The sequence below is a fragment of the Pelophylax lessonae genome (assembly GCF_965119305.1).
Source record: "Pelophylax lessonae genome assembly, contig: HAP1_SCAFFOLD_351, whole genome shotgun sequence".
Classification (NCBI taxonomy): Eukaryota; Metazoa; Chordata; class Amphibia; order Anura; family Ranidae; genus Pelophylax; species Pelophylax lessonae.
The window spans coordinates 48,328-180,579 of record NW_028119993.1 but is presented as its reverse complement, the minus strand read 5'-3'; the positions used below and the strand labels follow the sequence as shown (position 1 = coordinate 180,579).

The 132,252-nt window shown below is 46.6% G+C and overlaps 1 protein-coding gene across 1 annotated transcript; it reads left to right on the top strand.

Moving 5' to 3' along the window:
- Positions 1–16,114: 16,114 nt before the first annotated feature.
- On the top strand, positions 16,115–117,251 carry LOC309543789 (uncharacterized protein; the record flags this gene model as incomplete). Its single annotated transcript, XM_082276226.1, is given in 15 exon segments — positions 16,115–16,297; positions 16,493–16,685; positions 17,822–18,011; positions 63,308–63,655; positions 79,842–79,870; positions 79,873–79,899; positions 81,438–81,530; positions 82,026–82,113; positions 97,782–97,893; positions 106,468–106,543; positions 113,334–113,462; positions 113,559–113,705; positions 114,387–114,457; positions 114,536–115,027; positions 117,192–117,251. Coding segments are annotated over 15 exon segments (2,238 nt in total), but the record flags the coding sequence as incomplete, so codon positions are not given.
- Between the last annotated feature and the right edge of the window lie 15,001 nt (positions 117,252–132,252).

The window sequence follows — 132,252 nt, the reverse complement described above, 5'->3', positions numbered from 1 at the left end:
AGCATATGAATGCCATTCCGTTACTGGATGGAAACACTCAAGGGTAATTTCCAAAAAGGTGCTTACCAGATGTAGATGGTCATCCAATTTTAATGGATAGACCTAAGCACGCTTAATTGATAATGAAGAGATCCGCCAGGTGTAATTCAATACGGCATTTAGTACAGGACATTCAATATCGGATGCTCAGAGACCATATGTGAAACAAAAAAGGGTTCAAGGACATAGCGTGATGCCGTGCACAACACATACACAATGCGTTGGGTGGAGTCAGACGTGACGCAACCACGCCCCCAGGGCCGGTCCTACAATCGCATGCGAGGACGCTGTACTTTTCCTGCTCCTCAACACTTGTCATATGGGAATACATGTTCTTAATGGCGGTTTCACATGTGAGTGTACAATTTGCTTTTAAATAAATTTGTCCTGATTGTACGGTATTACGCTATGTCCTTGCCCATTTTTCTTTATATGGCATCTGAGCTTCCACACTGAATGCCTTCATATATGCTACATTGAACTACAACTGGCGGATCCCCCTGTTGATAATTAAGCTGGCTGAGGTCTATCCATTTAATTGGGTGACCATATACATTTGGTAAGCAGCCTTTTTTGATGTTTTTGGTGATCTATCCACGGGTGCCCTACATCTTTATATTTATCAACGGAGTGGTGTCTGCCTGCTGGGATTTGTGGTTGCTTCTTCTGATTTTCATTTTTACATGGGATATATGTTCACTATTGACATTTTACATGTGAGTGCACAACTTTGTCTCTGTTTCATGTGATTGTGTGTAGAGATGTATAGAACTGTTCGCCGGCGGACAGTTCCCGGCGAACTTAGCATGTTTGCGTTCGCCGCTGCGGGCGAACATATGCAATGTTCGGTCCGCCCCCCATAATACATCATCATTGAGGCAAACTTTGACCCTGAACTTTACAGTCAGCAGGCACATTTCCAGCCAATCAGCATACCTCCCTCCCACACCCTCCCAACTCCTATAAATAAGCAAGGGCAGCATCCATCTTAGATCATTCTGAAGCAGTGTGTGTAGTGAGAGTAGGGAGAGCTGCTGCTGCTGCTGCTGCTGCTGCTGTTAAGCTAGGGACAGTTAGTCAGTGTTCCTGGTCTTGCAGTGTTCTTGGTCCACTACTGCTGTAAGAACAGCACCCCAAAAAGCACTTCTAAGGGCTGGTATTTGTGTAATATATATATATATATAGCGTCCCCAAAAGCCCTTTTAAGGGCTGGTAAGGTAATAGAGTTTTTTCTTCTTATATATATATATATATATATATATATCTAGTGTCCCCAAAAGCCCTTTTAAGGGCTGGTAATTGAGGATTTCTTTTTTTATTTATATATATACATATATATATATATCTAGTGTCCCCAAAAGCCCTTTTAAGGGCTGGTAAGGTAATAGAGTTTTTTCTTTATATATATATATATATATATATATATATATATATATATATATATATATATATATATATATATATTGTACACTGCAGTTGCCTGCCCGCTGTGTGTGAGAGGCCACAGACCTACCACAGACTGTACTGTGTGCACACCACACTCATTTCGGGTGGCACAGGCACAGTACCTTGCATTTTAAAAAATATTTTTTTTTTTTCCTCTGTCATAATTGCAGTGAGTGCTGTGTCAGGTCCACAGAGTGCACTGTACCCACTGCAGTGCACTGCCCACCACTGATATATATATGATATATACGGTGGCACAGCATCTTGTTGCAATTTGAAAAAAAAAAATATTTTTTATTATTGCAGTTGCCTGGGCTGCCAGTGACTGTCAGGTCCACAGAGTGTACTGTGCCCACTGCAGTGCCACTGTGTGCCCACCCACCACTTATATAAAAGGTGGCACAGCAGCTTGCAAAGTAAAAAAATATATATATATTTTTTAATTGCAGTTGCCTGGGTGCCAGTGACTGCTGTCAGGTCCACAGAGAGTGTACTGTGCCACTGCCCACCCACCACTGATATATAAGGTGGCACAGCAGCTTGCAAAGTAAAAATATATATATATATTTTTTAATTGCAGTTGCCTGGGTGCCAGTGACTGCTGTCAGGTCCACAGAGAGTGTACTGTGCCACTGCCCACCCACCACTGATATATAAGGTGGCACAGCAGCTTGCAAAGTAATAAAATATATATTTTATTTATAATTGCAGTTGCCTGGGTGCCAGTAACTGCTGTCAGGTCCACAGAGATTGTACTGTGCCACTGCCCACCCACCACTGATATATAAGGTGGCACAGCAGCTTGCAAAGTAAAAAAATATATATTTTGTTTATAATTGCAGTTGCCTGGGTGCCAGTGACTGCTGTCAGGTCCACAGAGAGTGTACTGTGCCACTGCCCACCCACCACTGATATATAAGGTTGCACAGCAGCTTGCCAAGTCAAAAAATATATATTCTTTTTATAATTGCAGTTGCCTGGGTGCCAGTGACTGTCAGGTCCACAGAGAGTGTACTGTGCCACTGCCCACCCACCACTGATATATAAGGTGGCACAGCAGCTTGCAAAGTAAAAAAAAAATATATATATTTTTTAATTGCAGTTGCCTGGGTGCCAGTGACTGTCAGGTCCACAGAGTGTACTGTACCCACTGCCCAACACTCCTATAGGGTGGCACAGCACCTTGCACTAATAGTACAACACATAAAAAAAAAAAATGACAGGCAAAGGCAGGCCACCCCGCAAGGGCCGTCGTGGTCATGGTGCTGTGATTTCCTTAGGCCCTAGAATAATGCCCAGTGTTCAGAGGCCACCACAGACCCTGAACTCAAAAAATTCTGAGGCCATAGTTGACTGGCTTACACAGGACACCCAATCGTCTACAGCTTCCGCTCGGAACCTTAATGCACCATCCTCCTCCAGCTCAGCTTCGGGCACCTCTCAATTTACCACTCGCCAGCCCGCCGGCACCACCACCAACACTAGCACCACAGCCGCTTCACTTGATCCGTCGGAGGAGTTATTTTCACATGAGTTGGAAGAAATAAGTGATGCGCAACTATTAGTGCCAGAGGATGTAGATAACGGGGATATGTCTCAGTCAGGCAGCATTATACACATGGACGTACATTGTGATGATGATGATGATGATGTTGTACCTTCTGCTGCTGCCTTTGCTGAGTTGTCAAGTGAAGCGGCTGATGATGACGATGATGTGTCTGTGGATGTCACCTGGGTGCCTGCTCGAAGAGCAGAAGAAGAGGGAGAAAGTTCAGATGGGGAGACAGAGAGGAGGAGGAGACGAGTTGGAAGCAGGGGGAGGAAGTCATCGCAAGGAGCTAGTGGCGCAGTCAGACAGCATGTAGATTCGGCACCCGGGGTTAGCCAGACAGCACGCCAATCAACGCAAGCTGTTGCCACCACCAGAATGCCGTCCTTGCAAAGCTCAGCAGTGTGGCATTTTTTTTGTGTGTCTGCCTCTGATATCAGCGATGCCATTTGTAACCTGTGCCAAAAGAAACTGAGTCATGGGAAGTCCAACACCCACCTAGGTACAACTGCTTTGCGAAGGCACATGATCTCACATCACAAACGCCTATGGGATCAACACATGAGTAAAAGCAGCACACAAACTGAAAGCCACCATCCTCCTCCTGGTCCAGCATCTTCAGCCACGTCAACCACTGCTGTCCTCCATGCCCCCTATCAACAACCCGCCCCTCCGCCTCTCACCTTCACCAGTTCCTGCCCACAGTCAGGTGTCTGTCAAGAAAATGTTTGAGCGTAAGAAGCCAATCTCACAGAGTCACCCCCTTGCCCGGCGTCTGACAGCTGGCTTGTCGGAACTCTTAGCCCGCCAGCTTTTACCATACAAGCTGGTGGAGTCTGAGGCCTTCAAAAAATTTGTCGCTATTGGGACACCGCAATGGAAGGTACCCGGCCGAAATTATTTTTCACAAAAGGCAATCCCCAACCTGTACTCTATTGTGGAAAAGGAAATCATGTCACGTCTGCCACACAGTGTTGGGGCAAGGGTCCATCTGACCACTGATAGCTGGTCTGCAAAGCACGGTCAGGGCAGGTATATCACTTACACTGCGCATTGGGTAAACCTGCTGGCGGCTGCCAAGCATGGAACGCGTGGCTCTGCTGCAGAGGAGTTGGTGACACCGCCACAACTTGAAGGCAGGCCTGCTGCCACCTCCTCTACTCCTCCTACTCCATCCTCTTTGCTAACCTCCTCGGCTGAGTCCTCTTCTGCTGTTGCGTCTTGCTCCACACCAACTGCAACCCCCCAGCTCCCCAGGGGCTATTCCACATGCCGGATATGACAGTGTCATGCTGTCTTGGGGTTGACTTGCCTGAAAGCAGAGAGTCACACCGGACCAGCACTACTGTCCGCCCTGAACGCACAGGTGGATCAGTGGCTGACCCCGCACCAACTGGAGATCGGCAAAGTGGTGTGTGACAACGGAAGCAATTTGTTGGCGGCATTGAATTTGGCAAGTTGACACATGTGCCGTGCATGGCACATGTGTTGAATCTGATTGTGCAACGCTTTGTGCAGAAGTACCCAGGCTTACAGGACGTCCTCAAGCAGGCCAGGAAGGTGTGTGGCCATTTCAGGCGTTCTTACACGGCCATGGCGCACTTTGCAGATATTCAGCGGCGAAACAACATGCCAGTGAGGCGCTTGATTTGCGACAGCCCGACACGTTGGAATTCAACACTGCTAATGTTCGACCGCCTGCTCCAACAAGAAAAAGCGGTCAACGAGTATTTGTATGACCGGGGTGCTAGGACAGCCTCTGCGGAGCTGGGTATTTTTTTGCCACGTTACTGGACGCTCATGCGCAATGCCTGTAGGCTCATGCGTCCTTTTGAGGAGGTGACAAACCTAGTGAGTCGCACCGAAGGCACCATCAGCGACATCATCCCATATGTTTTTTTCCTGGAGCTTGCCCTGCGAAGAGTGCTGGATCAGGCCGTAGATGAGCGTGAAGAGGAAGAGGAAGAGTTGTGGTCACCATCACCACCACCAGAAACAGCCTTACCATCGCTTGCTGGACCTGCGGCAACACTGGAAGAGGAGTGTGAGGAAGAGGAGTCAGAGGAGGAATGTGGCTTTGAGGAGGAGGAACACCAACCACAGCAGGCATCCCAGGGTGCTCGTTGTCACCTATCTGGTACCCGTGGTGTTGTACGTGGCTGGGGGGAAGAACACACCTTCAATGACATCAGTGAGGACGAGGAATTGGACATGAGTAGCTCGGCATCCAACCTTGTGCAAATGGGGTCTTTCATGCTGTCATGCCTGTTGAGGGACCCTCTTATAAAAAAGCTGAAGGAGAACGACTTGTACTGGGTGGCCACGCTACTAGACCCCCGGTATAAGCAGAAAGTCTCTGATATGTTACCCAATTACCGGCAGTCGCAAAGGATGCAGCAGCTAAAAAATAAATTGAAAAGTATGCTTTACACAGCATATAAGGGTGATGTCACAGCACAATGGGAATCCAACAGGAGAAGAGGTGAAAGTAATCCTCCTCCTACCACCACAACCACGCCGGCAAGGACAGGACGCTTTACAGACATCTTGTTGATGGAGGACATGCGGAGCTTTTTTAGTCCTACGCATCGCCACAGCCCTTCGGGGGCCACCCTCAGAGAACGACTCGACCGACAGGTAGCAGACTACCTTGCCTTAACTGCAGATATCGACACTCTGAGGAGCGATGAACCCCTTGACTACTGGGTGTGCAGGCTTGACCTGTGGCCTGAGCTATCCCAATTTGCCATGGAACTTCAGATCCCGAAGGGACTGACAGTGGGGGATGCATTTGACTAAAAAAGGCCTGGTGATGACTGAGATGCCTTGGGCTAAAAATGGTCCACACGCTGCTGTATTTAATCATTCTCTGCATGCCGGATGACTTACGTGACGTCTCCGCCACCAACTACGGTTCAAGCCGCAATGTTTTAGTGCACTTTCTGCCTTGAAAACCTCAATTTTTCAGGCTGCTGCTACAGCAGTGGCTGCAACAATACCTACTTTTTCATGCATGTGTACATGCCTAATTTTTCTGGCCTCTGGTGCTACACTGTGGCTGCAAAAAAACAAAAAACAAAAAAAAAGGCACATACATGTGTCAATTCCCCTTCGTGATCGTTACCTTGTCGTGGTGAAGGGGCTTGCGTATCACAATGAAACGATCACCTCTAGGAGTGTGTTGGCACACCCCAGATGATAAGGTCGTTGCTTCATTGTGAACAGACCAAAAGCGATCCGCAGGATAATTTTTCATAGAAAAAACATTCATTTTCTTTCATTCTTTCTGCGGAGCTGGGTATTTTTTGGCCGCGTTACTGAATGCTCATGAACAATGGCTGTAGGCTCATGCATCCTTTTGCGGAGGTGACAACCCTGGTGGTCAGTCAAACCCAAGGCAACATCATCGACCTCATCCCATATGCGTTTTTTCTGGAGCGTGCCCTGCGAAGAGTACTGGATCAGGCTGTAGATGAGATGAGCATGAAGAGGAAGAGTTGTGGTCCCCATCACCACCAGAAGCAGCCTTGTCGTTGTCAATTGCTGGACCTGTGGCAACGCAGAGAGAGGAGTCTGAAGAAGAGAAGTCAGAGGAGGAAGGTGGCTTTGAGGAGGTGGAATACAGCCCACAGCAGGCGTCCCAGGGGGCTTGTTGTCACCTTTCGGGGACCCTTGGTGTTGTACGTGGCTGGGTGGAGGAAGAGACCTTCAATGATGTCAGTGAGGACAAGGAACGGGACATGGCTAGCTTGGTATCCAACCTTGTGCAAATGGGGAGTTTGCGGTTGTGCAAATGGACTGACTGACTGTTAAACGGGGAGTTTGGTCTGTCAGAGTTTGGTCTGTCACTGTGAAGCGGGCGTAACCCTTACACTACTTGACCGATACAACATCATACCTGATCGTATACACACACTGGATGTTTTAAAGCACGTTATTCCAAACAATTTAGGAATGTTAGGTGATTTATGCCCTTTATGGATCAAAACCTGACTCTGCATCAACTACGTAATTTTCCATGGGAGTTTTGCCATGGATCCCCCTCCGGCATGCCACAGTCCAGGTGTTATTCCCCTTGAAACAACTTTTTCATCACTATTGTGGCCAGAAAGAGTCCCTGTGTGTTTTAAAATTTGCCTGCCTATTGAACTCTATGGCGGTTCGCAATGTTCGCCGGTTCGCGAACATTTGCCGATGTTCGCGTTCGCCGTTCGCGAACGGCGAATTTTAGGTTCGCGACATCACTAATTGTGTGTACGGTATCACGCTATGTCCTTGAAACCTTTTTTTTTTTTTTCACATATGGTCTCTGAACATCCGATATTGAATGTCCTATACTACATGCCATATTGAATTACACCTGGCGGGTCTCTTCATTATCAATTAAGCGTGCTGAGGTCTATCCATTAAATTGGATGACCATTTACATCTGGTAAGCAGGTTTTTGGGATTTACCCTTGAGTGTTATCCAGTTCCAATTTTTGAGTATCACATGTTGACATTATTTGTTAACCCATACTGCTACACATATTTATAAACAGCAATTTTTTGGATTTTCTATGGGTCCATGTGTGCAGCTTCCCCCTGTTTATTTCAATTAGATAATATCACGTCACCTTTTCACTCAGTAGCGCAGAAATCCGTCCACTTTTTAATACTTGGTATAACCTATACCACCACCAGTTACATGCCATCAGACCTCTATCTTAGGTATGTACATATCCATCTCCTGATACAAGCAACAGAGAGATGAGGATGCTATTGTTGGTATATTTATTATTTTACTTTACTATATGATTCTATCTTAGCTTGCTTCCCACACTCGCCCGTGAGACTGCCATTTTGCATTGCCGCACCTACATCTGGACAGTTCTTGGTGGGTTTTCCACGATCCTCTCTGCCCCCTTTAGGGCAGAGGAAGAAACCCTGGGATTTTAGGTACTTATGTTAGACTCCCTAAGTTGATGCTTTATGGAACATTAAAAGCTGGTGCTGTAATAAATATTTATGTCATTGTAATATTATTTGTATATTGAATAAAATTTGTATATTTTTCTGTTCACAACATACAATATACTTTTCCATATCATACTCCTAAAGAAGCGGTGAAACATGTCGAGCATGTATGACTTCCCCCTCTAACTTGACCCCTGTGGATTGGGGAAGGATTGAGGTGGTCGTCAATATTGTTGGAAAAGCTAAGATGTTATGATGATAGCATGTACTATCTGTATTTTTAGGATTTTCAAATTCTGTATGGGTTTTTAAAATATCTATGTACTAAATAAAATTATAGAACAAAAAGGTACCGTGATATTATGGCCTACACCCCTAATATATATCCAAAAACTCAAAAAAGAGAAAGATGGGGTTTTAATGGACAATAAGAAGGGACGGTCACATTTATGACACTGGATTATGATAAAAAAACAATTTATTTATTCCAAAACAAGTAAAATACCCATAGACATAGGTTAAACAGATATAGCAACAACCAGCATGTATATTTAGAATATACTCCTAATAAGAGTGCCGGTAAATCTATACCAATAATACAATGGTATCTATTGTAGGCGGTCTAGGGGTCCCGGGCAAGCCGACACGTTTCGCAGCTATGCTTCCTCAGGGCTAGAGAGACCAATCAAGACTGACATTCTACAAAAATATACATAAACAAACAAATTAGAATCAATACATAACAACAATTAGTATGGACATATCATATAGAATATAAATTCTCATCGGACACCTGGGGGGTGTGGCTAGGTAACGACGCCATGAGGATGTGACGCATCAGAGCTCCATGATCCAGTGAGGTGTTCCAGCCTATGCAGCCAGCGAAGCCGCCTGTGCTCCTATCCCTGCCTATGCCAGCTATCAACAAGCCGGAAAGACTGCCGGAGATGGGTAGGAGACCGGACATTGCAGCATACTTTCTCTGATGACCCCCCCTGCAGACAGGCTCAGTGTCTGTCAAGATGGTTCCGACACCCACTTACCGCCGGTTTGGCTTCTCAAAAGAAACCTCCAAAGACAACACAGGGTCAGACGGCGGTTCAATCTCCCTCATCCCAGGGATCCCCGTCCTCGAGGGTTACAGCGGACATATAGTCAGCAGAGTCCGAAGAGGCCTCCGCTTCTCCTAGCCGACCTGAATGCCTGACGGCCTCAGAATGGAAGGAATTTCTCTCCATTATTCCAACTAAACAAGATATGCATGAAATAGCAGCTACAATTGTGAGTAATCTCTTGTTTGAAATAAATACTCTTAAACAGTAAATTAACCAAACAGACAGTAAAATAGGAGCTGTGGAAGTAACTCAGTCTTTATTGGACTCACGTGTCACAGAGTTGGAGGGCTCATATGCAGTTATACAGAAACGACTGATTACTTTACAATTACAACAAGACGACAGTGAGAACCGTAGCCGTAGAAATAATATTAGGGTACGGGGAATCTCGGAAGCCATTTTAGGCCCTGATCTTAAAGTGACTGTTGTAAAGATCTTTAATGAATTTTTTTTTGTTTAATATGTTTTTATTGAAGTATAAAGAAAAATCACAGACAAAGACATACCTCTATAACCAAGAGGAAACCGACATAATCCATGAACATAGTTGTAAACGTTAATGACAACCAAGAGCAACATGTACATCATACCGGCAGGTAAACATGAGACTCAAAATTTCAGGAATTATGAAGCTTATCAACCAGGTATATGAGCGGAGGCGCTCATGGACAGTGGAGAGATAAAAGCAGAAAAGAGGGGGAAAGTTAGAAGGTGGGGAGAGAGAATAGAGGGGGGGGGGGGGTAAGGTGTTTCCCAGAACTCTAGACAGCATAATCAAGGAGAATCATCAACCATATATGCAGCATAGGTTTTAGAGTCTGTAAATGCTAACCAACATGACCATATCTTATGTGCTAGGGGGGCAAGCCCGCAGAAGTCCAGGGTCATGTCCTCCAAGTGATATATACAGTCCACAGAGCGCAACCATTGGTGTATCGGGGGAGTTACCGATTGCTTCCAATATTTCGGAATTAGGGCTTTAGCTGTGTTCAGCAAGTGAGGAGTGATAGATTTACGATATTGAGCCGGGTGTGTTTTGGTGTCGTGAAACAGCACAGTCCATGGGTCCATAGGGAGAGGAGATCCCTGAATTTCTTCGATGAGTGACAGAACAGTGATCCAAAAGGGGCGAATGACAGGGCACGTCCACCAGATGTGTGCATGCGTGGCTCTGAGCCCATAGCCTCTCCAGCACTTGTCCGACAAGGTTGGGAGCATCCTGTGCAATTTAGCGGGGGAGTAGTGCCAACATGTCAGTAATTTGTAGTTAGCCTCAGCTGTCCTGATGGAGACTGCCAAGGTTTGAGATAGCTGAAGAATAACTTTTTCCTGTGCTGGAGAGAGGGGGCACTGGAAGTCCAATTACCACTGTTTCAGGAAAGAGGGAGTGGGGTTGGGAAGCAATGCGTCCAAGGCTTTATAGAACTGGGATAGCAGTCCGGATACAGGCGGTAGGAGATACAGGCCGGAAGGAGAGGAAACAATCTATTGGCAATGACCTTGGCGTATAGTTTGGCATCTATGTTCAGTAGGGAAATGGGGCGGTAACTGGGACAGAGAGAGGGATCTTTTCCCTCTTTTGGCAACACAGTGATGTGGGCATGTAGGGTCTCAGGGCGCAGAACAGCGCCCTCTGCAATGGCGTTCACATAGGAAGCCAAATGAGGGAGGAGAATATCAGTAAATTGTTTATAATAGGCGACTGAGAAGCCGTGCGGGCCTGGTGCCTTACCCGTGGCCTTGGACGCAAGGGCAGTTTGAAGTTCGGGAATGGTAATGTCGCCTTCCAAGGAAGCCAGCTTGTCTAAGGGGATGGCAGGGAGGGCGGCGCTAGCTATGTATGCGGACATAAGTGATTTTCGCTCTACAGGGTCCGGGATAGCCTTAGGCACGGCATATAAGTTTTGATAAAACGTGTGGAATTCGGCCGCAATAGAGGTGGAATCGTGCACTAGGGAGTCATCCTGTCGCTTAATCTTAGGGATAAAGGAGGCTGCTTTTTGTTGTTGCAGGGAACGTGCCAAATGCCGGCTGGGTTTATTCCCCCATTCGTACACCCTCTGGGAAACCTTACGATACATCGCCTTGTTTTGTTAATGGAAGAGGGCCTTAAGTGTGAGAAGGTGTAGCGTGGAGGCAGCGAGGGAAGCTTTATGGGAGCGCTCAAGAGTTTGGATTTCCGCAATAAGGGCAGTTTGACGCAAGGAACGTTCCATTTTCTTCCGAGACCACAATTCTATGAGCATACCCCGAATACAAGCCTTATGGGCCTCCCAGCGTACAGCAGGGCTAACGTCTGGCACGGCATTTTCGAAAAAAAATCTGGTGAGTTTGTCGCCAATGTTCTGCTTATCCCTCGGATCAGTAAGTAGGGAATCATTTAGCTTCCAATTGGATCTCTTGTTTGGAAGGGAGGGAATTGTCAGAACTAGACAGGTAGGGGAGTGATCTGAGATTGAGGACGCGGCAATAGTGCATGAGTCAACTAGTTCGAGGTGGAAATGGTCCACCAAGAAGTAGTCAAGTCTCGAGTAGGTGGTATGTGTTTTGGAGAAATAGGAGTAGTCCCTGTCGGACAGGTGCATGACACGCCAGACATCTACTAATTGAAATTCGTGGAAATGTTTACGCAAAGAATTCAAACGTTGATGTGCAATGTAAGACTTACCGGAGGAGGTGTCGAGCAACGGGTCCAAGGGAACGTTGAAATCACCTGCCACCACAGATATACCGGATACAAACTCATGAAACCTGCGCAGGGTGGATGTCAAAACAGGCACTTGGTCCCGATTGGGAGCATATACATTAGCAAATGAACATACGGTGCTGCCCAGGGTAGCCCTCAAGAACAAATAACGCCCACAATCATCTGCCACCATTTGTGTGTATTTAAGTTTGAAGGATGACCCCCTGCAAAACCCAATGGCGACACCCTTGGAATTCCTAACATCTGAGAGGCCGTAGTACCAAGTAGGATAGGTATGAGTGGACAATTTAAGTTTAGAGGTGTGAGTGATATGGGTCTCCTGCAAGAAAATCACTTCACCCTTCAATGCGTCCAGTTCCCTAAATAGACAATGACGCTTAGCAGGGGTGTGAAGGCCTCTCACTTTATATGAGATATAGGTCACGGTCGCCATGGGGATCGCACAGGGTAGGGGAGAGCATTAACACAGGAGCCAGGAAACACCAGGGAGCAGGGACAGTGGGAGAGCAAGAAGGTGAGGGAAAAATGAAGAAAGAGGACAGGAGAAGAGAAGTAGGAGTGAGCGGAAACAGAAGGCCGACATAGCGGCAACATGACGGTGAGGAATTACTCACCCATGAGCGGGGGAACGGAGTCCCCCATCCACGGTCCACCCGGGAGACCAGCTGCCCAGGAGGAGACGCCGGCGAAGAAGAGCCGAACACCGCTCAAAGATAGGGAGGGGGTGGTCACTAGGAGGAGAAACCGGACCAAACCTAAGTAGGCAAGGCACGGAGCCCCTCCGCGAGACCCCGCCAAGGAATCAACCATAAAACAACAACTGTATAAACCAACACAGCAGCATGTAACTCGATAAACAAAATATGAGTACTTAAACCACATAGATCACGGGTCAACCAGAATGCCCAGAGGAGAACAAAAATGAGAGGGCAGCTCAGGATAAGCAGGGCAACACAGGAAGCTCAAACTGCAAGCAAACCGCAGTAGCATAAATGCGATGGAGGTACTGCAGGTACTCAGCTGGGCTTGCGGGAGGAACGGGGGCCGGAAGGAGATTTCTGCGATTTAGAGACCTTCTGCCAGGAAACATCCGTAGAGGAAGCCAACGCTGGAAGAACTTCATCCTGCCAACCAGGGAGCTCAGGTTGTACAATGTTGAGATCCAAGCAAAATTTCTCCAGATCTTCCAGGAATCTCAAGGTGGCTGAACGTCCGTCTCTGGAAGCTATTAGACAGGAAGGGAAGCCCCAGTGGTACGGAATGGATGCAGCACAAAGCTTTTCTGTGAGAGGCTTCAACGCTCTGCGATGCTCCAGGGTCTCCCTTGCCAGGTCAGGAAAAAGGGATAGGGTCACCCCATCAAAGTCCAGAGATTGCGCTTCCCGAGCTCTGAGCATGATTAGCTCCTTTTCAGGGTAGTGATGGACCCTGCAGATGACATCTCTCGGGGTGTCCATCTGGAGGTTGCGTGGGCGGAGGGCCCTGTGAACCCTATCGATCCACATGGGATTGTCAATGGGGAGACCCAGTAGCTTATTAAAAATGCCACGTACCGTGGAGAGCAGGTCAGGATCTTTAGTGGCTTCAGGCAGGCCACAGATCCGAATGTTATTTCGCTTGTTCCGGTTCTCCTGGTCCTCCAGCTTGTATAGAGCCATCCTTTGTGCCAGAACCAGCCGCTTGGAAGTGATTTGTAGTTCCTGGATGGCGTCAAGCCTATGTTCAGACTCTTCCACCCGTGTAAGCACGTGATTCAGGTCAGCCCAGACCGATGAGACCTCCTTCTTGATGGATTTTTCTAAACCCCGCAGCATAGAGGCCAGATCAGCCTTACTGGGGAGGCCGCTCACTAGTGCAGCTACCGCAGACCGGCTTGCTGAGACGTCCATACTGTCGGAGCAGCAGGAAGAGGCCGGGGATCTGTGGCACGCTGGCGAGCTCCGTAGGGGGGCGGAGCTAACACAGTCAGGCGAGCGGCCTAGTCCCCCAGCGTCCTGGGAGTCCTCCGTTTCCGCGGTCAAATACCGCTTAATGAATCCCGAGGACGGCGTCTTCTGCGACAGGGACCTTCTGGTACGCTTCCCCATGGTGGTTGGTAAGTTTAGTGACGAGAGATGAGTGTCAGGAGAGAAAAATAGCGGGCCTCGCGGAGGAGCTCCGGCAGCGTGCATCCTCACTGTTGCATGCGTAGGCCACGCCCCGATCTTTAATGACTTATTGGGCCGCCCTCAAACAGAGGATATTGAAATAGACAGAGTACATAGAGTTCAGGCTCCTCACAGTACTGGTGGATCATACTCGTGATGTACTGGTCAGAAAACACTTTTATGCTGTTAAGGAAGACATTATCCGACGGGCTTGGAATCATGGTTCATTGGAATTTGAAGGGTCCTCAATAAGATTATTGCTTGATCTTTCTCGGGGCACTTTGAGGATGAGAGCTATTTTAAAACCACTGTTAGTAGTGATTCGAAATGACGATGCAACATATCATTGGGGACATCCACTCCATCTGATGGTTATGAGGAAAGGAAACTCCTTTGCCCTGAGATGGCATGATCAACTGCAAGAGCTATTTGTTTTTCTAGAGACCCCCCCCGATACAGATTCCTAACTGGCTCAGTGGTACATGGAGCCGGGGTACATCGGGCCTTCATTCCCCCCAGAACCCAAGTGATCTAAGGAGGGGGTGAAAGAGGGAGGGGGTACATAGTATTCATGCAAGTAAATGGGGATTTTGGAAGGAGTGGGTGTATACATAAAGACTTGACTAAGGGGTCTTAGTCTGATCTAAATAAGTGGGCTGGCACCCTCTGGTCACGTCTCTCAATATCTAAAGTGTTTGCTAACCACATTTTTCCTACGTTAGGTTGCGCCAGGTTGCGCTTAGTGATGGTTTAACATTTGTTGGAATCTGTACTGGTACTTTTTTGGGGGGGACCAGGGCGCGGTGGTAGGGGGAGACATAGACATGTTGCCCTCAGTGGGGCAGGAAGCATCGGGATGTAAGGCAACTATTTTTAATGTGAGGGGGCTAACTACACCGGAAAAATGCATACATCTCCTGCGGGATTTAAAACGTAGTCATTCTCATATAACATTTATACAGGAGACATCCTTCCGGAGGGACTGTGTCCCTAAGTTGTACAACAGGGATTTTCCTTGGGTGTATCATGCCCCCTCACCTATCTCTAAATCCAAGGGTGTGAGTACTCTTATTTCTAGGGCCCTTACCTGGTCGTTCAAAGAAGAATTGGCAGACCCTTTGGGCAGATTCCTACTAGTTAAAAGGGAATATTGGAGGAATTGCAGTAACACTATTAAATGTCTATATGCCTAACACAGATCATATTTATATCCTTTTTGCAGCATTTGATTCCGGTAGTCTTGGGTTTTCGAGAGGGGCACCTCGTGATGGGTGGAGATTTTAACTACGTATCCGAACCGCTTTTGGATACGTCCAAGGGAACATCATGTCTTTCTCACAAACGGTTACAATGTTTACAACGGGAACTCTCTCTCCTCAACCTAACTGATCCATGGCGACTAATGCATCCAGGTGAGAGAGACTATACTTTACTCACCGATCCATAACGTCTACACTCGAATAGATTGTATCTTGATTTCGCAAGCTGATCTCCCCTTAGTAATCTCCTCTCACATTAATACATTTTCTATGTCGAATCATGCTCCGGCCCATGTTACTATTGTTTGGATTCTAAGCCTGTTAGACCCTATACATGGAGGCTCAATGAATCGCTAATTCAAATACCAGAAGTTAGGGCAGAAATAGCTGGGGTGCTCTCCAATTACTTTGCAGAAAACCTAGATGACTCTTTGTCTCCGTCAGTAGTATGGGAGGCTCATAAATGTGTTGTAAGGGGGGTGCTTGTTCGAACTGGAACACAACGTAAGAGGGAACAAGAAAAGGTTGACAGCTCTATTTTCCCAGATGGAGTCCCTTAGTAAAACGCACAAGCAGTCTCTTGCAGTGGAAAATCTTATACCTCTTATTCAAGCTAGAGAAGAGTTAAATCGCCTTTTGTTCCAGAAGACTGTACAGGGAATGGCCTGGGCTAGGAGGAATTATTATGAATACTCAAATAAACCCGGGGCAATGTTAGCACGGCGAAGACATATTTCTCATATACAGAAGAGCAATGGTCAAGTAGTACATACATCGTCAGCAATTGCAGGAGAGTTCCGTTCTATCAGTCGCTGTATAATTTATCGGCGTCTGATGGGAGGCAGTCTCCTTAAGAGGAAAAGGATCAGGCAGAGGCTTATATACAGGAATCGGGAATGCCTTCCCTCATGATGGAGCAGGCATCCACGCTGGAGGGGGAGATTACTCTTGAGGAATTATCTATGGCTCTATCGCAATCTAAATCTCATAAAGCCCCTGGCCTGGATGGGTTCACTCTGCCATATTATCAGCAGTTTATGGTTCGCATAGGCAAACCCCTCCTAGCTCACTTTAATTCAGTAAGTGGCGGGACTCCGCCACCTACAGATTCTCTTAGAGCATATATTACCCTTATTCATAAGGAGGAGAAAGATCCTCAGTTGTGCTGTAGTTATTGACCCATCTCTTTACTCAATTTTGATTCTAAATTGTATGCAAAAATACTTGCAAATCGCCTTATGCCTCATATTTCCAATCTTGTGCATTTTGATCAGGTGGGTTTTGTTCCTTCACGAGAAGCAAGGGCCAATACGATCCGGGCCATTGACCTTATTCATCTGGCCCAGGCGACACGTAATCCGTTGGTGTTACTATCAACGGATGCAGAGAAGGCCTTTGACAGGGTGGCCTGGAGTTTTATTCAGGCCATCCTGTCATATATTGGCCTGGGCCCTCAGATGATGCAAGGTATTCTGGCACTTTATTCCACTCCGACGGCAGCGGTAAGGGTTAATGAATGGCGGTCAGATATGCGGACGACCTGACGTTCTTCGTCACCAACCCGATCATTTCACTTCCGAATATTTTAGCGGCCTTGCATAAGTATAGTGTTTTATCCAATTACAAAATTAATCTTACGAAGTCAGCGGCGCTGAATATATCTACCCCTGCACAGGAGGAGCGTGCTTTGCGAGTATCTTTTCCATTTTAGTTGGTGCGGATGGTTCGTTAACATATTTAGGAGTCCAGATTACAGATGACCCCTTGGACTTATTCAGGAAAAATTACATACCTATATTAGGAATAATAAAAACAGAGCTTTGTGCTTGGCAATCCCTGACATTGACATGGTTTGGGAGGTGCAGTGTGCTCAAAATGAACATTTTGCCCCAGCTTCTTTATATTATTATGCAAGCCCCACCGATTACTGTTCCTTTATCGTTCTTTTATCAGACCAGGACACTTTTTCGTTCCTTAATTTGGGCCTCCAAGTCCCCCAGGATTTGGTTACAGACGTTGTCTTTGCCAAAATTGAAGGGGGGGTGGGTCTCCCAGATATCCTCAGACATTATCGAGCTTCACATCTTGTGCGAGTCTTGGACTGGCACAGCAACACAGCATCTAAATGCTGGGTTGTATGGAGGTCAATGAGGCCGGCCAGCTCACCCCTCCAGCCCCTTGGTCTTCATATGCCCCCCTAGATCCTGTGCTTTCCCACCCTACAATTGGAGCCACATTACAAGAAGTCTGCTGGGTAAAACAGCACCCGAAGGTGGCACCCGCGCTTTCCCCGCTTATGCCTATTATAGGTAACCCGGATTTTCCGCCGGGTTGCTCAAGTGCTAGGGTACGGGGGTTGGCTCATAGGGGTAAGACACGTCTGATGGATATGTGGCAACAGGGCCCAATACCCACATATGGGGAGATTGCCACTTGGGTTGAACCAGAGCTAGATCATCTGAGCACCTGTCAAATTAAAAATGTTCTTGTTTCACTTCAACGGCAGGGGTATGAACTGCCAGCTTTAACTCCTTTTGAGTCGATGTGCCGAGCTGGGAATTCCCTCAGACACCCTTTGTCTTTATGTTATACATTATTGACAGATGAGTATGAGGGACAACGAGAATCCTTGCTATCTCAATGGGAAAGGGAACTTGAAATTTCTCTGACGCCGACGCAAAGGGATAAGATCCTGACAATGGTACATAAATCCTCCATGGACTGTAAGTATCAGGAGATAGGTTATAAAATTCTAACTAGATGGTATAAGGTCCCTGTAATACTGCATAAGATGTAGGTGACTTGCTCGGATAGTTGTTGGCATTGTGGATCGGGTGAGGGGTCAATGCTTTATGTTTTTTGGGCCTGTTCCATCTTACGGCCTTTCTGTACAACAAAGGTAGCTTCAGTCATTAAACAGTTGACAGCGTATGAGGTGAGAGAGGATCCTGTGCTATGCTTTCTCCATCTTACGAGGTGCTCACTCTGAAAATACAAAAAATCCCTGACATTCCAACTTCTTAATGCTGCAAAGGCATGTATTCCAGCTATGTGGAGAAAAACCCAACTGCCTGTAAGTAAACTATGGTTCTCTAAAGTTAATGAGATTTATAAGATGGAGGAGTTGACTGCGACTTTGAAGAATACGGAAGAGCAGACTAAAGAGCGATGGAAGCCTTGGGCGCATTTTATTGGTACCGAGGCATATCAGTTAGAGAACATTGTTTTGAAAAGGAGCAGCGGGATGTCCCTAGTATGTGTTTTTGTTTTTCCCTTTTTTTTTTTTTTTTTTGTGGACATGTTTTTGATCCAGTACCAGATATGAATAAATGCTTATTATAAGCGGTTTAGAAGCCGTTAAACCAGTTTCAGGGGTTTTTCTTTTTTTCTCTCTCTCTTCTTTTTCATGGTTGGTTCTTTCTGCGCGCACATGTCGGGAAAAATATTGGCAGTGCTCGCCATATCACTTGAAAACACATGATACTGTTTCACATATATATACTGTATTTTCTGGCGTATAAGACTACTTTTGAACCTCAAAAAAATCCCCCAAAAATGGGGGGTCGTCTTATACGCCGAGTATAATATCTCCAAGGTAACCTAAGTATAAGTATTACCGGTAGATGAAAATTAGGGGGGTCGTCTTATACGCCCAGTCGTCTTATACGCCGGAAAATACGGTAAGTTCAAGATTGTAGTGTTCTATTGAATTTTTCTTTATATTTTTCTATGACAAGTTGGGGGAAGGGCTGTGTTTCATAAAAATACTAAAAATTGGCAAATTTAAAAAAAAAAAATCTCATAACAAGGATACTACTAACCCAATTGAGACAAAGGCATAGCAGATTAAGTCTGTCCGGCAGGTGCCGGAGGTTCATCTCATACTTCTGAAGATTTGAGGGTGCTGCCTGTTCCGTACTCCTCCTACTCCTCATCCTGCCTTTGGGGGTACAAAAAATAGTAATTGGGGCCTAGGCTGGTTGTGTACGTGTGAGATACATACACTTTTTTTGATAATATTTTCTATTCCTCTATTCAATAAAAACCTTTGGGTATAAACAATTAAATTGCGGGATAGTCTGTGTTGGTACGTGTGAGATACACCTTTCCAAGTTTTTGGGGTTCATCTCATACTTCTGAAGATTTGAGGGTGCTGCCTGTTCCAAACTCCTCCTACTCCTCATCCTGCCTTTTAGGGGTACAAACAATAGTAATTGGGGCCTAGTGTGGTTCTGTACGTGTGAGATACATACAGTTTTTTTGATCATATTTTCTATTCCGCTATTCAATAAAAACCTTTGGGTATGAACAATTACATTGCGGGATAGTCTGTGTTGGTACGTGTGAGATACACCTTTCCAAGTTTTTGGGGTTCATCTCATACTTCTGAAGATTTGAGGGTGCTGCCTGTTCCAAACTCCTCCTACTCCTCATCCTGCCTTTTAGGGGTACAAACAATAGTAATTGGGGCCTAGTGTGGTTCTGTACATGTGAGATACATACACTTTTTTTGATCATATTTTCTATTCCGCTATTTAATAAAAACCTTTGGGTATCAATTAAATTGCGGGATAGTCTGTGTTGGTACGTGTGAGATACACCTTTCCAAGTTTTTGGGGTTCATCTCATACTTCTGATGATTTGAGGGTGCTGCCTGTTCCAAACTCCTCCTACTCCTCATCCTGCCTTTAGGGGTACAAACAATAGTAATTGGGGCCTAGTGTGGTTCTGTACGTGTGAGATACATAGACTTTTTTTGATCATATTTTCTATTCCGCTATTCAATAAAAACCTTTGGGTATAAACAATTAAATTGCGGGATAGTCTGTGTTGGTACGTGTGAGATACACCTTTCCAAGTTTTTGGGGTTCATCTCATACTTCTGAAGATTTGAGGGTGCTGCCTGTTCCAAACTCCTCCTACTCCTCATCCTGCCTTTAGGGGTACAAACAATAGTTTTTGGGGCCTAGTGTGGTTCTGTACGTGTGAGATACATAGACTTTTTTTGATCATATTTTCTATTCCGCTATTCAATAAAAACCTTTGGGTATCAATTAAATTGCGGGATAGTCTGTGTTGGTACATGTGAGATACACCTTTCCAAGTTTTTGGGGTTCATCTCATACTTCTGAAGATTTGAGGGTGCTGCCTGTTCCAAACTCCTCCTACTCCTCATCCTGCCTTTTAGGGGTACAAACAATAGTAATTGGGGCCTAGTGTGGTTCTGTACGTGTGAGATACATACACTTTTTTTGATCATATTTTCTATTCCGCTATTCAATAAAAACCTTTGGGTATAAACAATTAAATTGCGGGATAGTCTGTGTTGGTACGTGTGAGATACACCTTTCCAAGTTTTTGGGGTTCATCTCATACTTCTGAAGATTTGAGGGTGCTGCCTGTTCCAAACTCCTCCTACTCCTCATCCTGCCTTTTAGGGGTACAAACAATAGTAATTGGGGCCTAGTGTGGTTCTGTACGTGTGAGATACATACAGTTTTTTTGATCATATTTTCTATTCCGCTATTCAATAAAAACCTTTGGGTATGAACAATTACATTGCGGGATAGTCTGTGTTGGTACGTGTGAGATACACCTTTCCAAGTTTTTGGGGTTCATCTCATACTTCTGAAGATTTGAGGGTGCTGCCTGTTCCAAACTCCACCTACTCCTCATCCTGCCTTTTAGGGGTACAAACAATAGTAATTGGGGCCTAGTGTGGTTCTGTACATGTGAGATACATACACTTTTTTTGATCATATTTTCTATTCCGCTATTTAATAAAAACCTTTGGGTATAAACAATTAAATTGCGGGATAGTCTGTGTTGGTACGTGTGAGATACACCTTTCCAAGTTTTTGGGGTTCATCTCATACTTCTGAAGATTTGAGGGTGCTGCCTGTTCCAAACTCCTCCTACTCCTCATCCTGCCTTTAGGGGTACAAACAATAGTAATTGGGGCCTAGTGTGGTTCTGTACGTGTGAGATACATAGACTTTTTTTGATCATATTTTCTATTCCGCTATTCAATAAAAACCTTTGGGTATAAACAATTAAATTGCGGGATAGTCTGTGTTGGTACGTGTGAGATACACCTTTCCAAGTTTTTGGGGTTCATCTCATACTTCTGAAGATTTGAGGGTGCTGCCTGTTCCAAACTCCTCCTACTCCTCATCCTGCCTTTAGGGGTACAAACAATAGTAATTGGGGCCTAGTGTGGTTCTGTACGTGTGAGATACATACACTTTTTTTGATCATATTTCCTAAAAGGCATGGCGAGTTTTTAAAAGTTATAGTTTTTTTGTCGCATATTTTTAAAAATAAACTAGTACAGTGGTCCAGTGTCACTATGTGACTGACGTGGTGTTGATCAGGAACACTGGCTGGTGTGTGTGTGTGTGTGTGTGTATATATGTGTATGTGTATAATCTCACAACAGTGAGTACACCCCTCACATTTTTGCAATTATTTTATTATATCTTTTCATGTGACAACACTGAAGAACTGACACTTTGCTACAATGTAAAGTAGTGAGTGTACAGCTAGTATAACAGTGTAAATTTGCTGTCCCCTCAAAATAACTCAACACACAGCCATTAATGTCTACACCTCTGGCAACAAAAGTGAGTACACCCCTAAGTGAAAATGTCCAAATTGGGGCCAAAGTGTCAATATTTTGTATGGCCACCATTATTTTCCAGCACTGCCTTAACCCTCTTGGGCATGGAGTTTACCAGAGCTTCACAGGTTGCCACTGGAGTCCTCTTCCACTCCTACATGATGACATTACGGAGCTGGTGGATGTTAGAGACCTTGTGCTCCTCCACCTTCTGTTTGAGGATGCCCCACAGATGCTCAATAGGGTTTAGGTCTGGAGAAATGCTTTGCCAGTCCAACACCTTTACCCTCAGCTTCTTTAGCAAAGCAGTGGTCGTCTTGGAGGTGTGTTTGGGCTCACTATCATGTTGGAATACTGCCCTGCGGCCCAGTCTGCGAAGGGAGGGGATCATGCTCTGCTTAAGTATGTCACAGTACATGTTGGCATTCATGGTTCCCTCAATGAACTGTAGCTCCCCAGTGCCAGCAGCACTCATGCAGCCCCAGACCATGACACTCCCACCATTATGCTTGACTGTAGGCAAGACACACTTGTCTGTGTACTCCTCACCTGGTTGCCGTCACACACGCTTGACACCATCTGAACCAAATAAGGTCATCAGACCACAGGACATGGTTCCAATAATCCATGTCCTTAGCCCACAGTTTGCTGAAGATATGCAGACTTTCTTCTGCATCATCTTTAGAAGAGGCTTCCTTCTAGGACGACAGCAATGCAGACCAATTTGATGCAGTGTGCGGCGTATGGTCTGAGCACTGACAGGCTGACCCCAACCCTTCAACCTCTGCAGCAATGCTGGCAGCACTCGTATGTCTATTTCCCAAAGACAACCTCTGGATATGATGCTAAGCACGTGCACTCAACTTCTTTGGTCGACCATGGCGAGGCCTGTTCTGAGTGGAACCTGTCCTGTTAAACCGCTGTATGGGCTTGGCCACCGTAATGAAGCTCAGTTTCAGGGTCTTGGCAATCTTCTTATAGCCTAAGCCATGTTTATGTAGAGCAACAATTATTTTTCTCTTACGTCTTCTGACAGACGCAGCCTCTTCCAAGTTTCATCACGATTGGGTAATGGCGCCCTCTGCAGGAGCAGGCAAGGTAGTGAAAACTTCATCAAAAAGCTTTAACTAGGCACACCTTTAGGGGTTTTCCCTCCAGACATTAACCTCAGACACTTTGAAAAATGTTTATTTTATTTTCTTCACTCACTATCTCTAGCTAGTCAGGGGATCCTCCTGGAGAACTTCAAGCGACAGCTGGGCTGGGCTTCGCACTGGATAATCTAGATCCTTAAGGTACCCCCAGCTTGGTCTACGAGCGTGCGCAGGTTGTGGTCCGCCCAGGCCTCGCCACGATGGTGCCACGATGGATGGAGACGAGCCTGCAGGGAAACTTTTCGCCGGGATGCATCAACCTGGAACGCTCTGTGTTGCAGTGTCCCCTCTTGGCTGACGGCACCCCACTCAGGGTGGGAGGGGAGCTGTATCGGAGCAGTGCCCGTGGTCCATGGTATGGTGAGTGATGCTACCCCCCGTGTCCCTGGGACAGTATTCTGGGGGGAGGGGTGATGTGGGCCCACTCCTGGAGATGTCAGAGCTGTGCTCTCTGTGTGGTCCCCCCTGGCTGTTCTGGACGGATCCTGCCTCCATGCTTATGGGGGCGCTCTAGCAGCATCGACTGCGTGGGAGGGGGGTGTAAGGCTTGTCCTGGTGGGCTTCCTGTAGTGGATTCCCGCGATGCCCAGGTTCTCTGGGCTCCTGAATGTCAGCGCCATTTTCGGCCGCCATTTTGGGTGAGGGCAAGACTGGCTGCTTCAGTGTAAGGGCAGCAGCCATTTTTTTACATAAAGTGCTTTTGGCGCAGTTTTCGGCGCCATCTTGGATGTGGGCAGCCGCATTATAAGGGCGGCGGCCATTTTCCCTGTGTTTTTCCCATTTACTTTCTATTAGCATCCATGTTTGTGTAGCTCAGGGGGCTGTTCGGCCTCTAGTGATTTAGGTCACTTCCTCCAGCCATCTTTCAATTGCTGCATAAGAAGCATGGAGAGCGGTTTGTTTTTTCTCTCTCAAGCACTATAAGGGGTTTTTATTTCTTTTTGGGCATTTATCCTTAGACACATTGCTTTTTCAGTTGTCTGCAACTATGAAGGGGAACTCCAGCAGCAGCAGACTGCAATCGCCGATTTAAAGGACCAGTGTCTCTTTTTTTTATATTTCTGCCAAAATGGAGTCCCAGGGTGACAATTACCCCACTGATCTTGTTTGTGCAACCGGGACATCCGGATCACCTTCCCTAGCTTCCTTATCTGCAGCCATTGAACAGGCCAGGTTTTCCCCTGCCCCAAGGAGCTTCACGATATCGTGAACGAACAGTGGCGTCTCATGGAGCACGTGCTGGCAGTGTCTAAGCGTTTTCAATGCCTGTACCTCTTTGCGGACCCGGTTTCCAATCGCTGGATGGTGTCACCTAAGGTGGACCACACTGTTTCCAGGTTGTATAAATCCACGGTGGTTCCCGTGGAGTACTCCCCGGAAGTTTAAAGACCCGATGGATAGGCACATGGAGTCTCTTTCCCGCCACATGTACTTGGTGGCAGGCTCGCTCCTCAAGCCGGTGTTTGCTTCCGTGCTGGTCTCTCAGACAGTTACGAAATGGATTAAGGTGCAACTTGGTGGCTGAGTCGGTTCCTATGAATCTCATCGAGCTCACGGACTAAATGGCCCAGGCCATGGTGTATCTGTGTGACACGGCCCTGGATGAGGCTCCTCTCGTCACAAGATTGTCTGCGGTGGGGATTGCACTCCGCTGCATGGTGTGGCTGAAGAGCTGGTTGGCAGATCATGCCTCTAAAAAGACCGCGTCTGATATCCCCTATTTGGGGGAATGCCTTTTTGGGACTCCTTGGATACGATTGTTAAGGGTCTCACAGGGGGTAAGAGTACCCTCCTGCCCCAGTTTGCGAAGGGTAAATCGCCCTGTGTGCAGCGGAGTCCTTCCTTCAAGGCTCATCGGGGGGCCCTTTCGTGCCTCAGGGGTGCAGGGAAAAGGGAAATCCTTCAAGGCCTCCGGCAGTAACAAGAAGCCCTGGTCTGGTAAGCCCAAGGCCAGTCAGTCCGGTGCTGCGGCCCAGTCTTCTTTCGCAGGAAGGGACGCACTCACCCGTTTCAGGGGTGGGGGGACTTCTGCGTTACTTTCAGGAACCTTGGTTGTCCCTAATTCAGGACAAATGGATTCACAAACGGATTTGTTCAGAGTACAAGATCGAATTTCGATTTCGCCCCGCAGACAGGTTCTTTCCATCAAATCTACGTCTGTCTCCCGATCGCCTGACTGCTCTCAAGGGGGCAGTGCAAGATCTTCTTGCTAATGTTGTTATTGTCCCGGTTCCACAGCGGGAGAGATTTTGCGGGTTTTATTCTAACCTGTTTACAGTGCCCAGGAAGGAGGGCAAGGTTCGTCCGATTCTGGACCTCAAGTCACTGAACCGCTTTGTGCGGGTGCAGAAGGTCCGGATGGAATCCACCCGGTCAGTGGTGGCGTCTTTAAGTCAAGACAAGAGAACGGTAGCCCAGGCCGGACTTTATATGAGGTTGCCACAATAGTCATGAAGAGTCAAAGAGTACATTTATTAGTATTATAAAAGCACACAATGGATATAAATGTATAGCCATAAGCATAATTACAAAACATGTAAAGCATGTAGGAAAAATTAACAAAATAACAACATAGCAGCAAATTGCGCATGATGACAGCATTGCAGCATCCGTGTAGCATAATAATGGGTATATCTGTATTGGAAACTCTACGCGTTTCGTGGGTCTATACGCCCACTCATCAGGAGTATATAAGTAGATCTGTCTAAAAGTAAATAATAAAATATCAATATTTGCTGTGCGTTTATATTGGCCAACAACTGTAAAGTTTCAACAAATGTATGACCCAAGTGGGGAAACAACACTTACATCGGGCCAAATCAGATTGAGAAATGCTGCCATGAGGTGGGGGTGCCAACGTCTGATCCGGGAGCTGAAGAGACAAGAGTACCCACAACAAAATGGGGAGCTAGGCAAGAAAACATATGTGATGGAGAATGTGATCATTAAAGATGATATGACACTGGCTGAAAATGCAAGGAATAATATATCAAAGTATTAGAATATAGGCTGTATCACAAATGCCTCGTTTCCACTGAGCGGAACGGTTCGGATCGGGACAGATCGGCAGGCTGATAATGGTCCGGTCTATTCAGTTGAGCGTTTCCACTGGAAGTCGGACCTCTAGGGTCCATGCGGGGCGTACACCAAATGCCTAGCGTTGCGGCGTGGCGTCACACTAGTGCGACAACAGACGTGACGCTACAACAACAACAACAACAATGGAGGTCATCCAGCAGCTCGTCTTTGCTCTACTTGGCTTTTGGTTCTTAGTAATCAAAATACATGCCACACAGTGTGAGAGAAGGTTACGAGCGGCAAAGCGAAACACAGCAGAAAAGAGAAGAAAACTTTTGGCTTGGGTCTTGAGTCAGGAGGAGAAGTACACCTTTGTGCGGCAAAGACAAAGACGGCAGCGTTATAGGGTAAGCAACATTATGCCAATTGTCATTTATTTCTACCCGTATTAAAAAGTAAAATAATACAGAATATGACAAAATCTAATATAAGATGGGAAGGATATACAGTACATATGTACTTAACAACATTCATGTTGCACACGTATGTAAACATGCACATTTGAAGTATTAAATCAAATGCATAACAAATCATTAGTAGTATAATGAGTATTTATTAGGGTTGAGCGAACACCTAGATGTCCGTGTTCGACGGGTTCGGCCGAACTTTAAAAAAAAGTCCGGGTCCGTGTCCCGGACTTTTACCGAACTTTTCCCGGACACCGAACCCCATTGAAGTCAATGGGGACCCGAACTTTAAGGCACTAAAATGGCTCTAAAACACCAAAGGAAAGGGCTAGAGTGCTGCAAATGGCAGCAAAACGTAATTAAGAGCATGGCAAGTGCTCTGCAAACAAATGTGGATAGGGAAATAACTTAAAACAACAAAAAAAAAAACAGAAAAATAAAACAATGTTCTTCTTCATCTCTGAAGGACGAGGCCCATATGGAGTAGGAGGGAGGTTGAGGTGGTGGTGGATGTGGCGGTGACTAGACATATGCCGGTTTTCGGTAATTCGATATATCGCGGTATTGCATAGCCACGGTATTGTTATTGTGGCATTTTTAAAATACCGAGTTTCTCTGTCAAGTCTGCCTGACTTGTGAATTGATACATTTCAGTGAGCTGGATGACTCATTCACTCACTCAGCTAACACCTTTCAGCATTAAGTCTCCTAACTATAAACAAAAATGATTACATTTGTATCTTTTCCTTCCCTCTGCCAGGGAGAAAGGAAGTTTAACCTCTTAAAGACTGGATCTTTTTCTGACACTTGCTGCTTGCAAGTTAAAATCAGTTTTTTTTTTGCTAGAAAAGTACTTAGAACCCCCAAACATTTTATATATTTTTTTAGCAGAGACCCTACAGAATAAAATGGCGATTGTTGTAATATTTTATGTCACACTGTATTTGCGCAGCAGTCTTTCAAACGCAATGATTAGACTTTAATGAATAAAAAAAAAAAAAAAAACGTAACAGTAAAGTTATCCCAATTTTTTTTTTTTTTGTTACACAGAGAATCGTGAGAGAATCGTGATCTTTATTCCAAGCTAAAAAATCGTGATTCTCATTTTGGCCAGAATCGTGCAGCTCTAATAAATATATATATACACACACACACGCCTAGCAGCCCACATTACATTATTATATAGCCATCAAGCAGTGTCTGGCCTACCTGGTGATGACTGGTCCTGGCGCTCTGATCCGATGGCCTGGTCTTTAAAGGGGCAAATCCTTGCGATCCAGAAGTGGTTAAACCTGCAGGAGGACCGGTGTTTTTATCTATTAATGACTTTACTATTGCTTTAGGCCTGGTTCACATGTATGCGGGTTGGTGGTTCACATGTATGCGGGTTGGCGGTTCACATGTATGCGGGTTGGCGGCCCACATTTGCACAGGCATAGCAGCCCATTGATTTGAACGGGCTGCTATGCCCTCATTTTCCGCAGAAAAAAGGTGCATGCAGCATTTTTTTTAAATTCAGTGGCCTTGAAATCCATCCTGCTTTTGCACCATGCGACTAACCTGCAGTTCCTGCTCTGGCAAGCTTTCTGCATTTTTTGTATACGTGGGCACGGCATTTAAAAATAAACAGTTTGCGTGTGCAGCAACGGCAGGTAAGTCGCATGGTGCAAAAGAAGGATGGATTTCATGGCCACTGCATTTTTTTAAATTCTGCATGCACCTTTTTTCAGCTGAAAACGCAGGCATAGCAGCTCAAGCCCATTCACATCAATGGGCTGCTATGCCTGTGCAAATGTGGGCCCCCAACCCGCATACATGTGAACCAGGCCTAAAGCAATAGTAAAGTCATTAATAGATAAAAACACCGGTCCTCCTGCAGGTTTAACCAATTAATGACTTTACTATTGCTTTAGGCCTGGTTCACATGTATGCGGGTTGGGGGCCCACATTTGCACAGGCATAGCAGCCCATTGATGTGAATGGGCTTGAGCTGCTATGCCTGCGTTTTCAGCTGAAAAAAGGTGCATGCAGAATTTAAAAAAATGCAGTGGCCATGAAATCCATCCTTCTTTTGCACCATGCGACTTACCTGCCGTTGCTGCACACGCAAACTGTTTATTTTTAAATGCCGTGCCCACGTATACAAAAAATGCAGAAAGCTTGCCAGAGCAGGAACTGCAGGTTAGTCGCATGGTGCAAAAGCAGGATGGATTTCAAGGCCACTGAATTTAAAAAAAATGCTGCATGCACCTTTTTTCTGCGGAAAATGAGGGCATAGCAGCCCATTCAAATCAATGGGCTGCTATGCCTGTGCAAATGTGAACCACCAACCCGCATACATGTGAACCAGGCCTAAAGCAATAGTAAAGTAATTTATAAACAACACCTCCTTCAGGTTTAACCACTTCTTGACCACAAGGATTTGCCCTCTTAATGACCAGGCCATCGGATCGGAGCCGAGCGCCAGAACCAGTTATCACCAGTTAGGCCAGACACTGCTTGATGACCTATTTTAGGCCTGGTTCACAGAGTCTGTACTGACTGACTATATAATAATGTGCATAAGTGAACCAAAGCCCCTAAATTCAGCAATGAAATTGAAGTGAGGTGGAAATTTAATAATTTAAATTTAATAATAGAATACCGTGATAATACCGTATACCGTGGCAAAACCTTAATCAATTAATCGCAGCATGAAAATCTGATACCGTCACAAGCCTAGCGGTGACATAGGCGTGCGCACAGGGTGTGCTGGGTGTGCCTGGGCACACCCTAATCACCTAGGGCACATAGCATTGCCAGTGAGGAGATGGGAAAGATCTCCCTGGGACCTGCTCTGCTCTATTTCTCCTTGCCTACAGGTACATGGCCCCGATACATTACTCTCCCTGCTGGCAAACACATGCATGTGTATTTCAACTTTGGGGTGCACACCTTAATGCAATAGGCTGCGCACACCTATGGGCGGTGTAGGTGGAAGCGGCGGTGGAGGAGGACCAGGGCCGGATTAACAGCATCATGGGCTTGGTGCTGAGGATTTTGAAGGGCCTTAAGGGCCGTGCCTTGCCATGCACCCAGAGGAGGAAGGGTGCAGCCATGCATGCCTAATTCAACATGGGATGCTGTCTCTGAAGCCCATAAACACATCCATGCATCGCCAACTGTCCCTCCTTGTCCGGCCTTCACGCTGTGTGGGGAGGTTCTGAGGGTGCTGCCTGGGGAAGCGAGCATAGAAGCCAGACTTCTGTGTTTACAAGTGACAGAAGAGCGGTAACAGTGAATATGGCCAACCCGGGGCCTATATAAAAGGTAGGGGCCTGGAGCTGCAGCTCCAATAGCCCCTACATTAATCTGGCCCTGAGGAGGAGGACGAGGTAGCCAACACTGCTTCTTTTCAAAAATTTTAAATGAGGGTACACCCCAAAAGAGTGAGAAAGAGCAAAAATGGAACAATGGGTGGGTAAGGTCGGTATCCATTGCTATTCTGCATAAGGTACGGAAAAGTCCCGTGGGATCCATGCCTGGTTCATTTTAATGAACGTGAGCTTGTCCACATTGTCTCTGGACAGGCGGCTGCGCTTGTCTGTTATAACGCCCCCAGCCGTGCTAAATACCCGTTCAGATAATACACTGGCTGCAGGGCACGCCAGCACCTCCAAGGCGTAAAGGGCAAGCTCAAGCCATGTGCCCAATTTGGAGACCCAGAAGTTGAAGGGGGCAGACCCGTCATTCACTACATGTAGGCGTGTGCACACATACTGCTCCACCATGTTGGTAAAATGCTGCCTCCTGCTAAGACGTTCCATCTGAGCTGCTGGTGCTGCTGTTTGTTGTGGCGTGCTGACAAAGCTTTTCCACATTTCGGCCATGCTAACCCTGCCTTCTGAGGTGCTGGCGGTGCCCTGGTTGCGTTGGCGACCTCCTCCTCCTCCTCCTCTGCCTTGTGCTTCCACTGTGGCCCCGCTGTCAGATGGGAATGCCAGCAGCATGGCGTCTACCAGCGTGCGCTTGTACTCGCGCATCTTGCGATCGCGCTCCAGTGAGTGAATTAAGGACGGTACGTTGTCCTTGTAACGGGGATCCAGCAGCGTGGCCACCCAGTAATCAGCACAAGTTAGAATGTGGGCAACTCGGCGGTCGTTGTGGAGACACTGCACCATGTAATCGCTCATGTGTGCCAGGCTGCCCAGAGGCAACGAAAGGCTGTCCTCTGTGGGAGGTGTATCGTCCGTGTCCTCTGTATCCCCCCAGCCACGCACCAGTGATGGCCATGAGCTGGCCTGGGTGCCACCCTGCTGTGAACATGGTTCCATCTCCTCCTCCAGCTCCTCCTCCTCCTCATCCTCCTCATCCTCCAGAACTGTGCCCCTGCTGGACAATTGCGTCCCTGGCGTTTGCGTGTGCAGGAACCCACCCTCGGAGCCCCTTGCGAATGACTGCCCTGAAAGCCTTGGAAATGTTACCTCTTCATCCTCCTCCTCCTCCTCATCCTGTGCCACATCCTCTTCCATCATCGCCCGAATTGTTTTTTCAAGGAGGCATGGAAGTGGGATAGTTAAGCTGAGAACGGCGTCATTGCCACTGGCCATGTTGGTGGAGTACTCAAAACAGCGCAACAAGGCACACAGGTCTCGCATGGAGGCCCAGTTAAATTAAATAGCGGAATAGAAAATATGATCCAAAAAAAGTGTATGTATATCACACGTACACAACCACACTGGGCCCCAATTACTATTGTTTGTACCCCTAAAAGGCTAGATGAGGAGTAGGGGGAGTATGGAACAGGCAGCACCCTCAAACCTTCAGAAGTATGAGATGAACCCCAACAACTTGGAAAGGTGGATCTCTCTCACACGTACCGACACAGACTATCCCGCAATTCAATTGATCCTCAAAGGTTTTTATTGAATAGCGGAATAGGAAATATGATCAAAAAAAGTGTATGTATCTCGCACGTACACAACCACACTAGGCCCCAATTACTATTGTTTGTACCCCTAAAAGGCTAGATGAGGAGTAGGGGGGGTATGGAACAGGCAGCACCCTCAAACCTTCAGAAGTATGAGATGAACCCCAACAACTTGGAAAGGTGGATCTCTCTCACACGTACCGACACAGACTATCCCCCAATTTAACTGATCCCCAAAGGTTTTTGATTAAATAGCGGAATAGAAAATATGATCCCAAAAAAGTGTATGTATATCACACGTACACAACCACACTGGGCCCCAATTACTATTGTTTGTACCCCTAAAAGGCTAGATGAGGAGTAGGGGGAGTATGGAACAGGCAGCACCCTCAAACCTTCAGAAGTATGAGATGAACCCCAACAACTTGGAAAGGTGGATCTCTCTCACACGTACCAACACAGACTATCCCCCAATTTAACTGATCCCCAAAGGTTTTTGATTAAATAGCGGAATAGAAAATATGATCCAAAAAAAGTGTATGTATATCACACGTACACAACCACACTAGGCCCCAATTACTATTGTTTGTACCCCTAAAAGGCTAGATGAGGAGTAGGGGGAGTATGGAACAGGCAGCACCCTCAAACCTTCAGAAGTATGAGATGAACCCCAACAACTTGGAAAGGTGGATCTCTCTCACACGTACCGACACAGACTATCCCGCAATTCAATTGATCCTCAAAGGTTTTTATTGAATAGCGGAATAGGAAATATGATCAAAAAAAGTGTATGTATCTCGCACGTACACAACCACACTAGGCCCCAATTACTATTGTTTGTACCCCTAAAAGGCTAGATGAGGAGTAGGGGGAGTATGGAACAGGCAGCACCCTCAAACCTTCAGAAGTATGAGATGAACCCCAACAACTTGGAAAGGTGGATCTCTCTCACACGTACCGACACAGACTATCCCCCAATTTAACTGATCCCCAAAGGTTTTTGATTAAATAGCGGAATAGAAAATATGATCCAAAAAAAGTGTATGTATATCACACGTACACAACCACACTAGGCCCCAATTACTATTGTTTGTACCCCTAAAAGGCTAGATGAGGAGTAGGGGGGGTATGGAACAGGCAGCACCCTCAAACCTTCAGAAGTATGAGATGAACCCCAACAACTTGGAAAGGTGGATCTCTCTCACACGTACCAACACAGACTATCCCCCAATTTAACTGATCCCCAAAGGTTTTTGATTAAATAGCGGAATAGAAAATATGATCCCAAAAAAGTGTATGTATATCACACGTACACAACCACACTAGGCCCCAATTACTATTGTTTGTACCCCTAAAAGGCTAGGAGTAGGGGGAGTATGGAACAGGCAGCACCCTCAAACCTTCAGAAGTATGAGATGAACCCCAACAACTTGGAAAGGTGGATCTCTCTCACACGTACCAACACAGACTATCCCCCAATTTAACTGATCCCCAAAGGTTTTTGATTAAATAGCGGAATAGAAAATATGATCCCAAAAAAGTGTATGTATATCACACGTACACAACCACACTAGGCCCCAATTACTATTGTTTGTACCCCTAAAAGGCTAGATGAGGAGTAGGGGGGGTATGGAACAGGCAGCACCCTCAAACCTTCAGAAGTATGAGATGAACCCCAACAACTTGGAAAGGTGGATCTCTCTCACACGTACCAACACAGACTATCCCCCAATTTAACTGATCCCCAAAGGTTTTTGATTAAATAGCGGAATAGAAAATATGATCCCAAAAAAGTGTATGTATATCACACGTACACAACCACACTAGGCCCCAATTACTATTGTTTGTACCCCTAAAAGGCTAGGAGTAGGGGGAGTATGGAACAGGCAGCACCCTCAAACCTTCAGAAGTATGAGATGAACCCCAACAACTTGGAAAGGTGGATCTCTCTCACACGTACCAACACAGACTATCCCCCAATTTAACTGATCCCCAAAGGTTTTTGATTAAATAGCGGAATAGAAAATATGATCCCAAAAAAGTGTATGTATATCACACGTACACAACCACACTAGGCCCCAATTACTATTGTTTGTACCCCTAAAAGGCTAGGAGTAGGGGGAGTATGGAACAGGCAGCACCCTCAAACCTTCAGAAGTATGAGATGAACCCCAACAACTTGGAAAGGTGGATCTCTCTCACACGTACCGACACAGACTATCCCGCAATTCAATTGATCCTCAAAGGTTTTTATTGAATAGCGGAATAGGAAATATGATCAAAAAAAGTGTATGTATCTCGCACGTACACAACCACACTAGGCCCCAATTACTATTGTTTGTACCCCTAAAAGGCTAGATGAGGAGTAGGGGGGGTATGGAACAGGCAGCACCCTCAAACCTTCAGAAGTATGAGATGAACCCCAACAACTTGGAAAGGTGGATCTCTCTCACACGTACCGACACAGACTATCCCCCAATTTAACTGATCCCCAAAGGTTTTTGATTAAATAGCGGAATAGAAAATATGATCCCAAAAAAGTGTATGTATATCACACGTACACAACCACACTGGGCCCCAATTACTATTGTTTGTACCCCTAAAAGGCTAGATGAGGAGTAGGGGGAGTATGGAACAGGCAGCACCCTCAAACCTTCAGAAGTATGAGATGAACCCCAACAACTTGGAAAGGTGGATCTCTCTCACACGTACCGACACAGACTATCCCGCAATTCAATTGATCCTCAAAGGTTTTTATTGAATAGCGGAATAGGAAATATGATCAAAAAAAGTGTATGTATCTCGCACGTACACAACCACACTAGGCCCCAATTACTATTGTTTGTACCCCTAAAAGGCTAGATGAGGAGTAGGGGGGGTATGGAACAGGCAGCACCCTCAAACCTTCAGAAGTATGAGATGAACCCCAACAACTTGGAAAGGTGGATCTCTCTCACACGTACCGACACAGACTATCCCCCAATTTAACTGATCCCCAAAGGTTTTTGATTAAATAGCGGAATAGAAAATATGATCCCAAAAAAGTGTATGTATATCACACGTACACAACCACACTGGGCCCCAATTACTATTGTTTGTACCCCTAAAAGGCTAGATGAGGAGTAGGGGGAGTATGGAACAGGCAGCACCCTCAAACCTTCAGAAGTATGAGATGAACCCCAACAACTTGGAAAGGTGGATCTCTCTCACACGTACCAACACAGACTATCCCCCAATTTAACTGATCCCCAAAGGTTTTTGATTAAATAGCGGAATAGAAAATATGATCCAAAAAAAGTGTATGTATATCACACGTACACAACCACACTAGGCCCCAATTACTATTGTTTGTACCCCTAAAAGGCTAGATGAGGAGTAGGGGGAGTATGGAACAGGCAGCACCCTCAAACCTTCAGAAGTATGAGATGAACCCCAACAACTTGGAAAGGTGGATCTCTCTCACACGTACCGACACAGACTATCCCGCAATTCAATTGATCCTCAAAGGTTTTTATTGAATAGCGGAATAGGAAATATGATCAAAAAAAGTGTATGTATCTCGCACGTACACAACCACACTAGGCCCCAATTACTATTGTTTGTACCCCTAAAAGGCTAGATGAGGAGTAGGGGGAGTATGGAACAGGCAGCACCCTCAAACCTTCAGAAGTATGAGATGAACCCCAACAACTTGGAAAGGTGGATCTCTCTCACACGTACCGACACAGACTATCCCCCAATTTAACTGATCCCCAAAGGTTTTTGATTAAATAGCGGAATAGAAAATATGATCCAAAAAAAGTGTATGTATATCACACGTACACAACCACACTAGGCCCCAATTACTATTGTTTGTACCCCTAAAAGGCTAGATGAGGAGTAGGGGGGGTATGGAACAGGCAGCACCCTCAAACCTTCAGAAGTATGAGATGAACCCCAACAACTTGGAAAGGTGGATCTCTCTCACACGTACCAACACAGACTATCCCCCAATTTAACTGATCCCCAAAGGTTTTTGATTAAATAGCGGAATAGAAAATATGATCCCAAAAAAGTGTATGTATATCACACGTACACAACCACACTAGGCCCCAATTACTATTGTTTGTACCCCTAAAAGGCTAGGAGTAGGGGGAGTATGGAACAGGCAGCACCCTCAAACCTTCAGAAGTATGAGATGAACCCCAACAACTTGGAAAGGTGGATCTCTCTCACACGTACCAACACAGACTATCCCCCAATTTAACTGATCCCCAAAGGTTTTTGATTAAATAGCGGAATAGAAAATATGATCCAAAAAAAGTGTATGTATATCACACGTACACAACCACACTAGGCCCCAATTACTATTGTTTGAACCCCTAAAAGGCTAGGAGTAGGGGGAGTATGGAACAGGCAGCACCCTCAAACCTTCAGAAGTATGAGATGAACCCCAACAACTTGGAAAGGTGGATCTCTCTCACACGTACCAACACAGACTATCCCCCAATTTAACTGATCCCCAAAGGTTTTTGATTAAATAGCGGAATAGAAAATATGATCCCAAAAAAGTGTATGTATATCACACGTACACAACCACACTAGGCCCCAATTACTATTGTTTGTACCCCTAAAAGGCTAGGAGTAGGGGGAGTATGGAACAGGCAGCACCCTCAAACCTTCAGAAGTATGAGATGAACCCCAACAACTTGGAAAGGTGGATCTCTCTCACACGTACCAACACAGACTATCCCCCAATTTAACTGATCCCCAAAGGTTTTTGATTAAATAGCGGAATAGAAAATATGATCCCAAAAAAGTGTATGTATATCACACGTACACAACCACACTAGGCCCCAATTACTATTGTTTGTACCCCTAAAAGGCTAGGAGTAGGGGGAGTATGGAACAGGCAGCACCCTCAAACCTTCAGAAGTATGAGATGAACCCCAACAACTTGGAAAGGTGGATCTCTCTCACACGTACCAACACAGACTATCCCCCAATTTAACTGATCCCCAAAGGTTTTTGATTAAATAGCGGAATAGAAAATATGATCCCAAAAAAGTGTATGTATATCACACGTACACAACCACACTAGGCCCCAATTACTATTGTTTGTACCCCTAAAAGGCTAGGAGTAGGGGGAGTATGGAACAGGCAGCACCCTCAAACCTTCAGAAGTATGAGATGAACCCCAACAACTTGGAAAGGTGGATCTCTCTCACACGTACCAACACAGACTATCCCCCAATTTAACTGATCCCCAAAGGTTTTTGATTAAATAGCGGAATAGAAAATATGATCCCAAAAAAGTGTATGTATATCACACGTACACAACCACACTAGGCCCCAATTACTATTGTTTGTACCCCTAAAAGGCTAGGAGTAGGGGGAGTATGGAACAGGCAGCACCCTCAAACCTTCAGAAGTATGAGATGAACCCCAACAACTTGGAAAGGTGGATCTCTCTCACACGTACCAACACAGACTATCCCCCAATTTAACTGATCCCCAAAGGTTTTTGATTAAATAGCGGAATAGAAAATATGATCCCAAAAAAGTGTATGTATATCACACGTACACAACCACACTAGGCCCCAATTACTATTGTTTGTACCCCTAAAAGGCTAGATGAGGAGTAGGGGGAGTATGGAACAGGCAGCACCCTCAAACCTTCAGAAGTATGAGATTGTGTTCACTGTACCCCACAAAGATTGAGTTCACTGCACCCCACAATGATTGTGTTCACTGCACCCCACAAAGATTGTGTTCACTGCACCTCACAAAGATTGTGTTCACTGTACCCCCCAAAGATTGTGTTCACTGCACCCCACAAAGATTCTGTTCACTGTACCCCACAAAGATTGTGTTCACTGCACCCCAAAAAGATTGTGTTCACTGCACCCCAAAAAGGATGTTGTTCACTGCACCCCAAAAAGGATGTTGTTCACTCCACCCCAAAAAGATTGTGTTCACTGCACCCCAAAAAGATTGTGTTCACTGCACCCCACAAAGGATTTTGTTCACTGCACCCCAAAAAGATTGTGTTCACTGCACCCCAAAAAGGATGTTGTTCACTGCACCCCAAAAAGGATTTTGTTCACTGCACCCCAAAAAGATTGTGTTCACTGCACCCCACAAAGGATTTTGTTCACTGCACCCCACAAAGATTGTGTTCACTGCACACCAAAAAGGATTGTGTTCACTGCACCCCAAAAAGATTTTGTTCACTGCACCCCAAAAAGATTGTGTTCACTGCAGCCCAAAAAGATTGTGTTCACTGCAGCCCAAAAAGATTGTGTTCACTGCAGCCCAAAAAGACTGTGTTCACTGCAGCCCAAAAAGATTGTGTTCACTGCAGCCCAAAAAGATTGTGTTCACTGCAGCTCACACACAGAAAAATGGATGTGGATCACTGACACCTGCCTATCTCCAATCCCACACCACACAGCAATATCGATTGTAGTTTGTAGAACACAGTTTCCCTAAAATTCAGCAGACTCTGTCCCTAACAGGATTGAGAAGAGATCGTAGATCAGGATTGAGTGCAGACCCCACCCCCCACACAGCAATATCGATTGTAGTTTGTAGAAGACACTGACCCTATAATTCAGCAGACTCTATCCCTAAAATGCCTACAACTCGCCCTGCCTAAACACTCCGACCTGTCCCTCAATTCTATCCGGACACAAATGGTTTTTTCCTGCCTATCTTTCCCTAATCAGCAGCCAGCACGTTGATGTGTGCTCTGTCCCTGAATCTAAGCAGCATAATGACGCCGCTGCGGCTGCCTCGAACTTATAAAGACTTGGTCACATGCTTCAGACGGCCAATCACAGCTACTGAGACATTTGCAGGCATGGCTGGGATGGCTTAAGGCACACCAGTTAAACGATTGTTGATTGGCTGTTGAAAGCCCGCCATGAAAAGAGCGCCAAAGCATGCAAAACCCGGAAATAAAACGACCGAACACGGATTTTTACCCGAACATACAGTAAAGTGTCCGTGTCCGTGTTCGGGTACAAAAAATCCAATTATTCGGTACGAACACGAATAATACAGTCCGTGTTCGCTCAACACTAGTATTTATGTATAAGGTGTAATACTTCAAATGTGCATGTTTACATACGTGTGCAACATGTATGTTGTTGAATACATAATGTACTGTATATCCTTCCCATCTTATATTAGATCTTTGCAGATTCTGTATTTTTTTATTTATGTATAAGGTGTAATACTTGCAATGTGTACTCATTGCTCACTTTTATACATGATGCTATCTGACCTTGTAAAATATAGTATGTTGTATTAATATGTTTTTATTATTTGTGATATGGTAACATCTGCGTTTTCTTCTTTTAAAGATGCTTCTCCTTTTGTCAAAGCAGCGCCGCCGACCAGTCATTTGGGCTCTCCCCTGTGCCAATGAGTGGTGGGATGTGACCGTCCCAGGATTCACACACACACAGTGGGTGCACAATTTCCGAATGTCGGAGGAAACCTTTTCATACCTTTGTGCAAGGCTACGTCCAGCGATGGAGAAGCAAAGCACAAACTTCCGAGCCAGTTTGCCAGTGAGGAAAAGAGTAGCCATTGCACTGTGGAAGCTGGCTACCAACAGTGAATACAGAAGTATAGGTCATCTTTTTGGTGTCAGTAAATCATCAGTGTGCCGTTGTGTGCAGGACTTCTGTAAGGCTGTCTGCACATTGCTAGCTCCTGAAATTGTTCATTTTCCAGACAGGGAAAAGCTTAAAGACATGGCTGACTACTTTGAAAACAGGTGGGGTCTTCCACAGTGTGTTGGTGCTATTGATGGGTCACACATACCAATAATAGCACCACAAGAATACCACACTGACTACTTCAACAGAAAGGGCTGGCATTCCATCATCCTCCAGGGAGTGGTGGATGGAAAAGGACTATTCTGGAGTGTGAATGTTGGAAAACCTGGGAGTTTGCATGATGCTCGGGTTCTACGATTGTCCACATTTTGGGATTGGGTTGGGCAGGGAGGGCTGTACCCTCTTTCCACTAAGAACATTTGGGGGGTGAATGTTGGCTATTATGTGCTCGGGGACTCTGCCTACCCTTTACAAAATTGGCTCCTGAAACCATTTCCTGACAATGGCCGCCTGACACCAGAACAACAAACCTACAACAAGAAAACATCCAGGGCACGGGTCGTAGTTGAAAATGCTTTTGGAAGACTTAAAGGTAGGTGGCGGTGTCTTATGAAGAGGAATGACAGTGACATTCAACTTGTCAAATCCATGGTGCTTACTTGCTGTGCTCTTCACAATCTTTGTGAAAGTCATGGAGAAGACTTCCACCAGGATTGGAATACGTCTGCAGAAGAGCCAGTAAGGGTAATAGCACAGGATATTGAAGATGAGTGCAATGAAATACGTCAGGCTCTGATGCGTCACCTCAACACCTAATTTTTTACCATGATTGTTTTAAAGTTTTAATTAAGTTTTACATTAATGAATCAGACACACCCAAAGTCTCTTATAAAATCTCTTTTATTCAGCAACAAAAATATTCTTTCTATATTTTCTTACAAGTAAGAATTCAAAAAAATAAAACATTTTTACAAAACAAAACTGAAAAATTACCAAAAAACAAAGGGTACAGGTCCTGTGCTGGCTGACAGGCACTATTGCCTTGGCGGTGGCCTGGGATCACGACTGGCTCCCAGCACTTGAACAAGCTGCCCTAGGACACCAAGGAAGGCCTGGTTGAAGGTAGACAACTGCTCCATCTGCTGCCGGGCAATCTCAGCCTCCTGGCGCATAGCTTCCTGGGCATCCTGACGCAGTGCCTGAAACCACCGCTCAGAAAGGGTCTCCATCCTTTCCTGTTGTCTTTCCTCTACTGCCCTCATATCATCAATAACTGTGCGCAGATCCAGCTGCAACCGTCTCCTTTCACCTGGAATATACAAAATACCAGAATATTGATTTAAGAAAATGCACAATTATAACTTTCACTCTGATCATAATGTCTTACCTGTGTGACGTGGTGCATTTGGCGTACTCTGTAGTAGGCTTGGTGTTGACACAATCGTACTGGTGCTGCTGAAAGATGTCGATGGACCATCGTCTGAAAAGTTAGAGGTATCATTGGAGAGTCCATCCACAGTATCTGAAAATGCACATATCAAGGGTTTTATACACAAACGAGAAGAAGACACAGTGTACTATCTTATGGCAGTTATCATCAGGTAGTAAACAATGGGATGCAGAGTGGGTAAAAAATGAGATGCCTATACTCTTCTGTACAGGTATTTAAATAAAAAATAATGGAACTATATCAGTTTAAAGGCTAAGGTACAATGAGAGCATCAGAAATCTCCATTATCTTTTCTACAGTTGTCTTTTTTCTCAAAAATAGGGGCTGGTTTATACAGACAGTACATTTCCCTATCCATTCTGAGATTAACTTTACTTGGTTAAAGTGCACTGTGGCTGCTTGAAATCATGCATGATAGCCTTTAATAGTATTTTTATATATCATAGGTAAAAAGGCGCTGGTAATCTTAATATATCACGTGTTATAAAAATTAATAAGTGATTTAAAGTGTAATATATGTGATTAAAAATTGCTACAAATATATATATGATCTACTATTGGTGCAATTAGCAAAGAAAAGTGCATACCAGTGCAATTTCAATTCAGAAGTGTTTGTGCTTCTCAAAGTAAATTAATCCACAAAGGTGTGGATCAGTGAACCAATAAATAGATATATAAAGAATTCCATACAAAAATCACATAAGAATATATAAAAAAATAAATATATAAATGTGCTCCAAGTAGTGTTTAAAAGTCCAGGCAATAGCATGCAATCAAAATTGTGCTTGGTGAATTCTTATTAATCCCTTCACAGTGCTCCAGGTGCTGGGATGTGACAACCGTCAATTAGGAAGTGCTTGTGCTTCTCAAAGTAAATTAATCCACAAAGGTGTGGATCAGTGAACCAATAAATAAATATATAAAGAATTCCATACAAAAATCACATAAGGATATATAAAAAAATCACATAAGAATATATAAAAAAATAAATATATAAATGTGCTCCAAGTAGTGTTTAAAAGTCCAAGCAATAGCATGCAATCAAAATTGTGCTTGGTGAATTCTTATTAATCCATTCACAGTGCTCCAGGTGCTGGGATGTGACAACCGTGGCCTCTTACCAGCTAGCAGCAGGACCCCCAACGCCTGTGATCCCTTTATTGGGTGGATCAAACCTCTCCTCGATTGCTTGGATCTCTGGCTCCTATATTACTCGAGTTGGACCATGTAGTCCCCCCATACACATAAAGATATAGAAGAACAAATAGCCTCCAATAGTGAAATACTGTTTTATTCTCCAAAAAACATACACTATAAGGTGACAATTAGCCTCTTACTATTTGTTGTGCCCTCCTGGCACTGGGCAATTCGGCAGTACAAAATCGTTTTTTTGGGTCTTAGGAAGATATTCTCCGGGGATCTGCAGCACCCTGTATCTCCTTTCCCCCTTCTTTGTATTACGGCGGTGGATGTGTATCCCAGTCTCTGTTCCGAATGCCTCTGTGTGTTACTTCCGGGTTAGCATTGACCAGTCTACGCCTGAGGACGCTCGTTAAGCGAAATGCATTGTGGTCAATGCTAACCCGGAAGTAACACACAGAGGCATTCGGAACAGAGGCTGGGATACACATCCACCGCCGTAATACAAAGAAGGGGGAAAGGAGATACAGGGTGCTGCAGATCCCCGGAGAATATCTTCCTAAGACCCAAAAAAACGATTTTGTACTGCCGAATTGCCCAGTGCCAGGAGGGCACAACAAATAGTAAAAGGCTAATTGTCACCTTATAGTGTATGTTTTTTGGAGAATAAAACAGTATTTCACTATTGGAGGCTATTTGTTCTTCTATATCTTTATGTGTATGGGGGGACTACATGGTCCAACTCGAGTAATATAGGAGCCAGAGATCCAAGCAATCGAGGAGAGGTTTGATCCACCCAATAAAGGGATCACAGGCGTTGGGGGTCCTTGTGACCTGCTGCTAGCTGGTAAGAGGCCACGGTTGTCACATCCCAGCACCTGGAGCACTGTGAATGGATTAATAAGAATTCACCAAGCACAATTTTGATTGCATGCTATTGCTTGGACTTTTAAACACTACTTGGAGCACATTTATATATTTATTTTTTTATATATTCTTATGTGATTTTTTTATATATCCTTATGTGATTTTTGTATGGAATTCTTTATATATTTATTTATTGGTTCACTGATCCACACCTTTGTGGATTAATTTACTTTGAGAAGCACAAGCACTTCCTAATTGACGGTTGTCACATCCCAGCACCTGGAGCACTGTGAAGGGATTAATAAGAATTCACCAAGCACAATTTTGATTGCATGCTATTGCCTGGACTTTTAAACACTACTTGGAGCACATTTATATATTTATTTTTTTATATATTCTTATGTGATTTTTGTATGGAATTCTTTATATATCTATTTATTGGTTCACTGATCCACACCTTTGTGGATTAATTTACTTTGAGAAGCACAAACACTTCTGAATTGAAATTGCACTGGTATGCACTTTTCTTTGCTAATTGCACCAATAGTAGATCATATATATATTTGTAGCAATTTTTAATCACATATATTACACTTTAAATCACTTATTAATTTTTATAACACGTGATATATTAAGATTACCAGCGCCTTTTTACCTATGATATATACCTATTTATTGTTTTATTACAATTAAAAGGGCAGCAGGTTCAACAATCTTTTATTTAAAGGGCCAGGCGCCTTCTCTTTTCTTTTTAATAGTATTTTTATGCATATTCAGCCCCCATTGATATTATCAAGCCCATACTAATTAAGCAAAATACCAGTCACGCATTTTTCATTAATTATACAAAACAGTGCAGCGCTACTCCCTACCATTTTCTTTCAGTCCACTGCACAAATACAATTACATTTTTGGTGCAGAGTTAATGGTTTTGTGCAGTTATTTTTTTTAAATGGTTAGCATAGGGAAAGCCAATGCCAAGCAGGAAAAAAAATAAAACTTACCAACAGGATCTATCATGGATTAGAGAAGTGCAGATGCAGATGAAGATGCAGAGTCCAGACCTCCTTCCCTGCCTTGGTTTGCTGGCCTATGCCCGTAAATGGCGTCCATGGCATCGTACCACTTCCAAGTACTTCGACTGTTTCCACTACAGCTGTTGGCATCCTTAATTTTTTTATATTGGCCTTTAAGCTTCTTAAGCTTTGCCCTACACTGACCCGACGTCCGTTCAAATCCCTCGGCTGCCATCCGCTGGGAAATATCTTTATACACCTTTTCATTCTTCACTGATCCATCAAGCTCACTCTGAATAACACTGTCCGCAATTATAGTAAGGAAAGTGGATAGTTCCTGAGTTGACCAGACCCTGCTGTTATTTGCAGGCATCCTTCTCCTATATCTGGACTGAGCTGCGCTTCCGTTTGACGACAGCAGTGACGTTTTCCTGTCCACCAATCAGTGGAATGTATCATGTGACACCAGTAGCTCCGCCCTAACCGTACCGTACCATTTCCTATGGCCCTACATCTGAAGGAGGACCACGAATGGTGCGGTTTGGTTCGGTTGTATGGGCCACTTTCATAATGGAAACACCAAAAATAGCGTACCGTACCGAACCGATCCGAACCATTCCGCTCAGTGGAAACGAGGCATAAATGAATACTAAATGCAATATTCGTTTTAATTATAATATGAAATCATGGATGTGGGGGGCCTCTTGGTTGGCATGATTTTTTATATTTTGGGGGGGGGGCAGCATTTCATTCTTGGACCCAGGCAGCACAATGTATTGGGCCACCCCTGCTGTAAGACAATGGCATAAAGTGCTAGTATGCATCACACACTAGAACAGTATGAAATACTTACCTTTGAATGAAGCCCTTCCAGGGCAACACTGTCACAGTTGAGAGGGCTGACATCTTCCCCCGGCCTTCTCCTGCTAAGGCTGGGTTCACACTGATGCGATGCAGGAACCACATCGATTCCTGTATGGGTTCCTGTATCCCATCTGACTCGCACGCAGTTCACACTGCTCTCTGTGAACCGCTGCAGGTGTCAATATGAAGTCATTGACACTCACAAATTGGTTCGCAGAACGCAGTGCGAACTGTGAAATGGGATGGAATAAGATCACATGGGTCTGAACACCCATGTGATTTAATTCCAGTGTGGACAAAAAAGGGGTCCTGCACCATTTTGGAGCGAATGCGATGCGATTTCAGCCATACAAACTGTATAGCTGAATTTGCATCGCACAGACATCGCATGTAATGTGCAAAGCAATGCAGTGAAATCACATGCGATGTCTGGCATCGCATTAGTGTGAACCCAGCCTTAGTGTGGTCAGTTTATAATAAGAAAGCAGAGGGAATGGCAGGAACAACAGGGATTTCACACAAGGGAAGCAATACAAAGAGAACAGGAGACTTTTTCATACATGTAGATGGTGCAGCAGGCTTATATCAAGAATACGAAGTGTTGGGGTAACAAACGCTTTAAAGCAGAACTCCAGTCTCCCCCCCAAAAAAAAAATTTAAAATCAGCATCTATAAATACTAAGCTGCTAATTTTTAATATAAGGACACTTACCTGTCCAGGGATACAGCGATGTCAGCACCCGAGCTGATTCTTCAGTTGGCTTCCAGTGCAGGCGCCAGGCATTTTAGGTAAGGGAAACCAGCAGGGAAGTATTCACAGACGGTTTCCTACTGTGCATGCGCGAGTCACGCTGTGCTTTCCCTAAGGCCTCATGCACACTGGACATTTATACAGCGGCTGTTTTTTGCTTCAGACGTGTTTTTCTGCAGCCAGTAAACTCCCCAGCATGTTATCCTATGTGTCCATGCACACTTAGGCTGGTATCAGCAGTTGTTGGCAGGAGAGTTTTCTGGCTGGAAAAAACTCAGAATTAGAATGTTTTTACTGCTGAAAAACTCACTAACTGATAAAAGTTTAACCACTTTCAGACTGGAGGTTTTCCCCTTAATGACCAGGCCCTATTTTGCGATTCGGCACTGCATTATTTTAACGGACAATTGCGCAGTCGTGCAATGCTGTACCCAAATAAAATTGATGTCCTTTTTTCCCCCACAAATAGAGCTTTCTTTTGTTGGTATTTGATCACCTGTGCGATTTTTATTTTTTGCGCTATAAACAAAAAAAGAGCGACAATTTTGAAACAAAAAAAAATATTTTTCACATTCTGCTATAGGACATTCCCAAAAAAAAAAAAAAAAAAATCTGAATTTTTTAACATTTTAGGCCAATTTGTTTTCTGCTACATATTTTTGGTTAAAAAAAAAACGTAAGTGTATTTTGATTGCTTTGCGCAAAATTATTGCGTCTACTAACTACGGGAAAGATTTATGTCATTTTTATTGTTTTTTTTACTAGCAATGGCAGCAATCTGCAATATTTTGCGGGACTGCGGCGGACAGATCGGACCCCTAACTGGCATTTTTTACACTTTTGGGGGTGGGTACCAGTGACATCGTTACACCCCCCCCCCCCCGCGCCTTCCGCCGCTCTGCCCGGGTCTCCCGTCCCACCAGGGACTTAGTCTTAACAAACAAAACAAACACTATACATTTAACTATGGGATAATATAGTGAGTCAGATGTCCTGCAATGTATTCAAATTATGCTGGGCTGGGTTCCTAAATATACAATGATTATACGGAATAGTCAATCATTTTGGGAGGGTATGGAGTACTGTCTATAATCCTGAACTGGAGCCAAACAGACAAAGCCTTATATGAGGTTATGCGATATTCAGGTTTGCAGGAGGCCTGGCAGGATTTTTACCCCTCTGCCAACCTAGTAACTAGTTCTACCTTCAGCTTTGACAATGTAAATCTTTACTGCTGCAGAATTCCACCAAATAGTTGTGATACGCGATCAGATCACATATCACATATACACTAGCCAGGTTTCGGTAATGGCGAGTAGATTAAATGAGTTAGCGATAAAAAGGTCATAGAGGTGAGTTTATTAGACAGAGCGGACATTCCAAAGGGCATGGATTGGATCATTTTGATTGATTCGTACATAGATCAGATGATAAAAATTGAATTATGTGTGGCCACTTTAACCACTTAAGCCCCACAAGATTTTACCCCCTTCCTGACCAGGGGTTTTTTTGCGATTTTTTTTACTGCGTGACTTTAACGGACAATTGCGCGGTCGTGCGACGCTGTACCTAAACAAATTTCACGTCCTTTTTTTCCCACAAACAGAGCTTTCTTTTGGTGGTATTTGATCACCTGTGCGATTTTTTGAGCATGCGCTATAAACAAAAAAAAGAGCGTAAATTTTGCAAAAATAACAATATTTTTCACTTTTTTATACGAAATTCCCCCAAAAAATAATGTAAAAATCAAAATTTTTTAACATTTTCGGCCAAATTGTTTTATGCTACATATGTCTGGTAAAAAAAAAAAAAATCGCAAAAAGCGTATTTTGATTGGTTTGCACAAAAGTTATCGCGTTTACTAACAAAAGGGAAAAATTTGTCATTTTTGGTGGGTTTTTTTTTAACGAGTAATGGCGCCAATCTGCGATTTTTTTGCGGTACTGCGACATTGCGGCGGACAGATCGGACCCTTGACTGACATTTTTGACACTTTTGGGGTTACCAGTGACATTACTACAGTAATTAGTGCTATACATATTCACTGTTACTGTAAAAATGACACTGGCAGGGAAGGGGTTAACTGTATTGGACAGGGAGGGGTTAAGTGTGTCCTAGGGGCGTGATTCTAACTGTAGTGGGACAATGCTATTGGTGTAAAAACAAAGATCAACGGTTCTACATAGTAGAACCGTCTGATCTGCATTTTTACACAGGGAGAATGACAGGTGGCTTGTTTACATAAGCCGCTCTGTCTTTCTCCCACTCTACCGGCGATCGTAGTGTGAGCGGCGGACATCGGGTCCGCCAGTCACACGCCCGCACTCCTCCCTGAACGAGCCGAGGCGGGCGCGCGCCTTAGCGCGCGCGCGCTCGCCCGCTATTGGCTCTAATAGCAGTGACAGGCGAGTGACGTAGATCTACGTCACTCTGCCTGGCCGGGGCTGACTGCCGCAGTAAATATACTGTGAGCAGTCGGCAACTGGTTAAATACAGTCATGGCCAAAAGTTTTGAGAATGACACAAATATTAATTTTCATAAAGTCTGCTGCTTCAGGCTTTTTAGATCTTTTTGGCAGATATTACTATGGTATACTGAAGTAGAATTACAATCATTTCATAAGTGTCAAAGGCTTTTATTGACAAAATACATGAAGTTTATGCAAAGAGTCAATATTTTCAGTGTCGACCCTTCTTTTACAAGACCTCTGCGATTCGCCCTGACATGCTGTCCATCAACTTCCGGGCCACATCCTGACTCATGGCCGCCCATTCTTATATAATCAATGCTTGGAGTTTGTCAGAATTTGTGGGGGTTTTTTGTTCACCCGAGGAGGATTGACCACAAGTTCCCAATTGGATTAAGGTCTGGGGAGTTTCCTGGCCATGGACCCATAATATCGATGTTTTGTTCCCCTAAGCTACTTCGTTATCAATTCTACCCTATGGCAAGGTGCTCCACCATGCTGGAAAAGACATTGCTCCTCACCAAACTGTTCTTGGCTGGTTGGGAGAAGTTGCTCTTGGAGGATGTTTTTGTACCATTCTTTATTCATGGCTGTGTTTTTAGGCACGTTTTTGAGTGAGCCCATTCCCTTGGCTGAGAAGCAACCCCACACATAATTGGTCTCAGGATACTTTAATGTTGGCATGACACAGGACTGATGGTAACTCTCACCTTTTCTTCTCCGGACAAGGTTTTTTCTGGATGCCTCAAACAATCGGAAAGGGGAATTATCAGAGAAAATTACTTTACCCCAGTCCTCAGCAGTCCAATCCCTGTACCTTTTGCAGGATATTAAATCGGTCTCTGATGTTTTTCCTGATAAGAAGTGGCTTGCTTGCTGCTCTTCTTGACAGCAGTCCATCCTCCAAAAGTCTTCTCCTCACTGTGTGCAGAAGCACTCACACCTGCCTGCTGCCATTCCTGAGCAACCTCTGCACTGGTGGTGCCCTGGTCTGCAGCTGAGTCAACTGTAGGAGACGGTCCTGACACTTGCTGGACTTTCTTGGGCGCCCTGAAGCCTTCTTCACAAATGCAGTGGAAATGTTTTTTATGGGATTAAACAAATTTTCAAGGCAAAGAGACTTTGCAATTACTTGCAATTCATCTGATCACTCTTCATAACATTCTGGAGTATATGCAAATTGCCATTATAAAGGCAGCAGACTGAAAAATATGATTTATTTGTGTTATTCCCAAAGCTTTTGGCCACGGCTGTACAGAATATAGATTTGTATGCAGCTAAATGTGTCCGCAATTAGGATGTATTCAAAGCCAAAGCTTTATTCTTTGAAAAAAATAAATCTATATTTAACCACTTACAGACCGCCCACTGTGTATTTAATTTGGTACTTTGACGCTAAATACCGGGGTTAGGGCAGCAGATAGCTGGCATTACCCCGATATTTTCTTTATACGGCGGGCAGTCCGCCTTAACATAAGGGTGGTCCCAGCAAAAACATCTTAAGTGCCGGTTCACACTTCCGCGGGTGCGGCGATCGCATGTAATATCGGAGCACACTGCTCCTTCATTACTTGCGATCGGATGTGCAGTGCGAATTCAGCCATACACTTTGTATGGCTAAATTCGCACTGCACCCGCACAAAAAACGCACATGAGGCATTTTTTCAGCCGCATCAGGATCGGATCGCACAGTGGTTCACACTTGTGCGATCCGATCCTGTGCGAACTGTCAGATTGCACTGCGATATGCGATCAAACTGGGGGTGTCGTTAACATTTCATTGACACCCCCTGCGTATCGCATATGGCAGTGTGAACTGCCAGATGTGCGTTTGCGATGCGGGAACAGGCTGCGAATTCGCAGCCTCCCCCATCGCACAAGTATGACCCGGCACTTATGGGCAGCTGGCATAACCCCGATATTATCTTTATACGGCGGGCAGTCCACTTTAACATAAGGGTGGTCCCAGCAGAAACACCTTTATGGGCAGTGGGAGAGGCGCCCCCCCCCCCCGGCCACTTCCCAGTCCTTTTCTCCACTTAACAGAGCCGACGGTAGCGGGGAAAACTATCCGGTCCGCTGTCCTCCCAGGCAGGAAGTCGAGTGAGGGCCCTCACTCAGACTATGGCCTTGGAGGACCGGAACAACGTCATACGTCACTTCCCAGCAATGGTTTTAAAGAGACCATTTTTTTCCATCATGAGGGAAAAAAAAAAAATTACTTTTTTTCTTTATAGTGTAGATGTGAGATCGGAGGACTTTTTTAACCACAGATCTTACATTAAAGAGGTCCTGACATGCTTATTTCTATTACAAGGAATGTTTACACTCCTTGTAATAGGAATAAAAGGGATCAAAATATTTATTTTTTTTTTTTTTAAAAAGGCAGGTGATAAGGTACAATAAGATGTATCACAAAATAACCGAGACAACCAAGGCCAACAGAGGAATCAGTAAGGGCATTTTGTAATGGTTTGAAAAGGTAAAGAGAAGAATGAGGGCTCCGTTGGCTCGCCATGAGAGCCGGCTACAGATATGATAAATAGTACGAGAAGCTAAGCATGAGACTAGGGCAAGACAGAAAAATAAGTCCATAGTAGAAAAATGAAAACAGAAAGAAACCAGAAGAAAGGAAACAAGAAACTACAGTACTAGGTGCCCTGGAAGGGAGGAGGAATTGGCTCCCGGAGGTAAAGTAAAGTGATTACGACAACGTGAGGGTGTAGTTGAATCTTGAAGAGGTGGCCCATGCATTCACATGGAAGGGGTATCGATCGGAGAGCCAAGCAGTCAACTGATCAATGCATGTTTTCCAGTGGCAGGGGATAACAGCTCTGGCAGCTAGCATAACGAAGTTAAGAACACGTTTTTTTAGCTGTAAAGCTGGAGCCAGGTACATCCAAGAGGAGGGCTGCCCTACAAGTGGTAAAGACACGGGGCCAAAAAGGTTCAATACTGAGGCAATTCCACCATATATGCAGCAAAGTCCCAGTCTCCCTCTCAGAGCCAGCAGCGATCAGAGGCAGAGGGGAAAAAATGCGCCAATTATCATAGGGGAACCTATACCAGCATAGTAAGCTCTTCTAGTTCCATTATTGAGCCGCAGAGGCTTTATGAGCCTTTTGGGTAGAAGTAAAGGTCTTTAGGAGATCAGAGTCATGTGATCTAGCCAGCTCTTTTTCCCAGGCCTTAATCAATAAATTTCCCTTTGGAATAACATACATAGATACATACAGTGCCTTGTGAAAGTAGTCGGCCCCCTTGAACTTTTCAGGCTTCAAACAAAGATATAAAACTCATTTTTTTGTGAAGAACCAACAACAAGTGGGACACAATCATGAAATGGAACGAAATGTATTGGATATTTCAAACTTTAACAAATAAAAAAACTGAAAAATTGGGCGTGCAAAATTATTCAGCCCCCTTAAGGTAATACTTTGTAGCGCCACCTTTTGCTGCGATTACAGCTGTAAGTCGCTTGGGGTATGTCTCTATCAGTTTTGCACATCAATTTTTGTCCATTCCTCCTTGCAAAACAGCTCGAGCTCAGTGAGGTTGGATGGAGAGCGTTTGTGAACAGCAGTTTTCAGTTCTTTCCACAGATTCTTGATTGGATTCAGGTCTGGACTTTGACTTGGCCATTCTAACACCTGGATATGTTTATTTGTGAACCATTCCATTGTAGATTTTGCTTTATGTTTTGGATAATTGTTTTGTTGGAAGACAAATCTCCGTCCCAGTCTCAGGTCTTTTGCAGACTCCATCAGGTTTTCTTCCACAATGGTCCTGTATTTGGCTCCATCCATCTTCCCATCAATTTTAACCATCTTCCCTGTCCCTGCTGAAGAAAAGCAGGCCCAAACCATGATGCTACCACCACCATGTTTGACAGTGGGGATGGTGTGTTCAGGGTGATGAGCTGTGTTGCTTTTTTACACCAAACATAACATTTTGCATTGTTGCCAAAAAGTTCGATTTTGCTTTCATCTGACCAGAGCACCTTCTTCCACGTTTGGTGTGTCTCCCAGGTGGCTTGTGGCAAACTTTAAACACTTTTTATGGATATCTTTTGGAAATGGCTTTCTTCTTGCCACTCTTCCATAGAGGCCAGATTTGTGCAGTATACGACTGATTGTTGTCCTATGGACACAGTCTCCCACCTCAGCTGTAGATCTCTGCAGTTGATCCAGAGTGATCATGGGCCTTTTGGCTGCATCTCTTAGCAGTCTTCTCCTTGTATGAGCTGAAAGTTTAGAGGGACGGCCAGGTCTTCGTAGATTAGCAGTGATCTGATACTCCTTCCATTTCAATATTATCGCTTGCACAGTGCTCCTTGGGATATTTAACCACTTGCCGACCAGTCACTGGGACTGTACTGCGGCAAAGTGGCTAGATTCCGTCCAGTGATTGCCCGATCGTCGGAGAATCGAGTTTGGAGATTCGCCCGCTTGTGTAAACAGAGCGGGCGGATCTCCTAAGTGACAAGGAGTGACAGATTGCAGTGTTCAGCATAGCTGAACATGCAATCTGTCCCTGTGTCACTCAGCCACCTCCCCCCACACATGTTAGTAAGCACCAGGCATACATTAACCCCTCCCTCTCCAATAAAGTTAACCCCTTCCCTGCCAGTGTCATTTTTACAGTAACAGTGCATATTTATAGCACTGATTACTGTAGAAATGTCACTGGTACCCCCAAAAGTGTCAAATGTCAGTCAGGGGTCTGATCTGTCCGCCGCAATGTCGCAGTCCCGGGAAAAAAAAAAAAAAATCGCAGATCGCCGCCATTACGCATTCAAAAAAAAAAAAAAAACACACCAAAAATGACAGAAATCTTTCCCTTAGTTAGTAAAAGCAATAAATTTTGCGCAAACCAATCAAAATACGCTTATTGTGATTTTTTTTTTACCAAACATAGGTAGCAGAAAACAAATTGGCCAAAAATTTAAAAGAAATTTTTGATTTCTACAATTTTTGGGGGGGGAATTTCCTATAAAAAAAAAAAAAATGTTAAAAATATTGTTATTTTTTCAAAATAAACGCTCTTTTTTTGTTTATAGCGCAAAAAGTAAAAATCACACAGGTGATCAAATACCACCAAAAGAAAGCTCCGTTTGTGGGAAAAAAAGGACGTAAATTTAGTTTGGGTACAGCGTCGCATGACTGCGCAATTGTCAGTTAAAGTTGCACAGCGCCGAATCGCAAAAAGTGGCCTGGACGTAAGACAGCAAAATCCTCCGGTGGTAAAGTGGTTAAAGCTTGGGAAATCTTTTTATATCCAAATCCAGCTTTAAACTTTTCTACAACAGTATCTCGGACCTGCCCGGTGTGTTCCTTGTTCTTCATGATGCTCTCTGCGCTTTAAACGGACCTCTGAGACTATCACAGTGAAGGTGCATTTATACGGAGACTTGATTACACACAGGTGGATTCTATTTATCATCATTAGTCATTTAGGTCAACATTGGATCATACAGGCCCCGTTCACACTGGGGCGATCCGACTTCCAGGGGCGACCTCCGAGGTTGCGGTGCAAACAGCGCGCCGCGACCTCGGAGCGGCCGGCACGGACTTCATAACATTGAAGTCTATGACGGTCGCTCCGGGTCGCCCCAAAGAAGCTCCGGACCCTTTTTCTAAGTCGGAGCGACTTGTTTTTTTTTTTTTCTTAAAGCCCGTAGTGCGTGAAACACACTCAAAAGACTTTACACCCGGTGCATAAAAAGTGCACACACGCAAACGTGAGGAACAAAAACTGCACAGGTGTGCGAATGGTCTGACCTCCGAAGAGGTTGGACCTATACCTTGATCCCCCGGGGCGCTAGACTCCTGACAGGGACTGAGGTACTTCCTATGGTTTGCCTGGCCGAAACCTGGAAAACCCCGTTCTCCAGGGGGACTGCCGAAACAGCCCACCCCAAGTACTGGGTGGGGCTCCCCCGAAGGGAGACCCCATGAGAGAGGGCGAACTAAGCCAGAAGGCCATGTCCACCCCCTCCCAAGACGTTCAAGGTAGGCCCGAAGACCCACACCGTACTTGTCGTGCAGGAAGAGAAGAGTGATAGTGAAGTGACAAAACGCCAAATAAAACACACACAAACAAAAAGGTGGGGGAAGGGAAGTGGAGAAAGTGCTAGAGTGCCAATGTGAAGTACAAAGGCAGGCCTTTCGGCCGGAATAAAAAATTCCCCTGGTCTAAGCCAAAAGGCCTGTCCCAAGAGGCAGGTGCAGAAAAGGTGTGTATGGTGCAGTGTCCAAGGTGCCAAAAAACTCAAGGCGAGCTGCCCCTCACCAGTGAGAATTAAGGCACCCCTGGGCTGCCACCCCAGGGGCACGTACACCACGGGCTTTTCCGGTCTCGGCCCATGGCCAGACCCAGTGTAGCCCTACCCTGTCAGCAGGCATCAGAACTTTGGACAGCTTAGGGAGAACCTACCTTCAACTGGGGACAAGCCTTTTGCAAGGCCAGATTCAACCCAGGAGGAAAAGCTCTCCCACCACCATTCGCCGTTCCTTACCAATATCCAGGAGCAATACTAGCCGTGGTCCACCCAGCTTTCTCACTCCCTTCAAACTGACAGGGGCGGACCCATTCAAATCAGAGGCAATGGTCCGATCCGGCTTTCTCTGGTGTGGCTTACTTCCCAGTCCCCCGGTAGTTCCGGAGCGCCCTGGTTCATTTCGGCCCCCACCGATACTAACCATCAGGTTCCATACCAACTGATAAGAACTACACTTGATCTTAGCCAAAAGGATAAGAACAGATACTATACTTGATCTTAGCCAAAAGGCCGAATCCCTTCCTATCTATATACTGCATCCACCAAAGGGATGGAGGTGCAATGCTTTTCAGCTGGTTCTCTCCAGTTTGCACCATGGTTATATTATAACCTAATTATTTGAGCTTTTTGAGACAACAGCCAGTCGTGCATGGGGATGGGTTGGGGGAGGTTGGGCTGTCTCCCTCTCACCTGTTCCCCATCCACCCATTAGCGGCCATGTGCCTCCAGTGTGAGGACCCTAAATTAAGAGTGTAGGACTGCAGATTTAAACAGGGTGCCGTGAAGTGGCTCTGCAGCTTTCACATGCGTTTGCAAATGTGTGTCAACTAAACCCCTGTTCTTTGTACCAAGAGACAGGTCTTATTTGGTTGGTGACAGACTGGAAGGTGAGTACATCAAACTGGGGGCTGGCTGACTTTCATGCACCTCTTACAATCCTTCAACCTCATTTTGTGTTTTGTTATAGGGATGGAGACGCCGGGCAACACCAGCTTGGGTCTCATCTAAAGTCCCACCTAGTCCAATATGTTTAAAACAACCAGGGATGGAGACGCCTTGCTTACAGCTTGGTGCCTCATCTAAAGTCCCACCGTGCGATTTTTCGTGCGTTTTTGGTGGATGCAGTTTTGATTTGACCCTAGTGTTTTCCGTATACAGGGATGGAGACCAATAGCATGACCTGCTTGTCTCATATAAAGTCCCAAAGGAAATAAGGGATTTCAAAGGCAGTGTGCTTTACAGGCCATGCCCCATACATAAAATCCCTTCCTATCCATATACTGCATCCACCAAGGGGATGGAGGTGTAATGCTTTTCAGCTGGTTCTCTCCAGTTTGCACCATGGTTATATTATAACCTAATTATTTGAGCTTTTTGAGACAACAGCCAGTCGTGCATGGGGATGGGTAAGGGGAGGTTGGGCTGTCTCCCTCTCACCTGTTCCCCATCCACCCATTAGCGGCCATGTGCCTCCAGTGTGAGGACACTAAATTAAGAGTGTAGGACTGCAGATTTAAACAGGGTGCCGTGAAGTGGCTCTGCAGCTTTCACATGCGTTTGCAAATGTGTGTCAACTAAACCCCTGTTCTTTGTACCAAGAGACAGGTCTTATTTGGTTGGTGACAGACTGGAAGGTGAGTACATCAAACTGGGGGCTGGCTGACTTTCATGCACCTCTTACAATCCTTCAACCTCATTTTGTGTTTTGTTATAGGGATGGAGACGCCGGGCAACACCAGCTTGGGTCTCATCTAAAGTCCCACCTAGCCCAATATGTTTAAAACAACCAGGGATGGAGACGCCTTGCTTACAGCTTGGTGCCTCATCTAAAGTCCCACCGTGCGATTTTTCGTGCGTTTTTGGTGGATGCAGTTTTGATTTGACCCTAGTGTTTTCCGTATACAGGGATGGAGACCAATAGCATGACCTGCTTGTCTCATATAAAGTCCCAAAGGAAATAAGGGATTTCAAAGGCAGTGTGCTTTACAGGCCATGCCCCATACATAAAATCCCTTCCTATCCATATACTGCATCCACCAAGGGGATGGAGGTGTAATGCTTTTCAGCTGGTTCTCTCCAGTTTGCACCATGGTTATATTATAACCTAATTATTTGAGCTTTTTGAGACAACAGCCAGTCATGCATGGGGATGGGTAAGGGGAGGTTGGGCTGTCTCCCTCTCACCTGTTCCCCATCCACCCATTAGCGGCCATGTGCCTCCAGTGTGAGGACACTAAATTAAGAGTGTAGGACTGCAGATTTAAACAGGGTGCCGTGAAGTGGCTCTGCAGCTTTCACATGCGTTTTCAAATGTGTGTCAACTAAACCCCTGTTCTTTGTACCAAGAGACAGGTCTTATTTGGTTGGTGACAGACTGGAGGGTGAGTACATCAAACTGGGGGCTGGCTGACTTTCATGCACCTCTTACAATCCTTCAACCTCATTTTGTGTTTTGTTATAGGGATGGAGACGCCGGGCAACACCAGCTTGGGTCTCATCTAAAGTCCCACCTAGTCCAATATGTTTAAAAGGACAAATCTGTAAATGTCCTTGAGTGGTCCAGCCAGAGCCCAAACTTGAACCTGATTGAACATCTCTGGAGAGATCTAAAAATGGCTGTGCACTGACGCTCCCAATCAAACCTGATGGAGCTTGAGAGGTCCTGCAAAGAATGGGAGAAACTGCCCAAAAATAGGTGTGCCAAGCTTGTAGCATCATACTTCAAGACTTGAAGCTGTAATTGGTGCCAAAGGTGCTTCAACAAAGTATTGAGCCAAGACTGTGAATACTTATGTACATATGTGTTTTTTCGTTTTTTTATTTTCAATAAATTTGCAAAGATTTCAAACAAACTTCTTTCACATTGTCATTATGGGGCATTGTTTGTAGAATTTTGAGGAAAATAATGCATTTCATCCATTTTGGAAAAAGGCTGTAACATAACAAAATGTGGAAAAAGTGAAGCGCTGTGATCTGATGATCAGAATGGGGTGAAACTTTACTAATCTTTACACAGCTGTGAGCATGGGTACATAGAAAACCACACAGCTGCATTCAGTGGCATGGTGTATATATATATGTGTGTTTACATACTGTTCTTTGCATTCCTATGCACCTTGACATTGTATTTGTACTGAAAACGATGTCCTAGATTCCAGTGGAAGATGGATAGTAGAAGGAACGATTGATCTTACATAAACGGTTTCAGGACTGCTAATATACAACATGACTAAGTGCACGTATTGGTGTCCCCAATACCTGAGGCATAAAAGCCACAGTTTGCATATCTTGTACTGCTGACAGTGTATGCATTTTAGACTTTTACCTTCTTTATTGTAGACCAGTATTCTCCAAACTGCAGCCCAAGGGCCACATGCAGTCCTCTGCCTCTATCTGGCCCTTGGGGCACTTTTCCTCCCAGTGACCCCAACATTGTGGCATAATTCCTGCTACTGACATCAACAATGGGGCACTATCCTTCCCACTGACACCAATGAGGGGGCACTATACCTCCCCCTGACACCAATGATGGGACACTATTCCTCCCACTGATACAAACGATGGGGCACTATTCCTCCCACTGACACCAACTATATGAGGCCCTATTCCTCCCACTGACACCAATGATGAGGTACTATCCTTCCCACTGATACCAATGATGGCAAACTATTCCTCCCACTGATACCAATGATGGCAAACTATTCCTCCCACTGACACCAATGATGGGACACTATTCCTCCCACTGACACCAATGATGGGACACTATTCCTCCCACTGACACCAATGATGGGACACTATTCCTCCCACTGACACCAATGATTGGACACTATTCCTCCCACTGACACCAATGATGGCAAACTATTCCTCCCACTGACACCACTGATGGCAAACTATTCCTCCCACTGACACCAATGATGGGACTCTATTCCTCCCACTGACACCAATGATGGGACACTATTCCTCCCACTGACACCAATGATGGGACACTATTCCTCCCACTGACACCAATGATGGGACACTATTCCTCCCACTGACACCAATGATGGGGCACTATTTCTTCCAATCCCACCAATGATGGAGCACTATTCCTCCCACTGATACCAATGTTGGTGCACTATTCCTCCCTCTAATGCCAAAGGTGCATTGTTGACTCCCAATGATGCCAGGACATCTTCAACTTCCAATGGCCACAGTCTGGCTCCCCTAAAGTCTGAAGGACAGTAAACTGGCAATTTTTTTTGTAAGTTTGGAGACCCCTGTTGTGGACAATTTTATCTATGATAAGGTAGGCCGATCCGAGAAAACAAAGCAGGTACAGAAATGAAAGAAAAACGATTTACATGGCTCTCCTGAAATAAAGGATAGCATTTTTGTTTCATAATGTACAAATTGATCAAACTGATTAACTCATTGATTTAAGGCTGAAATCCAAAATTGTAAAAAAAAAAAAAAAAAAAAAAAAAAAAAAAACTCAAGGCCTTTGTTGGTACAAATGATTAAGGTTCCCTATCCTACAAAAAAAGCTACAGGGGACTTATAGAGAGGTATTTAGCACTTCCCCCCCTCAGCATGAGCCGCTGGTGATGATGGGTTCTCTGTTCTGCCGAGACACAGTACACAGTACACATCTTGATCCCCACTGACACACCAGCTGTAGCTTGAGACAACTTGAAGAACTGCTTCCATCTTCACTTGTCTTCCCCCTTCCCAGTTCGGGGGCTTCGGCGATGTAAATGGCCAAGCCGTCAAAGACATCGGCCATTTGCTGATTACGGTGCCGCTCTGAAGCAAGGGCACACATATGCCGTTCCTTCAAAGCGCATGGGACAGTGACATCACCGGCTGCATCTAAAGTAAATATCTCCTTAACGGTGCCTCCAATACATATGTACTGTGCCCTCTGTGCCTCCTGGGATATGCATGTTATTTATCCCAGGAGGCCTTACTGTTTAATTCACAGAGGAGGAGGGGGGCGGGACTCGTGGCGCATCATCAGGAGACCCGCCTGCTGAACCCAGAAGAGTCGGCTGGACTCTCGATGACGTCAGAGCAATGGGTCTGTGCTGTTCAAGGCCTTCGCACACAGGAAGCTTGTAATCGCTCAGTCTCTTGGCCCTGTTACTGGCACGGTACAGCAAAACTCTTACTCTCTATTGGACTCCTCTGGCATAGGGCACAGACCCAGAGACTTGGTCTGAACCTCTTGGTCTCATCTATTCAAGAGACCTCCCATTGTCTCAGTTTGCCCAGAAAAAGTAGTCCTGCCTCTCCTCCTCTGTGTCCAGGGCATTGTGGGATCTTGCAGCAATTCAATTATAGTGTAGAGGGCCCCTTTAAAGTGGAATGAAACCTTCCTATCCTTTTCACCAAGAAAGCTGCCATCTTGAACTCTGTTTTATTTACAATTGCCATGGTGCTGCTCATGTGACAGTTATGACACCAGCCATTTAACCACTTGCCGACCGCCGCACGACTATCTACGTCGGCGGTCAGCCCCTCACAGGCAAACTGACGTAGGTCTACGTCGCTTGCTTGTGAGGGTGTAGGGAGCGAGCGCGCGCCCCCGGAGGCGCGCTCCCGCGTGGTCACGGACCCCCCCCCGTGCGTGTGACCAGCGGACCCGATGTCCGCCGGCCACTCTGCGATCGGCGGGGGAGAGGGAGAAAGTCAGGCGGCTTGTGTAAACAAGCTGCCTGTCATTCTCCCCTGTGTATGAGAGATGATCATACGGTTCTACTATGTAGAACCGTTGATCACCGTTCATACAGCTGAAGCCACAGCCAATCACAGTAGAAAGCACGCCCCTAGGGACACACACAGCCCCTCCCTCTCATAAAGTTAACCCCTTCACTACCAGTGTATTTTTACAGTAACAGTGCATATATATAGCACTGATTACTGTAGAAATGTCACTGGTAACCCCAAAAGTGTCAAAAATGTCAGTCAAGGGTCCGATCTGTCCGCCGCAATGTCGCAGTACCGCAAAAAAAATCGCAGATTTTAAACGCCGCCATTACGCGTTAAAAAAAAAAACAACAAAAATGACAAAAATCTTTCCCTTTGTTAGTAAACGCGATAACTTTTGCGCAAACCAATCAAAATACGCTTTTTGCGATTTTTTTTTTTTTTTTTTACCAAACATAGGTAGCATAAAACAAATTGGCCGAAAATGTTAAAAAATTTTGATTTTTACATTTTTTTTGGGGGAATTTCATATAAAAAAATGTGAAAAATATTGCTATTTTTGCAAAATTTACGCTCTTTTTTTGTTTATAGCGCGTGATCAAAAAATCGCACAGGTGATCAAATACCACCAAAAGAAAGCTCTGTTTGTGGGAAAAAAAGGACGCCAAATTCGTTTAGGTACAGCATCGCACGACCACGCAATTGTCCGTTAAAGCCACGCAGTGCCGAATCGCAAAATACCCCCTGGTCGTTCTCCTCCGGGGCTTAAGTGGTTAATGGTTTGACAGTTTGGTTGAGAGCCCAAGCTACTGTGACAGTTAGCAAGCCCCACATGCCTTAAAGCGGAACATTACCCATAACAACTTGCTTCTTGCTGGAGGCTGCCATTTTGCTGAAGCCCAGAGCCCCTAAACAGCAGTAAATCATAAAGTAGAACTAAAACGATTGATTAAACAGTTTAACCACTTGCCCACATTGAGCGTACTGCGGCAAAGTGGCACGATCCCGTCCAGCGACGTAGACCTACGTCGCTAGACTCCTCCCCCTGTAGGCGGCGCTCCCGCTGTTTTTTATTCACAGCGGGAGTCGGGCCAGGGGAGGAGCAGCGGCGATCGCCGCTGCTCTGCCCCGATCGTCGGGGAATCGAGTGAGGAGATCCGTCCGCCTGTGTAAACAGAGCGGGCGGATCTCCTAAGTGACAGAGACTGACAGATCGGAGTGTTCAGCATAGCTGGACATCCGATCTGTCCCTGTCTCACAAAGTCACCTCCCCCCCCACACGCCAGTAAGCACCAGGCATACATTAACCCCTCCCTCTCCAATAAAATTAACCCCTTCACTGCCAGTGTCATTTTTACAGTAACAGTGCATATATATAGCACTGATTACTGCAGTAATGTCACTGGTACCCCCAAAAGTGTCAAAAATGTCAGTCAAGGGTCCGATCTGTCCGCCGCAATGTCGCAGTCCCGCAAAAAAAATCGCAGATCACCGCCATTACGCGTTAAAAAAAAAAAAACACCAAAAATGACAGAAATCTTTCCCTTAGTTAGTAAACGCAATAACTTTTGCGCAAACCAATCAAAATACGCTTATTGCGATTTTTTTTTACCAAACATATGTAGCAGAAAACAAATTGGCCAAAAATTTTTAAAAAAATTAGATTTTTACATTTTTTGGGGGGGGGGGGGGGATTTCATATAAAAAAATGTTAAAAATATTGTTATTTTTTCAAAATAAACGCTCTTTTTTTGTTTATAGCGCAAAAAGTAAAAATCGCACAGGTAATCAAATACCACCAAAAGAAAGCTCTGTTTGTGGGAAAAAAAGGACATAAATTTAGTTTGGGTACGGCGTCGCACGACCGCGCAATTGTCCGTTAAATTCGCACAGCGCCGAATCGCAAAAAGTGGCCTGGACGGAAGACAGCAAAATCCTCCAGTGGTAAAGTGGTTAAAAAAAACAGTTACATTCCTGGAATGCTGGGATTGCTGACTGTTACATTTGCTTGTGTCCTCAACACAACTGTCAAACTATCAAATGGCTGGTGTCATAATTGGTCACATGTGCAGCAACATGGCAGTTTAACTACTTCCTTACTGCTGGACGTCATATGATGTCCAGGGCTTTAAAGCGGAGTTCCACCCAAACGTGGAACTTCAGCTTTAGGTAGTCCTAACCCCCTGACATGCCACATTTGGCATGTCATTTTTTTAGAGGGGGGAGCGGGTGCCTAGTTTTGACAGGTACCCGCTCCCACTTCCGCTCGGAGCACCGCGGCGCCCTGAGCAGAAGTTCTCCTCTCCCCTCCCTCCCTGCATGTCAGAGGTCCCAGAAGATTGCCGGCTAATCAAGATGCGCAGAGCAACTCGCTCATGCACAGTGCGTACCCGGCTGTGAAGCCGCAAGCTGTCACAGCCGGGTGCCCACACTATTGATGCCAGCGCCGCCGAGACCAGGCGGCCGCATCGCTGGACTGTGGGACAGGTGAGTGTGTGTTTATTAAAAGTCAGCAGGTACCCTTTTTGTAGCTGCTTACTTTTAATAAACACAGAAAAGGATGGAACTCCGCTTTAAGTGCCGGTTCACACTTGTGCGATGCGGGAAGGCTGCGAATTTTCAGCCTGTTCCCGCATCGCATCCGCACAAGAGGCAGTTCACACTGCCATATGCGATACGAAGGGGGTGTCAATTCAATGTTAACGACACCCCCAGTTTGATCGCATATCGCAGTGCGATCTGACAGTTTGCACAGGATCGGATCGCACAAGTGTAAACCACTGTGCGATCCGATCCTGATGCGGCTGAAAAAAAGGGTCCTGTGCGTCTTTTGTGCGGGTGCAGTGCGAATTTCAATTCACAGGAGATCACATGTAATGAAGGAGAAGTGCGCTCCGAATTACATGCGATCAGCGCACCCGCAGTAGTGTGAACCGGCACTAAGTGGGGATATCTGAATGATACCTGCAGCTGCCCTTCACCATAAGAACAATCATAACGACTGAACAGCCACTTGATCGTTCTTACAGGCGGCGGGAGGGGACATCCCCTCCCTCCCGCCACCCTCCAGTGCTTCTACCGGCTCGCCTGTGTGATCGACGAGCTGGAGAAGGAATCGGCCACCGGCAGAAATGTACCATAGAGACTGCGAGGAGCAGATGGTCTCTATGACTCTCGGAGGCCCGGGCGCGACACGATGACGTCACGCTCGGCCTGGCAGTTTCAATACTGCACTGATTTTTTTTTTTCCAGGCTTTCTAGCCTGTAGGAGAGATATGAGGTCTTATTGACCTCAGATCTCCCTATAAAGAGGACCTGTCATTCACTGATCCTGTTACAAGGGATGTTTAAATTCCTTGTAATAGGAATAAAAGTGATAAAAAAAAAAAGAGAAAGTGTAAAAATAAAATAAACAATAAAAAATTTAAAGTGCCCCCGTCCCCACATGCTCGTACGCAGAAGCATGCGTGCGACTCCTGTGTGCCAGATCACGTACCTATTACGTGATCTGGCCTTACGGGTAGGGGGGTGCACATGTGCTGCTTCTGCTGATTTTTCAAAGCAGAAGCCGATCAGCGGGTGCCGCCCAATGGATGTCTGCCGACTACGGATAGACAGATATGTTTTTTTCAGGGCCGATACCGATATTTTGGTTACTAAGTATCGGTATCAGGGGGCGTGGCCTGGAGCGGCATGCGGTAGGACGTGGGTAAGCAGAGATCCGCCAGCCCAGACTCCTTTTAATATTAATCCTGCCATCCTTTAATCCTTTTTGGGCTTCCTACATCTGCCAGCCTGTCCCGCGACACCCGCACCATTTCCCTACCGAAAAAGCCTGCTGAAACCCAGACTAAACTCGATAAATACCGCCGCCAGGATAAAGACTCTGCTTCCCAAGATGGCGCTGAGGCGGGGGCTGAGGCAAACGAGGTGGGAGCTGATACTGCAAAGGTCCTGGGGGCTATCTCGGAGTGTCAGGCATCCCTAGCATCCAAAATTGAGGAGGTCAAGATAGACATATCTTTATTCGGGCAAGACCTGCAGAAACTGCGTGAGCAGGTGACAGAGGCTGAAAACCGGCTCAGTGGAGTGGAGGATGCATTACCCCCCTGCAGACCACATCTGATCGTCTCCAACTGCAGGTGAGCCAGCTCCTGCTCAAGCAGGATGATATGGAGAACAGGCTGCGCCGCTGTAACATCCGCCTGATTGGCTTGCCTAAAGGGGGCTGAGGGGTCTGACCAGGCTGATATTTTGGGACAACTCCTTATAACCACCTATGGCCGGGACGCCTTCTCTCCCACTTTTGTGGTGGAGCGGGCCTATCGCTTGTAGGGCAGACCCCTATCCCAGGGGGCGCTCCACGCACATTTATAGCAAAGCTGCTCAACAACAGAGAGAGGGACACCGTCCTCAAATTGACCAGCGAGAAGGGCAATATCCCTTTTGGAAATGGCAGGATTGCGATCTTTCCCGACTTTTCAGCCGAGGTTCAGAGGAAGCGCAAAACTTTCAACGAAGCCAAATGCAGACTACACATTAAACATATCAAATATGCCATGCTGTTTCCTGCTCACCTCCGGGTGGAGGGAGAAGACAGAGTGCATTTCTTTGAAGACCCTGAAGCCGTCATCTCCTGGCTGGAACACCAGGAGGCTGTAACGCTCCTGCGTTTTATGTATGATGTGGATTTACAGCTGCAGAAATATTCCACTTCAGTAGTCATGTAGAGAAACGCTGAGACACCACTCCCAACTCCCAAGACTTCATCATGTGTGGATGATCTCAATTCAGCAAGTAAATACACACACTCAATAAGATGTTCCTAGAGTGACTTATGTATATAGTAACACAGTGATGAAAGGCTGAAGAGACAGGTTGGGTAGAGGTGGTAGATGACAGACACTTTAAAGGAAATGTTCTTGAAAGTAAGATACTAGCAGATGGGATGCAGATAGGTTAGCAATCATGTATGGTAGCAGATGATAGAGTAGCAGGTGAACATACAGGAGAGACCAACCCAGTGCAAGAGCAGATGGTAGCAGGCTCAAGAGCTAGCAATCTTAGACAATGCAGATGTAATAGTAGTCCTTAGTATGCAGAGCTAGATAGTGTAAGCTTTAGTATAAAGGTTATAGAGGTTTCCCCTGCGGGGTACTTATCACTAGTAGCAATGTAGAAAAGGAAAGGTCCGGCAAGAGCGGATGATCCGGTAGCGGGATACAGGGATCAGCGCAGCGTGGTTCCGACAGCGAGGTATGCTTGCAAGCATGAGAGCTTCAAGACAGGTTAGCATCAAGGCACAAACAGTTTGAACGAACACATGTGAGTCAAAGCTGGTGATTTAAGTAGCTGTTCAGTCCGGCGCTCAGTGATGACAGCATCAGTCTTAAAGGTGTATGCGCACCTTACCAAAAGAGAATGGTGGGGCGCATACACTTAGGAAAAGAGTAATTAGGGTACCCAAAGGTACCAGAACATTACAGTACCCCCCCCTTAAGGCCGGCTCCTAAAGGCCTCTGGAGCTGGTTTGCCTGGGTACTTCGCATGAAAATTGCGGATTAATCTAGGGGCATGTATGTCAGAGGTGTTTAGCCAGGTGTCGTCTTGGGGCCCATAGTTCTTCCATCGAACTAAGTATTGAAGTCGTCTTCTGTGGATACGAGAATCCAGAATCTCCTTTATCTCATATTCTTCTCCACCTTCAACTTGTATAGGAGGAGGAGGTGGGATAGTAGGCCTTATTCCTTGGTCAGGAACATGGGGCTTCAGTAGCGACACATGGAAAATGGGATGTATTTTGAGGTCTATTGGCAATGTAAGCTGTACTGCAGCTTTTCCAATAAGTTTCTTGATTGGGAAAGGTCCCAAGAACAGAGGTCCAAGCTTTTTGCTAGGGATTTTCAGTCTTAAATTTTTTGTTGAGAGCCAAAGGAGGTCCCCGATAGCATACTGAGGAGAAGGTCTTCTGCGAAGATCATAGTACTTCTTTTGTTGACTATGAGCGTGTGCAATGGTAGTATTAAGCAAACCCAGAGAGTCCTTTATTTGGGTAAGATAGTCTGAGGCTACTGGGTTATTTGACGGAAGGATGCGTGGTGGAAGAATAGAGGGATGAAACCCATAGTTCAAGTAGAACGGACTCTGCTTGGTCGTACTATGGGTTGCGTTGTTGTAGGCAAATTCTGCCAGAGGGAGAAGATCCACCCAATCATCCTGTTGGTAAGAAGTGTAACAACATAAATATTGCTCGATGCATTGGTTGACTCTTTCAGTCTGTCCGTTGGTCTGCGGATGATAAGGAGAAGTGAGCTTTCGCTCAATTCGTAGTATGTGACATAGTTTTTGCCAGAACTTGGAAATAAATTGTGATCCACGGTCAGACAGAAGAGTTTTTGGGATACCATGTAACTTAAAGACATGTTTCATCAGGAGTTCTGCCGTTTGTTTGGACGAAGGTAGTCTGCGAATAGCAATGAAATGTGCCATTTTTGTCAGATGGTCCACTGACACTAAGATGGTATTAAATCCTTTGGAAGGAGGTAGTTCTACTATAAAGTCCAAGGACACAACTTCCCATGGAGTTTGGGGTATTGGTAGACTGCATAGTAGACCGGATGGTCTCGTAGTGTCAATTTTGGACCTGGCACAGACATTGCATGAAGAGACGAATTTTTGTATAGATGTTTTCATGTCAGGCCACCAGAATTGCCTGGTAATCAGATTAAGAGTCTTTGTCATACCCATATGTCCTGCCATAGGCACATCATGCGATAATTCCAAGATCTTGGTGCGCATGGTAGGTGGTATGTAAAGTTTGTCGTTGTAGTAGAGGAAGCCTTCTGCATCAGTATTTAGTTGAGGTGGGGGTGAATCCAAACTTATACCATGCAAAACCTCTTCCTTCAAGGAACGAACAACTGCAATAATGCGTTTGTGAGGTATTATAGGAACGGAAGGGATTTCGAAGTAGTTTTCTTCAGTTAGTCGTGATAGTGCATCCGCCTTTTTGTTCTTATCTGCAGGTGTGTAGGTCACTAGGAAGTTAAACCTTAGAAAAAATAGTGACCATCGTACCTGTCGGTGAGAGAGAGTTTTGTTAGTCTGAAGATATTGAAGATTTTTATGGTCCGTGTATATAAGTATTGGTAATGGGGTGCCTTCGAGTAGATGTCGCCAATTCTCCAGAGCCAATTTTATAGCAAGCAGTTCCTTTTCACCCACGGGGTAATTTACCTCTGGACTGCTTAAGGATTTAGAAAAAAAGGCGACTGGATGAAGTGGTGAAGTGTGAGTTGGTCGTTGGGAGAGTATTGCTCCTACTGCCATGTTTGACGCATCTACTTCCAGAATGTATTGGAGGGATGGGTCTGGATGGCGTAGTATGGGAGCAGAAGTAAACCTTGTCTTCAACAGGTGAAAAGCTTTATTTGCTTCATCTGACCATTTGAATGGTCTTTTAATGCTAGTGAGCTGTGTGAGGGGTCTCACAATGGCAGAGAAGTTTCTTATGAACTTCCTGTAGAAATTCGAAAATCCAAGGAATCGCTGTAGCGCCTTGCGTGTGGTTGGTGTAGGCCAATCCTGAATGCAGGATATCTTACTCATGTCCATCTTGATTCCTGTTTTGGATATGATGTAGCCTAGAAACAGTACTTCTTCCTTATGGAACAAGCATTTTTTCAGTTTCACATAAAGGTTGTGTGCAAGCAATCTCGATAATACTAATCTTACATATCTTATGTGTTCAGACAGGGATTGTGAATATATAAGTATATCGTCCAGATATACCACAACACAGACATCTAGTAAGTCTCTGAAAATATCGTTTATAAATCGTTGAAAGGCTGCAGGGGCGTTGCATAGCCCGAATGGCATTACAAGATATTCGAACAATCCGTATCTGGTTCTGAATGCAGTCTTCCACTCGTGTCCGTCACGGATTCGAATGAGATTGTATGCTCCTTTCAGGTCCAATTTTGAGAAATAGGTGGCTCCACGCACCTGCTCAATGAGCTCAGGGATAAGCGGTAGAGGATAGCGATCTTTTATTGTGATAGCATTCAATTGCCTATAGTCGATGATAGGCCTGAGACTTGAGTCCTTATTGCGGACAAAAAAGAGTCCTGCTGCTGTGGAAGAAGTGGAAGGTCTAATAAAACCTTTTTTCAAATTCTCATCCAAATAGTCTTTGAGATGGGAAAGTTCATCCTGCGAAAGAGGATAAACATGACCGAACGGCAATTTGCTATTTGGGAGTAGATCAATACTACAGTCATAGTCTCGATGGGGAGGTAGTGCTTGAGCATTTTTCTCAAGAAAAACCTCAGAGAGATCCTGATAACATAGTGGTGCAATCTCATCTGTCACCACAGACAGGATCTTCCCGAAAGACGGGAGGTTACACGTACCCTCGCAATAGCAGGAGAGGAAGGCCAGGGTCCGTTCCTTCCAATCTATGGTTGGTTGATGTGTGTGTAACCAGGGAAGTCCCAAAACAATGGGAAAGTGGGGTGAAGGTATTAGATCGAAGGTAGTGGTCTCCATATGAGACCCGTTAGTAGTGACTAGGAGTGCCTGTGTCTGATCAGTGATCGGACCAGAGGATAAAGGAATACCGTTAATAAGACTCACTGAGACAGGTTTAGGTTTAGAAATAATAGGAACTTTATTTAAAGCGGCAAAACGCATGTCAATATAATTTCCACAAGATCCTGTGTCAATCATGACCTTAGTAGTAATCCTGTTCTGGTCCCACTGTAATGTTAAGCAAACAAAAAGGTAAGGGTTGGTAATTGAAGTTGTCAATCCCCCTAGGAGGACATGTGAATACTCACCCTTCTTTTTGTAGACTAGGGGACAGACGTTTATCTTGTGATCCGGGGATGCACAGTACAAGCAGAGATTACCAGATCGTCTTCTGGCTCTTTCCATAGTTGATAGAGGTGGCCGTATGGTTCCTACCTCCATAGGAATGGGGTCAACGGCCGAAATCCGAGAAGAACTGGATAATGGCATTCCCATTTTCTCAGCCTTTCTTTCTCGTAGTCTTCTATCTATGGTGATACTGAGTTGGATCAATGCATCCTGGGTTTTTGGCAGATCCGCTCGGGCGAGCTCGTCTTTAACGGCCTCTGATAGGCCAAGCCTAAATTGGGTTTTCAGAGGTGCATCATTCCATTCTGAATCAAGGGTCCATCTCTTGAATTCTGCGACAAAGTCTTCCACAGGTCTCCTACCTTGTTTCAAGGATCTTAATTGAAGATCGGCAGTACTCTGCCTATTGGGATCATCATATAGGCTAGTAAGGTCTGCTAGGAACAAGGCATAGGAGTTGAGAAGCTGATCGTTTTTCTCAAAAAGAGAGTCTGCCCAGGCCCGAGGATCGCCTGCTAGGTAAGAAATAATAGTACAAACCTTAATGTGATCAGTAAGGTAGGTACGGGGTTTTAGCAAGAAAAGTAACTCACATGCGTTTTTAAATTCGCGAACTTTTTTGCGATCGCCTGTAAATACCAAAGGAGGATTTATTTTGGGTGCAGTGGTAAGTTGTGTCAATCTAATTACCTGCTGCGACAGAGCCTGATTGTCTTCTTTTAATTCAGCAAGTGCGTGTATTAACGCAGTTACTTGCTGTTTTAATTGTGTCACCTGAGTGGTTATTTCTGCTGAATCCATTTGGGGTTCGTTCAATCTGTAACGCTCCTGCATTTTATGTATGATGTGGATTTACAGCTGCAGAAATATTCCACTTCAGTAGTCATGTAGAGAAACGCTGAGACACCACTCCCAACTCCCAAGACTTTATCATGTGTGGATGATCTCAATTCAGCAAGTAAATACACACACTCAATAAGATGTTCCTAGAGTGACTTATGTATATAGTAACACAGTGATGAAAGGCTGAAGAGACAGGTTGGGTAGAGGTGGTAGATGACAGACACTTTAAAGGAAATGTTCTTGAAAGTAAGATACTAGCAGATGGGATGCAGATAGGTTAGCAATCATGTATGGTAGCAGATGATAGAGTAGCAGGTGAACATACAGGAGAGACCAACCCAGTGCAAGAGCAGATGGTAGCAGGCTCAAGAGCTAGCAATCTTAGACAATGCAGATGTAATAGTAGTCCTTAGTATGCAGAGCTAGATAGTGTAAGCTTTAGTATAAAGGTTATAGAGGTTTCCCCTGCGGGGTACTTATCACTAGTAGCAATGTAGAAAAGGAAAGGTTCGGCAAGAGCGGATGATCCGGTAGCGGGATACAGGGATCAGCGCAGCGTGGTTCCGACAGCGAGGTATGCTTGCAAGCATGAGAGCTTCAAGACAGGTTAGCATCAAGGCACAAACAGTTTGAACGAACACATGTGAGTCAAAGCTGGTGATTTAAGTAGCTGTTCAGTCCGGCGCTCAGTGATGACAGCATCAGTCTTAAAGGTGTATGCGCACCTTACCAAAAGAGAATGGTGGGGCGCATACACTTAGGAAAAGAGTAATTAGGGTACCCAAAGGTACCAGAACATTACAGAGGCTCGAGGTTAGGAACACCTCGTGCCTTGCCCTTTCTCTGTGCCTCTTGACTGCGTTAAGTCCACCTGCTGCATGGATCTTCCCTACTCACAGTTTTCTCCCCAGCTTGGCACCTCTGCAATTACTGTGAGCAGACCAAGGCCTCGAATCTTGACTCTTTCATGCTTCCTGCCTCTAGGACCAGTCCTGTTTCAAGTGCCCTTTCCTTTGGAACTGAACGTTTCCTGCTGTTTTCCCCTCCTCTTTATGTTTCTACTAAGTATCGGTATCCGCCGATATTGGCTGATATTTTGTACATTTAACGTTTTGAAAAATAAAGACAATTTTTGACACAAATCTGGTACTGAACATGTTAATGTTAATTTATTAACATTTTTAACATGAAAGGCTCGTTCTTCACACCTTACCTGCATGAAAACTGATAGGAAAACCGCACAGCTTTCACTTGCAGGTACATCAGTTTCACATTATGTGAAAGAACAAGTCCTAGAGGAGTAGAAAACTGTGAAAAATAAAGTGCTGGGAAAATAATAACTAAAGGCTTCCCAAAACAAAATTTACATAAACTCACTGTCTGCAATGATTAAATCTAGTAGCTGTGCTGCAGTGCAAAAGACAGTGGACTGAACACTAGTACTACTCACTTTCAATACTCCCAGTTAAAGTGAAGTTCCGGCCTCAAAATCGAAAAAAAATCGATTTTGGGCCATCCGCTTGCTGAGGGCAACCTGAAAGAGAAATGGATAGTGCGTTTTTTTTTTTTTTTGGTCACTTACCTTATTATAGAAGAAAATATACTCACCTTCCTTCCACTTCCTCCCTCAGTGGCTGCGGCCCGCGCCATCACTTCTGGTTTGCGATGATTCCCGGGAGTTGAACGTCATCGCTCCCAGGAATCAATGCACTGCACCGGCCCTGCTCGTTACTTCCGGTGCAGGCACGGCACTCACTGCTAAACAGCTTTTGGGCATGCCCAGAAGCTGTGCGGGGATGCCGCGCCTGCACCGGAAGTGACGAGCGGGGCCAGTGCAGTGCATTGTGGGACTCCGACGTCACGGAAGAGGACACGAAGAGGGACGCTGCGGGTTCACCTGCCCACACCTGAGATGGCAGCGCTGGAGAAGAAATTTTCAAGGTTAGTATTTCTTCTTACAGGTAAGTGCGACCCGGGACAGTTCAGAGGCTATCCATTGTGGAATGTACTAGCCCTGACTGTCCCGGGGGTATTTTTAGCTCAAATTGACCCCCGAGGCCGGAACTCCGCTTTAAGTAGAACAATATTATAGTGCAGAAAGCATAACATTTCACCAGGTTCACCAGTTAAATGGCTTCTGTTTTTTTTTATATATTGCTGCCACTTCACTAAAAACACGCTCACTTAGTACCAAGGAAGGAGGAGTAGAAAGGTATCTTCTAGCATGAGAAGCAAGTCTTTTGTAGCGTGCCTCATTTTCTTTCCACCACTGAAGAGGATCACCACTTCTTCTGTCAATTACTGGTTCCTTCAAATAGAGATGAAGTTCATAATCCAGGGTTATTATTGCAGATTCAGAAGAATCCTCTGCTGCATGAAGCCCCAATAAAACACTGAGCATGGCATCTATTCGACCACGAGGATGTTTTTCTTCTGTCCATTGTCTTTTTGGACATTTTTCTCTTTTTGCAGTATCCTGCTCTTCCAGATTAGAAACCTGCTCTTCCTGACTTATCTTTTCTGCAGGAACCTCCTGCACCTCCTGTTGAATATCTTCTGTTAGCCATTGTTTTGCCTTGGCCAATACGTCTTCAGAAGAGAAAGTATGATTCTTGTATCGAGAATCCAAAAGACATGCAAGCACAACATTTTTAGTCTCTTCATGCTTCTCAAAACATTTGCGAGGCTGTCCCTCATGGCCTGCCTACATGTTTTAGTGCCACGTGTGTTGGGTGCTTCATTCTCGTGACAAAGCATCTTCAGAAATCTCACACATGGGATGACAGATGACACAGATGAGTCGTAATGACTCACCTCTAGAGTCATTTCCTCTATGGGGAGGAGGGTCTCAATGACATTGGCTACAATGTCCCACTGATCAGCAGTAGGACAAGAATATCCTCCATACTCACCTGAATAAATGGTAAGAGCTCACTTCTGCTCCAGCATTCTTTGCAGCATGTGAAGTGTTGAGTTCCATTGTGTTGGAACAGCGTTAATCAAGTTGTTTTTGGGTAGGCCAAGATCTTCCTGAATGCACCTTAGTCGCTGTTTGGCAAGGATTGAATGCTGGAAATGGCCTGCGCACCTCTTCAGCATGCCAATTATATCAAGCAAAGCTCTCTGGTTTGACAGACCATCATTTACCCCAAGTTGGAGGGTGTGTGCCATGCAACTGAGGTCTGACACGTCAGCAAGCCTCATTCCTTTCACCATGTTCGCTCTGTAGTCTCGAAGCACAAGCATCACTCGGTCTTTGGTGATTCCCCAGTCTTCTAGCATGCCTAGAAACCTTTCTCTAATGTATTTCCTAGTGTGGGATCCTTGCATCACTTTTGTATTCAACACCAAATGCCTTCTTGTCCATCCTCTGTCAATGAAGTGGCATGTAAGACTCATTAGTGATTCTGTTTGTCCTGACCAGCAGTCAGTCCCGAATGAGAGTGAGTTGCCAGCATTCTCTGGTTTCAGCATAGTCTTTACTTTCTCAATGACCATTTGGTGAATCTTTCCCAGCATTTCATTTCGATAATATTTGTCACTCTTCAGTGTGTACCTTGGCTCAACTATGGACATCAACCACTTAAATCCAGAGTCAGACACTATTGTAAATGGCTGGTTATCAGTGACCATTATCTCTGTGATTACTCTGTCCAGCAGTTGGGAACTTCTATTCGATTTTAGCCACCTGTTTTTTTTTCTGAAACATTTCTGTTATTGTTGCCTGCTGGGATACTGGTGTTTCACCTTGTGATTGATTGTGTTTTTTTTCTGTGCTGCATGATATAATTGAACATGATGAACTCTTAGATGGGCCCAAAGATTTGACGTATTTTTGGTTTTTGCAATTGCTGATCAAATGCTTACATTGTTTGTACACGTGTTGCACACTGCTGCTTTTCCTGGAGATGGAGATGAGAAATAGTCCCAGATCACACTTTTACTTTTTCTATCTGCATCCATCTCCATTGAAACTTGAAAGACACAATTATAAGGTTAAAAAAAACTGTCTGGCTGGCACCCTGTGGTGATGAGTGAGTGGCTGGCTGGCACCCTGTGGTGGGTGGGTGGTTGTCTGGCACCCTGTGTTGGGTGGGTGGTTGTCTGGCACCCTGTGGTGGGTGGCTGGCTTGCTGGCACCCTATGCCTGTGGAGGGTGGCTGTCTGGCTGGAACCCTGTGGTGGTGGGTGTCTGTCTGGCACCCTATGGTGGTGGGTGGCTGGCACCCTGTGGTGGGTGGGTGGCTGGCTGGCACCCTGTGGTGGTGGGTGTCTGTCTGGCACCCTATGGTGGTGGGTGGCTGGCACCCTGTGGTGGGTGGCTGGCTGGCACCCTGTGGTGGGTGGGTGGCTGGCTGGCACCCTGTGGTGGTTGGTGGCTGGCTGGCACCCTGTGGTGGGGGGCTTTCCGTCTGGCACCCTGTGGTGGGTGGCTGGCTGGCACCCTGTGGTGGTGGGTGGCTGTCTGTCTGGCACCCTGTGGTGGGTGGGTGGCACAGGGGCTGTGGGAGGCTGGCTGGTACCTAGCCTGTGGGTGGCTGGCCGGCTGGTACAGTACCTGTGGCTAGCTGGCACAGTGCCTGTGGCTGGTACAGGGCCTGTGGGTTTGGGTGGCTGGCACCGGGCTGCTGTGGGTGGGTTTATGGCTATGTTATACACTCCCAAAAGAGACTCCAAACTCCAAACGAGGCTGTCCAAGGCGAGGGAGGTGGCCTAAGAAGGTAGAAGGTTAAGCCCAGTTTGCGGAGGTGCGTGGCGCAACATACGCAATAATGTCACGACAATCCGGGGCCGATACCGAATATCGTGAAAAGTGAATATTGGCCCTCCGATAATCGACTTTGCCAATAATTGGTTGATCACTAGTGTAAGGCTGCATTCACACTTGAGCATAGCGTTTTACCGCATTTTTTACCGCGATTTTCAGGCGTTTTTGGAGGCAGGCATTGACATCTATCAAAAATGCTGGTAATCAGCCCAAAAAGAAGCTCATGTACTTTTTTCAGCTACAGGCATTTTGCAAAACGCTCAGATGTAAACAGGGGCCATTTAAATGAATGGGGTTTTACTTGTTGGGCGCTTTTTTTTTTAGCGCTTTTGGAGCTGAAAAACACTCAAAAACGCCCAGGTGTGAATGGAGCCTAAACGCTGCTGGTTCTTTGTGAAAACAGCCACCTTGTTGAAATCTGCAATTATTGCTGCTGGAGTCACTGGAAGCAACGTGGTTGGAGATTTTGTTGAGTTGGAATTTTCGGCAGAACGCCGACTCATGATCAGCACTCTCCAATGGCAGAGAGCGCTGATCGGAGTGTTGTGGGGGGTGTCCCCGTCAGAACACAACAGCTCAGTGTGGAGATCGCTGTACTAACTTTGCATGGTTAGTACGACGTCTCTGACCGAAGCTGACAGTTTTTTCATTCAACCCTCTCAGTTGAATGTAAAAAAAAAAGCTCATAGTGTACCAGGCTTACATGTTCCCAATGATGGTGAAGTGTTTGGGGACACACGGCTCTCTGGGGGGGGGGAAGGTGTGCTAACACATACATTCCTGTCGTCCATAGCAACAATCAGAATCCTTGTTTGATTGTAAACACTAGCCTGGTGAAATAATAATAATAAGTGAACTCCAATTGGTTACTATCAGCAACAATCAGTATAGCTGTTAGCCCACACAACCCCCCACAAAACACGTTCAGGGGGAAAATGGCGCCAGGCTGTGTTTTGGTCATTACGTACTGTAGGAATTCCCTACGCTTCACCAACGTCACGACGCAGGCCGCGCCTCCCTCGAGGCGTCGTGAGAACTACAAATCCCAATACCAGCCACGGCGGGAGGCGGGTTCATTGCGGTTTTGACCAATGAGATGATGGAAGAGTGCCTGGGGCGTCTGCTGGTTGGCGGAGGGCGGATGAGGTAGTGAGCGGTTGGGAACACAGGAAGAGGATTTCTTGCCGTGGAGGTGGCGGTTGCTAGGGGAGAGCTGGTAATGTGTCTTCTGTTACTGTTTATATGTATATCTGTATAAGTTTATATCTGTTTATATCTATATAAGTTTATATCTGTATAAGTGTTCTGGTATCAGCAGTGCGCCTTGTAGGAATGTCTCCTGTCCTGTGTCCAGATGGGTTCCTCCTGTACGTGAGGCACCACAAGTCTAAGCATTGGCGATGGAAAGATGGAAAGCTATGTGGGGGAGGGGGTTCTAAAATCCTTTTCAACAATGTTGATATACAGTGTAAGGGGGGGAGACCACAAGTTTTATTCTATGTCCATGTGTGTATCCTAAAGTGGACCCACCACCCAAAATACAACCCCCCCCCCCCCACACCACAATTCTGAATTCCAATGAAGAGAGAAAAACTAAACAATAATTGAAAGCGCCCCCCCCCCCCCCACTGCGCTCTATGCTGCGCCCCCCCCCCACTGCGCTCTATGCTGCGCCCCCCCCCCACTGCGCTCTATGCTGCGCCCCCCCCCCACTGCGCTCTATGCTGCGCCCCCACTGCGCTCTATGCTGCGCCCCCCCCACTGCGCTCTATGCTGCGCCCCCCCCCCACTGCGCTCTATGCTGCGCCCCCCCCCCCCACTGCGCTCTATGCTGCGCCCCCCCCCCCCACTGCGCTCTATGCTGCGCCCCCCCCCCACTGCGCTCTATGCTGCGCCCCCCCCCCACTGCGCTCTATGCTGCGCCCCCCCCCACTGCGCTCTATGCTGCGCCCCCCCCCCACTGCGCTCTATGCTGCGCCCCCCCCCCCACTGTGCTCTATGCTGCGCCCCCCCCCCCCACTGCGCTCTATGCTGCGCCCCCCCCCACTGCGCTCTATGCTGCGCCCCCCCCCCACTGTGCTCTATGCTGCGCCCCCCCCCCCACTGTGCTCTATGCTGCGCCCCCCCCCCACTGTGCTCTATGCTGCGCCCCCCCCCCACTGTGCTCTATGCTGCGCCCCCCCCCACTGTGCTCTATGCTGCGCCCCCCCCCACTGTGCTCTATGCTGCGCCCCCCCCCCACTGTGCTCTATGCTGCGCCCCCCCCCCCCCACTGTGCTCTATGCTGCGCACCCCCTTCTCCTGCGCTCTACACTGCACCCCCTTCTCCTGCGCTCTACACTGCACCCCCTTCTCCTGCGCTGTACGCTGGGCCAACCCCCCCTCGATCTACACCCCAGATACATCCGGTTACACAATACCGGGGGAGATTTGAAAGAAAAAAAATAAAATGGAAAAGCAGGAAATAAAAGGAAGAGAGAGGAAAAGGAGCTCTCCTCTCCAGAATTACTGACAGGTGTTCTAATCCCTCTCTCACCTTATCCAAAACTTAAAAAAAAAAAAATAGTTTTACCTTTTTTTTTAGTTGAAAGTGGAACTCTAACCCAGGTCGGAGTAAGATTCAAAAGCGGCAGATCAAATAGCTGCGGGCTTAAAGAAAAAAAAAAAAAACATATACTTATCAGCCTAAGAAGTCCAGCGCTGTCTTCTAAGCTGTTTATTCTCCTCTGATTCTGGTGACATTTGGCAACGACATCAAAGGGGACTGCTAAAGCATCACTGCAGGGAGAGCTTCTTTACGCCTCCTGGGATGAGTGATGTGAAAAGGCAGTGAGTGGGCCAAGTGTTTGTCATCCTTGCCTAGGTGAGAAACAAAAGTGAACCGGAGCATAGCAGAAAAACAAGATACTCTCTGACCCCCACCCACCCCAAACAAAATACCAGTAAATATGTAACTGGGAGGGTTAAAATGATGGCATGTCTTATTTGAGGGAAGGTCTGCTTCCTTTTCTCACACTCCAGCCCTGCTGTACAGGGACTGCATACGGTTGATACCAGGTAAAGTAAATACAAAAGTTAAACATTGAGGTTTTAATAAGGGTTAAAAACGCACCTCACTGTTGAAATGCATTGAAAATGCATCAATAACGCACCCGTGTTACACTTTTAATGCAGATTTTGAGTCAGATGACCTATATTGGCAAAATGCAGAAAACACAATTTTTTGGCCGCTATGTTTTGGCTGCCCAAATTAGGGTGCATCTCTAGTTATGGTGTCTGATTCTTACATGAAACCGGCTTACCTTTTCATCTTGTTGCATTGCCCTGGCTTGGGAGCCACATGTGGTTCTCAGTTGGCCTTGAGATGGCTGTTAGTACCCTCATACTGAAATGCTCTGTCCTTTGTACATTTCCATAAACGTTTAAACCACGCATGTCACACCTGCGGCCCGGAACCGCAGGCAATGCGGCCCACTGTCCCCTGACAATCTTTATTTTTTTGCTGGGGAGGAAGGAAGTTGAGTCGGGGGCACGGCCACAGCGGTTTTCAACTAACTGTAGGCAGAGGCTGTCATAATTACCCGGCGGCCGCTGTCATACGACGCCCCGCCTCCTGGACTGGCTTTTATGATAGACAGCACATTGGTGACGTCTATCATAGGAGGCAGGACTTCGTATGACAGCTGTCGCCGGGTAAGCTGGAGTTCCCCGCTCTGTGTAATCCAGCGGCTCTCCTCTCTCTTCATTACAAACTGCATTGGATGGACACGCACTGGTGAGGCTGCATTGGATGGACACGCACTGGTGAGGCTGCATTGGATGGACACGCACTGGTGAGGCTGCATTGGATGGACACGCACTGGTGAGGCTGCATTGGATGGGCACGCACTGGTGAGGCTACATTGGATGGGCACTGATCAGGCTGCATTGGATGGGCATGCACTGGTGAGGCTGCATTGGATGGGCACGCACTGGTGAGGCTACATTGGATGGGCACTGATCAGGCTGCATTGGATGGGCATGCACTGGTGAGGCTGCATTGGATGGGCACGCACTGGTGAGGCTACATTGGATGGGCACTGATCAGGCTGCATTGGATGGGCATTCACTGGTGAGGCTGCATTGGATGGGCATGCATTGGTGAGGTTGCGATGGATGGGCATGCACTGGTGAGGCTGCATTGGATGGGCATGCACTGGTGAGGCTGCATTGGATGGGCACGCACTGGTGAGGCTGCATTGGATGGGCACGCACTGGTGAGGCTGCATTGGATGGGCACTGGTGAGGCTGCATTGGATGGGCACTGATCAGGCTGCATTGGATGTTACATAACTAAATGTGGAAAGGTGAAGCGTTGTGAATACTTTCCGGATGCACTGTAGATCTGTATATTACTAGATGAATCCCCAGCAGGAGAAAGGAGTTCCTAATTTCTCTATATAGATCTTTATATCACTAGAGAGGTCTCCAGCAGGAGAAGGGAGGTTCTGATTACTCCACAAAGATCTTTATACCTCTAGATCAGGGATCCTCAAAATACGGCCCTCCAGCTGTTGCAGAACTACACATCCCATGAGGCATTGTAAAACTCTGACACTCACAGCCATGACTAGGCATGATGGGAATTGTAGTTCCTGAACAACTGAAGGGCCACAGTTTGAAGACCTCTGCTCTAGATGAATCACCAGCAGGAGAAAGGATGTCCTAAATCCCCCTATATGGATCTTTATATCATTAGAGGGATCACCATCAGAGCAAGGAGGTTCCTGATTCCCCTTTATTTAGATATTTATATCACAAGAGGGGTCACCAGCAGAGGAAGGAGGTCCTGATTTTACTATATAGATTCTTGGTTTTCACTAGAGCAGGGGATCCTAATCTGGGGTCCATGGCCCCCTAAGTGGTCCATTGATGAGTTTCAGGGGGTCCATGAGGGTCTGATTTCTAATTAAAAAAAAATAAAATACATTTATTCTTGCATTCTTGTTAAGATGATTTACTTTATTCAAACTTTGTGTATATGTATGAGGCAATAAACTTTGGTTTTTGTCCCTTCGGATAATTTTGCATGAACAGTCGTGATCGGCTCTCGAAAGTTGTACTAACGATCAGATTATCGTACGATCGCTTCAAAAGTGGTGTTTTTCATCTGATTTTCTGATTGGCTTTAGAGTTTAGACAAAAAGTTTTTAAAAACAAAATAAAAAATGTTGAACTCAATGGAGCAATTAGGCTGGCCATACATGTTCAATGTTCTGTTAGATTTACCAAAAACCATATAATATAATATGAGGTCAAAACTAAACAACACTTTCAATTGTATCCTAAAGGCAGGCCGTTGTACTACATAGTTGAAGCTAAATCTAAAGAAAATTGTATAATGTATGGCCAGCCTTAGTCTTTTTCTGCTGTTATTTTCTGTTCCTACACCAACACAATTCTGAGCTAGGGCATTGAGTGGTGTGTAAAACCTGTACCTTATGATCACATGTTTCTGCAGGAAGAATTGTTCTTGATGCCCATAGCCGCCTATCAGATTCCCCCTTTCATACATGTAGCGCAGGATGGGACAACAGAAAAGGGAATCTGATTGCAATGGGGGAAGTTCTGCACTTTTTTATCATGAGTCTTCCATGCTTGCATGTATCAGAGCTTCATCCCAGTCCTGGCGATAAATAGAGGAGCTATCTATGCATTGAGTCAGGATTTATTTTAGTCTCCCAGCTGCTGTCCTGTGTGGCTCTGAGTGAGGAGGGCATGCAGCCCGGCCAGCCCACTAAACTCTTTCTGTATTGATCATCCTCCATCTTTTGTGTTCACTGCTTCCTTCTGCCCTTCATTTTTCTGTATGGAACTATTTTTGTCTATATCTGGATAAAAGATGCTACTTGGAACTAGGCATGTGACGATATCAGATTTTCATGCTGCGATTAATTGATTAGGGTTTTGTCACGGTATACGGTATTATCATGGTATTAAATTATTAAATTTCTACCTCACTTCAATTTCATTGCTGAATTTAGGGACTTTGGTTCACTTTTGCACATAATTATATAGTCAGTCAGTACAAACTCTGTGAACCAGGCCTAAAATAAGCCATCAAGCAGTGTCTGGCCTGCCTGGTGATGACTGGTCCTGGCGCTCTGATCCGATGGCCTGGTCATTAGGGGCTAAATGCTTGCGGCCCAGAAGTGGTTAAACCTGCAGGAGGACCGGTGTTTTTATTTGTATATTACTTTTCACATGCTTTAGGCCTAGTTCACATGTATGCGGGTTGGCGGTTCACATGTATGCGGGTTGGCGACCCACATTTGCACAGGCATAGTAGCCCATTGATTTGAATGGGCTGCTATGCCCTCATTTTACGCAGAAAAAAGGTGCATGCAGCATTTTAAAAAAATGCAGTGGCCTTTAAATCATCCTACTTCTGCACCATGCGACTTACCTGCAGTTCCTGCTCTGGCAAGCTTTCTGCGTTTTTTAAATACATGGGCCCAGCATTTAATAACACAGTTTGCGTGTGCAGGAACTGCAGGTAAGTCGCATGGTGCAAAAGCAGGATGGGGTTCACGGCCACTGCATTTTTTAAAATTCTGCATGCAGCTTTTTTCAGCTGAAAACGCAGGCATAGCAGCCCAACCCCATTCAAATCAATGGGCTGCTATGCCTATCCCTGTGCAAATATGGGCCGCCAACCCACATACATGTGAACCGCTAACTCGCATACATGTGAACCAGGCCTAAAGCAATAGTAAAGTCATTTACAAATTAAAACACTGCTCCTCGTGTAGGTTTAACCACTTCTGGGCCGCAAGGATTTAGCCCCCTTAATGACCAGGCCATCGGATCGGAGCTGAGCGCCAGGACCAGTCATCACCAGGTAGGCCAGACACTGCTTGATAGCTATATAATAATGTAATGTGGGTTGCTATGCCTGTGCATATTATATGCATATATGCTGCTATGCCCGTGTATGTATTTCTATCTATCTATCTCTCCATCTATCTGTATATCTATCTGTATATCTATCTCTCCATCTATCTGTATATCTATCTCTCCATCTGTCTGTATATCTATCTCTCCATCTGTCTGTATATCTATCTCTCCATCTGTCTGTATATCTATCTCTCCATCTATCTATCTAGTGACAGTGTATGGTAAAAGACTAGTACTTGCAGACACTTGCTTGTAGAAGGCACTGTGTCTCTCTGAGCCCGGGAAGGAAGCATGTGGGTGTGTGCTGAGTGGGAGCTGTCTGATTGGTTATCATATTACAAGAACTGTTTTCTATTGAGTGAGTGAACTGCTGAGTGAGGAATGAGTCATCCAAATGTATCAATTCACAAGTCAGACTGAGGAGCAGATAAACTCAGTATTTTAAAAATGCCACAATAACAATACCGTGGGTATGCAATACAGCGATATATCGAATTACCGAAAACCGGCATATGTCTACTTGGAACTTAATATTCCCTGTCTGCCTTTCAGATATCCATTGAGTGGTCCCATCATGGCTTCCGTAACTATGGGTAAGACACAGTTATCAGTATTTCTGTTCTTGTTTAACTATTTACTGACTATTACTACAATTCATTAAACTGTTTATCACCCTGATATGGGCTGCTCAAAGTGCAACTTTTGACTTTCTTGTGTTGGAATGGACAGGTTAGAATAGCCTCTCCCTGCTTTGGGATTTGACGTATGCAGATTGGTAGCCCTCAAGTTTCCTGGCTCCTAGGCATTGTGAAAGATAACAATCTACATGCGGGCACTACCAATTGTTTGGCAACTTTTTTTATTCTGCTTGGGCGGCTGGGCACCATTCTTAGTTGAAATTTTTAACTGCATTTGATTATGAGTTCTGCTTGCTGTATGATTTTTTCTTACTTTTTTTTTTCCATCAAAACACGATTTGGCATTCAATGGTAACCCGTGCAAAACATGTCTGCAATGTGCATTCAACACAGATTTAAACAAGGCCGAAAAGTTCACCTTAAAGTGTTTTTTTTTTTTTATCTTTTCAGCCATCACAGAGTGGATTGGCTTCTTCAAGGAGGCCGGCATTCCTGCAGGACCTGCTGTCAACTATGCTGTGACATTTGTGGACAACAGGTGAGAAAATATCACTATGCTGCCATGTGGGTAAACAAAGCATTAGAAGTACCGAGAAGAGACAGCTGTTCCGCCTCATTGTCTAGCTCACTCATTCTTTGAGTCAACATCCTTCTACTCCTCCAAAGTGAAAATCTTGTTTTAAAAGTGAAACCTTTATAGTATGCCAGGCATATCAGACTTTTTTATTTATTTTTTTTCGGGGGGGAACTGCAGCCCTTCAATGTCCAAGCTCCAACCTGTTTAATATTTTTAATGTGTTTTGGATGGGACCCCAGGCTGCGTTTCCTAAAGCTTACAGCTTAGTACATTAGAAAATGTTTTATGATACATTTTTAATATTAATAGATTCATATTGTAACTGGTCTTCAAGTGACACTAAACATTGTATTTTTTTTCTCCAAAAATAGTCCATACACATTTACTACTAAAAGCAGAGCTAGACCAAAAGGGAAGCTCTGTTTTTGTTCGCACCCTCCCCTACCACATTTGGCAATTTTTTTGGGGGGAGGAGGGGGAAGCGGGTACCTAGTTTTGACATGCACCTGCTCCCACTTCCGGGTAGGATCAGTAATCTGCAAGCATTACTGGAATTTTCTGAAATTTCATTGCAGCAACTCAAAATGGTACTCAGTATGAGACGATACATGGTGTCCTGGGGTATTTCCTCCTAGGTCTGGAGCAGGCCTGAATGGGCTCCTGGACAGACTGAGATGCAACCTGGTGGCGTTGGATGGATATAAACATAATGTCTAATCGGTGTTCTAATGGCTTTGGGTCAGACAAGCATTCAATGGTATAATTTCCTTAATCTTCCAGGAACTGTCTGCATACTCTTGCCACATGAGGCCAGACATTGTCGTGCACCAGGAGGAACCCAGGACACGCTGCACTAGCATAGGGTCTGACAATGGGTCCAAGGATTTCATCCCGATACCTAATGGCAGTCAGGGTGCCATTGTCTATCCTGTAGAGGTCTGTGCGTCCCTCCATGGATATGCCTCCCCAGACCATCACTGACCCACTACCAAACCAGTCATGCTGAACGATGTTACAGGCAGCATAACGTTCTCCACAGCTTCTCAAGACCCTTTCACATCTGTCACATGCTCAGGGTGAACCTGCTCTCATCTGTGATAAGCACAGGGCCCCAGTGGCGGACCTGACAATTCTGGTGTTGAATGGCAAATGCCAATCGAGCTCCACGCTGCTGGGCAGTGAGCACTGGGCCCACTAGAGGACGTTGGGCTCTCAAGCCATCCCCATGAAGTCTGTTTCTGATTGGTCAGAGACATTCACAGCAGTGCCCTACTTGAGGTCATTTTGTAGGACTCTGGCAGTGCTCATCCTGTTCCTCCTTGCACAAAGGAGCAGATACTGGTCCTGCTGATAGACCAAGGACCTTCTATGGTCCTGTCCAGCTCTTCTAGAGTAACTGCCTGTCTCCTGGAATCTCCTCCATGCTTATGAGACCGCTGGGAGACACAGCAAACCTTCTGGCTATGGCACGTATTGGTGTGCCGTCCTGGAGGAGTTGGACTGCATATGCAACCTCTATAGCGTCCAGTTATGGCCTTGTGCTACCAGTAGTAATACTGACCCTAGATAAATGCAAAACTAGTGAAAAACAGTCACATATGAGTAGGGAAAATAAATGTCAGTGGCCTCCACCTGTAAAATCATTCCTGTTTTGGAGGCCGTCTCATTGTTACCCATCTAGTATACCTGTTGTTAATCAGTTTCAGCTGCTTTGGCATTAATGACATTAACAACCCCTCTGCTACTTAACTGACCAAATCAATATCCCATGAGTTGACTTGATGATATACATTGGTTAAAAAGTGTTCCTTTAATTATTTTGAGCAGTGTATAAGTACAGCACTGGTGACCGAATGTATAAAAAAAAAAGTGCATTTTCCAAAAAACTACAACTTCTAAAAACCTGCCATGCCTCTTACTACTAAATACCTTGGACTGTCTACTTTCAAAAAGGGTAATTTTAACTGTCCTGACGTTTTTATGGCCTCTAAGAAATGAGAGCGGCATTTAGTACATCAGGATTTATCAATCTTCAGATATATACCATAGTTTTTGGATTCTATAACTTTCCTACTGACTAATACGCTGTTTTGGTTTATTTTCACTAAAGAAATGTAGCAGAATACATTTTGGTCTAAGTTTATGAAGAACAATTATTTATTTGCAAATTTTGATAACGGAAATGAAGAAAATGCATGTTTCTCTTACGTCCTCCGACAGTCGCCGCCTCTTCATATTCGTCACATATGGGGTATTAGACTTTGCTCCGAAGGAGTAGCTAGGCAACAGAATATGTTAACATTAAAGCTTTTAACATATCCCACCCTCAAGGGGTGGTCCCCTCAGTCAATACCCTCCTACTTCCTGCAACCATATCTCAGTTTTAATGTCTAGCTTGTCAGGAGTGGCTGGCTTTCTCTGTGCTGGGGCTTTCTGCCCCAGACTCTTTCTTCTTTTTTGAATTTTTGTTTGAGTTTTCTCTCTACCTTTACTTAGCTGTTCTTTTATCAGCGTTAGTTAGTTCTTCGGATGAAGAGGATCATGCGGGCTGGGTCTCGGGCTGATCCCCCTGGTCGCAGGTCGTGGGTCAGTGGCTTCCCAGCCTGCCATCGAGCGTTCAGCCAGGTAACGCTCCTGGCACAGTGAACGACCCATCCCTGTTCGGTGCAGGGATGATTGGTGAGGTGGCTACCTCACTGGACGCTGTGCGGTTTCTTAACCCCCATTCTGTGCGTCTTGTATGCGACTCTCCCTGCCTCATGTGCAGCGGCTTGTTCGCCTGTGCGGGTCCCCCACGCCATGTGAGGTAAGTGTATTTATGTGGGGACCTGTCTGTCTGGGGGGGTGTCAGTCTGGGACTGTGTAACCTGCCTCTATTCACACTGTTTGTCTCCCTATCTCTCGGCTGCATGCTGTGGGCTGCAAGGGGGGGGGGGAGCTGTGTGACACTGTGTGTGTCAGCCTTGTCAGTGTGAGAAGCTGTGTGCTGTGGGGCATGTTTTGTGGCATGTTTTGGCATTATACAGCGATCGCTGCGGCGATCTGACATGTGTTCTTATACATGGATGACATGTGTGCATTACTGTGCTGTGGAGCGGCGGTTTCGGCGCCAAACGGCGCCATTTTGCCTACGCTCGCTCTGGCCGCATGTTCTACATGCATGGCGGCCATTTTCTTGTAGCCTCCCATAGGCTTTCATAGAGCGCCCTGGCAGCATCACTTCCTCTTCTCCAGGAACACCGATCGAGGCAGCAGCAGCGGCGAGGGTCTCCTCAGGTTTTATCCTTCTGTTCTTGCTATCCATTGCCTGTGTTAAGTTTAATATTCCCTGTGGGGGTCTCATTGTGCTTGTGTGTGGTGCGGTGGGCTGCGCTCGCCGCGCTTGCTTAAAGGGGTAGTTAACCCTTTATTATCCGGCATTTGTTATAGGGGCAATGGATTCTCAGGAGGGCAAATTTCCTACCGCCTTGGTGGAAAGCCAGGGGACCGCTGTTTCCCCCCCAGGGGGGGATTTAGCCACTATTGTGGCTGGCCTTGCTGCTCAGGTGCAGATGCTGGTGGCTGCTCAATCTACTAAGAGGCCCAGAGTTGCTCTTTCCTCTGATTCTGAGGGTGAAGGTGATGGGGCTGTTATGGTGGGGGCCTCCTTATCGGGGTCCCGCTCCTCCCTGGATCTAGTGGGGTCCGAGGTGGAGGCTGAAGTTGAAGGGGTTGATAATTCTCCCCCTGGCTCGCCTGAAGAGCTTGCAATCATGGATGAATTGATTGCTTCCATAAAGCTGCGTTTACAGGATGAAGTATGTCCCCCCCGCTGCCTTGGCGGCTTATGGGACGCAGAGAAAACGCAGGACGCCGCAGGTTTTTCCCTGCAATGATGATTTTCAGCGCGCTGTTAAGGACCAATGGCGCAATCTGCGCAAACCTTTTGCTGTACCAAGTAGGTTCAAGCTGCGTTATCCTTTCTCGCCTTCCACTGATGAAAGGTGGTGTGTGCCTCCCCCAGTGGATCACGCAATTGCGGTTTTAAACAAATCCACTGCGATTCCTGCAGAGGATTCCCCTGTGTTCCGTGATGCCACGGATAGGAGATTGGAGTCTCTTGCCCGTCATACTTATTCTGTTACGGGTTCTATGCTTAAGGCTCTGTTTGCTTCTCTCATGGCGGCCCAGGCGATCGCAAGTTGGACGCAGATGCTTAGGCGCGTCCTAGTGGCCGATTCGGCCTCGCCGGCGACCCTGGATATGGTGGATCAAATCCACCAGGGTGTCATGTATCTGTGTGATGCGGACCTGGACCTGGTTCCGTTGGCTGCACGTGTGCACAGCGTGGCGGTGTTGTCTCGCCGCCTGGTTTGGTTGAAATGTTGGTCGGTGGACCAGTCCTCACGTAAGACCTTAGCCAATCTGCCTTATGATGGGTCTCGCCTTTTTGGGGAGTCCTTGGATGTGTTGATTAAGGGGATCACCGGTGGTAAGAGCACTCTCTTGCCCCATTTCCCCAAGGCTAAGGGGGCTTATGGGAAGAAGCATGCTAATTTTCGGCCCCCTCAGGGGTCCTTTCGTGCCTTTCGGCCGCACTACAAGGGCAAGCCGTTCAAAGGTCAAGGCTCTCAGAAGAAGCCCTGGTCTGGTAAACAGAAGTCCGGTCAATCCGGATCCGCAGCCCATAACAGTGCGGCCTGAAGGGGCGCCCTCACCCAGTTTTGGGGTGGGGGGACGCTTGCTCGGTTTTCTTCAGCCCTGGTTGGCCCGTGTGCGGGACAGATGGGTTCAGGAGATCGTTCGATCTGGTTACAAGATCGAGTTTCTCTCTCGGCCGGAGAGCAGATTTTTTCCCTCAAATCTTCAACTGTCTCCAGAGCGTTTGCGGGACCTACACCTGGCGGTGCAGGACCTGAGGGCTCAGGGAGTGGTGGTTCCGGTGCCTCATCGGGACAGATTTCGGGGGTTTTATTCCAATCTGTTCACCGTGCCCAGAAAGGAGGGCAAGGTTCGTCCAATTCTGGACTTGAAGGCTCTGAACCGCTCTGTGCGGGTTCGCAAGTTCCGCATGGAATCCCTACGGTCGGTGGTGGCTGCCCTGGTTCCGGGGGAATTCATGGCCTCCATCGATTTGAAGGATGCGTATCTTCACATCCCCATTTTCGAGGGTCACCAGAGGTACCTTCGATTTGCCATTGCGGAGGATCACTACCAGTTCGTGGCGTTGCCTTTTGGTCTCGCCTCGGCTCCGCGGGTCTTCACCAAGGTGCTTGCACCGGTTCTGGCATTATTGAGGGCCCAGGGCATTTCTGTCCTGGGGTATCTGGACGACATTCTGGTTCGGTCTGCGACCAGCCAGGGTCTGGAGGAGGACCTGTCTGTCACGCTGCAAACTCTGCAGGAGTTTGGTTGGACGATAAATTATCCAAAGTCGACGCTGAGTCCGTCGGTTCGTCTTCCCTACCTGGGAATGATTCTGGACTCGGTACAGGCGAAGGTCTTCCTGCCGGAAGACAAACTCAGGACTCTCCAGGAGGAAGTCAGGTCCCTCAGGGACGTTCCGCACTCGTCTCTAAGGACGTGCATGAGATGTCTGGGATTGATGGTCTCGGCTTTCGAGGCGATTCCCTTCGCCCAGTTTCACACGCGGGGTCTCCAAGTGGAGATCCTGTCCGTGTGGGACGGGCGGCCTCAGTCTCTGGATCTTCCAATCTCGTTGAGTCATCGCACCAGAAGAGCCCTTCTGTGGTGGCTCCAGTCCCCGATGGTGTCCGGGGGCAAGTCGTTTCGTCCTATCTCGTGGACGGTAATCACCACGGATGCCAGCCTGTCGGGCTGGGGTGGTGTTCTGGGCGTTCTGTCCGCCCAGGGGACTTGGTCGGAGGGGGAGTCCTCCCTTCCGATCAACATTCTGGAATTGCGTGCGATCAATCTCTGTCTTCATCGCTGGACGGACCGGCTGCGGGGCTGCCCGGTTCGGGTGCAGACGGACAATGCCACGGCGGTGGCCTACATCAACCACCAAGGGGGCACCAGGAGTGCCCGAGCGGCTCGAGAAGTGGCCGACATTCTGACTTGGGCCGAGACTCGTGTCCCGGCGATAACGGCGGTTCACATTCCGGGGGTGGAGAACTGGCAGGCGGACTATCTGAGTCGCCAGACCCTGGATCAGGGGGAGTGGTCTCTCCACCCGACTGTCTTCCAGATGTTGTGCGCGAAGTGGGGTCTTCCAGATGTAGACCTGTTCGCGTCTCGTCTCAACAACAAGGTGAGAAGGTTCGTGGCAAGGACGCGCAACCCTCGGGCAGACGCGTCGGACGCGTTAGTTGCCCCGTGGCATCAGTACAGGCTGATGTACGCGTTTCCACCGATTCAGTTGCTGTCCAGGTTCCTTCGCAGGTTACACTCGGAACGCAGCGCGGTGATTCTTGTGGCACCGGACTGGCCTTGCCGGTCCTGGTACGCAGACCTCGTGAATCTGGCGGTCGACGCCCCGTGGCGTCTGCCTCTTCGAGACGATCTCCTGTCTCAAGGACCGATATACCATCCTGCTTTACAGTCGCTGGCTTTGACGGCCTGGCTGTTGAGACCGAGGTCCTGAGGGAGAAGGGTCTCTCCCCAGAGGTCGTTCATACCTTGATCAACGCGAGGAAGTCTTCCTCGGGGAAGGTTTATTACCGTACTTGGAAGGCCTATTTTGCTTGGTGTGAGTCCAGGGGATTTTCTCCCCGCACTCGGTTTCCCGAGTGCTGTCCTTCCTTCAAACGGGTGTCGATCAGCGTTTGGCGCTGGCTACGATCAAGGGTCAGGTGTCTGCGCTGGCCGTTCTGTTTCAACGTCCCGTGGCTTCCAACTCCTTGGTTGGCACTTTTGTTCAGGGTGTGCGGCATCTGGTTCCTCCTAGGAGGGATCCTTTGCCCCCTTGGGACTTGAATCTCGTTCTGTCTGTGTTGCAACGTGTTCCTTTTGAACAGATCAGGGAGATCTCGTTGTCTATGTTGTCCAAAAAGGTCGCCTTTTTGGTGGCGATCACTTCGGCTCGCAGAGTGTCGGAGCTGGCAGCTTTGTCCTGCAAGTCTCCGTATCTGGTTGTTCATTTGGATAAGGTGGTCTTGCGACCTAATCCTTCTTTTCTTCCGAAAAGAGTCCATCTTAATGAGGATATTGTCTTTGCTGTGCGCGAAGCCTAAACATCCAAAGGAGGTGAGATTACACTCTCTGGATGTTGTTCGGGCGATAAGGGTTTACCTTAAATCGACTGAGTCTTTTCGAAAGACAGATTCCTTGTTTGTTCTTCCAGAGGGTCCTCGGAAGGGCATGGCGGCGTCGGCCTCTACCATCGCCAAATGGATCAGGCAGACCATTGAACAGGCCTATGCTTTGCAGGGGAAGGTTCCCCCTGTACCTGTGAAGGCGCACTCTACTAGATCTCTGAGTACGTCTTGGGCCTGTCGTCATGGGGCTTCTGTAGCCCAGGTGTGTAAGGCGGCGACTTGGTCGACCGTGCACACTTTCACAAAATTCTACAAAGTAGATGTTCAGGCATCGGCGGATGCTTCCTTTGGCCGCAAGGTTCTTAGTGCGGCAATTCCCTAGGGTCCCTTGTTGGGGACCTCTGGCTGTTGGGATAAGTTTTGTATCCCCTGGTTATTTGTTTTTTCCTGGGTTGTTGCTCCTGTTGAGCACTTGTTTTTCCTGTTGCCCAGCTGGTTTCCTTCCTTTGGTAAGGTTCCTTTCTTTGATGTGGAGACTGCGTTGCCTCTTCGGCGTGGATGCGTTTCCCACCCCTCATGTTTGCACTGCTTTGGGACGTCCCCATATGTGACGAATATGAAGAGGCGGCGACTGTCGGAGGACTCAGAGAAAGGAATTTTACAGGTAAGATTTTACAAAAATTCCGTTTTTTTTTTCTTTTGTGTTTTTTTTTTTTTTTTTTTCCTTTTTTTCATTTAGCAAAAAATAAACCCAGTGGTAGGGCTGCACGATTAATCGCTAAAAAAATCACGATCTCGATTCACACCCCCCCCCCCCCCCCCTCACGATTTAAAATTGGTATGTCCCTGATTCTTACTGAGCCATTCTCTGCTCACCCACAGCTGTCAAAAAAAGAGCCCCGCAAATGTTTATCCACATTAAGGCTGATTAGGTAACTAGAAACAAAATTCTTTACAATGTATCTTTTAGATTAAAGGAATTTACTTTTGGCTGTAAGGCTCCATTCACACCACCGCGACTTGTCAGGCGACTTGTCAAGTCGCGGTCCATGCAGTGCTACAGGACCCGTTCTAATAGGAGCGACACAAGTCGCTCCGACTTAGAAAAAGAGTCCTGTACTACTTCGGAGCGACCTCGGAGCGACTTGCATAGACATTCATTATATGAAGTACGTGCAAGTCGCGGTGCACATGACTTCACACGTCGTGCCGCTTCAGTGTGAATGCGGTCTGAGGGAGGGCAGTTTAACCTCTTAAAGACCCAGCCTTTTTCTGACAAGTTAAAATCAGTATTTCTCTTACGTCCTCCGACAGTCGCCGCCTCCTCTAAGTCATCACTATTGGGTATTGTCCACCTATCCGTAGGAATAGCTAGGCATATAGACTTAGTCAAAAGGCATTAGCATATACACACCCATGGGGGCTGTCCCATCTGGTCAATACCCCCCCCCTGCATCACCACTCCCAACTCAGTTTTACTTTGCCTAGCATCAGGAATAGTCAGGCTACCTTGTGCTGGGGCTTTGGTCTCAGCCTTCCTAAATCTTTTATTTGATTTTCTTTAAAATGTCAGTTTTTTTTTTTCTCTTACTTTACTAGCTGTTTATTTTGTCAGCTTTAGTGTTAGTTTATTCTTCAGATGAAGATGGATCATGCGGTGCTGGGATTCGGACTGACCGCCCTGGTTCTTCAGGGCACTGAGGGTCAGATGGACCCCCAGCCCACCATCGAGCGTTCAGCTATGGTTCGCCCTGGCATTATGAACGACCCATCCCTGTTCGCTGCAGGGATGCAGCCGTGAGGTGGCTACCTCACAGGACTCGTCTACAGTGCTGCAGCGTCATGTCCCTGGCTCACGGCACTCCCTGTCAGATGAGGACAGAGGTTTATCCGTGCATAGAGTCTCCCCCACGCCATCTCGGGTACAGGTAAATACTTTTCTGTGTGGGGCCTCTGTCTGGGGTGGCAGTCTGTGTTACTGTGTGTCCCTGTGTCTGTGTGACTCCCTGTGCGATCCCTGCGGGGTTCGTTTTGTGGCAGATCTGTATGTTTGCTGGGGGTCCCTGTCCCTGTGTCACCTAGCTGCATGTTTGGGGGTACAGACTTATGTGATGTGCGGCGACCGCTGCGGGGGACAATTCGCGCGGTCCGCCATGTTTTACTGTGCACACGTGTATGGCCTCTCTAGGGCGAGTATGCAGGTCCTTTTGGCGCCATCCGCCGCCATTTTGTGGGCGGTAGAACGATCGGTGCGGCCGCATGTCGGTGGCCATCTTGGCGTAGCCTCCTATGCATCCCTATGGGGCAGCCATTTTCCCTGAGGTCTGGCTTATAGCCAGCCCCCTCCAGCAGCATTTCCTTTTCCTCTCAGGCAGCAAGGGCACAGGTAGCAACGATCTGCAGGCTCTGCAGTTTGTCTCTCTGTCTTCTTCTGTATACTGCTTCTGGCTCAGTTTTTTTATTTTCTCCTTTGGGGGTCTTCATAGCTGTGACAGTAGCGATGGGCTGCGCATTCCGCAGCGCTATTTAAGGGGACAGTACACTACTTTTTGCACTGTAGTTTTTTATTATTTGAGCCATGGATTCTCAGGAAAGCAAGTTTCCTCCAGCTTTAGTGGGGGGTCCCAGTTCTCCTGTGGCCCCGCTGCGACCTGATCTGGCTGCTGTTGTTGCGACTTTAGTGGCAAATATGGAAATGCTGATGTCTGAACGGGCTGCGAGAAAACGGCCCAGGCTGTCTCTCTCTTCTGATTCAGATGGGGATATGGCTGCTGCTGCGGTTGCTGCTGCTGTGAGCGCGCCCTTTTCAGGGTCCCGCTCATCCCTAGACCCCCCGGGGTCTGAGGGGGAGGCTGAGGTGGAGGGTGTTGATACATCCTCCCCAGGGTCACCTGAAGAACGGGCGACCATGGATGAGTTGATTATTTCGGTTAAGGATACCTTACATTTGGAGGATGAGCCCAGTCCTCCGGGCGTTGTGTCCTCATTTGGGACGCACAGGGCCCGCAAGTCTGTGCAGGTTTTCCCCTGCCCAGCTGAATTTCATTACACTGTTAATGAAATGTGGCGCACGTTAAAACGTCCATTCCTGGTACCTAGTCGGTTCAAATTGCTTTATCCTTTTGCGCCGGCTACGGAATCGCGATGGTGTGTGCCTCCACAGGTAGATCACACTGTGGCCATGCTGAACAAGGCTACCTTGGTTCCTACTGAGGATACCCCGGTTTTCCGGGATCCCACGGACCGGCGGTTGGAGACTCTAGCCCGCCATTCCTATATGGTGGCGGGTTCGTTGCTCAAACCCGTTTTCGCGTCCGTTATGGTGGCTCAGGCGGTGGCTGATTGGATTAAGATGCTTAGAAGCAACCTAGTGTCTGATGACGTGGCGCCTGCCCGGCTGGAAATGGTGGACCAGATCCACCAAGGAGTCATGTATTTGTGTGATGCTGCCCTGAATGAGGCTCCCTTGGTGGCTCGCCTCTCGAGTGTCGCGGTACTTAACCGGCGACTGATATGGCTGAAGAGCTGGTCGGCTGACCAGTCCTCGCGGAAAACAGTTGCTGATTTTCCCTATGCTGGCTCTCGTCTTTTTGGTGAGGCGTTGGACACCTTGGTAAAAGGCGTCACAGGGGGCAAGAGCACTATGCTGCCCCAGAACCCGAAGAACAAGTCCTTTCGTGGCAAACAGGGTTCTGCGCCCAGATCCTCTCGGGTCCTTTCGTGCCTTTCGGAACCAATCCAAGGGCAAGCCCTTCAAGGCCCAGGGCAGTCAGAAGAAGCCCTGGGCGGGTAAGCAGAAGTCCGGCAATACCGGCGCGGCGGGTCAATCCGCCTCTGCCTGAAGGGGCGCCCTCACCCGTCTCTGGGGTGGGGGAACGTTTGCGCGGTTTCCTCCAACCTTGGCTGCTCCGGATATCGGACAGGTGGGTTCTGAAAATTGTTTGATCAGGATACAAGATCGAGTTCCTTTCCCGACCGGCGGACAGATTCTTTCCCTCCAATCTTCATCTGCTTCCGGGGCGTCTGCAGGACTTGCATCAAGCGGTGCAGGACCTTCTTGCTCAGGGGGTGATTGTCCCGGTGCCTCATCGGGACAGGTTTCGGGGGTTTTATTCGAATCTGTTCACTGTGCCCAGAAAGGAGGGCAAAGTGTGTCCTATTCTGGACCTAAAAGCGCTGAACCGCTTCGTGCGGGTTCGGAAGTTCCGTATGGAGTCTCTCCCTTCGGTGGTGGTCTCCTTGAGTCCAGGGGAATTCCTGGCCTCGATAGATCTGAAGGATGCATACCTGCACATCCCCATTTTCGAGGGTCATCAGCGGTACCTTCGGTTTGCAATCGCAGACGATCACTACCAGTTTGTGGCGCTACCTTTCGGTCTCGCTTTGGCACCAAGGGTGTTTACCAAGGTGCTGGCGCCGGTTCTGGGCCTACTGAGGGCTCAGGGCATTGCGGTCTTGGGTTACCTGGACGATCTACTTCTGAAATCACATGCCAGCCAGGACCTGGTGCGCGATCTGTCCACCACGGTACAGACGCTTCAGGAGATCGGATGGACTATCAACGTTCAGAAATCGACGTTGTCTCCATCGCAGCGCCTTCCCTATCTGGGAATGATTCTGGATTCCGCTCAGGCGAAGGTGTTCTTGCTGGAGGACAAGCTCTGGACTTTGCGGGACGAACTCGGGTCCCTCAGGGACAATTCGTCCTCATCACTCAGGACCTGTATGCGGGGCCTGGGGTTGATGGTATCGGCCTTCGAGGGTGATACCACCTCAGGTGGGACAGACTTCCTCAGTCCTTGGATCTGGAGGTCTCCCTGAGTCGCCAGACCAGATTGGCTCTTCTTTGGTGGATCCAGTCCCCGTCGGTGACGTAAGGCAAGTCCTTCCGTCCGTTGGTATGGACAGTGGTTACCACGGATGCCAGCCTGTCGGGCTGGGGTGGAGTCCTGGGCAACCTGTCTGCCCGGGGCACTTGGGCGGAGGAAGAGTCCTCCCTCCCGATAAATGTGCTGGAGCTACGAGCGATAAAACTCTCTTCCAGTGGTCGGATCGTCTCCGGGGCCTGCCTGTTCGCGTACAGATGGACAATGCTACCGCGGTGGCTTACATCAACCACCAGGGGGGCACCAGGAGTGCTCGTGCGGCCCGGGATGTGACCGACATTCTGTCTTGGGCCGAGACTCATGTCCCGGCGATCTCGGCAGTTCACATTCCGGGTGTGGAAAATTGGCAGGCCGACTATCTGAGCCGCCAGACCCTGGACCAGGGGGAATGGTCCCTTCACCCGGAGGTCTTTCAGATGCTGTGTGCGAAATGAGGATCCCCAGACGTGGATCTGTTCGCATCCCGGCTAAACCGAAAGGTGGAAAGCTTCGTGGCAGGGACGCGCGATCCGTTGGCGGACGCCTCGGATGCGTTGGTGGCCCCTTGGCATCAGTATCGTCTGATGTACGCCTTTCCTCCGATTCAGTTGCTATCCCGGTTCCTTCGCAGATTGGCCTCGGAACCGCACATGGTGATTCTGGTGGCACCGGACTGGCTACGCCGGTCCTGGTACGCCGACGTTGTTCACCTGGCAGTGGCACCTTCGTGGCGCCTGCCTCTGCGGGAAGATCTCCTGTCTCAGGGTCCGATCTTCCATCCTGCTTTACAGTCGCTGGCTTTAACGGCCTGGCTGTTGAGACCCAGGTCTTGAAGGACAAGGGTCTATCCCCTGAGGTTATCCCTACCCTGATCAAGGCTAGGAAATCCTCCTCTGGTAAGATCTATTACCGTACCTGGAAAGCCTATTTCACCTGGTGTGAGTCCAGGGGGGTCTCCCCTCGTTCTTACTCTGCTGTCGAGAATCTTGGCTTTCCTCCAGTCTGGAGTGGATCAGCGCCTGGCGCTGGCCACGATAAAGGGCCAGGTGTCAGCACTGGCTGTCCTTTTCCAACGCCCTGTGGCGTCTCATTCCTTGGTGTGCACCTTCATTCAAGGTGTGCGACATTTTGGCTCCCACCAGGAAGGAGCCTTTACCTCCGTGGGACTTGAACTTGGTTCTGTCCGCATTACAGCGTGCTCCCTTTGAAAATATCAGGGAGATATCGTTGCCTCTGCTGTCAAAAAAGGTTGCTTTTCTGGTGGCGATCACTTCGGCTCGCAGAGTGTCGGAGCTGGCGGCGTTGTCTTGCCGCTCCCCTTATTTGATAATTCACAAGGATAAGGTGGTTTTGCGACCAACCCCATCCTTTCTTCCCAAGGTGATCTCTGAATTTCACCTTAATGAGGACATTGTCCTGCCTTCGCTTTGTACGAAGCCTAAGCATCCAAAGGAGATTGCTTTGCATTCCTTGGATGTTGTCAGGGCGATCAGGGTTTACCTGAAGTCTATGGAATCCTTTCGGAAGACGGATTCTCTTTGTCCTTCCTGAGGGACCTCGGAAGGGCATGGCTGCATCCGCAGCGACTATTGCCAAGTGGATCAGACAGACCATTGAGCAGGCTTATGCCTTGAAGGAACCGGTTCCGCCCTTCCCTGTTAAGGCACACTCTACCAGGTCTTTGAGTACTTCTTGGGCCTGTTGGCATCGGGCCTCAGTGGCTCAGGTTGCAAGGCGGCGACTTGGTCGTCGGTGCACACTTTTTCCAAGTTCTACAAAGTAGACGTTCTGGCATCAGCTGATGCTTCTTTTGGCCGCAAAGTTCTCAGTGCGGCTGTTCCATGATGGACCCTTGCATTTTTTTTCTCTGGGTCCCTGGTTGTTGGCATTTGCTTTCCTGGCCTGTTGCTCCTGTTGAGCATTGTTTTTTCTGTTGCCCAGTTAGTTCTTACGGTGCATGTAAGATTCCTTTCTCTGATGTGGGTACTGCGTTGCCTTTTCTGCGGTTGCGTCTCCCACCCCTCATGTCTATACTGCTTTGGGACATCCCAATAGTGATGTCTTAGAGGAGGCGGCGACTGTCGGAGGACGTAAGAGAAAACTGAATTTTTGTAAAAATCTTACCTGTAAAATTCCTTTCTCCGAGTCCTCCGACAGTCGCCGCCCCCGCCCCTCTTTTGGGGTTCTTATTACCTACTGCTATGCTACCAAACTGAGTTGGGAGTGGTGATGTAGGGGGGGGGGGTATTGACCAGATGGGACAGCCCCCGTGGGTGTGTATATGCTAATGCCTTTTGTCTTTTGACTAAGTCTATATGCCTAGCTATTCATACGGATAGGTGGACAATACCCAATAGTGATGACTTAGAGGAGGCGGTGACTGTCGGAGGACTCAGAGAAAGGAATTTTACAGGTAAGATTTTACAAAAATTCCGTTTTTTTTGCTAGAAAATAACTTGGAACCCCCAAATATTATATATATTTTTTTTAGCAGAGACCCTAGAGAATAAAATGGTGATCGTTTCAATCTTTTTTTTTTTTTTTTGTCGCACTGTATTTGCACAGAAGTCTCTTTCAAACGCAGTTTTTGTGGGGAAAAAACACTTTAATGAATTAAAAAAAAAACTAAACAGTAAAGTTAGCCAAATATTTTGTATAATGTAAAAGATGATGATATGCCGAGAATCGTTATCTTTATTCTAAGCAAAAAAAAAAATTGTGATTTCTCATTTTAGCTAGAATCGTGCAGCTCTACCCAGTGGTGATTAAATACCACCAAAGAAAAGCTCTAGTTGTGTGAACAAAATTAAAAATATTTAGTTTGAGTACAGTGTTGCATGACCGCGCAATTGTCATTCAAAGTGCGACAGCGCTAAAAGCTGAAAATTGGCCTGGGCAGAAAGAGGGTAAAAGTGCTCACAGTATTGAAGTGGTTGATGGTCCTGTAATCTTTTTTTCATTAAATCCTTAAACTTTTTTTTTTTTTTTTAAGATGTATCTCTGCTGTGAACAGATGTCCCGTGGGTATCATTGTGTTCAAATCAAGTAACTCTAATCCTATTCGCTCAGCCTAGTTTGCAGCTAACTGGTTCAAAAAACCCAAATTAATTTCCAATGTTTTCATGTTCATAAAATTTAAACTTCAGCCAAAAACACTTTTTTACTTTTTGGATCGAGTAGGGGAAGGGTAGAAACCTCTGTCAGGTTTTATTGCTGTTGGTGTCATTTTTTTTTTTTTCTTTTTTAAGGCAAACTTCCTATACCCTCGTTTCCCATGACATTACCTTAACCGAAATAAACACAAAGCTGTAACAGTCAGCAGGAAAACCTGACTGAAGTTTGAACCTTTCTTAAACCTGCTAAAAAAAAAAAAATAATGGCTAATGTTCAATTTTAACTGAAGTGTGCACACTTTTTGAAAGGGGTTATAATTGCAGGATTGGCATCAGTGTCTAGCTGGAAGCAGCACCTCGGGATGATAGGGTTGACGCTAATTGGATGCCAATGGGAAAAGAAGGGTCATGCTGCTATTAAGACAGAGTTGTGAAATGCATTTTTGTTACCATAGGATCAGCAAGAACATGCTGCTGGATTTGAACAAGGACATGAATGAGTTGGGCATAACAGTGGTGGGAGATTTGGTAGCCATACTGAAACATGCAAAGGTAGTTCACCAACAGGTAAGTAGAAAATATGGTTCAGTTTTGACCTGCAATTAAGCACTACCTGACCATCCATAGGTTTTTTTTTTTTTTTTCTTCCATTCATTGACAGACACAGCTCCATATCTTCTTTGACCCTTGGGTTATGCTGCTCTCTGTAGAAGTAGAAGGAAACAAATTTGACTATGCCCCTAGCGCAATCCTAGGGTATGTACCTCCCACTTCCTGCTATATTTTTTTTTTTTTTTTTTTTTCCTGCATGCATAGTCAGGAGTAAGGACCTAGTTCCTTGCTGGGATTTCTGGTCCTGGCATTTTTTTCCTTTTTTTTTTTTTTTTTTTTTGTTCCTGTGAGAACTAAAATCAACTGCCGGACTGGGCGACGCACTAGATATCCTAAATCCTTATGGTCTTCCCAGTCCCATAGCCTCACTGGACAGGGGCTGGCCGGCGAGTGAAACACCTCGCAAGGACGCATAGCCCTGGTCACGGCCTGAGTCTCCGCCTACCTCCATTCCGAGATGGTGCGGTGGACTACCCGGAGTGGTGCCTGCTCGGTTCCCAGGTGTGATAAGTAGTGCCCCCCCCCCCTCTTTCTCCTCTGGGAAAAAGTTGGGGTGCACGCAGGCCTAGGATTGGTAGGCCCCCTATGTGCCCTTTCTTCCCACATGGTGCCCCCCCCGCCAGTAGCTGCATCACCTACCTCCCTTAGTCCCCCTCCCCGGGGTGGCCATACTATTCTCAGGTGTGTGTGTCCTGCAGTGATGGGCTGGAGGGTGTGGGAGCGCGCCGCTGGTGGCTCACAAAAAACTTTTATATGGCAGGGGTCCCTGGCGGTCTACACGTACCTGGAGGGCCACTGGGGGTCCTGGGCGCTACCATTTTGCTGTGGATGGCTGTTCTGTAGCTTAAGCAGCCATGTTTTCGGAGTTTCCCAATGAAATCAATGCGGCGGCCATTTTCTTGTATCCTGTTAAGCGGTGATGTGACATTGGGCTTCTTGTGGTGGTGTCGACATATCCTCCTTCTCTCTGATCGCCGCGTGGCAAGCAGCTTGGTGCTGTGCATCCTTCCCAAAGATTTTGGTGGGGATTCCCTGTGGGGTACAGTTCCCTTTTTCTGCTAGCAGTGCCGCTGGTGTGCTGGGACTTGTAGTACTACCACTGCAGCGGTGGAGGGGGGTTTTATTGCACTTTCTTTCACAATATTGCGGGCGGCCTCCGGGTTAACCATGGAGGCCCTGGAGCACATGTCACCACCTGACCCACTCTCGGAAGCTGCGGGACCCTCTGGGTCTCAGCCTGCCCTGATGGCCATGACGGCGATCCTGCAGTCATTAGTGTCAAAAGTAGATATGGCCATTTCAAAGCGGCCTAGCAAGAAGCGCCCTTCACCTGTCTCCTCTGCCTCCTCAGATTCTGAGGTGTATTTGGCCGCCACGGACGCGAGTCAGCCCACTTGGTCTGCATCCACGCAACCTGGGTGCTGTGACAGCGAGGATGAATCCTCTTCCACTGCAGCCACGCCTAAAACGGCACTTGTGGAGGCACTGATTGTAACAGTGCGGGAAACTTTAAAATTGAAAGACACAGCTAATGCTGCGTCGGTACAATTTGGTACCAGCAGACCATCTAAGGTGTTTCCTTTTCCTGCCTATTTCGATGAGATTGTCGCAAGTCAGTGGGGATCCCTGAAACGCAAGGTTGGGATACCTAAGCAATTCACTAGCGGATATCCTTTTGAAGAAACTGACAGTTCCACCGATGGTGGATTCTCAGGTTTTCAGATTGAATAAAGCCACGCTTCTTCCGGTGGAGGATTCCCCATCTTATAAAGACCCAGTGGAAAAGAGAGCTGAATCTCTGGTCCGATACCTTTTTTACACAATGGCCGGCTCAATGCTGAGACCAGTGTTTGCCATCACCTTGGTCTCCCAGACCTTAATGGAATAGGCAAAGCTTCTGCGCCAGGATTTGAAAGGGGGTCAACATCCTCCCTGAGTTGGCAGAGCTGGCAGATCATTTGATACAGGGGTTACAGTATATCTGTGATTCCTCTCTGGATGCGGCCCCTTTAGCCTGCAGAGCGTCTGTGACCGCTGTGGCACTTTGCGCATGATTTGGCTGAAATACTAGTCTGCGGACCAGGCTTCCAAAAAGGTGTTGACTGATCTCCCTTTTGTAAGAGACCGCCTGTTCAGGGCTTCTATGGAAGAGACTATTAAAGGTCTTGGGGGAGGTAAGAGTACTCTGCTTCCACAGTTTGCAAGAGCCTCGTCATAAATGTGGTCCTTTCTTCTTGGCTCACAAATGGCTCTTTCGTCCCGCGGGCCAGGACAAGGGATAACTCTTAACTTCGTGGGGGGTTTCCAAGAGGCCTTGGGCTGGGGAGTCCAAAGCGGGTTCCACTGGTTCCGCAGACAAGCCCTCCTCTGCCTGAAGGGGTGCCCTCACCTGTATCTGGGGTGGGGGGGGGGCGTCTTCGCTTCTTTCCAAACCTGTGGACCTCTCTCATTCAAGACAAATGGATCTGCGAGTTGATTGGGTCCAGTTACAAGATCGAGTTGCCTCTGTCAAGGTTCTTTCCTTCCAACTTGTGCCTATCCCCGGATCGGCTGCAGGGCCATTATGGGGCGGTGCAGGATCTGCTATCACAGGGAGTAATTGTCCTAGTTCCAGAGTTGGAACGTTTTCAGGGATTTTATTCAAATCCATTTACTTTTCTCAGGAAGGAAGGCAAGGTCCGTCTGATCTTGGATCTCAAGGCCCTGCATCGCTTTGTGCAGGATCCAAAACTATGGATGGAGTCCATTTGCACGGGGGTGGCATCCATCATCAAGGGGATTTTCTGGCCTCTCTCAATATCAAGGAAACTTACCTTCATATCCCAATATATGTAGGGCACCAGCGTTTTTTTCGCTTTGCCGCAGGAGAGGAACATTATCAATTCATGGCGTTACCCTTTGGTTTTGCCTCTGCTCCTCGGGTGTTCAAAAAAGTGTTGGCCCCGATGTTAGCCTTGCTCAGGCAGAGGGGGATCGCGGTACTGGCGTACCTGGACGATCTTTTTCTGCGAGCAGAGTCTCCGCCGGTCTTAAGACGATCTGGACATCACTGTGCGAATTCTGCAAGAGTTCCGCTGGACGCTGAATTTTCAGAAATCGGTTCTGGTTCCGATTCCGTCCAGCAACCTGGCCTACCTGGGCCTGACTTTGGATTCACCCAGGGTGTTTCTTCCGGAGGCAAAACTGCTGAAGTTGCAGCATGCGATTTCGGCTCCTGTTGTCCAACCCTTGGTCGTCGCTTAGCACTTGTGTGCAAGTGCTGTGCTGATGGTCTCCACCTTCGAGGCAGTTCCGTTTGCTCAGTTCCATACCAGGCCTCTGCAAAAGGAAGTTCTTACCAAATGAGACAAGAATCCTCAATCTCTTGACAATCTGAGCCGGGGTGCAAAGGGGATCCTTGCTTCGGTGGCTCCGTTCCCTGGCGCTTCAACAAGAGAAGTCCTTTCTCCCCCTATACTAGGCAGTGGTTAACATGGAAGCCAGCCTTTCCGGGTGGGGAAGTGTCTTGAGCACAGATTTGGCTCAAGGGGTTTGGACTCGGATCATCAAGCGGGCAACAAAAGTGCTCTAGCAGCCAGAGAAGTAGCCAGCATTCTAAGGTGGGCTGAACAATTATGTTCCAGCCCTCTCTGTTGTGCACATTCCAGGGGTGGAAAATTGACAGGCAGACTACCTCATTTGGCAGGCCCTGAGTCTTGGCGAATAGTCTCTTCACCTGGAAGTGTTTTTAACAACTGTCTTCAGTGGGAGACTCCAGATGTGGACCTGTTGGCCTTTCGTTTCAACAGGAAGGTTCAGAGGTTTATGGCAAGATCTCTGGATCCTTTAGCCGACGCGGCCAACTCTATGGTGGCCCCTTGGGGTCCGTATCGTCTGATTTACGCTTTTCCTCCACGACAGCGCCTGCGCAGAATCGAGGCAGAAGGGATTCCAGTCACTCTGGTGGCTTCAGACTGGCCTCGCCGGTCTTGGTATACAGGCCTCGTAAGGCTGGTAGCTGATGTTCCTTGGAGAGAAGATCTTTTGTCTCAAGGGCCGATCTTCCATCCTGCTTTATGGTTTTCGCTTGAATGAAGACCTGGTGTTGCCTTCCTTGTGCCCTAAGCCAACATATCCTAAAGAAATTGCTTTGCATTCCCCGGATGTGATTCGGGCAATGAGGGTGTACCTTACGGCGACTCAGTCGCTTCGAAAATCAGATTCCTTGTTTGTCCTTGTGGCTGGATCTCGTAAGGGGTAGGCTGCATCTGCTGCGACCATTTTCAGATGGATCAGGCAGACGGTGGTGCGGACCTATTTCATTAAGGGTCAGGCTCCTCCTTTCCCCCTTAAAGTGCATTCTACACAGTGTGACCAGCGCTGAACGCTGAAAATTCGGGTGAAAGTGCCCAGTATTGAAGTTGATGGAGCTTGGCAGGAGTCGTGTGCATGAGCTGACATCTCATACCTGCAATTAGGGCTGCAACTAACAATTCTTTTCATAATCGATTAGTTGGGCGATTTTTATTGTTTAATCAGATAACCTTAAAAGTGTGGTGTATAATTTAGTTAATATGTAAAGTTTAAAAAAAAAACTATTTATTCCTAAATATCTGTATGCAGTGTTAAATAAAAATAACCCAACTATATGGTTAGGGAGCAAAGTCTCTAATCCACCCTGAGAATAACAGACAGAAGAGAGATGCTGAATTTACTATTAGAGGTTAAAGCTGGTAAATATCATCAGACTCAAAAATCTAATTTTTTGACAGAACTGTAATATATTATGTATGACAGACTTCCTTGTCCTAGGCGCGGGTGGCTTTGATAAAAGCTCCTTGCACCTGCTGTCACTTATGCTGGCCATGCAAAAACAATGTCTTCCTTCAAGAATGTTCGTTCAGTTTTCTGATCGTTAGTGGGGTCAAATCGATGCTTGTTTCGACCACTGTGAAAGGAAAATTTGAAGAAGCAGAATAGAAAACTTTTTGGTCAAAGGAATTAAATCATTTTAAATCTGAATGTTAAAAGCAAGTGAAATTTTCAAAATTTTTTCAGAGAATGTACAAACATTTTTTATATGAATATTCTCGTCAGAAAATCGATGCATAAAGACTTGGTTCACCCCTATGCAGTTTTCTTTTGATTCGTTTCTGCAGTGCTTTTTGCTGTGCGTTTTTGCACAATTGATTTGCATTTTTTTTTTTGGCCAATTTGTTGGGCAGATTAAAAAAAACGCGAATTGTGGCCAAAACTCACTACATGCACTCAATACAAACTCACTTTTCTGCAGCTTCTCTATTGAAGTTTATTGAACCAATAAAAAGCAGTTTTCCGTTCAAAAAGTCCTTGACGTTTACCAAATACTCAGCGGCTGAAAAAAGCATAGATGTAAACGTGTCCCATGGAAAGCCATGCTAAATGAACTGTAGTGCGTTTCTGTAAAAAGCACCAAAAAACGCATAGGTGTGAACAAGGCCTAAGCTGTTTAGTAGCAGTAGCATGCTTTTTTTAATTATAATTTTTTTTTTTTTTTATCAACTGTCATAATGGGGTTAAAAAAAACGAACATTCGTCCTTTTTATAGTACAAAAAGAGCAGATAATCGCTATTATAAGGGGTTCATTTATACTGCGAATCAGCGAAAGTAATAAAATATATAATACTTTTATATCCTATATGAGAATAAATACACACAGGATATATGGGCATTTTAACTAGGAGTCAAACATGAAGCTATATGAAGGGTGGAAAATAAATATATATAATTTTATTAGGGATAGACCCGGTACTGGCCGATATTGCCGATTGCTGTGGGTATCACAGCCATAAACCCACCCACAGCAGCCCGGTGCCAGCCAGCCACCCAGATCCACAGGCCCTGTACCAGCCAGCCACAGGCACTGTACCAGCGTGCCAGCCAGCCACCCACAGGCCCTGTGCCAGCCACCCACCCACCACAGGGTGCCAGCCACCACAGAATACACCACCACCACAGAATACCAGACAGCCAGCCATCCACAGGCCCTGTGCCAGACATCCACAGGCCCTGTACCAGCCACCCACCACAGGGTGCCATTCAGCCAGCCGCTCACCTACCACAGAGTGCCAGCCAGCCACCCGCCACAGGATGCCAGCGAGCCAGCAATTAAGCATTAAACCATGGGTGTCCAACCTTTTGGCTTCTCTGGGCCCCATTGAGTGTAGAGAAATTTTCTCGGGCTGCATATAAAATATATACTATAGTTAAGGTATATAAGTAATAAAATGCTGCTGTGCCCTTCCCGCGCCGCCACGCCCCCCGCACTAATTTAACACAACTAGAGGATGATCAAATTAAATGGAATCAGTATACAGAGGTTTACTTCTTCGGAGCGATAATAAAGGAACACTCTAACCACCAAGACCACTTCAGTTATTTAAAGTGGTCATGGTGGTAGGAGTCAGAAACACTGCACATGCTCCCCTTCTCCCCTCTGAGGCAGCCTCTGCCTACCATTAGTTGGCAGCTGCTGTGGCCGTGCCCCCGACCTGACTTCCTTCCTCCCCAGCAAAAAAAAAATTGTCAGGGCGCAGTGGGCCGCATTACCTGAGGTTCCAGGACGCATGCGGCCCTTGGGCCGCAGGTTGGACATGTTTGCATTAAACAAAAATTAACATGTTCAGTACCAGATTTGTGTCAAAAATTGTCTTTATTGTTCAAAACTTATATAGTAGTACTAAAAGCTGAGACTTTACTTTTTTTTTTTTTTTTCTTTCATGGATATAATGCACAATACTGGTAAAAGTTGACTTTAAATGTATTTGTAGTGCCTTATATTACCTTCAGTGTATCAGCCTCCACCTTCTCTGGGTTCAGATGCTGACCTTCCCTGCACAGTCTTTAAAGTGATTTTTTTTTTTTTTTTTTTTACATGCTCTGTGTAATGGTTTTGCGCAGAGCAGCCCGGATCCCCCTCTTCTGGAGTCCCTCACTGAGGTTTCTGGCTCCTGCTGCCTCCAGAGTGCCCCAATAACAAGCTGCAAAGTATAGTATAGAGTACCCCTATAGCAAGTTAAAAAAACATATGCCTTTTTAGAACCACTTACTCGAGGACTACATGTCCCACGAGGCATTGCTCCGCACACACTCACAGGTTCTCAGGCAGTTACTGACATGTATGGATGGTGTACTGAGTTGCATGTGTACTGCACTGTGTCTTCTGACATGTATGGGCGCGGGCGGTGTACTGAGTTGTATGTGTGTTTCTCTGTATTTCCTGACATGTAAACAAATAATGCTTTCTGTATGCAGGCCAACTAATCAGCTGACCATCTAATCGATTATGAAAATAGTTGACAACTATTTTCATAATCGATTAGTTGTCGATCAATCGATTAGTTGTTTCTGCCCTACCTGCAATACCTCCAAACAAAGCTAAAACTCAATTAAAGCCTCTCAAAAGCTGTAAGAGCTTCAAGCAAGTTTTCTCATAGACTTCAATGGAGGCTTTGAAGCACCACTAAAGCAAAATGGGGTATCATTTTTGAAGCAGAAGCAAAGGAAAAGTGTAAACAGGATTGTAAGCTAACCATTTTATTTAGTGACCGGTGCTTTGACTGGCATTCAGAGAGCTTTAAAAAAGCGTGTCCAAAGCCATGTTTTAAAGCATGTGTAAACGAGCTCTTACTGTGTTTTTTATTTTTTTTGTTTTTTCCCCTGTGACTTTTAGCCCCCGTTCACACTGGGGTGACCTGGTCGCCTGACAGGTCGCCGTAGGTCGCCTTCCATAGAGAAGCTGTGGACCCGTTCTAATAGAAGCGACACAAGTCGCTCTGACTTAGAAAAAGGGTCCGGAGCTTCTTTGGGGCGACCTGCATAGACTTCAATGTTATGAAGTCCGTGCCGGCCGCTCCGAGGTCGCGGGGCGAGCAGCGCGCCACGACCTATGAGGTCTCCCGGCAAAGTAGCGTCGCCCCAGTGTGAACGGGGGCTTACAGATTTTCTGACTAACATGTACTCTAAATCTAGAGGAGACCATGTGATTTTTTTTTTTTTTTTTTTGAGTCTGGAATTTAACCTCATACAGGTTCACTTTACTGAGGGTCCCACCAACTGCACATGGTTACCCTTCCTTCCCCCATTGCTTTATTCAGCCATCCGAACCAAAGAAATTTAGCAGCGTGGCCGCTTGGAGATTACATGGATTTGAGATCTATCCCTGCCCCCATGTGACAGCACTGGGTGCCTGAACAACCAAATTATAAGGCACCAGCATTAGCACTTGGGAGGGGGAGAGTGTTCTATACTTCTCCATACCTAGAAGAGCTGGTTGCCAAAAGCAGTGGAGGGAGAGCAAATAGAGAGTGCTGCTGGTGGGCCTGCATTATTTGCATGGGCAAAGTACAGTTTTTTTTTTTTTTAAATGGCTAACCTAACTTAAGATGTGTAATGGGTTGTCTGTGACAAAATATGTATAATGGCAAAAATAGCAGGAATTGCAGCATGCAAGGAAAGCTATTCGTTGGATTTAACTAGCTAACTTTATTTTTATTTTGTGCTTCCTATAGGATATTTGTAAAGCTGTGACTGAGCTTTCTAACCAGATCAGCATGCAGAATGAACTACGGAGGAATGCTAATAGCCGTAAGTAAATTTAAACACTGTTTAATTGTGCAGTCTTTAAAATTATGTTCATTGAAATGAGCTATATGGTATAAAGTGCCTTGAAAAAAGTATTCATACCCCTTGACATTTTGTCATGTTACAACCAAAAACGTACATGTATTTTATTCGGGTTTTATGTGATAGACCAACACAAAGTGGCACATAATTGTCAAGTGGAAGGAAAAAGATAAATGGTTTTCAAAATTTTTTACAAATATATATCTGAAAAGTGTGGCGTGCATTTATATTCAGCCCCCTTTTACTCTGGTACCCCTAACTAAAATCTAGTGGAACCAATTGCCTTCAGAAGTCACCTAATTTGTAAATAGAGTTCACCTGTGTATAATTTATTCTCAGTATAAATACAGCTGTTCGGTGAAGCCCTTAGAGGCTTATTAGAGAACTATAGTGAACAAACAGCATCATGAAGACCAAGGAACACACCAGACAGATCAGGGATAAAGTTGTGGAGAAGTTTAAAGCAGGGTTGGGTATAAAGAAAATATCCCAAGCTTTGAACATCTCACAGAGCACTGTTCAATCCATCATCCGAAAATGGAAAGAGTATGGCACAACTGCCAACCTACCAAGACATGGCCCGGCAAGGAGAGCATTAATCAGAGAAGCAGCCAAGAGACCCATGGTAACTCTGGAGGAGCTGCCGAGATCCACAGCCCTGGTGGGGGAATCTGTCCACAGAACAACTATTAGTCGTGCACTCCACAAATCTGGCCTTTATGGAAGAGTGGCGCAAAGAAAGCCATTGTTGAAAGAAAGCCAAAAGAAGTCCCCATTTGCGAGAAGCCATTTGGGGGACACCACAAACATGTGGAAGAAGGTGTTCTGGTCAGATGAGACCAAAGTTGAAATTTTTGGCCTAAAAGCAAAATGCTAGGTGTGGCGGAAAACTAACACTGCGCATCACCTTGAACACACCATCCCCACTGTGAAACATGGTGGTGGCAGCATCATGTTGTGGGGATGCTTTTCTTCAGCAGGATCAGAGAAGCTGATCAGAGTTGATGGGAGGGTGGATGGGGCCAAATACCAGCGCTACAATAGAATGGTTTAGATCAAAGCATATTCATGTGTTAGAATGGCACAGTCAAAGTCCAGACCTAAATCTTATGGAGAACCTGTGGCAAGACTTGAAAATTGCTGTTCAGACACTCTCCATTCAATCTGACAGAGCTTGAACTATTTTGCAAAGAAGAATGTGCAACAATGTCACTCTCTAGATGTGCAAAGCTGATAGAGACATATCCAAAAAGACTTGCAGCTGTAATTGCAGCAAAAGGTGGTTGTACAAAGTATTGACTCAGCGGCTGAATACAAATGCAGGGGATGCTTAAGATTTAACTTCTCAGTGCAGACATCTGAGAAAAGCCTTTTTCTCTTTCTTTCATTGATGGACACAGCTCCTGATTCTTCTTAACCATTGGGTTATACTGCTCCCTACAGGAGTAGGACACTAGGCAGGAAAAATCTTGACTACGCCTATGGGCAGTCCCAGGGGGTATACACCCACTCTCAGCTATAGGCACTCAGTTTTGTTACAAGCAGTTTTTTTCTACCTAGTCAGTAATATGGACCTAGTTCCTTGCTGGGATCTCTGGTCCTGGCAATTTTTTTCATTTTGAATGGAATTGTTTTCCTCTTTTTCTTATTTTATTGCTGTTAGAACTACACTCAAGTGCCAGACTGGGTGACAAATTGGATAATCTAGATCCCTAGGGTCACCCCAGTCCGGCCAGCGAGCGCGTGCAGACCACAGCTCCACCCTAGGTCGGCCGCGACATGTCCCCACTGGACGGGGGCTGGGAGGCGAGTTAAACATTTTGTGACGACGCATACAAACTGGCTTCGGCCTGAGTCACAGCCTTTCCTTCTGGCCGACAGCACCCACATTATGATGGAGCTGTGCCCACCCTGTTACTGGTGTGGTAAGTAGCTGCCCCCCCCCCCCCCCCACTACCCCTGGAGGATTTTGTGGTGGACGTGGGCCCCTCCCTGGGATGGTCGGACCCTGGGTTCCCCTTCCTCCTCCTCCTCCCCCCCAGCCCCTCTAAAATTTTGTTACTGTGGGTCTTTCGGTTCCCTGCCCCCCCCCCCCCCGACCCCGGGTGAGGCGTTGAGCTGGCTTTGCCACGTGCTCTTAAGGGGGGCTGGTTGGAGTGACTACTGACCGGGTTTTCCTGGTGTGCAACAGGGGGTTGAGCAGGGTTTCCTGCCATCCTGGGGGTTAGTGACTAGGGCAGGGATGTTGTTTGGGCTGGGGGGGCGGATGTTTTTACCATTCCCGGGTATGTGCCTCACACGGCCTACTCGTCTTAACCTATGTGAGGTGGCCCCTGTGAGGATGGCTGAAGCCACTGCCTCCCGTTTTGGGCAGCCGCCTTCCCTTTCGCTGCCCCTTGGTGGCCGACTCTGCTGGGGCTCACAGCCAGGTGCCCTCATAATCAGGACGTGGCCTACTAGGCCATGCGGCCGATTCGGGCGACGCCGCTGGGGGATGGCCCCAGTGCATGTAACGTAAGCCCCCACTCTTCCTTTGGGCATCTGCCAGGCTGAGGATCCGTGAAATTGCGTCTGGGCCCCAACAAAAATTTGGGCTGCGGCTTGCAGCCTGCTGAGCCATATGGTGAGCTTGGCACCTCCCTTGGGACCAGGTGGCGTTGTGGGGGTCCTACATTTTTAATTTACAGTCTTGCTGCCATTATTGTGTGGAGCACCTGCCTTGTTTTAGCGAGGATTCCCTGCCTGCACGTCCACATCACAGGGGCTATGTTATCTATGGAGGGAGGACCCCCCCTTTTTTTTTTTTTTGCGGGGTCCAATAGGTGGTCCATTTTGTGGACCCTTGGCCGGCATCCCCTTTTGCGGGATCGTAATCGGTGATCTCCCCTGTTTTATGTTTTTGGGCTAAGCTCAGTAAATAGACACTACTGGGTCTGCGTCCATGCACCTTGAGTTCTCAGATAGTGAGGATGATTCCTCTGCTCCTCTAGCTGCACTTAAATAGGCGCTGGTGGATGCACTGTTTGCGTCAGTGCGCAAAACTTTAAAAAGGAGGAGGCCACAAACAGTGGGGTTGTCCAAAATGCAGTGGTTGCTAGGCATTTTTTCTTGCAGCATCCTTATGAGGATTAAATGCGTAAAAGGTGGACGGCCCCACCTGTAGTGGACTCGCCGGTTTCCAGGTCCAATTGAGTTACCCTAATCCCAGGTGAGGAGGGCGGATGCTCTGGCCCACCATATGTGCGCTGTCATCTGTTTGGAACTTCCTTGGATGACATAATTTAAGAGTCTTGCGGGAGGGGAGGCCGCAGGCTACCAAGGGCAAGGAGCCCCGCCGTAGATGTGGGCCATTCTCCTCGGCTCCTAAGTGGCCTCTTTGTCTCTCAGGATCTCAAGATTGGGATCATAAGTCAGGGCCTCCACCAGAGGTTCCAAGAGGACCTGGTCTGGAAAGCCACGAGCAGGCTCTTCCAGACCTGCGGACAAGGCTGCCTCTGCATGAATGGGCACCCTCACCCGTATCTGGGGTGGTGGGATTTCTTTCCTGGTTTCCGGATCAATGGATCTCCCTGGTACAGAACAAGTGGGTCCACAAAGTTATTTGTTTTTTTTTCCCTTCCAACCTGCACTCGTCCCCAGATCACTTACAGGGTCTCTTTGGGGCAGTGCAAGACTTCTTATTTCAAGGGGTGATTGTTCCGGTTCAGACTTCGGAACATTTTCAAGGTTTTATTTTTTACTCAAACCTCTTTACAGTTCCCAGGCAGGAAGGCATGGTACATCCAATTCTGGACCCCCAAGGCGCTAAGCTGCTTTGTGTGAGTACAGAAGTTCCGCATGGAGTCCATTCACATTGCTGTGGCGTCCCTACATCAGGGGAATTTTTTGCTTCTTGCGATATCAAGGACGCCTACCTGCACATTCTAATATGTGCTGGTCACCAGGGCTTCCTCCTTTTTGCCGTGGACGAGAAGCATTCCGTTTTTGTAGCGCTGACTTTTTTTTTTTTCTCACCTTGGTTCTTCACAGGAGTGTTGGACCTGGTGCTGGCATTTTTTTTTCTTCTTCTTTCCATTTTCTTTTTTTTTTTTTTTTTTTTTTTTTAATCACCTTGGGATCGCAGCACTGGGGAACCTGGACGATCATCTTCTGCGAGCGGAGTCTCCAACTGCTCTGATGGACTACTGGAGATTGCTCTGCGAACTCTGAGGGAGTTCGGTGGGATCCTGAACATTCATGCGTCTGCTTTGGTTCTCTCCACAAAAACTGGCCTATATGGGTCTGACTCAGCCTTAGCTGAGTCAGCTTTTTCTTTGGGAAAAACTCCAGTCTGTTTGCACAGTTCCACACAAGATCTCTGTTAAAGAGATTCTGGTGAAATGGGTCAAGGATCAACAGTCTCTAGAGGTGGCTTCATTCTCTGGTACTTCGACGGGAGAAATCCTTCCTTCTCTTCCTGTTCTGGACGGTTGTCTCCATGGATGCCAGCCTGTCCGGGTGGGGAGGCGTCCTCAGCACACACGTGCTCAGGGAATCTAGACTCTGACAGAGCCCAGACTGCCGCTTAGTGTACTGCATTCTAAGGTGGGCTGACTAATTCGTTCCAGCCCTCTCAAACTTCTGCCACAACTCCTGTGTAGGATTCAGGCAGAAGGGATTCCGGTCATTCTAGTGGCTCCAGACTGGTCTTGCCGGTCTTGGTATGCTTGTCGCTGATGCTCCTTGGGAACTTCCTCTCAGGGAGAATCTGTTGTCCCAAGGACCAGTCTTCCATCCTGCCTTACAGTCACTGGCTTTAACGGCTTGGCTGTTGAACGCCAGGTGCTGAAGGGTGGAGATTTGTTTGAATCGGTGACTCTGACACTGTTAAAAGCTTGGAAATCTGCCTCTAAGAAGATCTACCATCGTACGTGGAAGACGTACATTGTGTGGTGTGTCTCTTGTGGTTTATCCTCCCTCCTTCTCAGGGGATTGGATCTTAACCTTCCTTCAATTGTAGGTTGAACAAAAATTTGGCCTTAAGTACCATCATGGGCAGGTATGGAGTTTTTTTTTTTTTTTTTCCGATGACCTTTTGGCCACACACTCCCTGGTGCGTAACATTTCTTCAGGGTGTCCGACATTTTGGTTCCTTCAGTGTGGGCTCAGTTGCCACTCTGCAATCTTAATGCGGTGCTTTCAGCTCTACTTAAGCTTCTCTTTTTAAATATTTGGGAGGTTTCCCTGCTTATATTGCCCCAGAAGATGGCTTTCTTTGGTGGTTATTATCTCTGCATGCAGGGTGTCGGCTCTGGCGGCGTTATCCTGTCGTTCCCCTTATGGTGCTTCAAAAGGATAAGGTGCTGCTTTGCCTCTGTCCGTCATTTTTTCCTAAGGTGGCCTCTGATTGTCATTTGAATGAAGACATTGTTTTGCCTTCCCTGTTTCCCAGGCCTAAACATCTGAAGGAAATTGTCTTGCATGTCTTGGATGTGGTCCGAGCAATTAGGGTGTACCTGGCAGCTACGGAGTCTGTTAGGAAGTCAGACTCTCTATTTGTGCTCACGAACGGACCTCACAAAGGGTTGTCCGCTTCTGCAACCATTTCTAGATGGATCAGACAGGTGGTGGTTCAGGCTTTTTGCATTAGGGGTCAGGTTCCTCCTTTCCTTGTTTAGGCGCACTCTACTAGGTTGCTTAGTGTCTCCTGGGCTTCCCGTCTTCAAGCGTCAGTGACGCAGGTTTTGCAAGGCAGCCACCTGGTCGTCGGTGCACACTTTTTACAAAATTTTTTTGTAAAGTGGTTGTGTTGGCATCTGCGTATGCTTCTTTTGGCTGCGGTTTAGAGGACCTGGTCCTCTTTGAGGGTGTATTGTTTTTCAGGTGAACTCCAGTTGTTTATGGTTGAGCTCTGTTGGCTAGGGTTAGCCTTGGGAATTTTTTTCTGATGTTTTTTTCTCACCCCAGTTTAAGGTGCTTTGGGATGCACCAATGGTTAAGAAGAATCAGGAGCTGTGTCCGTCAATGAACGAAAGAGAAAATGGGATTTTTGACTCTTTGATTTTTGACACTGCTTGTAACAAAACTGAGTGCCTATAGCTGAGAATGGGTGTATACCCCCTGGGACTGCCCATAGGCATGCGTAGTCAAGCTTTTTCCTGCCTAGTGTCCTACTCCTGTAGGGGGCAGTATAACTCAATGGTTTAAGAAGAATCATGAGCTGTGTCAGTAAATGAACATCAGAGAAATTGATTTTATAGTAAGTCAAAAATCCCGTGTGTGGTTTTTTTTTTTCCCCAGACTACCCATGTAAAAGAGGTACTAGTTTCCACTGCATTCCAACCAACCACTCCCCCGTCTATTGTTAGTTTTCATTATAGGATATTCGCAGAAATATGGTTTTGTCGTGCAGAACTGATGAATATTTATGAATGATGTGCTTAATGTTTTAAAATATGTGAAAGGTGCTACGTTCTTTTATTTTTATTGTGTGTGTGTGTGTGTGTGTGTGTGTGTGTGTGTGTGTGTGTGTGTATGTATGTATATATATATATATATATATATATATATATATATATATATATATATATATATATATATATATATATATATATATATATCATTTTTTTTATTTATTTATTTTTTATGCAGAGCTCCCTGAGCCCTGAAAATGATTGATTCCAAAGGTTCTTCTAGAAAAGCTGCTGTGAAAAACATCGCCTTTTTTTTTTATTTTTTTTTTTATTTTCTCTCAATGTTTCTTTTTTGTTAGCAGCCACAAGAATGATTGCAAACAGTCGAGACTCTCCTCCATCTACCCCTGTCTGCAGACCTGAAACAAGCACATCCAAGATCTCTGTTACAGTCTCCAACAAAGTGGCTCTAAAGAATGCACAGTCAGGTAGTTTGTGTGTAATTCATGCAAACAAATTAAGTATTATTGCATAGGTATATGCCAATTTGACATTTTTGTCCTTTGGCCATCCTCTCTCTGTAGCTGGGTCTTCACCTGCAGCTGACACTGCAGAGGTTCCAGTAAAACGTCGCAGGGTGACGTCCGAGATTGAAGGGACATATGTCATTAATATGCCAAAGGGGACCACACCTCGGACAAAGAAAATTCTGGAAGAACAGGCAGCTAAAAGTGAGTGTTTGGTGCCAGCTCGTAAAACTGTTTACTGACTGAGATGTACTGTCTTGGGGGTTATTTTATAGTATAAAAGAGGGCAAACAAGGCTGTGAAACAAATCATCTTTGATTGGCATATTTTGTAAACTGGTGTTACCAGTTTTTCCTCTATCACTGGAATGCAGGCAATTTACAGGATATTATAGGAGGAGTTCAGGATTTTTGAAAAAAAAACATTCATACTCGCATAGGTGGATGCAGCATCCGTCCCCCTCTGCCTCTTAAGACTGAGAACCGAGTGATCAAAGACTGCTGATCGCTCAGTTCAGTCTTCAGTGAACAGAAAGCTAGTGACTTATCAGTCGCCGGCTCTCTGCTCTGCCCCTCCAGTGCTCACTGGAGTGCCAGGCTGTGGCGAGGGAGGAGCAGCTGCTCTCAAAAGCTTGCTGAGAGGCTGAGCCTGCTGCTGGTCCAGGCAAGTGGGTGGATCCCAACATTAAAGTCGGGATCGATCTGGAGCCTGGGACTGAGTGATGTCAGCTGACAGCGACCTTTAGCCTGCTGTCGACTGAAAGGGATCACAGGAGTCTAGAAGACACTTTGGACAACCTTCTATAAAATACATGTCAATCTCTAATAGAATACATCAGGCCGAGTTTTGTGACAAGTTTATTTTTATTTTGTGACCATGTTATAGGTTCCACCAGAACGTCAGTCTTTGACAGACTGGGAGCCAAGAGCAAAGCGGACACAACAACCGTAACAAAGGTGAGTAGAAGGTGCTTATGGGAGGCAGCTACTTTTGATAATGCCCATGTATTCATGGCTTACTTTGTGCTTTTACAGCCCACTGGACTCTTTAGCCGTTTGGGTGATGCACTTGGTGAAGATCATTCAGCAGAGAGCAATGAAGATGGCAGTGTTCTGCAGTATGCTGGTGTACTTAAGAAAAAGGCTACCACCATTATTCGAGAGAAGCTTACTCCTGGGGTTAATGTGAAGGCCAAAGCCACAAGCTCTGAACCAAAGCCTGCCATCACCACCATTAGGAGACTTGCCACAAAGCCCCCTGCCAAGCTCACCACTCAAAAGATCAGTTTAGCACAACGGCTTGGCACAGTCAAAAAAGCCAACCCAGAGGAAGAAAGAAAGAGAAAAGTGCCCTCTGCTGCAATGGTGAAGCGTTTGGTAAAGCCGCAATCTGAAGCTCAAGACAGCAAAGTTGGCAGTAACAAGCCACCCCCAACAGCTTTTAAAACTACCATCAAGCAGACTGTTGGAAACCCTCGCGTGACCCGTTCTAGCAATAACAGCAGTGCTCGGATGAACAAGTTTAGAGTTTTTAAATGGTTAGGAATAAAATAAGTATAAAGTGCAAACTGTTTTCTTTATAGTATGTTGCAAGACACAGGTTGATGTTCAGGAACTATTGTTATGCTCCCACCTTCGGGAGATTGAACACTGGCACAACTGTTAGGGCAGCCCTGCATAACCCCTCCCATTCCCAACAAGCCACTTTTTTGCTAGTGTCCTTGGAAGATGAATGGGTTCTCTCAGCTCCTTCTTTTTTTTTCTCAAAGTTTTTTTTATTTTTCTAGCAGGTTTTTTCACTGGCTGCTGAATACCCAGGGCTTGCTTTGCAGCTTTCCAGATGAACTGATCCTCTGTATAGCCTAGGAGCCCATCCCTGGACCCTGCTGTGAAGAAGAAGCTGGCTTGGCCTGTAATGTGCCTTTGTGCACTGGACACTGTTGGGCACCAGCTATTTAGTGTGGGTTAGAGCTGCCGAGTGCTCCACTAATCCAGGGATGTGATTCACATTTGTTGTTTCCCTGTCTCTGAATACTCCTGTGAGAGTATGCCCACTGGGAGGGCGAAGTCTGGTGGTATCCTGCATCCTGCCTGTGTTGTCACTTGGAAGGTGAGGTTTGCACCAACAGTGGTGAATCCCTGAGGTGAATACCTTACTTTGGATATATTCCCACAAAGGGTTAAACAGTACTGCCAGCCACGACACATTGGTCGCAACCAACAGCGGGTAGATGTGTAGCCCAGCATTGTAAACGTTATTTCAATGCTGGATCTTTTGACTGCAGGGTCCGCTGACCAGGTCTGTCAGAAAAGGCCATAGCAGTGGTTTACATCAACCACCAGAGGGTACCAGAAATCTTGTTGCCCATAGAGAGGCAAATCTGATTCTGGCTTGGGTGGAACTTCATTTACCAGCCTTATTCACCGTCCCTTATCCTGGAGTGGAAAATTGGCAGGCGGACATCCTTCATTTTCAACGCCTGGACTCCAGGGAATCCTCTCTTCACTTGGAGGTGTTTTCAAGACTTGTGTTACAGGTGGTAGGGGGGGGGGAGCACCAGAGCTGGACCTCCTAGCTTCAAGGTTTAAAGGAGAAGTTCACCTTAAAAAAATAAATACATGCTTATTTTTTGCAGGTAAAAATAGTGCATTTCTAAAAAATAAAAAGGTCTTTCTCCTAAAGAGCCTGTAGAGCATTGCACCCGTGATCAGCAGATAGTGTAATCTCAGGCTTCTGCAGACTCTCAAGATAGTGGTCTATCTGTACCTCTGATACAGGCAGGCAGTTACCTGAGAATAGGAGGATCAATGGACTACAAGAGCGCTCACCAGTGCCCTTACAGAACTACAAGCCATGAGCCGCAATGGCTGACAGTACTTGTAGGCATTAAAGCAGAGTTCCGGACGTTTTTTATTTAATTTCTTTCGGATAAAAGAACCACTAGTATAGTCACCGCTTGTTCGTTTACATTTAGATATCTTTCTGTTTTTGTGCAGCATTTAAAACGTTTTTTTTTTTCCTCTTCTGTACATCGTGCCCATCTAGAGTGTGGGCATGTGAAGCCGCTGTGGTTGTTTTCCTGGATTCTGTGCATGCTGGTTACCAAGCATGCACCTCACGATCTCGCGAATATGCAGTCCGATATTGGCTGGCCCCACTGCATGTCAGCTAGGATTCCATAGCAATGGCAGCGATGCTTCCAGCCAGCAATGTCCACTGACTCCTGGAATTGATGACACTCATCTCCCAGGAGCCAATGTGTTGCTGGACATGACGTACCTCACCGTGGCAAAGGACACAGTATGAAAACAAAAAAAGGTAATTGAAGGGGAAGGGGGGACTGACAATATATTTTAATGAGGGTGGAACTCTGCTTTAATTCACATGATACTGTAAATAAACTATGTGGCTTTGTGGGCCAAGCCCCACATGGCTGCCCTGTTTTTAAATTGTGACTTCGGGAGGAGAGACGCTGCAGATGTTGGAACATATTACATGTTCCACCCTAAAAACAGTTGGAACATATGTAACATGCTCCAAAGGTGAACTCCTTCTTTATTTATTGGAGCAGTTTGTGTCCAGATCCAGAGATCCCCCGAACCTTCCCAGTGAACACCCTTGTGGTTTTGTGGCACCAGTTCAATCTGACTTATGCATTTCTTTTGCTGAAACTCCTTGTCTGCTCCACAGGATGGAGTCAGAGGACATTCTGGTGATCCTAATCGCATCGAACTGGCCCAGGCAGATATGGTACTTGGACTGTCATGCTTCTGGGCCTTCTGGTACTGCTGTCCTGCCTAATGGTTGCGGGCTTTATTGGCTTGTCTGTTTAAGCCCAGGTCCTAAGAAATAGGGGCTGCAGGAGATAATGTGCATCTTGTTTCACCATCTCCAGGTAGATTCAGCAATCCATCATTCAAGCCTATAGACTTCAGAGCAAGGATCCACCTTTCCTTACCAAAGCACATTGTGCTAGGTCTGTTTAGTGCTTCTTGGGTTTTCTAGCATTAGGCACTTGTTTTTCAGATATGCAAGGCTGCTACCTGGTCCGATGTTTGTTTAGGTTTTACCATATGGTTCTTCAGGCAGCCCAATACCCAGCTTGAACCCCTTCTGTTAAATGATTTCTAGAGGCTGAAGGTGTTTTTACCTTCATGCATTCAATGCATGATTGTAAAAAACAAAACAAAAACCTTGTGTACAGCTCCCTGTGCCCGATATTGATCCAGCGATGTGCTCGAGAGCAGCGGTTCTCCCAGCTCTATCTCTCCTCATTGGGTCAGACACAGCAGTGGGAGCCATTGGCTCCAGCTGTTAATCACAACCAGTGAAGCTGGAGCGGTGAGCAGGGCTGAGTCACGCTCTGTTTGTCTTATTGACACACACAGTGGGGCTCAGGAGCGAGCATGTACAAGTGCCCCCTTAGCAAGTGGTTTGTTTATGGGGGCATTCAGCGGGAGACCCAAGAAGAGGAGGATCGGGGCTACTCTGTGCAAAACCATTACACACAGCAGGTAAGTATAACATGTTCAAAATCTAAGTATGTTGTTTGCTGTGTTGCCCACTACTCTGTTGTATTGCTTGGTAATGTCCCTTGCATTCCTGAATACAATCCTGTGTCCTGTAATGTATGATCAAACAAAAATCCTCTTTCTCTTACGTCCTCGGACAGTCGCCGACCCTCCATATTCGTCACTATTGGGGTGTTAGACTTTGCTCCGAAGGAGTAGCTAGACAACAGAATATGTTAAACATTTAAATATTTAAACATATCCCACCCCTAGGGGGTGGTCCCCTCATTCTATAACCCTCCTGCTTCCTGCATCCATCCTCAGTTTTAACGTCTAGCTTGTCAGGAGTGGCAGACTTTCTCTATGCTGGGGCATTGTGTCTCAGTCTTTTCTTTCTCTTTTAGATTTTTGTTTGAGTTTTTTCTCTCTCTTTATTTAGCTGTTATTTTCCAGCATTAGTTAGTTCTTCTGATGAAGAGGATTCATGCGGGCTGGGTCTCGGGCTGATCCCCCTGCGCGCAAGTTGTGGGTCAGTGGCTTCTCAGCCTGCCATTGAGCGTTCAGCCAGGTAACGCTCCTGGGCATACTGAACGACCCATCCCTGTTCCGTGCAGGGATGCTGCGGTGAGGTGGCCACCTCACTGGACGCTGTGCGGTTTCTTAACCCACTTTCTATTGCGTCCTGGCTGCGACTCTCCCTGTCAGATGTGCAGTGGCTTGTTCGCCTGTGCGGGTTCCCCACGCTATATAGGAGGTAAGTGTGTCTATTAGACATATGCCGGTTTTCGGTAATTCGATATATCGCGGTATTGCATAGCCACGGTATTGTTATTGTGGCATTTTTAAAATACCGAGTTTATCTGCTCCTGGGTCTGACTTGTGAATTGATACATTTCAGTGAGCTGGATGACTCATTCACTCACACAGCTAAGCCTTTCAGCATTAAGTCTCCTAACTATAAACAAAAATGATTACATTTGTATCTTTTCCTTCCCTCTGCCAGGGAGAAAGGAAGTTTAACCTCTTAAAGACTGGATCTTTTTCTGACACTTGTTGCTTGCAAGTTAAAATCAGTTTTTTTTTTTGCTAGAAAAGTACTTAGAACCCCCAAACATTTTATATATTTTTTTAGCAGAGACCCTACAGAAAAAAATGGCGATTGTTGTAATATATTATGTCACACTGTATTTGCGCAGCAGTCTTTCAAACGCAATTAATAGACTTTAATGAATAAAAAAAAAAAAAACCGTAACAGTAAGTTATCCCAATTTTTTTTTTTTTTGTTACACAGAGAATCGTGATCTTTATTCCAAGCTAAAAAAAATCGCGATTCTCATTTTGGCCAGAATCGTGCAGCTCTAAAATATATATATATATATATATATATATATATATATATATATATATATATATAATATATATATACACACACGCATAGCAGCCCACATTACATTATTATATAGCCATCAAGCAGTGTCTGGCCTACCTGGTGATGACTGGTCCTGGCGCTCTGATCCGATGGCCTGGTCTTTAAAGGGGCAAATCCTTGCGATCCAGAAGTGGTTAAACCTGCAGGAGGACCGGTGTTTTTATCTATTAATGACTTTACTATTGCTTTAGGCCTGGTTCACATGTATGTGGGTTGGTGGTTCACATGTATGCGGGTTGGGGGCCCACATTTGCACAGGCATAGCAGCCCATTGATGTGAATGGGCTTGAGCTGCTATGCCTGCGTTTTCAGCTGAAAAAAGGTGCATGCAGAATTTAAAAAAATGCAGTGGCCATGAAATCCATCCTTCTTTTGCACCATGCGACTTACCTGCCGTTGCTGCACACGCAAACTGTTTTTAAATGCCGTGCCCACGTATACAAAAAATGCAGAAAGCTTGCCAGAGCAGGAACTGCAGGTTAGTCGCATGGTGCAAAAGCAGGATGGATTTCAAGGCCACTGAATTTTAAAAAAATGCTGCATGCACCTTTTTTCTGCGGAAAATGAGGGCATAGCAGCCCGTTCAAATCAATGGGCTGCTATGCCTGTGCAAATGTGGGCCGCCAACCCGCATACATGTGAACCGCCAACCCGCATACATGTGAACCGCCAACCCGCATACATGTGAACCAGGCCTAAAGCAATAGTAAAGTAATTTATAAACAACACCTCCTTCAGGTTTAACCACTTCTTGACCACAAGGATTTGCCCTCTTAATGACCAGGCCATCGGATCGGAGCCGAGCGCCAGGACCAGTTATCACCAGTTAGGCCAGACACTGCTTGATGACCTATTTTAGGCCTGGTTCACAGAGTCTGTACTGACTGACTATATAATAATGTGCATAAGTGAACCAACGCCCCTAAATTCAGCAATGAAATTCAAGTGAGGTAGAAATTTAATAATTTAAATTTAATAGAATACCGTGATAATACCGTATACCGTGGCAAAACCTTAATCAATTAATCGCAGCATGAAAATCTGATACCGTCACAAGCCTAGTGTCTATGTGGGGACCTGTCTGTCTGGGGTCTGTCAGTCTGGGACTGTGTTACCCTGCCTGTGTTCACATCATTGATCTCCCTGTCTCTCTGGCTGCATGCTGTGGGCTGCAAGGAGGGGGGGCTGAGCTGCACTGTCTGTGTCAGTGTGCTTCTGTGTGAACTGCTATGTGCTGTGGGACATGTTTTATCATGTTTGGGGCACGGTAGGCGACCGCTGCGGCGGTCCGCCATGTTTTTACCTTCACATAGTCTGTGAGGTATCCTCTTTCTAGAGGTGGAGGAGCGGCGGTTTTGGCGCCAAAAGGTGCCATTTTGGCTGTACTCGCTCCGGACCGCATGTTTACACTGCGGGCGGCCATTTTCTTGTAGCCTTCCATAGGCTTTAATAGAGCGCCCTGATTCCATCACTTCCTCTTTCCCTGGGACACCGATCGGAGCAGCAGCTGCAGCAGTGGTCTCTTCAGGTTCTGTATTTCTCTTGTCTCCCTGTATCCATTGCCTGTGTTCAGCTTATCCCTGTGGGGGTCTCAGTTGGCTGTGTGTGTGGCGGTGGGCTGCGCTGCCGCGCTGGTTACAGGGGCGGTTAACCCTTTCCTCTCCAGCATCAATTTTTTTTCTGGGGGCAATGGATTCTCAGGAAGGCAAATTTCCTGCCACTTTGGTGGGTAGCCAGGGGACTGCTGCTTCCCCCCCGGGGGGGATTTGGCTGCGGTGGTAGCTAACCTTGCTGCTCAGGTGCAGATGCTAGTGGCTGCTCAGTCCACTAAAAGTCCCAGGGTTGCAATTTCCTCTGATTCAGAGGGCGATGGGGAAGGTGATGGGGCTGCTATGCCCGGGGTCTCCCTGTCGGGGTCCCGTTCCTCCCTGGATCTTGCGGGGTCCGAGGCGGAGGTTGAGGGGGTTGATAATTCTCCCTCTGGCTCGCCTGAAGAGCTTGCAATCATGGATGAATTGGTTGCTTCTATTAAACAAACGCTGCGTTTGCAGGATGAGCCATGTCCCCCTGCGGCCCTGGCGGCTTATGGGACGCAGAGAAGACGCAAGACTTCACAGGTCTTCCCCTGCACTGAAGATTTTCAGCGCGCTGTTAAGGAACAATGGCGCAATTTGCGCAAACCGTTTGCGGTGCCAAGCAGGTTCAAGCTGCGTTATCCTTTTACACCTGCCACTGATGAACGGTGGTGTGAGCCTCCCCCGGTGGATCACGCTATAGCGGTTTTGAATAGGTCCACTGTGATTCCTGCAGAAGATACTCCGGTGTTCCGGGATGCCACGGATAGGAGACTGGAGTCTCTTGCCCGTCATACTTATTCTGTCACGGGTTCGATGCTGAAGGCTCTGTTTGCCTCTCTTATGACGGCTCAGGCTGTCGCGAGTTGGACGCAGGTGCTTAGGCGCGTCTTGGTGACTGAGTCGGCTTCTCCCGCAACATTGGATATGGTGGATCAAATCCATCAGGGGGTCATGTACTTGTGTGATGCGGACTTGGATTTAGTGCCGCTGGCTGCACGTGTGCACAGTGTGGCGGTGTTGTCTCGCCGCCTGGTTTGGCTAAAGTGCTGGTCTGTGGACCAATCTTCACGCAAGACCTTAGCCAACCTACCTTATGAGGGTTCTCGCCTTTTTGGCGAATCCTTGGATACATTGATTAAGGGGATCACGGGTGGTAAGAGCACGCTCTTGCCCCAATCCCACAAGGCTAAGGCGGCTCCTGGTAAGAAGCACGCTTCCTTTCGGCCCTCTCAGGGGTCCTTTCGTGCATTTCGGTCGCACTACAAGGGCAAGCCATTCAAAGGCCAAGGCTCTCAGAAGAAGCCGTGGACAGGTAAGCAGAAGTCCGGCCAGTCCGGCTCCGCTGCCCATAACAGTGCGGCCTGAAGGGGCGCCCTCACCCAGTTCTGGGGTGGGGGGACGCTTTCTCGGTTTTCTTCAACCCTGGCTGGCCCGCATTCGGGACAGGTGGGTTCAGGAAATCGTTCGATCTGGCTACAAGATCGAGTTTCTCTCCAGGCCGGAGAGCAGATTTTTTCCCTCAAATCTTCAGCTGTCTCCAGAGCGTTTGCGGGATCTGCACCTAGCAGTGCGGGACCTGCGGGCTCAGGGCGTAGTGGTTCCGGTGCCTCATCGGGACAGATTTCGGGGGTTTTATTCCAATCTGTTCACCGTGCCCAGGAAGGAGGGCAAGGTGCGTCCGATTCTGGACTTGAAAGCTCTGAACCGCTTTGTGCGGGTTCGCAAGTTCCGCATGGAATCCCTGCGGTCGGTGGTGGCTGCCCTGGTTCCGGGGGAATTCATGGCCTCCATCGATTTGAAGGATGCGTATCTCCACATCCTGATTTTCGGGGGTCATCAGAGATACCTTCGATTCGCCATCGCGGAGGATCATTACCAATTCGTGGCGTTGCCTTTTGGTCTAGCCTCGGCTCCGCGGGTTTTCACCAAGGTGCTTGCACCGGTTCTGGCTTTGTTGAGAGCCCAGGGCGTCTCTGTCCTAGGTTACCTGGACGATATCCTGGTTCGGTCTGCGACCAGCCGGGGTCTGGCACGGAATCTGTCCGTCACGCTGCAGACTCTGCAGGAGTTTGGTTGGACGATCAATTTTCCAAAGTCAACTTTGGTTCCGTCGGTTCGTCTCTCCTACCTGGGGATGGTCCTGGACTCGGTCCAGGCGAAGGTTTTCCTGCCGGAAGACAAACTCAGGTCTCTTCAGGAAGAGGTCAGGTCCCTCAGGGACGCTCCGCACTCCTCACTTCGGACGTGCATGAGATGTCTGGGATTGATGGTCTCGGCCTTTGAGGCGATCCCCTTTGCCCAGTTCCACACGCGGGGTCTCCAGGCGGAGATCCTGTCCAGGTGGGACGGGCAACCGCATTCTCTGGATCTTCAGATCTCGTTGAGCCTTCGCACCAGGCAGAAGAGTCTTCTGTGGTGGCTCCAGTCCCCGTTGTCGGGGGGCAAGTCTTTTCGTCCTGTCTCATGGACGGTGATTACCACGGATGCCAGCCTGTCGGGCTGGGGTGGTGTTCTGAGCGTTCTGTCCGCCCAGGGGACTTGGTCGGAGGAGGAATCCTCCCTTCCGATCAACATTCTGGAATTGCGTGCGATAAATCTCTGCCTTCGTTGCTGGACGGACCGGCTGCAGGGCTGTCCGGTCCGGGTGCAGACGGACAATGCCACGGCGGTGGCTTATGTCAATCATCAAGGGGGCACCAGGAGTGCCCGAGCGGCTCGGGAAGTGGCCGACATTCTGTCTTGGGCCGAGGCTCATGTCCCGGCGATAACGGCGGTTCACATTCCGGGGGTGGAGAACTGGCAGGCGGACTATCTGAGTCGCCAGGCCCTGGATCAGGGGGAATGGTCCCTCCACCCGGATGTCTTCCAGATGTTGTGCGCGAAATGGGGTCTCCCAGATGTGGACCTGTTCGCGTCCCGTCTGAAAACAAGGTGAGGAGGTTCGTGGCACGGACGCGCGACCCTCGGGCCGACGCGTCAGACGCGTTGGTGGCCCCGTGGCATCAGTACCGATTGATGTATGCGTTCCCACCGATTCAATTGCTGTCCAGGTTCCTTCGCAGGTTGCGATCGGAACGCGGCACGGTGGTTCTTGTGGCTCCGGACTGGCCTCGCCGGTCCTGGTACGCGGAGCTCGTGAATCTGGCGGTGGACGCCCCGTGGCGTCTGCCTCTTCGAGAAGATCTCCTGTCTCAAGGGCCGATCTTCCATCCTGCTTTACGGTCGCTGGCTTTGACGGCCTGGCTGTTGAGACCGAGGTCCTGAAGGATAGGGGTCTTTCCCCTGAGGTCATTCATACTTTGATCAACGCGAGGAAGCCTTCCTCAGGTAAGGTCTATTATCGTACTTGGAAGGCCTATTTTGCCTGGTGCGAGTCCAGGGGGTTTTCTCCTCGAGCGTACTCGATTTCTCGAGTGTTGTCCTTCCTTCAGTTGGGTGTGGACCAGCGTTTGGCTCTGGCCACGGTTAAGGGTCAGGTGTCGGCGCTGGCCGTTCTGTTTCAACGTCCTGTCGCTTCTAACTCCTTGGTTAGCACCTTTGTTCAAGGTGTGCGACATCTGGTCCCTCCTAGGAGGGATCCTTTGCCTCCTTGGGATCTGAACCTGGTTCTGTCCGTATTACAACATTCTCCTTTTGAGCAGATCAGGGAGATTTCGTTGTCCATGTTGTCCAAAAAGGTCGCCTTTTTGGTTGCGATCACTTCGGCTCGCAGAGTGTCGGAGCTGGCAGCTTTGTCTTGCAAGTCTCCGTATCTGGTCAATCATTTGGATAAGGTGGTCTTGCGACCTAACCCTTCTCTTCTTCCGAAACGGGTTTCGGAGTTTCACCTCAATGAGGACATTGTCTTGCCTTCGCTCTGCGCAAAGCCTAAACATCCGAAGGAAGTAAAATTGCACTCCTTGGATGTTGTTCGGACGATTAGGGTTTACCTTAAATCGACTGAGTCTTTTCGCAAGACGGATTCCTTGTTTGTTCTTCTGGAGGGTCCTCGGAAGGGCATGGCGGCGTCGGCTTCTACCATCTCCAAATGGATCAGACAGACCATTGAGCAGGCCTATGCTTTGAAGGGGAAGGTTCCCCCTATTCCTGTGAAGGCGCACTCTACCAGATCTGTGAGTACGTCTTGGGCCTGTCGTCATGGGGCCTCTGTGGCCCAGGTGTGTAAGGCGGTGACTTGGTCGACCGTTCACACTTTCACAAAATTCTACAGAGTGGATGTTCAGGCATCGGCTGATGCTTCCTCTGGCCGCAAGGTTCTTAGTGCGGCTGTTCCTTAGGGTCCCTTGTTTTTTTGGGACCTCTGGCTGTTGGGATACGTTTTCTATCCCTGGGTTGTTTGTTTTTCCTGGGTTGTTGCTCCTGTTGAGCGCACTTTTTTTGTCATATTGCCCAGCTGGTTTCCTTCCTTTGGTAAGGTTCCTTTCTCTGATGTGGAGACGGCGTTGCCTTAGGCGCGACTGCGTTTCCCACCCCTCATGTTTGCACTGCTTTGGGACGTCCCCAATAGTGACGAATATGGGGGGGCGGCGACTGTCGGAGGACGTAAGAGAAAACGGAATTTTTGTAAAATCTTACCTGTAAAATTCCTTTCTCTGAGTCCTCCGACAGTCGCCGCCCCCGTCCCTCTTTTGGGGTTTGGTTGTGTACTCTACTGCTATACTACTAAAACTGAGGATGGATGCAGGAAGCAGGAGGGTTATAGACTGAGGGGACCACCCCCTAGGGGTGGGATATGTTAAAATATTTAAATGTTTAACATATTCTGTTGTCTAGCTACTCCTTCGGAGCAAAGTCTAACACCCCAATAGTGACGAATATGGAGGGGCGGCGACTGTCGGAGGACTCAGAGAAAGGAATTTTACAGGTAAGATTTTACAAAAATTCAGTTTTTTGTTTTACCTGTAAAATCATTTTCTTGGAGTACTTTACAGGGCACAGGTTCCTCCCCCTCTTTTCCTTCTGATTTGCTCCTACCGTAGTATTGTCATCCCGCCACTGTATTTATTACTTTTAGGTAATAGTAGAAGTTATCTTTTTATAATTAAACATTTTATTTAAAACAAGATGTGTGGTTTGAAATTTATTCGTATTGCAGTTCTTGGCAGAGCTGTGTGCAGAGATCTGCACTTGGAAAAAGCGAGGGAAGCCAGCCTACTTACTGATCACCTAATTTAAACTCTGCTGATCCTCTGCATCTTGTTAAACTGATCCTGAAGTTATCCCTCCTCATCTCACCACCTCCTCATTCTATGTTTTGCATATTCTGACCAGCTGAGCTATATTTGTTCTCTACTAAGAACGGGATCCTGAACCTTTCACCTTGACCCTTATCTACAGGTGTCTTAGAGGCACCATTTCCTCTGTTATTTGTATGAGGGATTATTTTCAGACTAGTGGTATCCCTGTGGCAACAGATGGCATTGTTCTAATACCCTATCAGTCTATGCACACCCAGGGCAAAATAAGAGTCTCATAAAAGCCCCACTTTCCCTTTTGACCTATGCTATCCTGTGAAGTGCTTTCTCGCCATCCCGTCCATTGCAGCCACTGCAAAATATCTGGTGCTCCTGAGCATGGGAGAGCCTGTGACTTCCTCTTATGGCATAGTGCTCAGGCCTTAGTGGCCAATTACCAATTCAAAATACTGCCACATTGAGTTGGGAGTGATTTAATCAACCTGTATCGAAGCTCACACACTATTTAAAATAGCAGAGGTATGGAACTGCAGGAAGAGGGGATATAAGTTGGTCAATGTCAGCCCCTTTTTTTTTTTTTTTTAATACAAAAAAATAGAGCACTTCTACAGGTTTGTGCCTATAGCGTGTTTTTGTAGTTTCACCATAGTTCTACTATGAGTGCTGGAAGGCTGGAAGTGTGATGGTAGCTTCAACTGGCCGCCAGCCCACTGCACTGTGTTTTACAAACTGTCTAGCACAGCACTCCTCAACGAGGTTTTTAGCACATACCTGGACAGATTGCGGCCTCAAGGCCTCATCCTGCCCTTTGGCTTTCCCTGTCTGGCACACAATGCCGCCCTGAGCCTGTCTGCTTCCTTCGAGGAGGGAAGCTCCGTTTTGGTGGGAGATCCATGCCTAGGAGGCATTCTGATGCTCTCCCGCCACTCTTGATACCTGGCCAAGTTCTTCCTGTTTAGCGCCTGCATGCTGCAAACCACAGGAGCTGTGTACCTGCTCTTCACTCTAGGTCAGGATCTGCAGAAATTACCACTGTATTGATCCGGTCACAGTGCTTTTCAGAGGGCCTTTAATAGGTGATGTTATATTGCCTCCTCACCTCCTGATTTAACCCTGTAATGCAGCACTACTGTGCAACAATCGAGTGCATTGCAATACAGCTGCAGCACAGCTCATTTAACTCAATGGACGAGTTTGTTAAGCATTGCTCCTTGTCAAACTCTGGGCCCCAAGTGAAAAATAATCAGCCACGACAAAAGATCAGTCACAGCCATGATGCGAAGTGCAGTAGCATGTGAACAATCTTGTTCGGTGGCTGTATGACCGTTTGATTGAATGGTCGTGGGGTGGTAAAACCGCAGCACAACTGCCCATTTTTGACCTATTTCATGAGCAACGTACTTTATGGACCTTCCCAAGTCAAACGTTAAAGCGGAGTTTCAAAAGTGGAACTTTCGCTTTAAGGCCTCCTGACCCCCTGACATGCCACATTTGGCATGCCATTTTTTTTTGGGGGGGGGGGGGGGCGGGTGGTGTCTGAATATCTTCTGGGACACGTCGCAGGTCCCAGAAGATTGCCCGTCCACTCAGGATGCGCATGCCCAGTGTGCACCCGGCTGTGAAGCCGCAAGCTGTCACAGCCTGGTGCCCACAGTAGTGATGCTGGCGCTGTGGGGAGAAGAGGGAGAAAGAATGAGGCTCCCACCGGCCGCATCGCTGGACCGTGAGACAGGTGAGTGTGTTTATTAAAAGTCAGCAACTACACTTTTTGAAGCCGCTGACTTTTAATAAACGCAGAAACCAGTGGAATTCCAATTTAGTAGTGAGCAGATTTAAATTCAACCCTCTACAACAGTCCTGGTTTTTGGTATAGGCCTTTTGGGAGTGTTGGTTGCCGACCCTCTGCATAGCACAAAGTATAAAATAGGTCTGTTCTTAATGCAGAAAACTACACAAGTCAGTAAGAGGGCCACTGGGATACATTCATTTAACTGGGCTGCATTATAACCCTGCAAATACTGTATGTAAATAGGGCCCTAAGGCTACATAAGCACCTCCTCGTGGCCTGTTAAACACCCTCTGAACCAATCCACTGTGGGTTGCTCTTCAGAGGGCTACAGCTAGTGTGAACAACCCCTTTCTCTTGGGGAGATTTGACCTAGTGCAAGAAATAATGCATGTGGTATTTGCATTGATAACCTGAGATTATCTCTTTAGTGGATTAGCCGATATAATATTTCTACACAGTTGGTAAAAATAGCATGATCTGGTAAATCTTTTGTAAATTAACCTCATCACAAAAATGTAATCTAGTGGAATAACTTTTGAAATTACACCACCATGTTAACTCTGCAGCTTTCACTAAAATAATACCTGGTGATCCTGCCATGAAAATCTTTATGCAGAAATACCTCCTATTATTGGGTGATAATGTTCTACAGTGAGGGGAAAAAAGTTTTTCTCCTTTGTTCATTGATGGACACCGCTCCTGATCTTCTTAACCATTGGGTTACACTGCCCCCTACAGGAAGAGGACATTAGGCAGAATAAAAGTCTGGCTACAACTATGGGCAGTCCCAGGGTGTATACTCCCTCTCTCTGCTATAGGTACTCAGTTTTTTTCTGCTTAGTCAGGAGTAAGGACCTAGTTGCTTGCTGGGATCTCTGGTCCTGGCAATTTTTTCAACTGCTGGACTGAGCTACGGGCTGGATAATCTAGATCCAGTTGTTACTCCAGTCTGGCCAGCTAGTGCGTGCAGACCTCAGCTCCACGCTAGGTCGGCCGCGACCTACTCCCACCGGACGGGGGCTGGCCTGCGAGTTAAACACTTCACGAGGTCGCACACGACCAGGTCTCGGCCTGAGTCGCAGCATTCCTCCTAGCTGACAACCCCCCCCCATTTCCATGGAGAGGATGTTCTGTCAGGAGCGGTGCCTGCCTGGTTCCTGGTATATTAAGTAACTGTCCCCCCTCTCCCCCTGTACAGTCAGACCCCTGGGTTCCCCTAGTTCCCCAAAAAACAATTCAAATCTCCTTTGCTCAGGTCCTATGTTATAATGAAGGCTGTGTTGCTGGCATTTAAGCTCTTGCTGCCCTCTCAGGATGATGGGTACCCATATGGACTAGAAACATAGAAAAACAAGAGAAAGGTGCACCGACCTAGCGCAATATAATAGGACATTTATTGGAAAAAAGAAAAGCATGCCATACATTATACTCACAAACGTATGCTGAAAATATGCATATAAAAACTCCTTTTGCAATCAGGACTGGGATACTTTTCAGTAATGCAGGAGGCCTATAAGGCATCTGTACTGATGGGGCTGACACTTTTCAAGTAAGAACCCTCTTCATCAGAGCCATGGTCGCAAATGACTTGCTACACATATAGATAGTGCAGCAGAGCAGACAGGACCTCCCACATAGGTTGGCTCTGCCACTCAGACATCGTTAACATACAAATGGTAAATTGTAATAAAATATATTATGTACTTGGACTTAAAATCATATTAGTGACCCGTAAACCACAGACCTTAAGTCAGTCACAGCAAAAAAACTCCTCAGTGGGCTCAGGGGTGGATTTCATAATGGAAACGGAGCCTCAGCTGGCAGCCCAATCGGAGAGTGGTGGCAGAAGCTCAAGCTGCTCACCTGGGCCTCGCCAAAGCCTCCTTGGGATGCACGCTAGCACCGGAAACCCGGAAGTTCCGATGTGTGCGCATTCCACCGGCTGACACGTCACCTCCGGCCTCAGCCGACGTCGCATCCGACTCGGTCAGGAACCTGGAAGTGACGAAGAGCCGGCTCCAAACAGCACAATAGCCGCAGCTGCTCCAAAAAGGAAAAACATATGCATGGCCTGAAGGGCCATGTAAACACAACCAAAAAAGCCTGTATTAGGTCATGGGTCAGCTGAATAATAAAATAATAAATGACATAAAATATTATAAAAGATGAAAATAAATGAAAAGGTATACATTTTATAAAAACAGCTGTAACGATGTTCCTAGAAAGTCACTTGCAGAGACCATATGGCTACCAGAGACCTCAATTTGATGCAAGTAGCAAAAGAAAAAAAGATCCCTTATGTTGTGCTGAGTACGGATGCAGAGAAGGCATTTGATAGAGTGGGATGGCCGTTTCTGTTTTCCGTACTCAGACACATCGGATTAGGAAAAAATATGCTAGAGAAGATTACTAGGGTGTACACGGAACCGATAGCTAGAGTAAAGGCCAATGGGTTATTATCAGAAGCTTTCCCAATAAGGAATGGTACTAGACAGGGATGTCCCCTGTCACCCCTCCTGTTTGCCTTAACGGTGGAACCGTTTCTGTGCAGGGTCAGACTGAATCAGGATATTGAAGGGATAGAGGTAAAAGAAGTGCAATATAAAGTAGCTGCTTACGCAGATGATTTATTATTTTCCCTGACTAAACCGGGTATCTCACTGCCAAATCTCCTACAGGAATTTAGAAAATTTAATAACCTGTCCTATTTAAAGATTAACTATGGAAAATCAGAAGCAATGGGCGTAGGATTATCTATAGCTCAAATTAACCTATTAAGAGATAGTTTTGGCTTTAAATGGAAGAAGGACGCAGTGAGATACCTGGGGACTTATATACCAGCAAGGTTAATACAGGTGTTTGACCTTAATTTTTTACCACTTTTGGAAATGACTAGAAAACTACTTAAACAGTGGAATGGCGGGCTACATTCTTGGTTCGGTAAATGCAACTTATTAAAAATGATAGTACTACCTAAATTTTTATATCTATTACGTGCCTTGCCAGTTAAGATACCAAGCGCGTTTTTCAAGACAATACACTCTCTTTTTGTAAAGTATATATGGGCCCATAAAAGACCCCGCATAGCACGTAGAACTTTAACCCTACCGAAAAAGAATGGGGGTCTGGCTGTACCAGATGTCCGAGTCTATTATCTTGCAGCACATATGAGCAGGATATTGGATTGGTGGCATCATTCAGAAAATAAACTTTGGGTACAAATTGAACAGACTCAAACAGAAATAGACTTAAAGAGGGCGATATGGGTCTACCAGTGGTTGCCTAAGGAGTTGAAAAATCACCCAATAATAGGAAATACACTGCGGATATGCTCGCATCCGAGCATATATAGTAAACTAACGAAGAAGGAATCACCTTTATTTCCAATATTAGGGAATCCGCAGTTTACTCCGGGCTTAGACTCCAGAAGCTTTATACAGCTGAGAGAAAAGAAACAGGAACAGGCTTCATCATTTCTTATACAAAATAACTGGGTTTCGATCAGTGAATTGCTGGAGAGAGATGGTGCATATAGCTTATCTTTCTGGCAAGCAGCGCAACTACATCATTTCCTGGACTCCATACAGGATTCAGAGAAGTATGGTAGAGCATTAACAAAATTTGAAAAGCTATGTGTAGAACCAGGGAAACTACTACGTACACTGTCAATCTCCTACGATTTACTGATGGAACCAGAAGAGCAAGTTAAACCTCAGTGGGTGGGAAAGTGGGAGAAGGATTTAGGGTTTGAGTTAACAGAAGGGCAGGTGCAGAGAATAGTGAGACTAACTTTTAAACCAGCAAGATGTACCAAGACTCAAGAGATGAACTATAAGTTCATGATGAGATGGTATATTACTCCTGAGAAATTGCATAATTGGTATCCAAGAGAAACCAGTGAATGCTGGAGATGTAAAAAAGAAATAGGTACGCTAGTCCATATTCTCTGGACATGCACAGAAGTTAAACCCTTTTGGGGAAGAGTAAAGGAGGTAATTCAGAAATTTACTGAAAATAGAATAGAGGAAAAACCAGCCCTTTTCCTGCTGCACTTGTCGGATATACCGACAAAGAGTTACGAAAACTCGATCGTCCCATTTTTGATAAATGCAGCAAAGGCATGTATACCGAGTAATTGGAAAAAAGCACACCCCCCCTCGATAGGAGAATGGGTAAATAGAGTAGAGGAAATAAGGAGAATGGAGGAAATGATTGCATCCTCTCAGAATAGGCAGGGAAGATATAAGAAA